The 144,179-nt window shown below is 40.8% G+C and overlaps 1 protein-coding gene across 1 annotated transcript; it reads right to left on the bottom strand.

Annotated features, from left to right (window-relative positions):
* Positions 1–20,122: 20,122 nt before the first annotated feature.
* On the bottom strand, positions 20,123–116,730 carry SLC38A1 (solute carrier family 38 member 1). The gene is made up of 17 exons (XM_075209084.1): positions 116,673–116,730; positions 73,341–73,481; positions 68,123–68,314; positions 61,821–61,899; positions 60,626–60,741; positions 46,904–46,977; positions 44,854–44,946; positions 33,462–33,534; positions 32,350–32,432; positions 28,596–28,654; positions 28,352–28,474; positions 26,633–26,712; positions 24,372–24,472; positions 22,117–22,235; positions 21,355–21,496; positions 21,046–21,143; positions 20,123–20,559 (listed from the first exon to the last, which is right to left on the bottom strand). The coding sequence occupies exons 3-17, from the start codon at positions 68,239–68,241 to the stop codon at positions 20,458–20,460; spliced, it is 1,461 nt and encodes a 486-aa protein (XP_075065185.1). The 5' UTR covers positions 68,242–68,314; positions 73,341–73,481; positions 116,673–116,730; the 3' UTR covers positions 20,123–20,457.
* Between the last annotated feature and the right edge of the window lie 27,449 nt (positions 116,731–144,179).

Below are 144,179 nucleotides of genomic sequence, written 5' to 3' on the forward strand. Positions count from 1 at the left end.
CGTGACTCTGGAAGGCACATTTCCACTGCTACACATCCAGTGTTGGTGTGCTTTACACCACTGCAGACCATGTTTGGCATTGCGCATGGTGTTTTGAAGCTTGTGTGCAGCTGCCATAGAAAGCTATAGCATTGTTGTAAGCATATATTAAATGGACAACTCCAATCACAAGGCCATTGATACCAGGTTTGCCTCAATGTCAGACAACAAAAGATGTTCCTAATATGCCATAAATAAGTTGGCATAACTAGGAGCAAACATGTTACCCATGGCTGTGCCTGTTCTCTGCATATAATAACAACCTTCAAAATAAAAGTGAATATTTGTGAGGATAAAATACCTTCTTTAATGAATTCTTGAAGATTGTATTTATAACCTGAGTCATTTAGAAAATAATCTATCGCTAGTAGACCTTTTTTGATGTTCGATAATGGAATACTAGCGATGTGACATCTGCTGTTACCAAAAAATCATTTTCCTGCCACACCATCTTATCTAACATTCTTAATACATCTCCTGTATCTTTGCAATATGAAGAATTCTTAATAATCAGTGGTTGCAAATAAGTTATTCTTATTTAAGGTGCCATTTTCATCATATTTATTAATAAGATCTACAAATTTTGCTCTAATCTGGAAAGTGGGATCATTATTTAGTTTAAGGTAAGTGGAATTATCATTTGTCTTAAAATCTCAGCTACATATCTGTCATGGTCCCCCCCCCCCCCTCCTTACAAGCTGTTCTGATTACTATAGTTTTGTCATTTTGTAAATGTTTTAAAGCTAATCTTTCTTTAAATGTTAATTATGTGATAATTCCTTATTGTTATTTTTAATGACCTTCTTGGTCTCCTCTGTTATTAATTTATTGAAGGTCTCAATATACAGGCTTTTTATATGCGTAAGAAAAAAATTAGACTTTTTTATAATTACGTAAATCTACCTCCATGCTTTTATCTCTACATATGTCTTTCTGTATATCATTATCATCTTCTATTGTATTGTGAAAGAACATTTTAATAGTTAATTTCCTAATATATTTTTGTATATCCAAAAATATTTTAAAGGGAATCTGGAAATGTAGTTTTGGGAAATTTCAAACCTTTAGTGATCAATGATAATTTAGATTTAGTTAATTCCCTTAAACTCATATGAAAAATTTTGGTTATGCTCTATTCCAGGGTATTTTTATCAGTAATTTTGTTTGTAAGTAGAATTTTTTCTTTTTTTTTTCAATAGTTTTTCTTACTATTAATCTCAATAAACCCACTTTTACCCATTTTTTATATACATTGCTGGTTATTTTGTCTTTTTTAACCTCTATGGATATCTGTTTTTCCAATTTGGTTGGTATATTTTTCTCTTTGCTTCTTTTAGACCTCTCCTGGTCCAAAAAGAGCTGTCCAAGTTCTCCAGTATCCTATATTTATTCTGAAGTCTTGGAGAATATGAATAGTCACTATACCTCCTAGTATTATAATTAGTTCTATGATCTTTTCTATATTGTTTTGTTAGTATTGATTGACCAAATAAAAGGTCTATTATCATTTCTCCATTTATATGATAAAATATTTCTCTTTCTCCAGGCTTCACCTTTCTCATTTTCTCTGTTTGCTTTTTAATTTTCTCCTTCTCTACTACAGAGTTGTTTATGCTCTCTTACAGTAAAATTTCTATCAATTTTGGCAAGATTTTTATCCCTAAGAAACTTTTTTTTGTTTTTCATTGTTACTTCTTTTGTGTTCCTTCTATTTTTTTTGTATTGTAAATCCCTAATATTCTCATATACATTTGTTAGATCTTCAATTGGCTGATTAAAGTTTGCAGATCCAGAATGTCAGTTTCTAACTTCTAGCTTGTTATTCCGCTACCTTATGTATCAAGTGTTAAACACAATTTATATTGGAAGCTCATTTGGGCTAGACCATCTATTCCTTCTGTTTCATATCACTTTATTATGCATTTATTTGTGTCATGATACCCTTAATGTACAGTGCTGCATAATAAATTAGTACTTTATAAATAAAAATAAGAATAATAATAGTTCCATTTCCCCTAATAATGTTAAGATAATCTTTATTCTAGACATGCTAGCTTGATATATTGATATAAATATTGTAAGGTATATGAATGATGGGAAACCTTCCTTTACAGTGCACAGGTATGTGGGCACAAACCCAGAAATTGGACTGAGCATAAACAGTGAAATATACATACATGTATACATGTATTAGAAAAAAAGTACTGATCCAAATCCGGCACCTCATATACAACTGCAGCCAAAAAAAATCCCTTTATCAACTTTACATAGGTTGATCTCGTCAAAAGAAGTGTAAAAAATAGTAAAGGACACTTTAGGCACTATTGGTATTTCTCCCCACAGAGATAGGGCTAGATTTACTAAGCTGCGGGTTTGAAAAAGTGGGGATGTTGCCTATAGCAACCAATCAGATTCTAGCTTTCATTTATTTAGTGCTTTCTACACAATGACAGCTAGAATCTGATTCGTTGCTATAGGCAACATCCCCACTTTTTCAAACCCGCAGCTTAGTAAATCTAGCCCATAATCTCCTTGACACTGAGATTTTACAAAGTTAGATAAACCGGACAATGAATCCAAAATTTATATAGTCCACAGTACCGTGACAAACTTAGAATCAGAGAAAGTGTAGACTTTTCAACTTCAAGACGTTCAGTTTTCATATGAGAAATAAACTTACAATATGCACCCGTTCAAGATCCTGTAGCAGGTACTTGTATAAAATTCAGTTTCTCCCTCTCGTAAATGAAACCCGCCAGCATCGAACAAAAGATTGGTCTAGATTGTTCAATGTATACACAGCTGATGTTGCTCCAAACAATTTCAGACCACGGGTACGATAATGATATACAAGAAAAATATAGAAATCTGGCTAGCAATAGGAGTCTGATCAGTTTAAAGATTAACATGTGCAGCCTGAGAAAAGTGTTATCTTAGCTGCAAAATCAGCTACAGCATTACCTGTTGTAACATTCTCTGAGGTGTATAGTGCATTTAGTAAGAAGCGACAGCAGAGGGTAGTGGTAACGTATCTAACAATTGAGCTATATAGGTTTCTTTTTTGTGCTTCTATGGAAGCTTGAAAAGTTTTTTGTTTCCATAATTATGTACTGCTCCAAAGCATTAATATGATTTAGATTGTTCTTTAGTAAGGATACACACCCCAGTTTATATTTGATATTGAACTTACTTGCAAAGAATATACCAATTTCAAGTTTTGTACCTCTGGGGTTGATGGGAAAGGAAGGGCAAATAATACATTTGTGTGAAGAGTCATTTTTGCAATTCTAGGATACCTGAAAACTGATCAAAACATAATTGTAATCTATCAAATTCATTCTGTTATTTTATTTATAGTTATACAGTATTTATTAGTTATACAGTATTTATAGTTAGCCAGTTTTTATTAGGTAAACAACAGTAATATTTTTTAATAACCTTTTCTTTGCCTGTACATTCAGCGACTGTAGCTGGTACTTGTGCTGGCCAGGCTAAATCAATATACAGACACTGTCAGTTAATTTGGCAAGGCAGCTTTTAAGAATTGATCCAGATCAGGCAAATTTCGAATAAGGTAATTATTGTTTTCATGTCTTCCTGATATGCTCTTGGTTTTTCTCTCATGTTAGGTAAAATTTTCACCATATTAATTAAATCTTTAGGTCTCCATGGTACATTAGCAATGTATCTTGTGTATCCTGCCATTGCATTGGAAACATTGGTTGGGGTGACTGAACAACTTATATACTAGTGTACTATTTGTTGCACTCTTCCTACTGCATGTCCAACTGATTGCTGTATGGAGGTGACATGTTTGGTCTCTTGTGATAATAGGGTAAAGTGATGTTGACTGAGGAGGTACAATAGAAGAGTGTTGTTGTGAGTGTAAGTGTTAAACTCCCTTTGCCTTCTCTATTTCTGCCTTGAGTATCTTTTAAGCTTCCAACAGACCAATGATGACTTATGTAATGCTTTACTTAAATTAAAGTAACTATTACATTGAGCCTGGAGACTGTTGTACCTAAATATATAAGGAGTATGTGGATATTTTCTACTTTATCTATAACAAATGTTCCTTCAGAAGGAAACTGTTATTTACAATACTGATGAATACTAGAATTCCACTCTTCTAAATACTGTTCCCGAACTTTTTTGTTCTCAATTCACACTGGACAAATACATAGGAGCAGCTTGTTGAGGTTGTTCTGCAGACTATTGGGTAACCTAGCGAATATAGGACATTATATCAATGCTCAGGCACATTACTCTGTTTCAGAGAAGAAAAAGAACAGTTGTGGAATTCTTTCAATTGTGATCATATTAACATATAGTACAAAATTATGAGGGTAACTACACAATCTAGTAATATCCTAAATACAGGATTACCACTATTCAAACAGTATTTTATTTTCACAGGTTTTTTTTTTAACAAGGGAGTTATGGAGGTGGAAACTCGTACACCCTTGCTTTCCAAAATGTTGTAAGTGGCTGCCTTGGTACAGCTGAGTTATGATCTATTCCAAGTCAGATTGCCATTATAGCTCACACTGGATCCCAAGATAAATGCAAATGAAATCCCTAATATTGTTATCTATTCTCTTCCATTGCAAAAATAACAAGCATATAAATAAGTACTAGAAGAATTCCTATAGCAAATAAAATTTAAAATGATTACCAAGAATTTAGTCTTACCAAGGATGGCTGATGGGTTAGGATAACACATTGAATGTAGGAAGACCTGGCAGTGTAAGGGAAGTGGAGTCAGTCCCTAACTGACAGCCTCAAATAGAGATTCCATACGGTCTTTTACTTTCGGGTTGTGCATTGGGGTTTTTGGCTTAGTACTGATGGCAATTTTAGTTCTCTTCTTCACCACTATGTACATTCCACCAGTAAATTGTCATGGAAATGACCATTGGAGGCTACATTCAGTGAAAATGGTCAGAAACATTTTTAGTAGTATGTCAGACGATCAAAAGGAGAGAACCTTTTCTGCTGTGATTTCCCTTTGCTGTACAAAGTATTTTCAGTAGGATTAAAAATCAGATTTCAAAAGCATATTATAAAGATAGGTTCTCTGTGGTTATACAGGTTCTTGGAAAAAGTTGCACATATTAATAATGATAACTTTTTTACTAAAAAGGAACAGGTAACAAATATAACCACAAGTTTATGTTATACAAATATTTAACTAGGGACATAAAATTGTAAGAACGCCGTTGTTTATATGTATCAGTCACATAATGCATTGCTTTTACTGCACTGTTCCTGGAACACTATACAGGCCTAAAATATACATTATTTATCAATAGATTATGAAGGATTTAATTTGCTTAGAAAAAGGTAAATGGGTTATGCTAAATTACTGTGCTAGATTCTGTCAATACCTTAATAATGTTGTATCCCACTGTTAGTCTTATTGTGACATCTATTGCTGAGTCTGCTCTTACGTATTGTTACACATTCAACTTTCTCTGCCTTGCTGAATACTTGAAGCAGTTTTTCATCTTTGTTTAACCATACTGACCAACACAAGCATTTATAGTATATTATTGCACTGACATGAAGAGGGGATGGAATATCCTACCAAAAACATTAATAAAAAAACACAATGAAACCACTACACATCTAGTTCATCAACTTTATTAAAAACATCAGTTTCTGTCAGTTTATGGAAGCATCACACTTAATGTTTACATTAGATAACAAAAACATATTCTGCTCTATCAAAGGTCAACAATGAAACAATCCCTATTGAAGGGGTGATTTTTAGAATACCAAAAGGTCACATGCAATTTTATAAATAACATTCAAGTCATCTTTTATGCCTCAAAAATGCGTTTCTGAAAGCAATGAATGAGATTCAAAAACAGTAACAGAACCAAGTATTGACCTAACATACAACATCATTATAACAAATGAATTGGGAGCCATTTAAGCAATCCAAAGTCCTGGGTCCTGAATTGTTAAACATTTAACATTTTTTATTTATCTGATATCCAAACCAAATATTTAAGACATACCCCTAAGTAAACTTATATGGCTAATTCACATCCAGTTTCTATTGACTGTCTTTAATATTTAAATAACTCCCATTTTTCACTGTACAGCATAACACGTGTGCTTACATTTATAACACATAATTCAAGTGAATATTTGTTTAAAATAGGAAATTAGAACTCTTTGTAAACAAAGTCTAAATCATTTGTAATTCTTTAACTTAAATACTAACTGTTATCACGGTTTACTTCACACACAAACAAACAGAAATTCTGAGTAATTTGTGTACATTTCACATATTATGGCAATTTTGTAAATCAGTTCTTACAGAATTACAGTTGTTCCATAACTATCTATGGCTGCAAAATTAAAAATACATTGGAATCACTAAGACCAGTTACACATTGGCGTTAAGTAAATGCCAGTGACTCGCACAACTTGTCAAACACAAAGGCGTTTGATATGTGTTGGAGGTAGTGTTAGTGGTTCCACATGTATCCTTTTACAGGCATTATAAAATGCTAGTAACATTCCTTTTAATGCCAGTGGGTAGTCTCATTTTGTTTTTTTAGTTTAACCAATGTAATATTTATTGCATTAAATGTGTTTTTTTTTGTATGTAGATTGAAATTTTATTTTAAAAGGGTTTTGATCAGCTTGGCTTTTAAGTGGGCTTTATTGAACCTACAGATACTAGAGAACATTATTAATCTCAAATGTTTTTTCACTGTAAGAGGATTTTACTTTATTGACTTGTGTATGCTCTGTTGCAACGTTTACTAAATACATTGAATACTAATAACTAAAGGTGGAAATCCCTTTAAACTCTCTTTAAAAAACACAGCTGGTATATGGCAGCCTTCCATGCATAGTTTTGTTTGGTCAAACTGTCATAGTTGAATTATTCCTCCAAATGTATGTTATACCTGGCTCTCTCAAAGCAATACTGTGGTTAAATGCAGACTACTATATTCTATTACTGGTGTCAGGGGCGCACGCAGGGGGGGTTTTTGGTTCTCTAGAATCCCCTCCGCTCCGTGAAGAACGGGGGCTAAACAGTGCCCCTACCTAGCGACACTTTACTGTACAGCAGCCACGGCGCTGTCAAAGTAGCGTCCGCGGCGGTGCTGTATTATACAATACAGTGCCGCCAAAATTGAGCTGCGCCCCTGGGTGTGGTACAGAGGTTGATGTGTCTATATGCATTGTTATTTCTCTGGACAATTTCATCAGTTAAGTTCTGTTTGGAATGCAGCTCACAATATTGTGCATTGGGATGAGCCTTAATTGATTGCAAGGTAAGGGAAGATCACAACACGATACATTAAATGAGGCTGAAGATCTCTAAAGCTATCTTCCAGCTCTAAGTTTTAATAGGTTTGTACTACAAACTCTAAAACATAAAGTACATCTATGAAAATACTCAAAATATGTTTTTTTTTTATTCTAAATTGACAACTAAAAATAAACCATTGCAAAAATATATAGCATATTATCTATTTACAGCATATATACATATAAACACCGTAATAACTCTGAACAAAGCATGACTTATACATATTTATAAATTTCAGGTTTTGAGAAAAATGAAGCATGATAAACAAAACAAGCGTGGTACTGGATTGTTGATTTTTACGTACAATCTCCAGTCTATGATGATTGTGTTTATGACAATAAACCCGTGCATCAGACTCTCAGATAGTAGATTTCTGTTGTTAAATATAGAGGACTAAAGTGTCCCACCACGGGATTTATTAGTATTTTACATGAACATTGTTAAATTATCAAATTCCTTTCACGTAAAATTTCCATTTCCCACTTCTAAATGTCTATAACCCCACTTCTAAGGGGGAATTCAATTCCCTGCGTTGTTCTTTAGAACAACACAGGGCTCACATAATTACCGCTAGTATGGTAATTTTAACACAGATTTTTGCTTGCAAAAATCACTGTTGAAATGACTGTGCTAATGGTAATAATGCGTAGCAATGGTAATCGGGAGTGGCCCACGTTGTTCTAAAGAACAACGCAGGGAATTGAATTCTCCCCTAAATGTCCATAACCCCACTTTTAAATGTCCACTTCATCCACTGAATGTGTTTATAATGGTTTTAATATATTTTTTAACTAAAGTAATGAAATAATTCTGGAAACATAAAAAGAGTAGGTATTTTGTACTTTATTTATAAAAATGAATCAATACCTTTATAGCATTTGTGCTATGTGGCTTTACCTGCACCACGTTCACAGATAGTTATGTGTGTGGGCGAGGCAGTCTGCAGCACATTTCTGCTGTTGAGAATAGTGCAGAAGTGCACCGTTAGTCTGATAATATTGTGCTCTTTCTATTAATATGGCAGTTGCCTAAGATGTATTAAGGCAAATAAGAGGAAAGAGCAGAGCATTTCCACTCTTTCATTGATATTTGCCTCATGTCGGCTGCTTTACGTGCCCCGAGAAAGAGTTGGGTTGAAGCGAGGCATTCACGGCAATGAGATTAACATTACCATGTGGCAGGTGTGCCAAGCTACCCATCTCAATAGGGAGCTGCATTATATGTAATATAAGAAAAACTTACACATGGTGTCGCTCTGCTCCAACACTGGAGCACTAAGGCATCTACGTACTTTAGTACATAAAACCCTTACTACCTAAAATGGATGTTGGTTCTCCAGTATAGTATAGTATAGTAACTTGCAGGCAGTATGTCTAACTTACAGCTCTGTCTCTTTGACTAGCTTTGTGTTATATTGTAACTACTCACTGTACATGCTCAATCTTCCCATTTAGTGGGAACACACTGCTCTGAGATTCAGTTGTGGGGCCCAGCAGCTGTTCTGCAAGGATGTGGGTAACAGTTTACTCAGTACATACAGAGGCGCCTGTTGGTGGCTTTATGTTCATGTGCGAAATATGATTGTGGAAAAATATGATTGACATTTACCAAAACTAGATACAACGAGAAAACTATTTTTTTTGCATCTAAAGATGAATGTAATAACTCAAGAACCCATAATAGATACCCTTTAAAGTTGTCAAATTTGTCATAAAGATAACCAAATTACAGACGTCAAGCCTATTATTTTTTTCCACTATACTAACACAATGATTTTCACAGATAAGTGGCACAATTTAGAAGAAAACCAAGATATTCATCCCTTCATACAAATACAGTACTGCATTGCAACTCATTGCACTGTTATATAAAAGTTGCACAGATAGTACTACCCCTTACTGACTACACAGTACACTGACTGACAATACACCTGGCCCCCTATTAATGGGAATACAGCTGTCCTGGTGTTATAAACCCATCTACATTGCCTGAAACTCATTAGCATGTTAACCAATAAAAAAAAGTTATTTACCCAAAAGCATCCAAGCTCTGCTACATGTGCTAAACTTCCAACCAAAAGTTAATTGTACTGAAATGTAGAACCAAGTCATTATTTTCGAATCATAATCCAAATTTAAATAATTTTGATGTTATGAAATTTCTTAAATATTCCCTAGGAAGAAAATAGCTTGTACTGAGGTCCTCACTCTCATTGCAATAGCAGGGATGGATGTTGATCATTAACACTAGAATTAAAACTACATCTATTTCTGCATTCTATACCTGTCAGCTATGATTTGGTAGACTGGTGGGTGCTGCTTTCCAAAACTTCTACAACCGGCAATTTAAACATATATACGGTTCCAAATTGCCCCATGAGCAGATCTATGCATGCCAGCTATAATACTTAGCAGTTACATTGCTATTAACATAAAGACTAATACACGTTTTTAAAAACTTGTGCTCTTGTTCCGTTCTCAATAAATACATTAAACAACATATTATCCAAGAGAGGTATTCCGATAAAAATATCACTACAAACTACTGTGCCCTGTGAGGGAGGCCAGGTAAGGAAATATGATGAGGCCTGTTTGACAATCAAATACTACATAAACATAGCAGCACTGTAAATATAGCAGAATATCAGGATCTAAAACACAAATGCAGCATATACTCTTAAATCTTGGTAAGCAAACAAATATTGGTCATTATATTTATATAATAAATAACTGATACTATCCAATGATGTCTGAATGAGTGTAAAAATCAAAGCTGTTGGAAGCAATTTTTACTTTAAGAGTAAAATCAAAGAAGCAGGTAAGAATTGTTTATTGATAACCCCATAATAAGCTTAGGTGTCATGAATTTGAGGTAGAGAGAAAAGAACACCTTTCACGAATGATCCAATAAAGAAAAAAACATTCTTTTGCCAAGTCTAATTTACTAACCTGCTTCAAAGACACAAAACCAACTGAAATGATAATTTTAATATGCCAATGACAAAAAAGCATAGTTAAAACGGCTAATAAGTTTGATGGTATCCTTTCCTCTCAAAATCACTGCACAGGGAGAGGGAAATGGGGAGGGGGGGGGGGGGTGTAAGCATATGTAGCATAATTCCCTGTGATGCAAAAGACAAAAGTTAATTGTAGATGTTCTACAGAAACAAATATACCTTCCTCATGTTTTATCATTATCAGTTTTACTTATGTATTTCTGTAGTGCAAACAATTTATGCTAAGCTGAATGGGTTAATGAATGTAAAAATATAAAACGTTTACCCATTCATTTAAAAATAATGGCATTTCTACAGGTTAAAGTAAATAATGAGATTTCTGAACAAAGCATTAGATACAAAAAAAAAAAATCTAACAATATTTTACCCTCTGATATCACAAGAGGGATCTGATCCCACGCTAGACAAAGCAGGCACAAAGCGGCCAAAGAATTGTGGGGCATCTGGGTGAGAACAGGTTAACAAATGGCAACACGCATGTTTGCATTCCACGGGGCATATTCAATTAGGTGCCGGAACGCGGTAACGTGCGGAGTGCGCATAAACAAAGGTAATAGGGTAGCGCAATAACGAAGATTATCCTTCGCAACCCTATAGGGTACGAACGGAAATCCACGGTGTTGTGGTACTGTGGATTACCTTTGCGGGCAGTTCTGGCGCGTAGGCGCGATACTGGCACCTAATTGAATGGTGTAAAACCAATCACCAAGTGTAAAACTATCACCACCTGATGGTTTATAATATTAAGTCCTATGGTTAGGCCCATTTCAAGACATGATGGACACCAGCAATGGCGATACCATTACTCAGGGGCATAACTAAGAGCCATGGCACCTGGAGCAGCCCTCCCATTCTTCCCCCAATTTTTTACTCCCCTTCGGTTCTCTCTTCCTCATGGTTTACCCCAACCCCTTAGACAAGGGAATAAAAATTACATCCACAGACATGAAGGGTAGCTTTGCAGGAAGGCACATGGCTCGTTCTTACCACAAAAGGATTTAATATTTCCACCCCCTCTAGTCTTATCTTTTAATGGGACACATCTTGAACTTTCTAGTTGCATTTGTGCAGAAAAGTGCATTTATAGGCTCACTTTTACTAGTGGAATAAAATCCTTCAAGCACCCAAAAGTGCTACAGGTAATAAATGCCTGATATCATCTCATACTCATGATAATTTTAAGACATGAATATAGCTAACTGTCACGGGCACTAGGAGTCTTTACCCAGGGATCACCAGGTGATAGGCTTACCAGAGCAGTATAGGTGGTAATATGGTACTCTGGTAGCAGGGTGATCACGGAACAGGAAATAGCAGATGATGAGATGCTCAGGAAAGTCTATGACTAGCAGCACTGGCAATATGGAGGTAGTAATACACGAGGAACTGTATGGACAAAGGACACGTGAAGGTAGTCAGTGGTCTGCGGTAGCAAGTTGTACCACTGCTATAGTGAGGAGGAATGTCCAACAGAAACGAGGAGGTGATGAGAGTCAGCGGTCTGCGGATAGCAAGTTGTACCGCTGTCTGAGTGAAGGAATGGAATCCAAGTGGAGGTATCCGGGGAGTCAGTGGTCTGCGTTAGCAAGTTGTACCACTGCTATGTGAGAGGTTACTGGAACAGGTGAAACTGTAAACAGGAGTCAGTGGTCTGCCACTAGCAAGTTGTACCACTGAATATATATGTGAGGAGGTGCACGGGGAGAGACTGCAACACAATATATACACGGGCACCTTGACTTTGATCCACAGTAATATGCACAATATAAATGTATAAATGACTGAACAACACTGCCAATATAGAAAGTCTCTTGAAGTAATCCAGCATGAGATAACACAGTCAATGATGGCAGTAGAGTCAGCAGATAGTACACTCCAGAGGAGAACCAACACAGTCCAGCAAGGTATGCAATACACAGCACAGTCAATGGGAAGTATGCATACCGTGGTTCAGGAGAAGGCAGTCAGACAGGAGTGCAGAGATACCTGAAGGGCAGGAGGCCAGCAGGATACAAGTCCCTGGATGGGTGAAGCGGATCAGCAGTAGATGGATGAGTAGCGCTGAGAAGTCACAGCAGCGGGTCTCTGCGGGAACACGGAGGTAACCAATAGCAACCAGCAGGTGCAGTAACGATGGGACCCCGGAGCAGAGTTGAACTGGAACAGATGATCACGGAGAGTAGCGGGTAGCAATAGTGGCAGCAGACTCAAGGAAACACGGTAGAGTTGACGAGGACTGAAGACTGAAGCGCACAGAGGCAGCGGATAGGAATCAGCTAGCAGTCACGATGATGAAACACAGACGAGTTGCAGGTTGAAGACTGTAGTGCACGGAGGCAGCGGATAGGAATCAGCCAAACAGTCACGATGATGAAACACAGACGAGTTGCAGGTTGAAGCCTGTAGTGCACGGAGGCAGCGGATAGGAATCAGCTGGCAGTCACAATCATGAACAGGTGAGTGGATGTGGTTGAAGCCTGTAGTGCACGGAGGCAGCGGATAGGCATCAGCTAACAGTCCCAATGATAAATGGTAGAGTTGAAGTGATTAGAAGACTGTAGTGCACGGAGGCAGCGGATAGGAATCAGCTCACAGTCACGATGATACAGTAGATGGTAGAAGTGGTATGGGAACCACAGTAGTAGAAGTGGTTTGGAAACCACAGAGGTAGAAGTGGTTTGGAAACCACAGGAATCAGCAGGGCTGAATAAACAAGGAAACACAGGAACACCTTCAGAGGCTCATGGGGAATGAGACTCCAAGATCAGGCAACGTGGTGTTGACCACAGGTGCTTAATATAGGGAGGTTGCCTGATCTGCCAATTAAGTTAAAGGAACATACACTGAAGGTTTGGAAAGGGCTGCGCATGCGCAGTCCCTCAGGATAGAGGACGTCCACGGTTCCTAATAGTCCGGGAAGAAGCACTCACAGTCCGGTGAGTGACAGTACCCCCCCTTTTAAAGGTGGGCACAGAACGCCTGGAACCGGGCTTGTCCGGATTTTTGGAATAAAACTTCTTCAGAAGGGCAGGAGCATTAAGATCTTCAGCTTTGATCCATGAACGCTCTTCAGGACCAAAGCCCTTCCAATGAACGAGGAAACGGAGGACTCCTCGCGAAATTTTTGCATCCAATACCTCAGTAATCTCGAAATCCTCCTCCTGATGAACTTGAACTGGCTGCGGTGCTGAGGAAGGAGTCGAGAAACGGTTGATGATGAGAGGTTTGAGCAAGGACACATGGAAGGCATTGGAAATCCGAAGATTCTTAGGAAGAAGAAGTTTAACACATACTGGATTGATAACTTGAATGATCCTATATGGACCAATAAAACGAGGGGCGAATTTCATAGATGGAACCTTCAAACGAATATTTTTGGTAGATAACCAGACACGATCTCCAATTTTTAGTGGTGGAATAGCCCGCCTCTTCTTATCTGCGAAAGACTTATATTTGTTAGATGTCTTCTTTAAACAGGTTTTGACCTGAGACCAGATATTTTTGAAGGTCTGACAAGCAGTCTCCACAGCAGGAACTTGGGTGGGCGGGAGGGCAGGAAATTCCGGAAAAGACGGATGGTGACCGTAGACCACAAAGAATGGAGTTTTGGATGATGACTCATGATACATGTTGTTATGGGCGAATTCAGCCCAAGGGAGCAATTCTACCCAGTTGTCTTGGTTGGCTGAAGAGAACATCCTAATAAAAGTCTCAAGATCTTGATTGACTCGTTCCGTTTGTCCGTTAGATTGCGGATGGTAAGACGATGAGAGTGCTAATCGTATGCCCAAGGTTTTACAAAGGGCCCGCCAGAATCTGGAAACGAATTGTACTCCTCTATCTGACACAATCTCAGACGGACATCCATGGATGCGGAAGATTTCTTTAATGAAATGTTCAGCCAGAGTAGACGAGGAAGGTAAACCGGACAGAGGGACGAAATGAGCCATCTTCGAAAATCTGTCTACCACTACCCAAATAGTATTGTGATTCTTACTTGGTGGCAAATCAGTAACGAAATCCATACTAATATGGGTCCAAGGCTTGGACGGAATGGGTAGTGGTCGCAGCAACCCTGCTGGAGTTCTGCGGGAGGATTTGAACTGAGAACATAAATCACAGGAAGCAATAAACTCTTTGACGTCTCTCCTCATTGAAGGCCACCAGTAACTACGAGAGAGAATCTCAAAGGTCTTATGTTCACCGGCGTGTCCAGAAAAACGAGAGGCATGGAACCACGAAAGGATTTTCCGCCTCAGAGTAGGAGGCACGAGGGTCTTCCCAAATGGTAGCATTTTGGTGGATGAAGCAGCCAGAGAAATACATTTGGGGTCTAGAATAGCATGGTTGGGAACCTCTTCTACATCAGAGGACGTCACAAAAGCTCGAGATAGAGCGTCAGCTTTCTTGTTCTTAGCAGCTGGTTTGAAGGTTATAATTAATTCAAAACGGGAAAAGAAAAGAGACCATCTTGCTTGACGAGGGTTCAAGCATTGAGCAGATTGCAAATATGACAAGTTCTTATGATCCGTGAAGATCGTCACCGGATGGCGAGCTCCTTCCAACAAGTATCTCCATTCCTCTAATGCAGCTTTGATGGCCAGCAACTCCTTGTCCCCGATAGTATAGTTTTTCTCTGCGGGCAGAAGACCCCGAGAGTAGAAGGCACAAGGATGTAATTTTTGTTGCTCCGAGCGTTGGGAGAGAATAGCTCCTAAGCCCACATTAGAGGCATCTACTTCTAGGAAGAAGGGGAGTGTCACATCAGGTTGTCGCAGAATGGGAGCAGACGAGAAGGACTCTTTGAGGATTTGAAAGGCTTGGAGAGCCTCAGATGACCATTGCTTAGTATTAGCCCCTTTCCGAGTTAAGGCCACAATGGGAGATGCAATGGATGAGAAGTCTTGAATGAAGCGTCTATAGTAATTGGCAAAACCTAAAAAACGCTGGATGGCACGAAGAGTAGTTGGCTGAGGCCAATGTAGTACAGCATTTACTTTGTCTGGATCCATCTTCAGGCCAACTCCGGAAACTATATACCCCAAGAATGGAATCTGGGGTAACTCGAATGAACATTTTTCCAATTTACAGAACAACGAGCTTTTCCGTAGTCTGGAGAGGACCTCTGCCACATGTTGGTGATGAGAAGGCAGGTCCTGTGAGAAGATCAATATGTCGTCCAGGTAGACAACGACACATACATATAATAAGTCCCGAAAGATCTCATTGATGAAACCCTGGAAAACCGCGGGGGCATTACACAGCCCGAAGGGCATTACTAAATATTCGTAATGCCCATCTCTGGTGTTAAACGCGGTCTTCCATTCGTCACCGGAACGGATTCTTATTAAATTGTAGGCACCACGAAGATCCAACTTAGTAAATATCCGAGCTCCCTTGATGCGATCAAATAGCTCAGTGATCAGCGGAATGGGATACCGATTCTTGATAGTAATGGCGTTGAGTCCACGAAAATCTATACAAGGGCGTAATGATCCATCCTTCTTTTTGACGAAGAAGAACCCAGCTCCAGCGGGAGAGGTGGAAGGTCGAATGAACCCACGCTGGAGATTCTCCTGTATGTACTCAAATGTGGCTTGAGTTTCAGGTAACGAGAGAGGATAGACCCGACCCCTGGGAGGAGTCTTGCCAGGTAGAAGGTCGATCGGACAATCCCAAGAACGATGAGGAGGAAGACGTTCAGACTGAGCTTTATCAAACACATCGGCAAATGAAGCATACTGAGGAGGGAGTCCCGGGGAGGAAGATGAGATGGAAGATCGCTGTACTTTAAGAGGAATAACTTGAGAGAGACAACGATGGTGACATTCAGACCCCCAAGACGTAACTTGAGGGGTGCGCCAGTCAATCTGGGGAGAGTGACATTGAAGCCATGGAAGGCCTAAGACAATCGGACTTGTCGTAACTGGAAGAATTAAAAACGAAATTTCTTCATGGTGTAGTACACCAATCTGAAGGGTTACTGGAGACGTACTCTGGGTGATGAGACCATTGATGAGACGTGATCCATCTATAGCCGTCACAGTAATGGGTGTTTTTAAAGTGATCACTGGTAGGGACCATTGATTCACTAGTGATTTAGAAATGAAATTTCCTGCTGCTCCGGAATCAATCAATGCCTGTGACTCAAAGGATTTGGTAGCAAAGGAAATCGTAACATCGAAAGCGCAGACTTTAGATTTCATAGACAATGGAGAGGACTCCAGGGACCCTAACTTTACCTCTCCAGAACTAGTTAGGGCCTGGCATTTCCCGATTTCTTAGGGCAAGAACTGAGCATATGTGTGGAATCAGCACAATAGATACAGAGTCTATTCTTTACTCTTCGTTTCCTCTCTTCTAAAGATAATTTGGAACGTCCTATCTCCATGGGAATCACAGAAGGTGAAACTGGACGAAATTGAGGGTTTAAACGAAGAGGTGCTTTAGCAGAAGTTGTTTTCTCAGATTCTCTTTCACGAAATCTCATGTCTACACGATGGCAAAGAGAGATCAAATCTTCTAGTGACGAAGGAAGCTCTTGGGTAGTCAGTGCATCTTTAATTTTATCGGAGAGCCCCTGCCAGAAGGCGGCAACTAATGCTTCAGTATTCCACTGAAGTTCAGAGGCTAAGATCCTAAATTGAATGACATACTGTCCTACTGTATGGGAGCCTTGTCGCAAACGAAGAATGCTGGAAGCAGCGGAGGTCACACGACCTGGTTCATCGAACACACTTCGGAACGTGGAAATGAATTTGGCACTATCTTGTAGAATTGGATCGTTTCTTTCCCACAGAGGGGAGGCCCAAGCCAGGGCTTGTCCAGAAAACAATGAGATAAGATAGGCCACTCTGGAACGATGGGTAGAAAAATTTTGAGGTTGGAGTTCAAAATGGACTGAACATTGGTTAAGGAAACCTCTACAAGTTTTGGGGTCCCCGTCATATTTTGACGGAGTAGGCAGGTGAAGCATAGGAGCTGTAGACACCTGGGATGGCACTGGGGAGACGGAGGAAAGCACAGGAGCTTCAATATTAGCTGTAACAGTCTGTCATGGCCTGATCTTACTGTCACGGGCACTAGGAGTCTTTACCCAGGGATCACCAGGTGATAGGCTTACCAGAGCAGTATAGGTGGTAATATGGTACTCTGGTAGCAGGGTGATCACGGAACAGGAAATAGCAGATGATGAGATGCTCAGGAAAGTCTATGACTAGCAGCACTGGCAATATGGAGGTAGTAATACACGAGGAACTGTATGGACAAAGGACACGTGAAGGTAGTCAGTGGTCTGCGGTAGCAAGTTGTACCACTGCTATAGTGAGGAGGAATGTCCAACAGAAACGAGGAGGTGATGAGAGTCAGCGGTCTGCGGATAGCAAGTTGTACCGCTGTCTGAGTGAAGGAATGGAATCCAAGTGGAGGTATCCGGGGAGTCAGTGGTCTGCGTTAGCAAGTTGTACCACTGCTATGTGAGAGGATACTGGAACAGGTGAAACTGTAAACAGGAGTCAGTGGTCTGCCACTAGCAAGTTGTACCACTGAATATATATGTGAGGAGGTGCACGGGGAGAGACTGCAACACAATATATACACGGGCACCTTGACTTTGATCCACAGTAATATGCACAATATAAATGTATAAATGACTGAACAACACTGCCAATATAGAAAGTCTCTTGAAGTAATCCAGCATGAGATAACACAGTCAATGATGGCAGTAGAGTCAGCAGATAGTACACTCCAGAGGAGAACCAACACAGTCCAGCAAGGTATGCAATACACAGCACAGTCAATGGGAAGTATGCATACCGTGGTTCAGGAGAAGGCAGTCAGACAGGAGTGCAGAGATACCTGAAGGGCAGGAGGCCAGCAGGATACAAGTCCCTGGATGGGTGAAGCGGATCAGCAGTAGATGGATGAGTAGCGCTGAGAAGTCACAGCAGCGGGTCTCTGCGGGAACACGGAGGTAACCAATAGCAACCAGCAGGTGCAGTAACGATGGGACCCCGGAGCAGAGTTGAACTGGAACAGATGATCACGGAGAGTAGCGGGTAGCAATAGTGGCAGCAGACTCAAGGAAACACGGTAGAGTTGACGAGGACTGAAGACTGAAGCGCACAGAGGCAGCGGATAGGAATCAGCTAGCAGTCACGATGATGAAACACAGACGAGTTGCAGGTTGAAGACTGTAGTGCACGGAGGCAGCGGATAGGAATCAGCCAAACAGTCACGATGATGAAACACAGACGAGTTGCAGGTTGAAGCCTGTAGTGCACGGAGGCAGCGGATAGGAATCAGCTGGCAGTCACAATCATGAACAGGTGAGTGGATGTGGTTGAAGCCTGTAGTGCACGGAGGCAGCGGATAGGCATCAGCTAACAGTCCCAATGATAAATGGTAGAGTTGAAGTGATTAGAAGACTGTAGTGCACGGAGGCAGCGGATAGGAATCAGCTCACAGTCACGATGATACAGTAGATGGTAGAAGTGGTATGGGAACCACAGTAGTAGAAGTGGTTTGGAAACCACAGAGGTAGAAGTGGTTTGGAAACCACAGGAATCAGCAGGGCTGAATAAACAAGGAAACACAGGAACACCTTCAGAGGCTCATGGGGAATGAGACTCCAAGATCAGGCAACGTGGTGTTGACCACAGGTGCTTAATATAGGGAGGTTGCCTGATCTGCCAATTAAGTTAAAGGAACATACACTGAAGGTTTGGAAAGGGCTGCGCATGCGCAGTCCCTCAGGATAGAGGACGTCCACGGTTCCTAATAGTCCGGGAAGAAGCACTCACAGTCCGGTGAGTGACACTAACTGAGAAAAGGTAAAAGTATAAATGAATAAAGAGGGTCGTGCTAAAGTTTTTAGTAAACTGGACTTTAAAGTGATACGTCACTCTTTCCACTGTGACAATTTTCAGGTGTATCCACAAACCCACAAATCTAGGCAAACTTTTTTGGGCGCAATCCAAAGACTAGAAAGTGACCATGTATCCTGAAATGGACAAGTAGGTGTAGCTTCGTAAACAAAGAAGCAGTGCCAGCCCCCAGTTTTATAATCTCATCCCCTTTACAATTAAGTCTGTTTGTTATATTGTGGCTTTCCACCAACAGTTCTCAATAACACTAATGAAGACCTAATTTTACTCTATATCTTGTTGGGTGTCATTATTGGAAAAAGAGATGACAGGGCTCAGTGCAAGTGTGATTACTCATGAAAAGTGGTGCCAATAGGGAGAATGAATCAGAATGGAATTCACTTAACTCTCTATAATAAGAATAATTCCAATTTTGGGTCTATTCATACTTTTAAATGATGAGATCTACACCATATCTTCTTGTGTATATCAAATGTAGTTGGAACAATAATTCATTCATTTAAATATATCATAATTTCTAATTTCCTTGTTTTGCATGTTGGTCCCATTGTACTCTTTATATTTACTATATTATCAATATAACAAGGCAAATGTCTGAAATGAAACACTCAATTAAAAACTAGATAATTAAATGTGAAGCCTTGTCAATATATATGAATACATATATATGAGATGTTAATATGTTACATAAAAATCAGGGCCAGATTTACATTTTACGCATCCCCAGACAATGCTGATATATTACCCCTGTATATGGCCCCAGTAGGGTGGTAAGTTACCATTAAAAACTACTGTAGAAACAAAGCAGCAGACAAAGTGGTGGAGCTGCTATCCCGGTATGCATGATTATAAAGAAAATGGGTTAAAGTTTTAATGATATGTCAACAGATTTAACATAAATGGGCAGAGCCAGTGACAAAATGGGTAGAGCCAGGAAATTTACAAGGATCTTCTGAAAACAGAAATCTGATTTGTGAACAGAATAATTGAAAGCAGAATACATACAAAAGAATACTTGTCAGCAGTCAGTAGCGTAAATGTAACTGTGATATGAAATAGGTGGAGCAGGGATAGCAAGTGAGGGTTGGAAGACTTCTCCTCCAAAACTATTGGCTGTTTGTGCCCTTAAAACAATGTGGTAGTGGTGGTCATGTTGGTAGATAGACACAATGAAGCCAAGCTTAGCTTCCTTCTTTCTGGCTTCCTGGATTAGCCCAGTCATAGATCACAAGAGGAATGCTTACTAAGGAGAACAGCAGCCCCAGGGCAAAGAAAGCAAATGCCTGCAGGACAAAGATAAATAGATATAAGTCAGGTTAGGTTAGGGCATTTATTGGTTGTCATTGCAAAATAATTTTGAAACAATAAAATCGATAACCTCCTTATTTTATGATACCTCGTTGAGTGTCAAACTAGCAAAAAATTAGATGAAATATACAAACTAATCAGGGAGGTGCAATTAGTGTTGGGACATGATTTGTTGTAACGCACATGCCACAAAGTGCACAAAATGATCGGATAAAATGAGAATAGGTATTGCTTACTGTGACATGACCATGGAATCACAAATCTGATATTTAAAATACATGTGTCAGGGCTAGGACAAATTAATAATTAGGGCCTGATGACAGCATTTGTCAACCTTGGAAGAGCAATAAGTCTGATGATCATAAAAATGAGCATTGAGGGGGTGGACAAGAGATATTTATAAATTCTGACCAATATTATTCTAATCAAATTGACTGGGACAATGGACCAGAAGGACTTACCCACAATCTTTCTTTGGCCAACCCATCGTTACCTTTAGTTATTTTTAAGTATAAAGACGAAGGGAGAATGAAGATAAGCATATTGGCAGATGTTGCACCTGTAAAAAATATGCAGTTATACATGTGTACATTTTGAGCTGAGGACTTTGTGTTATTATATAGCTGCACATCAACAGAAGTAAACATTACAAGAGATGGATACAATCAATGGTCAGCACACTAAGTCAGAAAGGATAGAAAAGTACAAAATTTCTGCTTAATCTATTTTATTCCCCACAGTAAAAAAAATAAGATGAAATAGTACTTTACCTATTGCACCAAAGATATCCTTCATTGTTGGTATGAATATAACGAGTAAGTCAATTACTGTTAAAAGAACTATAGTTACTATTAAATGCTGCCAAAAGTTATACTTTGTCTTCCGCACAAGTTCAAACAATGAAGAACGTACCTTTGAAGGAAAAAAGGAAAAAAGTTGGAAACAAATTTGCCATATTCTATATGTCACTTGTTCATATTAAAAATGGGGGTCAGAAAAATACATTCCAGAGAAGAAGCTTCTATCAAACTAATAGGTGTTCAATGTCATTGGCCTGAATATAAAACCAAGTAAGTGTCAGGATCTTGTAAGAGCAGAGAGCAGGCATGGAACCTAGTTAAAGTGGCCCACTGTGTACCTGGATGTAATATTGTACTCTCAATACATAATACCATATAGTATTATATATATATATATATATATATATATATATATATATATATATATATATATGTATATATATTGTTTTACACTTTCTTATTTGGAAGTGCAACTAGTTGCAAGTTATTTCTAAGGGCAGTTTGTGTTCTTTCAGTTTTTAATCTCACTCCTGTCAGACTTCAGGACCTTTGTTATTTTTTACCAACCACATACATTTGACTATACAAATCGCACCATTATTTTTGCCATTTCTGAATTGTTTAACAAAGTCTCACAATTCCAACGTGTCATTGTTATAATACAATCCTACAGTCTAAATGGTTCTGCAATAAATATGACCTCACACATGTGCAACGATTACTTTTACTTACAGTGAAAAATAACACCGGTACAGTCAGTATAACTGCTATTATAACAGCCAGACGTACAGTCAGAAGGAGAACATCTGTTTTATTGACGTATGTACCGAGAAGCTCAGAGTGCACTGTATCTATAAGAAATCACATGAACATAAAAAGGCACACGGTTATATGAGCAATGTTGAAAGTATTGTAATTGTATATATACTGTATAAAAGAGAAGAAACCAGATGTAAAGCAATAGATGCTATTGCTATAAACACACTTTTTAATTTTTAATTTAATATATGAAATGTGGCAAGACAATGGATAAATCGCACAAGATCTAGCCAATTAAAGTTCACAAAGTTATAGCCTAATTAAATAAAATAAAACCACTCAAGAGTCTCAGATGCACGGAGTCATTGAAGCTAAAAATGAAAGGCATCAAGTTATATATTAATGAGTGAGTCAAATTATGTATTAATGAATGCTATTGTTGTCAGACATCTTTAGGCACTGAAAAGTTTTGAGATGTCATTTCCCGCACAATGGTTTTCTGCAGAGGTTGTAAGCTCAAGTTAAATGAGAAGGCAAGCTACAGCAGGGCTATAGGAAGACAGTATTATGTGCCATTCCTACACTGTGCCAGTAATAAAATTCAGCAGTTATCCTTATATCACTGACTACAAAAGTCAGTAAAATTCCAGAAAACACTTGAATGATTGAATAATGTTACCTGATCATCTACTACATGTTTTTCTAGTACTTGGATTTTAATAGTTAAGTACATTTTAAATGCATTGTAGGATGAATACTGTTTAAGGTAAAGCAGTGTAATTTGGGGTGGTTTTTAGAACGGTGAGAACAGAGAACTGCTGTACTGTAGCAGCGCCAAGGAAAATAAAGGATGTGATACAATCTATGCTGCAAACTTTTTCATAAGATAAATATTACAAGTTTGCAAACAATACATACAGTAAACTTCTATTTTTGCTAACATAACATGAGCTACAATTTATACTATGAATATAGACCTTTGCATACAAGAACTAACAGCATTCTATCACTACCCACTTTGATAAAGAATCAAACTGAAACTAAGATCCATCCTAACCCAATGTAGTACAAACAGGGACAACAATCAGCATCTATGTATAAAAGTTTATTGTCAGAAATGCAAAGTAGGTCTTTTGCAAGCCAGAACATTATCGTTACGTCAAGTTCTGGTTTAAAAAAGTTCTACTGACTGAAATGTTGAGTCATTTTCTTATTTTATTCCTGGATGCTGCTTGGTCTCCTTATTTGTACAAATTGTATATCTAGGTATATGTTTTCCCGCAAATAAAAAAAAACAACCTTCTGTTAACTTGGTGTTGTCAAAAAGGCACTTTCAAAGTTGTGTTTTTCCAGTGAAGAAAACGCTGCTATGTAATTTTAGTAGCCTTTTACAGGAGTACTTACTGAGTGCTTGCGGACTCACTGATTTGAAATACTCAGCATGATGTTTAAGACTGAAATGTTTCATCTAAAAGAACATTGTTTCTTATAGGGAACTAATGTGCATTTGTCCAAAACATTGTGTATACTCGAATAGCTCATGTGAATCCGCTTTATGACAATATGAGCTATTATGTGATTTATTGAAGACTTTACAATTGTCTATATCTTTTGGACTATTTCAAAGATCCAATAAACAAAGTTAAAGTATTATTATTTGAATACTTCTTTTCTAAAATGTTCCCCCTTGTCTTTACTCCTGTGGGTGTGCAAGGTTTCTGTCAGAAGCCCTGCTGGAGAAACAGTTTCTCTTCTCACTGTCTGCTCCATGTTTAGCTCAGTCAGTCGTGCAAGCTCGCTCTTACACATCTGACAGCCTCCAAATACTGCCCCTCCACCAGGCTTCAGACCAGAGGGGGGTTGGAGGAAACAGTGCATCTTTGCTGTAGGACTCCTCTCATGTAGCTTACAAAAGTAATATAAAGGGTGATTATTTTAAGAGTGGGGACTTTCAAAAGATAAAATAAATAATTTTATATTTACCAGACCTATTGCACTCTTATCAAATGCAATTCTGAGTACATTTATCCATTGGAATATAATACAATACTTCTTGTTTAGATTTCACAAAAAGCAGTTTAAATGTTCCATGGGATACTGAATAACAAAAACAGTTGATCGTTTTAATAATCTTTGAAGAGTTTGACTTGGCAAACTCTGTAATGACTACATGTATAATGAATGCCTCAATGTGAAACATTATGACAAAGTATTTCATTAATACGTACCATAAAAAGTCAGATAGCCAAAAACAGCAGTCAGAAGATACATAAGGAACATTGCAAAGAATGAAATATGTGAGACCAGCTGCATTTTCTTTGGTGAGCGACTAGAACATAAAAATACAACATAACTTAATAACTATCTTTGCCTGCTAATCTTTAGGTTAGGTGTATGTTTCTTTATGTACAAACAAACAAACAGAAGCAGTGAAAGTTTTCTTTTAAATATGTACATGATGAATAATATTTGTATTTCCAACTTAAGAGAAATTGATGTTTTTTTAAGGACTGCCAGGGCTAACATTTTGTAACCAATATGTTTTATTTATCTTAAGCAAGAAAAACAGGCACAAAGAAAAAAAAAAAAAGAAAATCTACAAAAGTACATGATTCTACTCAGAATTTATCAATGTTTTCAGGAGCAAGGGAAAAGTATGATTTATTAAAACTTTCTGTTTACAATTTTGTTTCCTTTCATTTTGTATTATTTATATTTTGGTTAATTTTCTTAATTAGGCAAAACTCTGATAAGTAAGTGGAGAGCTTAAATAAGTGGATGTCAGATACAAATATATGAAGATTACACTTCAGGTACCAACTACATTTGTGAGGCTTCTCTGGAGTTCTCTACGCAAACTTAAGCCTACCAAGTTTTGTTTATGAAAAGCAAAATTTACAATGCTTTCTATACATGCGCATTTGCCCTTAATTTTTCATAAATACATACATGCCCAATTGCACAAATAAAATGTAAACCCTAAAGTGAGTGAATTTAAAAATGTGCAAGTATTTTCTGTTGACATTATGTGTCAGTGTGAAGTATAGTATAGTATAGTATACTACTTGTGTAAGTACTATACAAATCAGTGGTTTGTAGAAAGAATAGCACTGTGGTCATAATGACTCATGGAACACCATTCTGAAGGTTTCTTTTCTTATGCCGGTAGTTCCCTGCTTTGAGATGCATTGCAATATTCAGTAGGCATAGCTTGAATGGACTTCCTAAAAGGGATCATTGATCCCTGGGGAGCACACATCCACAATACACACAAGTATGTTTTTCACACTTTTTTTGGTAATAAGTAACTTATTGCACATTGTTAACATTGCCAAAATCATCATTGTGAAGCTGTTTAAACTGTTAAATCTGCTATTATAATATAACAAGCTCATTATAAGTAAAGATAATGTATATGTTTCAAGTATGGATGATTAAATTACCACTAAAACCAAACTTGAATTAAATTTACAAGGTCAGAAACATGGCCTTCCTCACAAACTGATAACATAATCAAGGTTTTAATTCTCACTTAAGGAACTGTGGGCAGACATGCAAATCTCTCAATTCATGTTCCAGACACAGTTATATATAATGAAGTAATATTATAGATACATGCAGAACAAGTCCAAAGTTCATGCTTCTAACTCCATGTGCAAGTGCAGAGCCATGCACTCATCGTGAAGCCAGCTTGTCAATCTTACCAGTTCTCATCAAAGTATATCTCACAACATTCCTGTTTGAAAAATTGGGACAAATTAGGCCATGCCTTAACTTGTCCATGTCAATACATGCTCATCTATACCATGGCCATTTGTTGTGAGGTCATACCCTTTGAAGGCACTCCCCTTCTAAACTCCAGAAGTTAGGACTGTCCCATGAAAATTGGGAGAGTTGAAAGGTATGATCATTGCACGATAAGGAACAATGGCTTCCATGGTGTAGGGCTTGTAGCATACCCATATAGAGTAACCACTAAGGTCAGTGTATGATGGGCTTGATGGAGGCAAAAAGCCATCCCCTGTAAAATATGCAGTAAAAATTTCTAAGAACTGAAGGTATTCACAAGCTCCAGTCTATAAACATCTAATTGCCTTACATGCCCAAAACATTTGGGACCATCACTCAAAATACTTCTTCTCTATCCCAATGGCAGTTTGGGATCTTGAGGAATGTATAAGGAACAATATGCATGTCTCCAGACAAATTTTTATTAAGTGAGGATTAAATCCCTCATGTTATGGTTTTGTGAGGCAATTGTATTTTATTGCAATTATAACTACATATTAAAATTGCCATTCTGTTATTACTACTGTGGACACAAATTTAAACACAACAGTAACACGTCAAAGCAATCTCTTCGTACAACCGAGCACAGTTACATTATTTCCAGGCTAGTATTATGTAAATTAAATTATGCATTGATATTATACATGTAGTAAACCCTATAGGCAAAATGTTAATAAATAAATATGAGATTTATTCTTACTCTCTTAGTTCGCTGTATATGGGAAGGACTGATGGGTGACACACAAACGCAAATGCTAGTGTTGGCAGTGCATAAGCAGTCTGTAGATGAAAAGAAACAGACACACATTTAAATCAAATGATAGTCATTGTGTTCAATTAATCATTGCAAATGACATACACATTTGCAATAAAACACATGTCTTTAACCTCACAGTGGAAATCGGTATAACACATTAGCATGTATACTCTGCTGAATATATCATAATGGAGACAGAATGAGGGGAAGCAATGAACAATCAGATTGAATGGATTACTAGCGATTTGGAGATACCATCTGCAATTTATGAGGCATTCATTTTGGGATTTTAAATGACAGAGGCCGGGTACTAAAAAAATATTTCATAAGTATTTATGATATTTTTGCGGAAAAGGTCATACTAGAATGAACTGTCATGGTATCTGTGTAAATGTTACTGCCAGTAACATTTATATAAGGCAAAAATAAAATGGCATTGTATACTCCTAGTACTGTGTCTCCTACCCCCAATGCTCAATTCCCCTTAATAATCCAGGTTTGAAGGATATTTGTGCTTGAGTATAGGTGACTTGATCAGTACCTCAGTCATTTTGATCTTCCCTGTGCTTAAGTATAGATATCTTTAAAATGTGGCAAGTAGGGGGTAGACCTGATGAAGGTCTACCAAATATAGAAAAATATTTAAATCTGTAATTTCAAATTAAATATGTCACAGCTTAAAACCTTATTAGTACATTGTGCTGAGATTACTTCTCACGGACATTAAAAATTCTATTTTTCTTTTTAGAATACAGCATAATAGACAAATGACAATAATTATATGGCTACATACTCAGTGGGGATTTTTTTTGCATTTAAATATACTAGGAAAAACAGTAGTGAAAACTCAGGTCAAACGCTGACATGTTTTACAAGTGTTCTTTAATTAGCATTTGCACTAGCTTTTGGAGGTCAGTCTAGACTTTCCCAATGTGTTTAACCATTAAAAAACAGAAAAAATAGATGCATTCCAAAAAAATCTCAATGAAAGCACAATGGAGCTCAAGGAAAAATCAGTATGGACTCAGAACAATGGTTTTTAGTGTCATACCAGCTGCTATGAGGCCTTAAATGCCAAAACATACTGATAGGTGAATTGGTTGCTGACAAAATTAACCCTAGCATGTCTGTCTTTGTGGGCATGTTTTAGGGAATTTAGAATGTAAGCTCCTAAGATGTGAAAGGAAAATATTCTCTGTAGAGCACTGTATAATTGGTGGCACTATCATCACCACCATTTATTTATATAGTGCCACTAATTCCGCAGCGCTGTACAGAGAACTCACTCACATCAGTCCCTGCCCCATTGGAGCTTACAGTCTAAATTCCCTAACACACACAGACAGACACACAGACAAGGGTCAATTTGATACCAGCCAATTAACCTACCAGTATGTTTCTTGGAATGTGGGAGGGAACCGCAGCACCCGGAGGAAACCCACGCAAACATGGGGAGAACATACAAACTCCTTACTATATAAATAAATACATTATTCAAATAGCCCTTGAGGGTGGAGAGAAATTTATAATAAAGTATTGTCAGTTAAGTCAATTAGTAGAGCAGACTTTAGTAGGCTTGAGTATATTCTTATATCACTAGAAAAAGACAACTAAAATGTAATTAATAAACAATCATCACAGAATGAGAAAACACAGTATCACCTTGGAATTGAATGTAAAATACTTTGGTGTACACGTTCCCTCCATTGTTGCATTGTGTAAGCTGTTCACAGTTCCATTGATACTATCATATGGGCACGGAATTTTAAATTTATTGTAGATAACCTGTATTGTAACCAAAACAGAAAAAAAAGGGAAAAAGCAAACAATGAATTATGCACATTGATCACTGGTTGACATGACAAAGATATGCTACTGATCAATGACTGACATTTTTAGAACTTACCACAACAAGGAAAAAAAACATACAAGTCAGGGAGAACCCACTGGTGTAGCCCAGGTACCCTGTATGGATCAAAGACATTGCTCATGTTATTGTTTATAAATGTAATCTAACATTTCACATTAAAATATACCATATGTAATATCACTATAATACCTGCCTCACATATCACAAGTCATTAAGTACACAATACTGTATATTGGAAGGCAAAGTTGTACTTCCCACTTATACTTTTTCACTATTCAGAAGATTTTAACCTTAAACCTATCAAAATAATTACAGCCCACGGGTGTTAATAGGTTTTATATATGTTTCAATCACAATACTGTATATTCCAATATAACTAATCAGTGGTATATTTCATAACATTTCTGTAAGCCATGACAACTTATTAGATATTTTAGCACTGGACACTCTAGTATAAGTGAACCAGAAATTGCTCTGACTGTCAAGAAAATAGATTTGCAAGCAATTTGGCCACGCATGTAGAGTTGTTCAGACACAAGGCTGAATGATCCTGTGACACATGAACATGCTCCAAGTGACCAAACAATGACCTCAAACATGCACCATTTGGCATCTGTTAAGATGGATTTTGTTTCTACATGATCACATCTAGTTTGGATTTTCATGGCACAAAGTGCAATGATATGCTAAATATGTAGGTGTTTGGCTAACAAATATCTAAGCAGTTGGTACATGGCACACGCTATTGGCAGTGTGTTATTAAGCACACCAGATGAAGATTGCCAAGACACAGAGATAATGGATCACTCAACAATACAAACTGGCTTATAACATAAAGTCACTAATAACATTCTAAATATGTAAGTCAATGTTAATCACAATAAGCTTATCACAATCTAACATTTGGAACATGGGGATACATTTTTCTTTACTTCATGTCACTAATCCCATTGACGGACACGGAAAATCAGCCTCTTTTAGTTGTTTTCTGCAGAAAATGGCGAATAACAGACCATCATAGCTCAACTGTAAGCAAATGTAAATACAATTTCAAACATCTCCAGTTCTGTGATACTATGGGGACTTTTACATACAGGTACTCCTCACTTAACGACCGAGTTCCGTTCCTACGACTAGGTCGTTAAGCGAATTGGTCGCTAAGTGAGAACAGTACTGTTATATGCACCTACATGTATTGTAATCATTTTTATTGATTCTGAATGAAGAAATAGACTAAAGAAAACTGTATTTTGTTAGTTTGCTTTACATTACATAACACTGCATAACAGAAAATAAACATGTGTACAGTAAAGCTCTACAAACAGCAGCAATTATAACAATGAGGACCCAGGGAGAACCTGGTCGTAACTCCGAGTGGTCATTAAATGGGTAGGTTGTTAAGTGAGGAATACCTGTATATATTTGTTAAACTAATTAGTAGCTCTTTCATGAAAGGCAATGTTTATGTTTTATGTTTAGTTGTCTTTCAAGAGTCATGTCATTTCTTCTAGCAGCATATGCCATATCAGGTATGTTTTTCAAGTTTTAATACTGAACATGTCACATAGATTTTTAACATTCATAGCCTTTCCTGGTCACACCTTAAGATATAAATGTACTGCAATAGCATTTTGTATTTCTCAAACATACACAATATTAAGAGCTTAAATAAAAATTAGAGATTAAAAATAGTGCATTAATCATGGAGAAAAAAATACCATTATTCTCCTTCACCATATTGTATATTACACTTCTACATGGCTATGATTGCTCAGACCTGCACCAGTAATCATCATTTTCCCATTGCACATGCAACTGAAATCAACCCCTCACCTGCTTACCAGACAGAGGAAACACCTATAAAATGCCTATTACACACAGTCCCTTGCTTGTACATGTGTTGCAATAGCACATAAGTAGATATAAAGGAAGAGGCAGTGACATTTTGCACAAATCATATTTTGCAGAGGAACAGGCCATTTCACAATAGTAAAATACACGTTTTACTCTTGCTTTGCCATTGGAATGCCATTCTACACTGTATTTGTAAAATTGCATATCACAGATTTATTGTATAAATAGAGTTGGGATTACAATGGGCAATTCATTCTACTGTGTGGTGTAGTGGACATAGGGCTGTGAACACCCGAGGCCACATTCCCCCTGTGAAATGTGCAAATTTTGCAAATTAAGAATAAGGTGAATATTCTGTGCAACAGTTTTGAAAATATTGCTCATCTCAAAGAAGAGTACATTCAAACATTATTTCCAGTTTCCAATCATTTATGCACCATAGTATTTGAGCTGTAATTTCATACCTCTCAACTTTGGAGCATCTGGAATTGGTACAAGTGGTGTGGCCACACTGAAATAAGGATGTGTCCACACCTTGTGGGACTGTCTAGTGCTTCTGAAGCGTAAGGCTGTCCCTTACAACCTCCAAACACCCATTAATTTCCACATTTAAAGTGGCAATGTCGGGACCCCGCAGGTTAAGTGTTTAAACACTTAATTTGACATTGCCGCTTTAAATTACCATTGATAGAGGTCGCGATGACGTCAAAGTGTAGTGCCGGAGAGCTGTCCATTCGCAATAACTAGCTGTCAGCATGCTGCTGCCATCGGAGATCTGCAACATCAGGTTTCAAGTAAGTTTCTTTATATTGCAATCGGTTTTTGGTAAATTCAGATTTTATTTGTAGGCCTCCACGTTGTCGGATTTCTGCTAATCATTAAAACGATTACCACCATTGTTAAGCAGGAAGTAGTGAATTGGAGATACTACCATTTTTCTGACCCTGAGACAGTGGGACAGAGCCCACAGATCAGGACTGTACCACCTAAATTTTGACAGTTGGAAGGTATGCACCTGTCCAGATTATCAGTGAGTATCCAGGTCAAACAGGGCCATGCTGTATATATTCTAATGGGATTTCTCCTTCAGAGACAACTCTGCCAATTTTTATTTCAATTTATATCTCTCGGTTGAAATTAATAGGACAATTCTACAGCAGTCTATGATGGAAGTATAACACATATCACAGCAGTTTAAAGCTGTTTAAGGAAGTTTAATTTTCACTGAGCTTCCTCTTCTCTTTAGCGGTCTTAGCAATTGCACATTTTTTTTTTTTTTGCCAGGCTACTCTGTTTCTGTAGTTCAGCATCTACGAAAAGGGGTTAACAGCCATTTTCAATTGCCATTTTAGAATGGCAAACAAATAACTTTTTTTCATTGCTATACTACGGAAACAGAGGAGCCCCGGCATTCGGTTCTCAGAGCTCCACTAAGGGGAAGGAGCAGCTCAGTGAAAATGTAACAATGAACCTAGAATGCTGCTTTAAAACTGGTATACACATTTATTTGTGTTCAGGAGATACAGGCTGAACCCATGCTCTGACAGCCCAATGACTCATTCTTCTAGAACAGACTTGCAGATAGCCAGCACCATTGGTCACTATTGACACAAATGTGATACATAAAACACAGTTTACATTGTAGTCCTGCAGAGGAGCTGAACAAATTAAATGTTTTTTAATGATTTGGAAATCATATTATCATCAACTTTGGGTAGTACCAATCTAAAACAAAATTACGTGGATGATCACCTTTTAAGTTACACTTTTGACACTTGCCATGCCTATTTTCCACAGCTATATTTAGTTTAAATTCATGTATAATGTGGTAATAACTGCTGGTATTAATATTGCATTCCCATGATCCTTCCTTCCAGTTTACCTGCCACCTGAGCAAGAATACAAAAATATATTTCTTGATAATTATATGCAATACCTAAATTCTTGAGAAGACACAATGGAAGTATGATTCCAATAGTTACGTAAACCAGGAGAAAACAACCATCCAGATACCATGGCCTGTAAGGCAAATTGAAAATATTGGTGACTTAAAGAGGCTCAATATGTTCACAACACTTAAGACATTTAGGCTAGCATTTACTATACTGAGGTACTGTGCGGTTTTCAAACTGCCATACATCACTGTTGCCTACTCCTAAATTTCGGGAAGTTCGGTCCTCTCTCCTGGATCCAGCCCATTTCATAGAAAAGTGTGTGGGAACGGGGCATCACTGATGCGATTGTTTGTTCTCTTTACTGTCTGCAGTGGGTTTTAATTTAAGTTCTGTCTGTAGTCTTTGTGTGTGATAGATTAGTTAGTTATCTGTTGCATAGGAGAAGACACTTGGATTAGAATGATCCTGTAGCCATGAGATGCAAAGCACATAATTCTGTGAAGCTTAGCTGAGGCAGGTATGAATTGTGTAGAGTAATGACATATATTCTCCTCTAAATTACAGCTTCTAATTGGCAAGAGGGATTGAGCCCTCTACACATCTAGATTAACTTTTAAGATGATCTTCTTTAATTTTATTCTATGTATTGAAGGAAAACCATATTCTATCAATTTACTTCTAATATGTGGATCACATGCGGCAGAAGACTTTATAGGTCTCCAGTGCTGAAAGCCTGTCTATAGATATTGGGGAAAACAGCCAAATCATTGCTAATTGTTGAGCTGGATGTTTCATGCACTAGGACAATGAGTTATGTAAGTTAAGGTCACAAGAGGTCCATTTAACACATTTATTGTATTTGATCTGCCATGTGCCCAGATCCTGCAACTGAACAGGACACACTGGCTTAGCTCTGGGACTGTATTCTGTAAAAAGCAACTGGAGGTATCTAGAGCAGTATAATACTGTTCAAACACACACTACAAAGAGCAGATACATAAGTATGATATCCTTCATACTAGTTTGTGATCATGTCATGTGAATACTATACATGAGGTTACAGTAAATAAATTATCCCACCAAAAACAATCACTTAACAAATGTAAACATTGTAATATACTACAAAGTAATGCATAAATCTCAGTTAACTTACATTTTGTTTCCTGTCAGGAACTCTATGACAGTAGGTAATTCATTTTTTACTATGAACAGATAACTCAACATTGCTGTAAAGAGAGAAACACAAAACAAAAAGTTATTAAACCATAATATAGTAAATTAACATTTTGGGGCAGATTCAATTGCCCATGATGTCCCTAAGAACATCGCGGATACATTTTTTTTACCAATATTACGGTAAAAAGTAATGCAAGTTTTTGCTTGCACCACTATGGGGTGTGAGCAAAATTCAGCGTTACTTCTGTAAAAAAAAAAAATCTGTGCGAGGTGTCTCACCGCCATTCCAAAGGCATCTCGCTGGGATTTTTTTTAATAATTGAATATGCCCCTTTCAATTTCAGCCTTGCAGACAGGTTCCTTCACTATTATATCTGATACATCTCTGTTCCCATATTGGTTTCAAATGTTGTTTTGACCAGCTAGTGCTTTCAGAAATATTTCTGATAAGAAATACTTTGTGCATATCTGGTATGATGCAACCGTGCAATTTCAAGTAATATGTACTATACAGATGTGAGAAAAAATTAGGACATCTGGGTACTCTTTGTATGGTAAATTGGTTTATAATACATTTGGATTCACATGAGCAGTATTTGACTGATCTGATGTATATTAATTAAAACCATGCTAATCTTTAACACTAACGTACTTTATGAAATCCTCTCCTAATTGCTCTTCTTTACTGAACATTCACATACTAACTAGGGATGAGCGCACTCGGATTTCTGAAATCCGAGCCCACTCGAACGTTGCGGATCCGAGTCGGATCCGAGACAGATCCGGGTATTGGCGCCAAATTCAAAAGTGAAACTGAGGCTCTGACTCATAATCCCGTTGTCGGATCTCGCGATACTCGGATCCTATAAATTCCCCGCTAGTCGCCGCCATCTTCACTCGGGCATTGATCAGGGTAGAGGGAGGGTGTGTTAGGTGGTCCTCTGTGCTGTTTAGTTCTGTGCTGTTTAGTTCTGTGCTGTTTAGTTCTGTGCTGTTTAGTGCTGTGCTGTGCTGTTTAGTGCTGTGCTGTGCTGTGCTGTGCTGTGCTGTGCTGTGTTCTGCAGTATCAGTCCAGTGGTGCTGTGTGCTGTGCTCTGTCCTTCTGAGGTCAGTGGTGCTGCTGGGTCCTGTGCTGTGTCCTGTTCAGTCCAGTGGTGCTGTGTCCTGTGCTCTGTGCTTCTAAGGGCATAGTTATTTCCCCAATATTCCCCTGTGTTTAAAAAAATAAAAAAAAGTTTTTTTAAAAAATACCAAAAACTACTTTAATATTTTTTAATTACCACAAAATTTTCACAACCAATCCTGCAGTATAAGCCCATTGGTACTGCAATATTACCAAGTTCACACATTCAGCAGTAAAAGTCCAGTGGTACTGCAATATTACAAAGTTTACACATTCTGCAGTATCAGTCCAGTGGTGCTGTGTCCTGTGCTCTGTCCTGCTGAGTTCCGTAGTGCTGCTGGGTCCTGTGCCGTGTCCTGTTCAGTCCAGTGGTGCTGTGTCCTGTGCTCTGTGCTTCTAAGGGCATAGTTATTTCCCCATTATTCCCAAGTTTTTAAAAAATAAAAAAAAAGTAAAAAATAATAAAAAATTTAAAAAAAAATAAAAATATAATAATTATAACCAAATTTGCAAAACCAATCCAGCATTATAAGTCCATTGGTACTGCAATATTACCAAGTTCACACATTCTGCAGTATCAGTCCAGTGGTGCTGTGTCCTGTGCTCTGTCCTGCTGAGTTCCGTAGTGCTGCTGGGTCCTGTGCCGTGTCCTGTTCAGTCCAGTGGTGCTGTGTCCTGTGCTCTGTGCTTCTAAGGGCATAGTTATTTCCCCACTATTCCCAAGTTTTTAAAAAATAAAAAAAAAGTAAAAAATAATAAAAAATTTAAAAAAAAAAATATATATAATAATTATAACCAAATTTGCAAAACCAATCCAGCATTATAAGTCCATTGGTACTGCAATATTACCAAGTTCACACATTCTGCAGTATCAGTCCAGTGGTGCTGTGTCCTGTGCTCTGTCCTGCTGAGTTCCGTAGTGCTGCTGGGTCCTGTGCCGTGTCCTGTTCAGTCCAGTGGTGCTGTGTCCTGTGCTCTGTGCTTCTAAGGGCATAGTTATTTCCCCACTATTCCCAAGTTTTTAAAAAAAAAAAAAAGTAAAAAAAAATAAAAAATTAAAAAAAAAAAATAAATATAATAATTATAACCAAATTTGCAAAACCAATCCAGCATTATAAGTCCATTGGTACTGCAATATTACCAAGTTCACACATTCTGCAGTATCAGTCCAGTGGTGCTGTGTCCTGTGCTCTGTCCTGCTGAGTTCCGTAGTGCTGCTGGGTCCTGTGCCGTGTCCTGTTCAGTCCAGTGGTGCTGTGTCCTGTGCTCTGTGCTTCTAAGGGCATAGTTATTTCCCCACTATTCCCAAGTTTTTTAAAAATAAAAAAAAAGTAAAAAAAAATAAAAAATTAAAAAAAATAAATAAATATAATAATTATAACCAAATTTGCAAAACCAATCCAGCATTATAAGTCCATTGGTACTGCAATATTACCAAGTTCACACATTCTGCAGTATCAGTCCAGTGGTGCTGTGTCCTGTGCTCTGTCCTGCTGAGTTCCGTAGTGCTGCTGGGTCCTGTGCCGTGTCCTGTTCAGTCCAGTGGTGCTGTGTCCTGTGCTCTGTGCTTCTAAGGGCATAGTTATTTCCCCACTATTCCCAAGTTTTTTAAAAATAAAAAAAAAGTAAAAAAAAAAAAAAAATTAAAAAAAAAAAAAATATATAATAATTATAACCAAATTTGCAAAACCAATCCTGCAGTATAAGTCCATTGGTACTGCAATATTACCAAGTTCACACATTCTGCAGTATCTTGTGCTACATATAATGGAGACCAAAAATTTGGAGGATAAAGTAGGGAAAGATCAAGACCCACTTCCTCCTAATGCTGAAGCTGCTGCCACTAGTCATGACATAGACGATGAAATGCCATCAACGTCGTCTGGCAAGCACGATGCCCAATCTCCTAGTACAGGGCATGTAAAATCCAAAAAGCCCAAGTTCTCAAAAAACAGCAAAAAAAGAAACTTAAAATCATCTGAGGAGAAACGTAAAGTTGGCAATATGCCAATTACGACAAGTAGTGGCAAGGAACGGCTTAGGCCCTGTCCCGTGTTCATGACTAGTGGTCCAGCTTCACCCAAGGATCTAAGCCCTCCTCCCCCCCCCTACAAAAAATTTAAGAGAGTTATGCTGTCAGCAACAACAACAAAACAGCAAAGAACTCTGCCTTCTAAACAGATGACATCACAAATCCCCAAGGCGAGTCCAAGGGTGTTGGTGGTTGTGAACCCTGACCTTCCCATCACTGTACGGGAAGAGGTGACTCCATCCAGCATTTGCAGCACGCCCTCTGCATATGCTGGAAGGATCACCCACAGTCCAGTTACAGATTTGGCTAATGAAGGTGTGAATGTTGTACACTGGGAGGAGGATATTGATGTAGCTGGCGCTGAGGAGGATGTTGATGATTATGATGCAGACAGATACCAAATTGCATTTCTCAATTTCTATTTATATTCTAGATTATATAACGGCTGAAAAGTTTTCTGTTTTACTCCTAGTGGAGAGGGGATCTGATGCAGACAGATACCAAACTGCCTTTGTCCATTTCTTTGTATATTTGAATTGCTAGTTCTACAGTCTATGCAGGCTGCTTTATTTATATTCAACTACAAGTGTAGGGCGGGGGGGGGGGGGGCATAGATAGCCACCAAAGTAACGTGGTCCATTTAATTTCACTTTCTAGCTCCACAGTCTGTGCAGCCTGCTTTTTTTTATCTTCAAAGTATTTATATTTACAAGCCTTGCAATCTAAATTAACTAGAGGTAGTGACGTGGTAGAACTCCAAAAGGCAGTTTGGAAGCCCCTGTACAAACTGGCTCTATTTTACCTGAGTTGTCCCCCCTCCAGTGTGTACTCGGAAAGAGTTTTTAGTGCAGCGGGGAACCTGGTCAGTGAGCGGCGAAGGAGGTTGCTTCCTCACAACGTTGAAAAAATGATGTTTATAAAAATGAATAATCAATTCCTCAATGAAGTACAGCACTGCCCTCCAGATACTACAGAGGGACCTGTGGTTGTGGAGTCCAGCGGGGACGAATTGATAATGTGTGATGAGGAGGAAGTACACACTGTAGGGGGAGAGGAATCAGAGGTTGAGGATGAGGACGACATCTTGCCTCAGTAGAGCCTGTTTAGTCTGTACAGGGAGAGATGAATAGCTTTTTTGGTGTGGGGGCCAAAACAAACCAATCATTTCAGTCAAAGTTGTTTGGTAGGCCCTGTCGCTGAAATGATTGGTTTGTTAAAGTGTGCATGTCCTATTTCAACAACAGACCTCTCAACTGCAGCTCATCCCTCCTCTGCGGGGATAATGTCTCCTGTGCTCTGACACGTCACTCTGTGTACTCTCAGCCTCAGGATCTGACACTACAGCTACCATGCCTCTTGTAGCAGCCCTCACTCCAGGGCCTCTTCCATGTGCAGTGTCCCCCTCTCTCTTGGGTTCACTATAGTGGCATGGAGTTCTCCCCCTCATCCAGGGCACACATTCCTTGCCCTGGCTCAGTCACCACGCTCAGACTTCCAGGCAATGCTGGGGGAGCCTGGGAGCTTCCACCCCAGGTCCCCAGCTACAACTCTCCTCTCCTGTGTCTTCTCTCTCTTTCTGACACTTTAAAGATCGTGCCTTTAAATGAAAAAGTCAGTCTTCATTGCACGACTATGTGCAAGTGCAACAGGGACATTTTTTTGGGTTTACAAAGTCAAACAATAACACTACGACCCTGTCTGTCTGGGGTCTGTCAATGACGAATTGTCTGGAGCATGTTTGGAGGAGGTATTGTGGCCCCGGTATCAAATTGGGTACCGGGGCCACCCCACTATGCAGTCCAGATACTTGTTTGGTGGAATTCCGACACGTGGAGGGTTTTTAAATTATATTGTGGCCTCGGTACCAAATTGTGTACCGGGGCCACCACACTACGCAGTCAAGATAGATAGATGCGTATTGCGTATCATAGATAAAGTACATTCAGTGGTGTGGGGCAAATTGAAAAATATTCCAAATGCACTGACATTATCAAAAACAAGAGGTTGTCACACGCTAAAACTCCAACATGTATATGATGGAGAGGATGGAGGAGCAGCCGTATGTGTAGTGTAATGCAGATCTGTTGAAGGTTTTTTATATATTTTATTGTGGTGCCCAGTGCCCACTCCTCTACGCAGTCCAGATACATTTATTGGTGCGAATCATAAAAGTTCAGGGTTTTTAATATATATTGTGGTGACCCACTCCTCTACGCAGTCCAGGTACATTTATTGGTGCGAATCATAAAAGTTCAGGGTTTTTAATATATATTGTGGTGACCCACTCCTCTACGCAGTCCAGGTACAATTATTGGTGCGAATCATAAAAGTTCAGGGTTTTTAAGATATTGTGGTGACCCACTCCTCTACGCAGTCCAGGTACAATTATTGGTGCGAATCATAAAAGTTCAGGGTTTTTAATATATTGTGGTGACCCACTCCTCTACGCAGTCCAGGTACAATTATTGGTGCGAATCATAAAAGTTCAGGGTTTTTAAGATATTGTGGTGACCCACTCCTCTACGCAGTCCAGGTACAATTATTGGTGCGAATCATAAAAGTTCAGGGTTTTTAAGATATTGTGGTGACCCACTCCTCTACGCAGTCCAGGTACAATTATTGGTGCGAATCATAAAAGTTCAGGGTTTTTAATATATATTGTGGTGACCCACTCCTCTACGCAGTCCAGAAAGATACCTTGTTGCAACGTTTTGGACTAATAACTATATTGTGAGGTGTTCACAATACACTGTAAATTAGTGGAAATGCTTGTTATTGAATGTTATTGAGGTTAATAATAGCCTAGGAGTGAAAATAAGCCCAAAAACTTGATTTTTAAACTTTTTATGTTTTTTTCAAAAAAAATCCGAATCCAATACCTTAAATCCGAACCGAGACCTTTCGTCAAGTGTTTTGCGAGACAAATCCGAACCTCAAAAATAACGAAAATCCGGATCCAAAACACAAAACACGAGACCTCAAAAGTCGCCGGTGCACATCCCTAATACTAACTCACATATAAATGAGTTAACAGATATATATAGGAGATAGAGTGGAATATTTAAAGTCAGGTACCTTAATTATTGAACTGTTTGTTTGAGGTGTATTGATTTACACTCGTGTTTTAAAGTTTTTTTAGTTGTAAACTTATTGCTTATACAAGTTTATATTTGGATGGTGCAATATTAATGTTCTTCATTACTGTAAAACTCTGAGCTAAGAAGTGGAGTGTTCTTTTTAAACACGAATTTGGAGAATACAAGATATTTGCAATAGAGGTATCAGATCAATCTGTATCTGATGGTCTATGTTTTTTGTTTTAATGTATTATTTTATTAAAATATTTTGAGGTGATTATTATTGTGCTTTTATCAATGACAGTGTGTTATTTGACTAAATCTGTTTCAACTGAGGGCAGGGGCGCACGCAGGATTGGTTTCCTTCCCCCCCACCGAAGAAAAAAAAGAAAAAAGAGAGAGCTGCTGCGCATGCTCCGTTTCGGCAGGCAGCACTGTACTATACAGCAGCCACAGCACTGTCAAAGAAGCGTCCGCGGACGCTTCTTTGACAGCGCCGCGGCTGCTGTATAGTACAGTGCCGCTACGTGGGGCATATCGTTAGCGGAGGGGAGGGGTTTCTGGAGACCCAGAAACCCCCCTGCATGCGCCACTGGAGGGGTCATTAGAATTTGCGCTTTCTATTGTTCTTTTTTATTTATTATGATAGGGATTCTCGTATTGAAAGCTGCAACGTGGTGTCTCCTTTTTGGGATTAATTTCTTTTTTTTATTGTTATTTTGTGTTGGTGAGAAATACACCTTTTAAGGCTAATGCTTTTCTGCTCCATTTAAGTTTTTTCTACTTGATAAGCAGTATTTGACTGATCTGATGTATATTAATTAGAAGCTTGCTAATCTTTATCATTAATCTTTTTTTTACAAAATCCTCTCCTAATTGCTCTTCTTTAGTGAACATACCAACTCACATATAAATGAGTCAGATATATAGGAGATACTTATAAATAAAACATAAGGGATTTTATAGTTGTTTAAGTTATTCTGGCTGGTGGCATTTAAGGAATGACTGGCAACGGCATGTCTCTGACCACAATTGCTTTCAAAAGGATTAAATCCTTAATTTTTTGGTTTTGTGAGGCAATGCTATTTTGTAGTGAGTCAGTCACTTAGCCCAAACTTATTACTACTACCATACTGACATATAGTCTTTATTAGCCCTTAACCCGGCATCTCTGTCCTCCTTAGCCCTTAACCCGACATCTCTGTCCTCCTCTCTCGATACCCTCCTTTCTCCCCTTTCCTCCCTGGCCTGCCCCAAACAGGCGGTCTCCCTCTACAATCATACCCTCACCTCTGCTCTGGACGCAGTCGCCCCTGCCCACTCCGTCCTCCCTCGCTGCTCCAAACCCCAACCCTGGCACTCCAAATTTACCCGCTTCCTCCAAAAATGCTCCCGTACCGCTGAACGCCACTGGAGAAAATCCCGCTCCCTGGCTGACTTTCTCCACTTTAAATTCATCCTTGCATCCTACAGCTCTGTCCTCTCACTCGCTAAACAATCTTTCTTTAAGTCCCTCATCTCTTCCCAATCCTCTAACCCCCGCCATCTCTTCGCCACCTTCAGCACTCTCCTAGCCCCACCCCCTCCTCCCACCCCCTCCTCCCTGACCGCCTCTGACTTCGCCTCCTTTTTCTCCTCTAAAATTGAGGCCCTCCGACTTGAAATCTCCTCCTCCACTCTCTCATCCACCCCCCCCACTTTTCCATCCTCCCCCCCTAGCCACCTTCCCCTCCACTCTTTCCGCCCCACCACGGGCGAGGAAGTCCACTCTCTCATTTCATCCTCCCCCCCTCTACCTGTCCCCTGGATCCCATCCCCTCCCACCTTCTTCGCTCCCTTTCCCCCACCACCTGCTCCCACCTCGCTCACCTCTTTAATCTTTCCCTCTCCACCGGCATCTTCCCCTCCTCCTTCAAACATGCTCTCGTATCCCCCATTCTAAAGAAACCTAATCTTGACCCCACTTCTCCCTCTAACTATCGCCCCATATCTCTTCTCCCCTTTGCCTCCAAAATTCTCGAGAGGCTCGTCTGCAGCCGTCTCTCCTCCTACCTTTCTGAACACTCCCTCCTTGATCCTCTCCAGTCTGGTTTCCGCCCCCTTCACTCCACTGAAACTGCCCTGGTTAAAGTCACCAATGATCTCCTCTCTGCTAAAGCCAGGGGCCACTTCTCCCTTCTTATCCTCCTTGATCTCTCAGCAGCCTTCGATACCGTTGACCACCCCCTCCTCCTCCACACCCTCCAGTCCTTTGGCCTCTCCGGCCCTGTCCTGTCCTGGTTCACCTCTTACCTTTCTGACGGTTCCTTCTCCGTCACCACCTCTGGGTCTCTCTCCCCCCCGCCCACCCTTCCAGTCGGGGAACCTCAGGGCTCTGTTTTAGGACCCTTACTCTTCTCTCTATACACCTCTTCCCTGGGTGAACTCATCAGCTCCTACGGCCTCAATTACCACCTCTACGCTGACGACACTCAACTTTACCTCTCCTCTCCTGATCTCTCTCCCTCCCTCCTCTCTAGGGTGTCCGCCTGCCTCTCTGCCATCTCCTCCTGGATGTCCTCTCGATTCCTCAAACTTAACCTTGCCAAAACTGAACTCATAGTCTTTCCTCCCCCTCACACCTCGCCCCCTTCTGACCTCTTTATCCCTGTCGACAACACCTCTATATCCCCTGTCCCCCAACTTCGCTGCCTCTGTGTCATCCTCGACTCCTCTCTCTCCTTTGGCCCCCACATTCTCTCTCTTGCTAAATCCTGCCGCTTCCAGCTGCTCAACATCGCTCGCATCCGGCCCTTCCTCTCCCAAGATGCCACCAAATGTCTTATTCACTCTCTGATCATCTCCCGCTTGGACTACTGCAACCTCCTCCTTACTGGCCTCCCCCACTCTCATCTCGCTCCCCTTCGATCTGTACTTAACGCAGCCGCTAAGCTCATCTTCCTTTCTCGCCCCTCCTCTTCTGTCTCCCCCCTCTACCAATCCCTTCACTGGCTCCCCTTCCCCTACAGAATCCTGTTCAAGCTCCTCACTCTTACATACAAGGCCCTCGCCAACTCGACTGCACCCTACATCTCCACCCTCCTCTCTATTCATGCTCCATCCCGCCCTCTCTGTTCTGCCAATGACCGCCTCTCTTCCCCCCTGATCACCTCCTCCCACGCGCGTATCCAAGACTTCGCCCGTGCTGCCCCCCTCCACTGGAACAAGCTCCCTCCCTCCATCAGAACTTCCCCTAATCTGTCCAGTTTCAAACGGGCTTTAAAAACCCATCTTTTTCTTAAAGCCTTCTAGTCTCCCACTTAACTTCCTACCTTTTCTTCTGACTCTTCCTCCCCCCTTATCCTTATCCTCCGTTCCTCCATCTCTCCCCCGTGTCTCTCTGTCTGTCTACCCCACCCCTTAGATTGTACGCTCCTTTGAGCAGGGTATTCTCTCCTCCTGTCTTCACCACTGTTAACTCTGCTCTCCAGCTACTTAGCCCTCCTCCTTGAGGACCCTCTTTCCCGCGTCCCCTCTCGCTCCCTCCTCTCCCCTTGGGGGTCTCCCTGTCATCCGTGCCTTCCCTCTTGGACTCCGTCGTTGGCGGACTACTCTCCCCTCCTCCGCCCCTCTAGCGGTGCTTTGAGCTCACTGAGTTACTGTGATTATTGTTTACTGTACTGTGCTGTCTCACCTCGTATTGTAATTTCGTTTGTCCCTGTATGGCGCTACGGACACCTAGTGGCGCCCTATAAATAAAAATTTATAATAATAATAATAATAATAGCCCGTCTACCTGAATAATAAATCCCAATTTTAAAATCAAAGCAATAAAGATGAGACATAATACTACAGAGAGTCTGGAGTTGTATATGTGCCCTGTTAGTGTGAATCCTACTCATACCAGGGCACATGTCACTCATTAAGTCTATGAGCACTCAGTGTCAAATTATCACTAGTCAGTAAAATATAGTTATTTTCAGAAAACATGACATATCCTACATGTATGATGCAGTACATTGACTTGAATAGGGTTGTCATTCAATAATCCCTAATTTCCGATAAGTGTTTTCTTTACTACTCTAGACTACTTGTATATTTCCATTACACACAAAATATGTGTCATTACAAATGGTTTGTGCCATTTTATTTTTCACAAAGTTGTCAATTAAAAGTAAACTTAAAGGGGAGAATTCAATTTGGCATGAGGTGCTGTGATATGTCTACGGAACAGTCTGCAGAGACACATTGGGGTGGTTTTCACTCAAATCTCCACCGAATAGAGATGCAAGGAGAAAATGAGCAGAGTTTCTGTACCATTTTGGACGGCAATGTGCACAGCCGGAAATCGAGGTGATGTCCGGCAGCACATCAATAGGAATTGATTGCCCTCTGAAGGATATGAAAACCTGATCATTATTGTTTTTGCAACTCTTGTATTGTATTCTCTGCACAAATTGTCACCTTACCGCTGGTGTCAATAAGTTAAGATTTCCTCAATCAGTGATACTAAAATCTGCTTGTGGTATATAGCCAAGCTGTTGCATGTTTTTTTCATTTTACCCCTTTTGTTTGGAAATTGGTAGATTTCAAAACTTCTAACTTTGCCAGAAGAGAATCTCTAAAAATGCTCAAATAATCACTCAATGATTAAATAATTTGAAATAAATAAAATCAGCTCAATTAATCATTTTCCAATTTATATCTATAGAAAAGAGACTGATAAAATGATTTTGTGCATATTGTAGGCTGCAGTTAGAGGTTTTATGTATTATTATTCTTAATGGAGGAAACCCATGCAAACACGGGGAGAACATACAAACTCAAAGCAGCTACACCTGGTGGGAATCCCAACGCTGGCCCCAATGCTAACCACTGTGTTGCCCTTTTAGTAAGGATGGGGAATGTATTTGGAGTGCTACTCTTGTCTAGAAAAAAACATTCACCCTTATGTGTGATGGTTGGTAGATGATTCCTGTTGATAACATATGTTATTCTTAAGTTGAATGCATCATTCTACATTCGCCTTGGAAACCTATATGGATATTCTTAGAATTTAGCATAACCTATATGGATGTTCCTAGAAAATAGCATATGTCCCAGACAATAACAGGAAATGCAGAATATGAGTTAGCCATGTAGTCATCAAAGTACTTACCCCCAGTGTTCTGAAGTGATATTGATCCAAAAACCAACAACCTTCCTGGAGTACCAAACACTTGCTCTCCCAACTTTTCGTATACCATGCAGCCTGGTTAAAGGAATGGTTGCTCTGAGTTATTTTTGTTCCATTAAAAAACAAACCAAACTACAAAATACACAGTATGTGTTCTCTGTAAAAGTAGACACTTTCAAAACATAGCTTAAATTTTTCTGTAAGTATATCAATTTAGGATTCTGTTAATTTATTCAATCTGGTTGTGCCAGGAAGGAGACATTTTAAATATACATGTCCTATTTTTTAGCGAACATGCAACACTTTGTTACGACCAGCTAAATTATTTCTTTTTTATAAACAGTTCCTGACAGTGGATAATGAATGCATGTGAACTAAGAGGCTCTTGCAAAATTGGAGGTATTTGTGTGTAAGATACAGGTTTACGTACTACGCATAAGTCCATATCAACATAGTTGTGGTGTTGTGCATCTTACATTTAGGACTCCTTGAGACTGGATAGGCAGAATGGGGGAACGAAGGGACTTGCAAGCATAGGCCAAGTACTACAAGGGCGTGTCAACGTAAGTGTGAGTCAGACGTGGATGACCACACAGAACCGGAGTATCTCTTTCGCGTGTTGGAGGACTGGTACAAATATATGCAGTGAATATGATGAAATTACTTAACTGACATTTCCATTTGGACTACTGAAGGAATGAAGATTCCCATTTGATTTTTAATGTATGTTTGTTTTTAATTTAAAAGGGGTATTTGTCGTAAATAATTTGATCTTCTTTACCAAGTTATTTGTGTAAGCTGCTAACTAGTAGATATCTGGTCTTTATATTATTATGTTATGTCTAATAATGTATTATGTAATATGTTTTGAATCGTTGCTGTCATTGTATTGTATACTACTGTAAATTTCATGTACGGTGCTGCAAAACTTTTGTGCACCTTATAAATAAAAGAAGATTATAATAATAATAATAATAATAATAATAATAATACCACCAACTGAACATATGTTTTTAAAATACTGTTAAGCACATCAATTAAATTAAGCAGAAGTTAATATTTGAATTCATTGCTGTTATACAAATGAGATTGATATGAAATATATAAGCAGGTCCTAGTTTGCAGGATACTGCTATTGCTAAACTGTTTTGTTTTTTTTATTACAGTAATAAGAAAATATGGCTCAATACATGGATGCTACTTAATACAATTAATCTTATGATTTTTATTTGCTTTCCAGAATCTTAACTTGAAAAATTTTATTTTTTGCTTGTTAAAATAGATACTTCTATGACCCGTAGAAGAGACGAGTGAAGGTTTCTAAACTATTCCTTAGAATATTTGACTCATTCCACATTTCGCCAGAAAATATGGAATTTGTCTCAGTTAGAATTTACCCTAGACTGTCGGAGTCCTACTCCAACCCCACCACACAGCAGCATGAATTGTCCATTGTTGACCCAGCTCTATTCGCAACACATGTCGTAGAGATTTCGCTCATCTACCTAAATACACTTTTGGTAGTGAAATACATAAACATCCAGCTCAATAAATTATTTAATCTACCAATAAAGAAGAAGCATCGCTTTTCTGTGCCGGTGCCGTAATTTCCATTAGTGAGGAGCAGGGCTATAGTTGTATATATACACACATATATATATATATATATATATATATATATATATATATATATATATATATATATATATATACAGAGATATATATATATATATATATATATATATATATATATATACACACACATGTAGAGATAGATAGATAACACAGCTAGTCATGTGGAGAGACCAGTCTATGGTGGTGAGCAGAGAACAAGCAGCAACCTCCAAACTGTACTAAAGTCAAATTCTGAAAAAACTTGTGTTCCTATGTATAAAAGGCATATTTACAATGCTGTAACAATTGCATTTCACATCTTCTTGATGGAACTCGCAGAACTTATTGAGCACTCATAGCTGGATAACAAAAAACAACTTTGATACAAAAAAAAATTAATTAAAAAGTTAACAAGTACCTGTTTCCTGAGAACATTTCAGTAGAAGGTTTATAGAGTAGATAGACAATAGAGTCACTGAAATTAAAAGCAACCTAGAAATAAAAAAAAAAGAATACATTATATAATTTAAAGTCAGACAATCTTTAGGTTAAGTGCAGACAGGTGTTTTATGGTCCCATCTTCCTATCGTAGGTAGATGAGAGATTAGGGGGTGATGCTGGAAATCTTGTGATAATGTAAGTAACAGCATCCAAGAAAAATGGGTCACTGCATGGTTGGATTAAAATATTTCCTGTACCCCAAGCCTTAAAGTTCTACTACCACGTACTGTAAAATATTACTGAAGTGTTCCTACAACTTCCAGGGCCCTGGTGGCTGTACCTTGCAGCCATGTTTTTCAGCCACTTTTTTAGCCACTTTAAAATGGCAGTAGAAGGGATGTATGAATGTGTCACAAGCTGGTGGAGATGGAGGCTGTCGGTATTAGCGCAACTGTACAGGGAGGCACCGAGTCTAACACACCTCTGGATTTTCACTAGGGACGCCTGCAAGCAGGTGTAGACATAGCTGTAAGGGATGCGCAGATCACAGTTCTCCAAGATAGTCACCGTCAAGATAGGGGTGAACAGTGGATAGTTAGACAGGCCGAGGCCAAAACCAGAGAGGTAACGTGCTATCAAATCAAGAGACAAGGGAGTGATTGGGAAAGCTAAGGTAATGCAAAAGGAGATGTATAACGCCAAATCAGAATGGAAAGGAAAGTCAAACTATGTCGAGTCAAGCCAGAAACAAAGAGATGCATAAAGCAGGAAAACAAGAATGCTAAAGTAGAGGTGTGAGCCTAATACTCTGGCACCCTAATGGTGCTGCCAGAGACTGGTTGAAATAGAACCTTGAACCTGTTGAATGGTTGCCCCAGGCAATCAGTGATGTCACTGACTGCCGAAACTAGCAAGAAGAGTGTCCCCGCTGCTATGCAACTGGGACGCAGCTGGTGCTCATGCGCACAGACTGGGGAAGCCGGTCGGAGACTATCACGTCCCGTTGCTGCAGTGACCGGAAGGAATTGGGTGGCCATCCCTAAGAGCAGCGGAACTGCGGGGACAGCACCTAACAGAACGGGAGTACCAATCATAAGAGATTGTGGTGTACACCCGCCATATTCCCTGTATTTTTGGCCAGGGCTGTAAGAAGACTGGAGGAACCCACTAGAAAATGGCTTCATGTAGCAGCTCCAGTGGGTCCAACTAGGGCAAGGAGGATGTTAGAAAAATGTTACAATAGTAGTAGTCATAGTAGTAGTTGTAGTAGTAGTGCAGCTATAAACATTTTTCAGTTTAAAGATTATTTCTCACAAATTTTCACTACCCTGTAATACTTTTCTGGAACCCCCATCAATGGTTCACAGCATTCACAAATAGCTGGGACTTCAGATGATCAAGTTCAGTGCTGCTTGGTTTTCTATAGAGCAAGAGTGATCAACATATCAGCTGTGCATAAAAGTCAATTGCCAATTGGAGGAGTTCCTGCTATAAGTGAGTTCTGGGACCCGGCATATAAAACAAATGGTGGAGGTTCCTAGGAAGGGAAAATAATTTCTGAAGTGGAAAAATACTTTAATTATATATCAGTATTTTTGCTGTTAACAAATTCTAACATATTTCAAGTAGTTGCAATTTATTAAATAATCACATGAAGGCTATATTTAAATTTATACAAAAACAAACGCAAAATATAGAGTAAAATGTACAAAAAAATACATGCAGCATTTTTCAATTAAATATTCACTTTTTAAATTAGAGATAAAAAAAAACACAAAAGAAAAAAAGTCAAAAACATCAAAATGATTTTCAGAAGTACTCAAGTTTAATCGAGTTTAATTTTTTTTTTTACAACAGGTTAATTCCATGTTTAGTTCTACTTTCATGGTGCACACTGCAATAAGCATTTCCCATCTTGATAATCAACAATGTCCACAGAACATTGTACCCATTCACAATTATGTGAGGTTTAATTGTGTTAAAATAAGAAAGAAAAAAAGACTTCTCTTTTCCACAGTAGTTTGGCCCTGATTGTTAGGAAAACAAACAGTATTAACAATATACTCAAAACTCTTCCAAGTGTCTGTGAAAAGCAGACGAACAGGTCCATATTTTATATATCTAATATATAAATGCTTAGTGGCGTCTGTGTGTGTGTGAAAAAAAAAAACCAAGTTGCAGTGCCACCTGCTGGGCAGAGTTATACACTGACCTACTAAATTCTTAGTGTGTGTGGGAAAAAAATTTCAAAAAGGGCTTAAATTTGGTAGGGCTCAAACTCATTTTCATGAGGTAATTTTACCTCATGAACACACATGTGTAGAGGCGTGCGTTAGTGTGTGTGTGTGGAAAAAACTATTTTCTCAGAAAGGGCTCATCCAATTGACCTGAAATTTGGTATACTGAAATTATTTGACAAAAAAATTAGAATAGTCAAGTCAGTTAACTTCCATCATCCCCCCTTCCCCCCGTGGGAGGGGTAGTAAAGGCTAAATTTACAAGCTGAGGGGTCAAACTCATTTTCGTGAGGTAATTTTACCTCATGAACACACATTAAAAAGGCCGCTTGCGTCGGGAAGTAACGATCTTCCCCTGAGGAGGCCTGGGCTAGGCCCAAATGCATGACAAGAACCTTTTTAAGACCTTAAGTATCTTGATTTGACTAGAATGCATGAGTATCATGCACGGGTTAACTTATATATATATATATATATATATATATATATATATATATATATATATATATATAATAAACATACACACACACACACACACAGTGTGTATATACATTTTAGAAAGCATATGCTGAGAAGCTTAAAGAAGCCACTAAAAGGTGTAGGAGCTTAGTAAACAGTTATAAGCAGCAAATAAAACACACTACTACAATCACTAGTTCTTCCACAATATTTATAATCTAAATCTTCCTTAACTCCTTTGCATCCAGTTCTAAAAGATTTTACACAGTCAATCACTTAGCCCACTTAATGAGGACCTCCTAGAATGTCTTCCACCATACTCTATTCCCTATAATATAGAGGATAGAGCTTTAGGAAGAAAAAACCTCATCATCTGATGTTGTACAATTTGTCACACAATATATACAATTGCAGACTTCACCCCATGTTCATCTACCTCATCTACCACACAACAACTACAATTACTTGATACACAAACAAACTCACCAGAATCCTTCTTCACTTCTTTTGTACATGAACCCAACCTTGATTTCCTTCCCACCCAGTGGAATAGGGGGTATACAGACTATCATCCCCACAATATACCAATTTTTCATTGGTATGGTGAAAATTTAACAAATCTGTTAAAGTTCATACACTCCCTTTAAGGGAATGTCTCCAACCAAGAGGCAATAAGCCTCAAATAGTCCAAGTCCCATGATGAGCTACTGATCTAACGCATATAGTAGATCAGGGAGTAACCAGAAAGGTTTGTACAAAAAAATTAAGTTATATTTCTGCCTCAAAAACCCAGTTGGCATGATGTTAACTAATTGCTGAGAATGGCATATTCTGCTGAGGCTAGAGAAAAATGAATTAAAAGAGCAGATTGACCACAACAGATCCAGGATGCCTGCAGAAGTAATCTTTTAAAGGCAGAAACTAAATATCCCCTCTCAGACCCAAAAACAGGTGGACTCTTTTCAGAACTTATTTCCACCCCTTCCACAAAAACAGCACTGACTGAAATCTAAGAAACCAAATAACCTAATGCTTCAATTGTTCCCATAGATCAATCATGTCCTGTGATGACTTGTACATTGTCAGGCAAATTTACTTAGCATCACATCCACACTGGCACTTCTAAATATGTCCTGAAAGCTATAGGATTTTCCTCTTTTCGAACAAGTTAAACTGTTACAATGGTTGGTGTTTTAAATGAATCCATAGTTCATCCTGTCATGCAGACTGTATCTGTTAATTAGAGATGGTCACTGACCCCCGTGTTTTGGTTTTGGATTCGGTTTTGGATCTGGATTACCGTCGTGTTTTGGTTTTGGTTTTGCAAAACCGCCATTGCGTGTTTTGGTTTTGGTTTTGTTTGGTTTTGTTTTGCTATTTTGTTGGAAAATCCATGTTTTTGTGCCTAAAATAACCCAATTTAGTGCTCCAACTGTTTTAGAGATAAGTAATCTAATTGTTGAGGTAATAAATCATCCAAAAAAACAGTTTAATTCTTCGTTGGTAGGCCTTCATTTATTCTACACACAAAACAGATTGTCTTCCTCTCCATCTATGCATATTGGCAATGCAGCTATCGTCTTTGGATGTATATTACACCCTACACTTATAGTTAAATATGTAAAGAAATGGAAAAAGACAGTTTGCTTTCTGTCTCTATAGGCCCCCCTCCACTTTTTTAAAAAAACAAAAAATTCAGCCATTATAGACTGTACAATATTAATTGACATGGAGAAAGCCAGTTTGGTTTCTGTCTCTCTAGGCCCCCCTCCACTTGTATAAAATACCAAAAAATCCAGCCGTTATAGACTGTACAATATTAATTGACATGGAGAAAGCCAGTTTGGTTTCTGTCTCTCTAGGCCCCCCTCCACTTGTATAAAATACTAATAAATTCAGCCGTTATATACTGTACAATAAAAATTGAAATGGACAAAGGCAGTTTGGTATCTGTCTGCATCAGATCCTCTCTCCACTAGAAGTAAAATAGAAAACTATTCAGCCGTTATATAATCTAGAATATAAATAGAAATTGAGAAAGGCAATTTGGTATCTGTCTGCATCATAATCATCAACATCATCATTAGCGCCCTCGTCGCCTACACAAATCTTCCCCTCATCCTCTTCTAATTCCAAAGTGGCATCCTCAATTTGGGTATCACCGGCTACACTCGGGCTATTAAGGCACACATTAGCAGAATGCTCACGATTAGACATCCCACTGTTGGATGGACTCTCCACAGGGATTGTTGTCATTTGTAAATCAGAGCAAATATTCTCCTCTAATGCCTTACTGTTATCTTGCAGCTCGGCTTTGACGCGTAACAGTAGTTGTGCACCAATTGTAGGCTGGGTAACTTTTTGGGATCTGCCACTAATAGCCAAAGGTGAAGGCCTCATTCTCTCTTTGCCACTGCGTGTGTAGAATGGCATGCTTGCAATTTTTTTTTTATCGTCACTTAACTTTTGCTCAGTTACACTTCTTTTTCGCTTCAATACAGTAAATTTTTTGGGGGTTTTTGTTTTTTGCACTAATTTGAAAACACTCTGTTGTTTGACATCGCCTTGGCCAGATGACGTACTGGGAACACTAACATCAGGACTGGTGACAGAACCTGGTTGCTCATTCAGATCATATGTGGACTGCTTTGAATCCATTCTGAGCGCAAACCACTGGGGAGTGCTAAAAATTATTTGGTAGATACTGCTGACAGATATGACTTTTGACAGCCAGAAATATTAATGCACAATTAGGGAGGACACCCCAAAAGCACTGAGGAGTGCTAAAAATTATTTAGTAGATACTGCTGACAGATATGACTTTTGACAGCCAGAAATATTAATGCACAATTAGGGAGGACACCCCAAAAGCACTGAGGAGTGCTAAAAATTATTTAGTAGATACTGCTGACAGATATGACTTTTGACAGCCAGAAATATTAATGCACAATTAGGGAGGACACCCCAAAAGCACTGAGGAGTGCTAAAAATTATTTAGTAGATACTGCTAACAGATATGACTTTTGACAGCCAGAAATATTAATGCACAATTAGGGAGGACACCCCAAGAGCACTGAGGAGTGCTAAAAATTATTTAGTAGATACTGCTGACAGATATGACTTTTGACAGCCAGAAATATTAATGCACAACTAGGGAGGACACCCCAAAAGCACTGAGGAGTGCTAAAAATTATTTGGTAGATACTGCTGACAGATATGACTTTTGACAGCCAGAAATATTTATGCACAATTAGCGCTGGGGAGTGCCAAATATTAAGAAAAAATAATAAACCTCTATCCTCCTCTCTGCACTAGCGATTTTGGTTAGAGCAATTGCAAGAACAATATTGTATTCTCTGTCCCTGCTCTAATCAGCCTATGACTACACCCTGCTCTCTCCCTCTGTCAAATGGCGATGGATTGCTGTGGAGGCGTGTATTTATAAAATTGAAGTATCGCGAGAACCGAGCCCCGAGATCCGACGACGTCACAATGACGTTCGGCCTCGATTTGGATTCGGAACGGGCGGGAGAGTACCGAGCTGCTCAGCTCGGTACTCGGATACCCAAAGTTCGGGTGGGTTCGGTTCTCGGAGAACCGGACCCGCCCATCTCTACTGTTAATACAAGTCTTATATCTGATTAACATGTTTCTCATATTACTCCCCCAACCTCTAAGGGAGTGTTTTATTGTGCAAAGTAGGTTGCATTGCTTATTGCTCTTTTAATAAAGTACATCTAGATGCACCCTCTTAAAATTAGTTTAAGGTTTTAGAAGCTTTGCAGGAAACTGATGTACAACAGTCAGGAGTTGAAAGGATTTTGATTCAGATGGCTCATCATTTAATGTCATAACATAATACTGAGATAGGACAAATTCTCACAGCTATTCCCGTAAAGATAACCATTATAAAATAGATGATATACTTACTGAGAGTAATGCATTACCCTTTGTGTCCTGAAGAGGAAGGTATCATACCAGTGATACATTCCTTATAAACTCAGTTAAGAGTCTATCCTTATCCAGTATGTGGATGATTTACTTCATACTTTTATCTCACTTAACCTATGTAAAATTGACTCTGTGGCCTATCTAGAATTCATTAACAGGCCCATGACATTACATATGAGAATAGACATCTTTCCCAAGACAGGATTCATGTGATCCTCAAAATTCCAAGGTCAACCAAAGTCTCAGATGTGTTCTCTTCTGGGCTTGGCAGACCATTGTTACCAGTGGGTATTGGGTAATGCCTCTTGTCTCTATAGGTAAATCCTTGCAAAATTTGAATCACCTGAATGTGCCTTCTTGCTGTGTATAAGTATACTGAAAAACTATTTTGTTCCCTTAATCAGGAACCATACAGTAACCATACAGTATTCAAGCTCTAGAACTATTAAGTCTCTTACACTTAGCTGTCATAAAAGTAACAATTTCACATTAGGAGTCTTGACATAGTGGAGATATACAATGTTCTATAGCTTCGTACAGCACAATGAGTGAATCTGTAGCACAAGCATTTTCTCCTGTATGAAAGCTGTAACTGCTGCTATTTTAGCAGAAGCCTAAGCTAAACTTGTGTTAGGATCTACACTCACAATCCCATAGCTGAGCTTATTCCCAATACTAAAATATAACACCTTTTAGTATTGATTTTACTTCTCCTTACCTAATGTTTCTGTCTCCAAAAATTATGTACTTAATCCTGCCATATTGCTACCTTCACAGGATCAGCAGGTAGAACATGACTGTATTCAAGTCCTTTCTCATCTCATGATTAGATCTTAAAGACATTAAGAGATTTACATTATTTGCAGAATAGTATTGTCAACTTGTCCTATTTTTCAAGCATATAATGTTGGAAAGTCTGAATATACAACAAGCTACACATCCCTGCCCTGGGACACATTTGTACATCTGCAAATTGATTTTCTTCAAACTAGATCATTTTTTACCTTTGAAAATTGTTTGCATAAGCTTGGGATATGTTGAGGCCAATCTGTGTGTCAAAGCAGACAGTACCAGATTCAGCAAAAAGTTTAGGATATCGTTAGGGACAAATTCAGATACAAGTATTCAATTTAAAGGATGGTAACATGTGAAGTATGTAAAGTTCTAGGAAAGAAGCCAAAATGTAATTGTCCATATTACCCTCAAGTTTCAGGAAAGTAGAAAAATTGTGTTTTAAAAGACAAACTTGCCACATCTGCAGAAACAAGGTAAAAATGGCCCGATGTAGTCTCTATAGCCCTAATGAGCACGCAAACCCCTACTAAAAGAAAAGACTGAAATAAACCCTTATGAAATATTGATATATCTGTGTCTGCTCTTGACTTGCAACTGACGTCATAGAGCCTGGATACTGGTTTTACATCAAAGGAAATCTTTCGTTGAGAAAATTTGGACTGGACTGTATCAAGTGCTTCTGACTACACACAGCAGTCTGGTACCAGGGCCGGTTACTCACATCTCATTGCAAAAAAACAAAGCTTTTCACCCAGAGAAGGTTCCTGCAAAAAAGATTGTGAAGTAATATCATACTACATGTCAATTTCAGTACTGGGTGTTTGACTTCTGCTCATGGACCCATAGATTGTAAGCTTAGGAACAAGTCCCTCTTACCTCACTGTATGTATGTATTACCCAGTATTGTTTTATTACTGTTTGTTCCCAATTGTAAAACGCTACAGAATCTGCTGGTGCTATATAAATAAATGATGATGACGACGGATCTACAACTGTTAAGAAGTATAGTGTGTTTTGTGCAGGGAGCTACACATTCACATGAGGACAAAAAAAGCTAAACCTAAAATATAAAAAAGTCACCACTTTATTCCTAGGCATCAAAACCATGAAAAGGACTCGCTTGCTTTCTGCTGGTAATCTCACCAGGTATTACTTATGTGACAAATGGCTTTAAGAACATTATGTTTCAATATGCGCAAAAGTTTAGCCAGATTAATTGTTTGGGTTTGAGCTCATGCAACCAATCACTGAAAACACAGACAATGTTGCAATACTTGAACTGAATAAAACAGTCCCCATAGCTTCGTTCACTATTTTATTAAATATAAAATAGCACAATATAAATTGATATAAATACAAATATGTCATTAATGTATTCTCCTCTTTGTATCACTGTAATTTCAATGTAAATAGTTATTGGCTGTTAATAGCAATGTTCCTGCTGCATGCAATATTATTAAATTGCAACTCCACCCAAAGCTTAATATATATATATATATATATATATATATATATATATATATATATATATATATATATATATATATAATATATATATATATATATTATATATATATATATATATATATATATATACACAGCATTGGCTTAATATATACATAGATTTAATTGCTCTATAAAATCTTTACTATCCTGGTACATTTCATCCAAAGCATCTGTAATCCTTACAGTGATTAATTAAATGTGTCCGATTTGTAAAACAATATAAAATGTTGGCTTGAAAAATTATAAACAATTCCCTTAACAAGTCCCACTTATTGTCCTGTAGCTAATTCCATTCATTAAACACTCATTTATTTATCACTGTTCCCATTCAAAACTATAAATTCCAGTTTTTGCATTCACTGAACGTGTGGCATGGGTATTGTCTTTGACCCATATTTCTGTTTATACCGTATAAATCAGATTTTAACATAAATATTGTAAATGTAAAGCTCACAAAATAATTAACTCCACTGTATTGAGGTGGTAGGTGACCATTAAGGTTTTGCTAAAAAAACAATTACAATAGAAGAAATTAATAAGAATAAAAATCTTCCTTTAAGAGGAGCTAAAAAAATAAGCAAACAAAAAAAACATAACGCTATGCAGAAATAAAATAATAAAATACACCCTTAACTGCATGTTGGAAATGAGAGCTGCATTATACAGCAATGATGACATTATAGTCAGGGCAGTATTTAGAATGAACACAATCATAGGCATTGTAAGTGAATGCAAAGTGAATACAATCAATATAACTTCATTGAGAGATGTCAACAGGGATGTGACTGCCAATTTTAGCAGCAGTTTTTTTTACACAGCAGATCTTTACAGATATGAGGTCACGCTGTACATTTACCTTTTATAAATTTATTTAGTGCAGTAAATGAAATACATTTAGAAGAGGGAGAGGTTACCAGTATAGCACCCGAAGGACCTATACTTGGACCAATCCTCTTTAATATCTTTACTGTTGTCATCAGGGACGGAAACCTACATCACTGTGCCAAATAGCCAAATTTTGACGCACAGTTATAGACACACTGGTTGATGGTTACCCAAAATGATTGATTTGAGGTAGATTAATGTTCAAGTTTGTGGTAACTACAGTTAAGTTCCAAAAAAATGCAAAATCATGCACTTGGGTCTCAAAAACCTGAAGACTGAATATAAATTACTGACACAAAAATGGCAGCAACTGGGAAAGAAAGAGACCTAGGAGTAACTATTTGGCTACTAAAAATGACAGAAACAAGGTAGCAGAGCAATGGGAAATGCAAAAAGCTAGTTGGATGCTAAATTGAAAGAGGAATCAGTAGCAGATAGAGAATGGTGGTAATGCTTATACCACACCTAGATATTGTGTTTGGTTATATCTCCAGAAGGATATAAGTACATTAGAGACTGTGCAAAGAATAATAAAATGGTGCCAGCTCAATATTAGAAAACTGAAAATCTAAGGGACCTCAATATGTTCAGTTAGAAGCAGAGAAGGTTTAGGGGGATAATATGTACAGTTTTAACTATATAATGGAGGAAAACGTTCAACAGAAGAAGTTAAGTGTTCGAACAAGAAGACATGCATTACAACTGGCTAGCGGGCTTAGAGGAAGAATTACTTTACTTAAATATTAGTAGGTAGATTGAATAAACTCTCAACAGAGGGATTTAAACATGTTTGGGATCGGCATAATCATAATGATGATGATGATGATGAAGGCCCTACTTCTTCTTGTAGCCTCCCTCCCCCACCTATTCCCCACTTGCTTCCTACCCCTCCCTTGTCACCTTCAAAGACCCTTGCAAGCCTTGTAATTATACAGGAATTGTCCTTTGTAATAGGACTTGATTTTTGTTACACATCTTGTATTACTACTTGCATTTGTTTCTCACGCTTTTCAGTTCTATTTCTGCTATGTATATTTGTGTGAACTTTTGTTTGATTATGTGTCCTGTCATACTTGATTGTGCTGCAGCCATGTTTGGTGCTGCGGAACTCTGTGGTCCCCTACAAATAAACACTGATAATTATAGGGTCTGAGATTTTTAGGAATAAAAGTGGACAAACCAGATGAGCTTTTTTTCTGTTAAATTCTATGTTTTATAGAAAATATATTTTGCATGGGCTGGGATGGTCCAGCAGACCAGGTTGTCCCTTCAAAGATGAGAGGACACAAGATAATAGTACAATAGTCTTCCTATAATTCAGAGTTCTCATAAGGCTAATGAATAATGTCATTGTTGAAGTAATAAGAGGCAGGACTTGGAAGAAACATAGCAAGTGGAAGAGTTTTTGTTTTAAACCACAATAATCCAGTCCAATCCATGGAAAATAAAATTATAAAAACAGATCTCTATACACTCATCTCTGATTTAGGAAAAATATTAGATTGAGTTTAATCCACTGAGATTATTCTGACATCACGGTTACCACTTATTCCATGTTATTGTGGTTGAGTTTCCTGAGCCTTACTCTAGTCTCTCAGCTATTGATGATCAGTGAAAGAACATGTTTCTTATCATGAGATCCACACTACACTACCCTTCCATTAGATGTGCCTGATTTACCAGACGTTGGTGAGTTTTCTCTCACTGGGTTTGAAGAATATTGCCTGTGTAACAGACTTTTGAGTACTGACATTTATTTTTATTTGATTTATAATTGCCATGATTGGGACACTCGTAAATCTAGTGTACCAGATTGGTTCTGCTTAGAGATGCTGATATTCCGTGCTCTATTTTCTCTAATTTATAATAAGGATGCAGTCAACAGTGACTAATATATATCAACCCTAGAAAATATACAGCATCCTGTCCACCCTTGTGATCACACACAGACGCAAGCAATTAAGTGAAAGTTGAAGAAAGAAGCATTCGTTTAGCTGGTTCCTATGTGCAGCAACCATCCGTTGAATAAGAGTACAGGTTAATGTATTACCTTGCAGAAAGGAATAGAAATGGTGATTGTGCAGCATCTAAAATGACCCTGTGATGCCCCGGGACCATCATGCACCATTTGGATTTCGGCCCTGCTCTCAACATGACATATTACACTGTGAACAAACACTGCTCTGCTCCAATTCTAATTCCCACTTATTTAACTAGTCCACTTAGATTGATACCTGTATGTAAGAAATGAATGAGGTTTAGAGCACTTTACAGTGATTTTGCAAACATAAATCAATCACCATATAAAAGGACACTTGGAAGGTAGAACTAAATACAGAAGATTCCATTTTCAACTTTGCTATAGTGTGCTGCAAAGTGGAAGCAAATTTAAAATGTGAGGAGAGATACACAGTTGGGAAGGGGGGTGTCAACAGCTCAACTCTAAATCAGTGTAAAATGAAAGCTGCCCAGTATTTGTGTGCTACATGCAAGCAGACAGTATTCATTGCAGGTAAAAACACTGCATTTGCACCCCTTCTTTTGCAATATGGTTTTGAACCCTTTAGCTGGATTTGCTCCTAACTCTAAATGAGACCTTTAAATTGTTGTTTTATTGATTTTATTTCATTTAGATGTTCAAAATAAAATAGATGAAAGTAACATATAAATTGAATGATTACTGCAAATGATTCTCTTAAAATTGCCTTGAAATGAAAATACATTTTCTCAGATTATGTTGTGAGTATGATAACAGTTGTGCAATATGTATACAGATAAAGCTAAATGATCAGTGACATCTGTGAATGTTTAACTACTTAGTTATATTGTTTCATTTTTATATGTTATATGATTTAAAATGAATTTATCAAGTAATTGGAAATTTAAACAATTCATGGAGATAGAGATGGAAGAGGGAATAAAAGCAGGGGCGGTGAGGACACAATGAAATGACAGGAAAAATACAGAAAGGCGAGGTAGGTATAGGAGATGACGGGTGATTATGGTGGGGGTGGATGGGGCTCCAACCCTATCAGCCCATCCATGCCCCAAGCTGAGCTAGATTATTGGCAGGAGAAAGTAACTGTGCCAACCAATAGATTTCTATTGGTTAGTGTGGTTACACCACTCCCGGACTGCACGTGCTGCACCAGCTTTTCCAATGCAGTCTCAGGATGGGGAGTCTGTACAACCACAAGATGTGTTACACCGGGCCCTTGGCCCCTTCCTCTCCGGGGCACTGGGTGGGTGTGAAGCAGTATGTTCCATAAAGGCCATATAACACCAACAACACAGAGTGAGCATGGGAGAGTAGAATGGGTATATAACAACATGTATAATATCCACCACACAGAAACCATTGCATGATAATGTAACAAAGACAAAAGATATAGGATCAATGCTTTCCACATTTTCAGCTTTGACTGGTTTAACTGGAAAACAACCTCCACCTACTGTGGGTCATGTCTTGGTGCATTGAACCGCATAGATAAATTGTTAACAATTTTGATTAAAGTTTCAATGATAGAACATTTCCTATTCTAGAAATCCTATTTTTTGTATGCAGATATAAAGCATACATTGCTAGCACTGTATATTTAAACACTGTACACATTCATTTATTAAACTAAACAACTGTGTATATTTATAATGCCATAGAATCTGGCATGCTTATTTACAATTTAGCTATTCATACACCCAAGTTATTGTTATTTCCTCAAGATACTTTCCTCTGCTGACTACTATAGGGACTTGATTGTTGAATTGAGACGTAAAGTCTACCACAATGAATAAGCGCTTCTTACTAATGCAGAACACTTGACTGTTATCCACTATTTGAAAATAACATACATATGTTAAGTACTTACACAAATAAAATTATTCCTGTGTTTGCCAAAGCGTAAGCCAAGCCCAGAATCCCGCTTCCCATTATGGCATTACTCAAGTTAAACACAGACATTCCAATAGACGTTGTGCCCGGACTCTGTAGACGGTAAATGCTTACAGTAAATGAAAAGACATATTTATCTATCAACATTGTTATTGTAAATTACATTTATAATGTACATTTCAACACTTACTAATAATGCCACCTCTCACCAACCTTACAACACTTGCCAGTCATGCTCCCAGCTCTGATAAAGATATCAGCTTCTACATATCTTACATTATCACATCCCTCAGAAACAGTGGGCCTGATTCACTAATGAAAGTAAGTAAAAAATTTAGTAAGTTTTCTCTTGGACAAAACGATGTTACCATGCAAAGCATGCAGATTAGTTTAGTATTTTGCACATAAGATAAAAACTGGCTGTTTTGTCATGCAGCACAGAAATACTTGATAGCTTTATTTGTACACTGAAATTTAAAGTTGATCTAGGTCTAGTTCCCCAACTATAAATCTGCCATCTCATTTTAAATTTAGCTACCTCTCCAATGCAAGATGGTTTTACCCATGTGAAAAGTTACTCATTTATTTTGCTTTACTTTCCTTAATGAATCAGGCCCTCTGTTCTTGCTGCACTGAAACCCAACCGTTTGAGATTCTCACCTGGTCGCTCACAATTCATCCTTACATGAAAACTTGCCTCTTAACCATACATATTACGCAATTTACCTATGTTCATACTTTTTTAACCTCAGTCTTGCCAAGTACAATTGAACTATGTTTAACACTTTATCCCATAGAGCATTATTAACTAATGAAAAGATGACAAAAAGGTAAAATATGTTGAAAGCTACCAGCATAACCTTCATGTATTGCTGTATGGAATGTGGCAAAGGACATGGATGGGTTAATAAAGAAAGTATTCTAGCATATTTTACTATCCTATTCACCCATTTGCTGAATAATACAAACAGGTTATTTATATAGCTTCTCCCTTATTTCCTGTGAACAAAATATACAGAAAAGTCTCACTGACCTAATCTGTGTTCATGTAGAATTGTGAATAATTTGTAACCTGTTATATAGAACTATTTAAGTATATTTGCACATTGTTAACACTACCAATATTGAAATTGTTCACCATGAACATGTAATGGAAGGATAATTATACTTACATAATCATCGCAGGATTTCTTTTTTTCAAGGTGACTGTTAGTAAGACTTCTTCTACTTTCACGATCAGCAATAAATTTACTGTAGAGAAAGTAAAATATTTTTTTTGTGATTACATACTGTATATGAAAGAAAACATTATAATCTGTAAACTGATTTCTAAAGTAAGAAGAGGAGTCAAAACTTGTCGGGCCACATGCTTTAGTACTATTGATATATGTAATTTTATGGGGCTTGGTAAGACCTTTGTGACTCACTTTGTGGTCTTCCTGCAATTCAACACTGCATGACTCAGATCGCCAACAGTTAGTAAGCCATTGAGATGCTTTGTCCAAATGTCACAACTGTCACAAGATCAATCACATTGAAAGACTCTCTGATGTGTTCTCTCACTATGCCACAATGAATTGTAGAAAATAGTTTTATGGAGCTTCATTGTTTAGGAGAAGTGGCCCCATAACACTACATATTCCACAATGCACTAAGACAGAAATAAGGCTGGTAAAACATAGAAGGCTTTCTGTCGTCTTGCTATGAACTTCCACCACCCTGAAATGGACAAGTCAATGAATGTGTATGTAGAATTCTCATACAGTCACCAAGCCATCAGGTGTTCTTTCTGTAGTAAAATTACAGCTAACCATAGCACCCTTAAATGAGTGCAAAATGGTAGATTCTATATATGGCAATGTGATAACAAGTTTGGAGCTTTTTTTTATCACTAAAGTGAATAATTTATACCCTTAAAGAGAAACCTAAGCCCCTAATTCACCTTAATATATAAAACAGGATATGTATTACTGAGCTGAATAATATACATGAAATTACTGATGTGTTTATACTTAATAAATATGTCCACAATACTGTCTTTCACTCCTCTATGCCAATTTACCATGTTAGGAGAGAGGTGTTAGGAGGGCATCTGGTGCAGGCACTCTCTGCAACCAGACCCAGGATTGGAATAGAGTCAGTCAGGGAATGGGCCGGGGGGGCACATTCCCCCCCGGGCCGGACAAAAGAAGATTATTTTGGGCTGCCTGGTCCCTATAGTCTATACTTGGTGGCTGGCCAGCCACGTCTCCATTTAGCCGCGGATCCTAACGATCCGTCTCCCCTTCCTCCCTTCCACTATGTGTGCGCATGTCTCTATTTGTGTCACATGGGACAAGCACCACATGACAGGTGCCGTCCCATGTGTGAAGAGGTGAAGAAACTGACAGCGCATGCTGATTGAACCAGGTAAGTGCCGTAGTATATTAATATAATGTGTGTGTGTCAGTATGCTAAATTAATGTATGTGTGTGTGTGTGTGTGTGTGTGTGTGTCAGTATGCTAAATTAATGTGTGTGTGTGTCAGTATGCTAAATTAATGTGTGTGTGTCAGTATGCTAAATTAACGTCTGTGTGAGAGGGGGCCAGTATATGAATGCATTGTGTGTGTGTGTGTGTGGGGTGGGGGGGCCTTTATATGAATGAATTGTGTGTGGAGTTCAGTATATGAATGTATTGTGTGTGTGTCTGTGTGGGGGGGCAGTACATGAATGTATGGGGGGCAGTATATGAATGTATTGGGGGGCAGTATATGAATGTAGTGTGCGTGTGAGGGGCCAGTATATGAATGCATTGTGTGTGTGTGTGTGTGGGGTGAAGGGGCCTTTATATGAATGAATTGTGTGTGGAGTTCAGTATATGAATGTATTGTGTGTGTGTCTGTGTGGGGGGGCAGTACATGAATGTATGGGGGGCAGTATATGAATGTATTGGGGGGCAGTATATGAATGTAGTGTGCGTGTGAGGGGCCAGTATATGAATGTATTGTGTGTGTGTGTGGGGGGGAGGAAGTATAGGAGTGTAGTGTGTGTGTGAGACAGGGGCCAGTATAAGAGTGTAGTGTGTGTGTGAGACAGGGGCCAGTATAGGAGTGTAGTTTGTGTGTTTGTAGGGGCCATTATATGAATGTATTGCGTGTGTGTGTGTGTGTGTGTGTGTGTGGAGGGGGAGCCTTTATATGAATGAATTGTGTGTGGAGTTCAGTATATGAATGTATTGTGTGTGTCTGTGTGGGGGGGCAGTATATGAATGTATGGGGGGGCAGTATATGAATGTATTGGGGCGGCAGTATATGAATGTATTGTGCGTGTGAGGGGCCAGTATATGAATGTATTGTGTGTGTGTGTGTGTGTGTGGGGGCCAGTATATAAATGTATTGTGTGTGTCTGTGTGAGGGGGCAGTATATGAATGTATTGGGGGGCAGTATTTGAATGTAGTGTGCGTGTGAGGGGCCAGTATATGAATGTATTGTGTGTGTGTGTGTGTGTGTGTGGGGGGGCCAGTATATGAATGTATTGTGTGTGTGTGTGTGTGGGGGAGGAAGTATAGGAGTGTAGTGTGTGTGTGAGACAGGGGCCAGTATAGGAGTGTAGTGTGTGTGTGTGTGAGGGGCCAGTATATGAATGTATTGTGTGTGTGTGTGTGTGTGTGTGTGTGTGTGTGTGTGTGTGTGTAGGGGGCCATTATATGAATGTATTGTGTGTGTGTGTGTGTGTGTGTGGAGGGGGGGACCTTTATATGAATGAATTGTGTGTGGAGTTACGTATATGAATGTATTGTGTGTGTCTGTGTGAGGGGGCAGTATATGAATGTATGGGGGGGCAGTATATGAATGTATTGGGGGGCCAGTATATAAATGTATTGTGCGTGTGAGGGGCCAGTATATGAATGTATTGTGTGTGTGTGTGTGGGGGGGGCAGTATATGTATGTATTGTGTGTGTCTGTGGGGGAGGAAGTATAGGAGTGTAGTGTGTGTGTGGGAGAGGGGCCAGTATAGGAGTGTAGTGTGTGTGTGAGACAGGGGCCAGTATAGGATTGTAGTGTGTGTGTGTGTGTGTGTGTGCATGTGTGTGAGTGGCCAGTATATGAATGTATTGTGTGTGTGTGAGACAGGGGCCATAGAAGTGTAGAAGTGCCATAGAAGTGTATTGTGTGTGTGTGTGTGTGGGGGGGGGGGGCAGTACAGAAGTGTATTGTGTGTGTGAGGGGGCCAGTATAGAAGTGTAGCGTGTGTGTGAGGGGGCCAGTATAGGAGTGTAGTGTGTGTGTGAGGGGGCCAGTATAGAAGTGTAGTGTGAGTGTGAGGGGGGCAGTATAGAAGTGTAGTGTGTGTGAGGGAGGGCAGTATAGAAGTGTAGTGTGTGTGAGGGAGGGCAGTCTTAATATAATGTGGGAGGTAGGCTATTAATTTAATCGAGGAGTGCAGGTGGGGGCTAATTATTGGGTGCTATTTTATTTGTGGGGTGATGGTGGGGCAATTTCATTTAATAGTGGGTTCTATGAATTTAACATGGAGTAATTGGACCTTTAATTTAATACTGGGGTGGTGAGCTATTAATTGATTGTGGGGCTGTTTGGGGAGAATGAGGTCTATTTATTAAATGTGATTATGAATTATTTAATACCTGGGATTGTTGTGGAAAATGGTTATATTTATTAAACGTAAATGCTTTTTAAATTATTGCTGGGGCTGTCTGGAGGTAGGGAAATAGGTCTATATATTAAATGTGTATACTATTAATTTAATGTTGGGGCCAGCTGGAGGGAAACAGATCTATTTATCAAATGTGAATACTATTATTTTAATGTTGGGGCTGGAGGGAGGCCTAATTATAAAACGTGGGTGCTATTTTGAATTAACATTGGGACTAGTTGGAGTTTTCTAAATTTCATGTACCCATTTTTTTTTCCAAATAGGGCCCCAAACATTCCAGGATCCAGACAAGCAGGAACTGATCTAAGGACACCAACAACCACAGGTGGTGAAAGTGACAAGAACAGGTAGGAGAGAGCAGGACTAGAGCCGTAACTTAGAATTCTAGCGTCTGGGGCAAGAAAGACAAATGTTGCCCCCCATGCCCTCAATTTTAACCAAATTAACCTAAAATATTCCTAAATTGCGCCCCCTTCAGCGTTCCACCCTGTGCGGTCGCCCCTGTCGCACAGCCCTAGTTACGGCCCTGAGCAGGACAGTCTACCAACTGTCCTCAATCTGGTGGGGCAGTCCCGAAATTGAGTGACTCTCACTTAGTCAGTATTTGGTCTAAATGGAAGGACAGTTGGGAGGTATGTCTTGCTTCACACTTACCTGTAAAGGCAGAGCTGCGTGCACCTAACAGTAGTGCACACAGTATTGCCTGTGTGTTTGTCTAAAATGATAACCATGTTACATCATAGGGCCCCCCTGTCTAAAGTAACCCGGGCCCCCCAGAGCCTTAATCAAAGCTCTGGGCCAGGGTGTCAGATTGACACCTAGTGCTCTGTTACTCCTCCCTCATATTTGTTTTAGGTTAACCCTAAACCAAATAATAACCCTATTAGTATATAGTGTGAAGCAAAAAACAAGCCCCTTTGCTTGCAAAAACATCAGTGGGTATATTTACTAAACTGTGGTTTTGAAAAAGTGGAGATGTTGCCTATTGCAACCAATCAGATTCTAGTTATCATTTATTTAGCACATTCTACAAAATGACAACTAGAATCTGATTGGTTGCTAAAGGCAACATCTCCAAACCTGCAGTTTAGTAAATATACCCCCAGGTTATTAAAGCAAAAGGGCTTTTTGCATTTTAATAAATCAGCCCCTATGATCAGTACTGTAATAGAACATTATTATATAACCTATTGGTATATGAATTATACTCATTATAATCAGTCAGGTATGTGTAAAAATAAATAAATAAAGTGCTGTAGGGAGAAGGAACATATACAATAAAATGCAATATAAAATGAAGTTTGTTTTTTGTTGCATTATTTGCTTTCATTAGTTAAGATTTATCATTAATAATAAAGTATCGCTGGGTTAAGCAACACTAAAATAGCCTCTTTTTATATTGTACCTTTGTCTCCAAAATATAAAAGGTCCGATTCATATTTGGATGTAACTTGCACTTAAGTTGCATTTTAAAAAAAAAACACAGAACGTAGTTCCGACCGAAAATAAACAAACAACTGTTAACAGTACAATCATGAATAAAAATCTGGATTTTTTAAAAAAAAAATAAAAATATGTTTTTATATATATTGTTTTAACATTAAATACATAAAAACTTAAATACATAACTAAACATGCTTTTAATGCATACAGTGCATACAATAACTTTTTATAATCTATCTTACTTGCGTACACATGTTCTGTGCTAGCTAGTGGCGCCCATACGTGTATTTTTTAAATCAGACTACGTCATGTCTGTCATCAAGATCAGTCGGCACTTACACCCAGGGCTGCTATGAGAAACTGTTGGGCCCAGTACTAATTAATCTGGCAGGCCCCCCCCCCCCTCTCCATACATATGCCCTCCTCCCTTTTTGCCATACATGCGCTCCCTATCCCTCATCAAAGTACATGCCTCCCCACGCTCCCTCATCACAGTAAATGTCCCCCTCTCCTCTCCCCCCAAAGTGAATGTGCCCCTCTGCCCCCCAATCACAATTAATGTGTCCCTCTCCCCCCCAATCACAGTTAATGTGCCCCCCCAATCACAGTTAATGTGCCCCTCTCCCCCCCACAAATCACAGTTAATGTGCCCCCATCACAGTTAATGTACCCCTCCCCCCAATCACAATAAATGTCCCCCTCTTCTATCTGCCCCTCCCCTATCAAATGAATACCCAATTAACTTACCTTCTCCTCCGCGATGCTGCAGCTCCCGGTCACTGACAGACTGGAGTGCGGCGCGCAGTGATGACGTCACCGCACCGCGCTCCCAGCCTATCAGAGCCTGTGAGCTGCAGCACCGCGGAGAAGAAGAGGCAACACGGTCGGTCAGACTGAGGGCCACCTAGTCTGTCCAGGCCCCTCACAGCTGTACTGGCCGTACCCCCCTGATGGCGGCCCTGCTTACACCTACCCTGTAGCTGGTGCAAATGATATGGCTAAAGCCAAGTGTACTGAGGAGAAACCTAGGACTTGAGTCGGCCACACAAGCACAATTACTTTTATTTTTTGCTGTTCCATTAAAAGTCTACATTGTAATGCTTTGCTGCTGCAATAAACTGGGCTTTTACTTAGGAAAATTCTCCAGTGTGCCTTGTTAAATAGGCTTCTCCTATAGATGTTAACCCCTTGATGTATAGGGACAAACTTGCAAAGATAACATTAGTATAAGCAACAAATAAATAATGGGGGGCAATCATCAAAAACCCAAGCAATTTTGACTATCATTGTATAGATGGCTTTCTTTAGCAAGCAATTGTTATTCACTGGCAACTCAACAACTACAATTTATATTATTATAGTGAATGTTACCCACCTGCTGATACGATTGTGGTCTGCCTCAATCAGCTCATTGGAATCGTTGCTAATGTTGTCATCCTCTGGCGTGTTCATATTCTGTAATTCGGTCAATTCCAAGCCGTTTTTGAAAGGCATTTTAAAAGGTTGTTTTCCAGTTGCTTGCTTTTATTTAATGTGTAATTTTCTTGATAAATGGTCAGTGGTGAACCTTCAGGGAAATAAAGGTAGCCTGCTGTGAAAACATGGATTCATTGACATAAAAAAACGTACTTAGCATTGCATAATGGGGACTTGTGTGCAGTGTGGCTGGCTCCACTGAGTGTAGGCGACTTGTGTAGTTTATACAACAACCTGTTGTTTACATCTTCAACAGACAAACTGAACATTCACAAAGAAGACTAAATATTTTTTTCCCCACTCACTTATTACTTCATAACTTGACTAACAAATTGACCCTAGTCTGTCTGTCTATCTATCTATGTGTGTGTGTGTGTGTGTGTGTGTGTTAGACTGTAAGCTCCAATGAGTGAGTTCTCTGTACAGCGCTGCGGAATTAGTGGCGCTATATAAATAAATGGTGATGATGATGATATTGTCACTCTTTGCTAATAAGTTTTCCTATACATAGGCTCCAACTACTACAGTCTACCATAAATGTTACAACTCATTCACTTCACCAATCATCCTATCATTTTCAAGATTTGTAGAGTGCCTTCCACTATGCCACACAACACCTCCTCCACTGTCAAATATCACATGATGTCAATATATAGTATTTATAAACTCACCTTTTGTAAACAGTAATTCAGTTATGACCCACAAAATAGCCGCTTTGCAGCACAAATACAGATTTTGAACTACTGTGCTCCTCGAATGCGTCTAGACTTCCACCAGATGCATTGTGAAACATTGCAGCCAAATTTGAGGAGGAACAGTATTTTGCATGGGCAGATGGAAAAGTTGAGTGGAAAGGGAAGGTGAACAGAGTGGGAACACCACTGCATAGCAGTGTAGAAGTGAGATGTCATTTTGCAGAGCTAGATAATTGTAGTAAGAAAAAGGGTTGAAGAAGGTGTATTTTCAGGTGAGTTCCTTGCCAGGCATTACTCCTTCTCTTCAAAAGGACCTCAATTCTGTACTAGCTTAGAGCTGGCAGAGATCTGGTCTCATCCTAAACTTTCACTGATACAAAACAGTTCCTATGCACAGTCCACTGTCTAGAAAAAAATAAAACTATAAATGGGCTGTGGTACCCGCCCTCAGTGCTCCCTGAAAATTGTGTATGTTTTTTACTCTACTCGTAGCATTATGGAACGCTTATACTGGAACCACTATTTCAGGGCTCCCAATATTGTTAATTACCCTAGCCCACCAGAGTCTAGGGGTGTCAGGAAAAGCCACAGCACTTTTAAGCTTGGGTCTGGAAGCTTCTGGAAGGGTGTGTGTTTTTTGCTCCCTTAGATTCACCAGCCCTGCACTGACCAGCCTGGGTCTGGCTTTATCTGTAGCCAGAATACAACATGCTCATAATCTCACTGTTATAGTGGAATTCAGCAAAAAGCTCTCTATTGCTTAGGTGGTTAAGGATTTGGGGAGGTGGCACACATCCTGTTTTTATTAACTAGTTGTTTTTTTTTATTTTTAGCAGTGCACTTTATGGGGGTAGATTTACTAAGCTGTGGATTTTGGTGTTGCTTGCAAATCGCCACATATTGAATGCGATTTTCCAAAACTGCAGGACTTACTATCCTGCGGTTTGGGGGGAGAAAACCGTATTTGATGTGTGGTAATTGGCAAACCCTAACTTATTTTTACTAGTTATAACAAGCAAGTTGGCACAAACATCATGCTGTATGATCTATCTCACCTGTCTGAACACATCCATTTTTCTTTACAAAAGAGCGGAGTATGCCATGCGGATTGGCAAAGTGCCACCTAATACATGGGATAGTTTGTATACCTCCCATTTATAAAAAGCAGGATGGAAGTTTGAAGTGCAGTTTGTCCTTTAGTAAATCACTGAGGGAGCAATTCCCAAAGCAAAGCACCAGAAAATCTACAGGTTAGTAGATCTACCCCCCCCCCCCCCCCCGCCCATATTTTATTGCATGAGGCAAGTTCTCTTGCAAAGGTACGTCTCCACTCGATTAAAATTATAGGACTTCAGTGGAAATGGGTACTTGTAGGTACAATCCAAACAATGTAATAAAAAGCCTCACACACAGAAAAATCACACATGTAATAAAATCAGTCCTGAAGTTACCTCGCTTTCATGATTTATTTAACCCATGAATAAGGCTAAACAGAGCAGTATTTTAAGTTTATTCAATTGAAAGTGGTGCTACTAAAGCATACTTGACCTTTTTTTGAACCTCCCCTCTGAGAGATAAAGGAGAGAAGGTCCAAGGGCAAGTTTGCATCCTCACAGGCCAACCCAAATGCGAAATGGAGGACAAATAATTATGGCTGCCACAGGTTTACAACTATGGGCATGGCATGTGATGGCAGAGGGGGAGAAGGCAGTGGGATATCACATTGCAGACAGAGCTCAAAAAGACCGTTCAAAAGCCTCTCTACTCACTACATAATGTGCCATGTGACTGTTGTTGCTATGGTAGTCAGTGAAGTCCTAAATTCATATGCTTTTTTTGAATTCAAAAATTACACAAGACAGCAAAGAAATATTTCAGGCTGTACTGAAAATACTGCAAAATGAAATAAATAAACACACTTTTGCACTTTGCCTAAAGTACAAATAAATGTCATAACAAATGTGCCACATATAATAAAGACAGACATGATATCCTCGCACTCTCATGATTAAATTAAGTCTTAAATGTGGCTAAGCTGAGCAGCACTTTAGGAGAAAAACTGAAATCTTTAGTTTAATGAAAGCAGTAGTACTAAAGGGCTAGAAAGTTGGAATGTGAGGTGATTTCCACTTTTGCACAGTGCACCTTTTTAGATTTTTTCAGACTCCCTGCCAACTCAGGTAGACTTCTAGTTTCCTGAAGCGTCTCCTGAAAGGACAGACTAGGCATGTATCTTGAAGTGTACTGGGCAGAACATCTAGACCAGCAATGGGCAACCGGATATACAGCAAAGGCTGCATATGCAACTCTCCAACCTTCAAACGGGTCGTATATTACCCTTAATTTCAAGAATGAAAGAACAGCCTGAAACTAACTTCAGCACACCTATATCACTTATCTGAAACTGTCCCCATATGCCCTTTATTTGCGCCAAAAGTCCACCACATGCCACTCTGACCTGCTATATGTTCAAAAAATGCCCCACATGCACTTAGGGTCCCATTTGCCACAAAATGTACCCACAAGCCCTAAGATCTCACATGTTCTCCAAAACTCCAGCACATGCCACTCAGACCTTCCCACATGCCCCGCCAACCTAATCACATGCTTTTTAAAACTCATCACATGCCCCCCAGACCTCCCCATATGCCCCTCTGTCCTCCATACACAATCATGACCATTAGACTTCCCCACATGCCTGTTACATGCCATTCAGACCTCCCCCATAGAAACATCCTACCTACTCCACATGCCTCTCAAGGTATCCCCAACCCCTGCTGTCAGATCTCTGTCAAATGTAGCCATATACAGTATGTACATATAGGAATGAAGTCAAACTTGCTTAAAGGGAAGTTGTACTATCTAGTTGTAAAATCTAGTTTTATTTACACTAAAAAAGAGGATGTATTTTGTGGTTGATGAAATTTCTTTAGAAGTGCAGTATTTACTCAATAATATGTGGCTTGGTAGTAAATTTAGTACATGCATTATGTAAGTTATATGATTTCAAATGTTACAACCATTCATTGTAGTGTTGTATCTATGTGTTAAACACCATTCACATCAATTAACGCAGCCCAGTTAAACTCAATAGCAATACATACATAAATACATGCACACACAAACTAAAGCTCTGTAAGGTTTTGTTAAAAATTATTTCCTATGCAGACAATAATGGTTGCTTTTGTTTAATGACTAGTGTGTTAATGTTACTGAGGCACCAGAAAAGATGCATGTGTGTCATTCGGCTTGTTGTGCCTTCACTCACAGATGTGTCTCAGATTATAGTGTATGAGCTGAAAGGATTATGGTGGATGGAAACTGGGCTTTCACGACGTCACTTCCCAGCTGCCAATCAGAAACTGGAATTTCCCACGTTATAGCAATGTGGTCTTAGTAAGAAGATAGAACCCCAGCACAGAACACACTGATGCTGCTGTTTACATGAGCTTCAGTGATATTTACTAATACAATGTCACAGCTGCTGTACAATACATTGTAACACTGTGTAATCCGTTCCCTGGAAGAGATTCATCTGACAAATGCCCAGGGACTATATTCATGAAATGCTGTGACGTCAATGTCACCTCTCTCCATAATGAATATACTGTAACATGTGACAGAAGTGCAGTCAGCTAGTTCATCACTATTCGCCAGTTTTATTTTCATCTCATCAGTGACTTCAATAAATAAACCATTCTCCACCAACAAACACAAAGGTGGAGGCAGTTTTATCATTAGTATTACACACTAGCAATGACAGCAGATGCTGGGGGCACTTCCCTCCATGATGAGCGTCATGTGCAGCCTCTTCTAGCAAAAGACGCCACTGCCTACTCAAGAATGCATCTGTAGGTCACGCTTTAAAGCCAAATGAAATAATTATTAAATGTGTAAATAATTGTAACTAAATTTGAGGGCAAGAAAAAATGCAGGAAAAAATGGAGGGAATTTATTACACATAGTTCCGCTTTAGTGCATAAAATGTACTATTTGAAGGAGCGGTTCTTTGACTCACAACACTATTTCCTCTACACTGCAATGAATCATTCATTCCCGGCCAGAAGAACAACTGCCTCCAGGGCCTGATATACTATCTCTCCATTGAATGAGAACATGAGCTAGGTACTGCTTTCCTTACATTGACACGAAGGTTATACATCCACAGGGTCACTGTTCGCATTACTGCCAGGGTGAAGCATCAGACTGGGGTTATATACCTAGCATAGCACATCGATAGCAGAACCCCAGCAAGGGGCATCCGCTCTTTCCTCTGCTGAATGGGTTAATACGAGGCGTCTAATCACAAAATGTCAGAATGTTTTACCTCCCTATACTAAATAATACAGGAGGCAGAATCATATTCCGCATGATGTCGGGCTCTGTACAAGGAAGCTGAACATGTTGCCAATAAAACGTTACCTGTGTGCTGAAGATGTTGAAGTAGTCCAATAATATAGGTTAGGCAGTACATCCAAAGGTGGTCCTGGTGATCTGGACGGGGAGACACTGATCCGGATGGGGAGACAAGCCGGGGCGGCTGTACCACTGGACGTGCCTACTCTACTGAGCAGACAAAGGATTTCATCAGACTTAAAGCATGTGTGGCGAGCACCTCCTACAAGTGTAGCTTTTGCTTTAAAAGAACCAGACACTAGTTAGCTCCTTTTCATATATTATTGCATAGCTGTCTGACAGTACTTTTTAAATTAATATTATCAGTTCATGCATGGGTGTTGTCAACACGATAACGTATTTAACGATGCTTCATATAGATTGCAAATGGAACTGTGGTGACTTATGTTTTTCTAGTTTGGATTTGGGTTAACATTTTTTTTATTTAGCAGAAACATTATGCAGCTGGAGAATTTATCTGGGAACAGGCTCTGATTAACCAATAGGCTGATTAGGCTTCAGCCTAGGGCTCAAGGCTTTTGAGGGGGAACAAATTGTGACACAAGAGATGTAACTGAAATTCATTTTAAATTATAAGTGAATAGTTGTTCTCCTAAATAAAAAAGGAAACATGAAAGAAAAATGTAATAAGGTTTTAATCTTGAAGTATTCCCATGAGAGAGGCTGACAGCAATGAGACATCCTCGGGTGGGTGCTTGGAGATATGCCGGTAGAGGAGACAAGGATGGCGACAGGCGCAGGTGTGACCCTTCACATTTTCACCATCAGTACCACTCATTTATGTCTGTGTTTGGCAATACAGTTCTGATTTTAACGAAAAAGAAATGAGTGACAAAGATTGCTGTGGCCCTTTTAAAAAGCCATGTGGAGCTGAGTTTCGAAAAATGGGACATTGGTGTGAGAGGCACGAAGGAAACCGGATTTTAAATTAGTGATGAGTTTGTTGTAACCTACTGCGTATTAGCGTTCCGTGAAGGCAAGGGGGCGCTACGAGTGTATTAGCCTAGGCCGACTGAGCCCTTACTCAGACCCTGGCTGGGGACATTTTTAGTCAGGATACTCTAGGCCAGGCGTAGGCCACCTGCGGCTCTCCAGGTGTTGTGATACTACAAGTTCCAGCATGCTTTGCCAGTAGATAACCAGCAGATAGGTGGCAAGGCATGCTGGGATTTGTAGTTTAACAACACCTGGAGAGCCGCAGGTTGTCTACCCCTGCTCTTGGCAAAGCAAGAAATGACAGTATTATCTTTACCTATTCTGTTTGCTCATTCACTTCACCTATCCTTTTATTCAAGGTCACATCATTGTATATCATAACTGTGAACATTTATTTTGTAAAACCTCAGAATATTGCACATGATTGTTGCCAAGACTGCTAGAAGTTATACCCAATTATTTTATCATAAATGCATTTTATATTTTGAGTACTATTTGAATTAAAATTCAAACCTTAGGGCTATATTATTAAATTATTGCAGGAGTACCAGCCATTTATTTCATAAATCTATGTTTACAGGAAATTACTCTAAAAATGCAATTTTAACTATAAAATTCTCCTTTATATATTGGCAAAACAACATCAAAACTGATACATGACAGAGCAACCACTACGAAGCTTTGCAAACCCCACACACATCAAGGTGCTCACAAAAACCACAAACGCCCATGTTTGTAACTTATGTGACATCCTGGAGGTTATGTCAGATCAGGGCCTGATTAAGGGTTCTGGCCGCCCTAGGCTAATACGGCCGCAGCGCCCCCCCCCCCCCCCCCCTCCTCCGAATATATAGGTGTATAGGAACACTCCTGAATTTGAATGTTCAGGTGTATTCTCCAGCATTCAAATTTAGACAGATTGTGCCATTGTCTCTTACCTGTCCTTGCCCTTCTCTCTTGCAACTTTGTTATCCTCTCGCTGGCTTCTGGAAAGTTGGCGTCCTTTTTTGAAAATGCAAAAATGTATTATAATGCAAACCCTGAATGATTAAGCCCTTTAGTTAAAACAAAACACTCCATTATGGCCAGCTAAAAGTACCCCATTGGACAGGCATATATAAGCAATATCTGAATATTTGTTGTCAATCAAATACAAACCTCTACCAGCCCCATCTCACTAATATTTAGTATTCTAGTGATTGCTGAGACCACCCATGTGACCACCACACAATCATGAGATTCTGCCCCCCAAAGCTGCTCTATTTTTTAAATACCCCCTGCAGCCATTTTCCTTAACCACAACCCCCCCCGCACAGCCATTTTCCTTAACCCCTGCTGCAGCCATTTTCTTTACCTCCCACCCTGCATCCATCCCCCTTGCAGCTATTTTCCTTACCTCCACTTTTCTAGCTAGCTATCCCCCCCCGTCACATCAAAACTCCCCCAGTCACATATATCAGCCCCCCTCCTCTGCCCTCCTTCATACATATCAACCTCTCTACCTCCCTATAGATTTTCATGGCAGCCCCCCCCTCCCACCCTATAGATTTGTATGACAGTCCCACTCTCCCTCCCTATACATATGCATGACAGTCTCCCCTCTCCCTCCCTATAGATATGCAGGGTAGTCCCCCCCCCTCCCTATAGATATGCAGGGTTGTTCCCCCCCTCCCTATAGATATGCAGGGTAGTTCCCCCCCTTCCTATAGATATGCAGGGCAGTTCCCCCTCCCTATAGATATGCAGGGCAGTTCTCCCCCTCCCTATAGATATGTATGAAGGGCAGTGCCCCCCCTCCCTAAAGATATGCAGGGCAGTCCCCCCCCCTATAGATATGCAGGGCAGTTCCCCCCCTCCCTATAGATATGCAGGGCAGTTTCCCCCCCCTCCCTATAGATATGCAGGGCAGTTCCCCCCCCCCTCCCTATAGATATGCAGGGCAGTTCCCCCCCTCCCTAAAGATATGCAGGGCAGTTCCCCCCCCCTGCCCTATAGATATGCAGGGCAGTTCCCCCCCCGCCCTATAGATATGCAGGGCAGCTCCCCCCCCTCCCTATAGATATGCAGGGCAGTTCCCCCCCTCCCTATAGATATGCAGGGCAGTTCCCCCCTTCACTTACCTGTAGTTGTGCCAGCGTCGCTCCTCTCCTCAGATCAGCAGATAGGAAGTGAAGACGTCCTGCTTCCTGTCTGCTGCACAGCAACAGGCAGCCTGGCGATTGGCTGTGTGTTGCTAACCACTGACCACCAATGCTTTTGATCGTCGAGCCCTCCACCCCCCCGCGGCGATCCCCAGCAGCGACCCCCCCCTCCCCCACCCCGAAAAAAAAATGAATGAAGAAAAAAAAAAAATGTAAAAAAAAAAAATATATATTTTTTTTTTTAAAAAAAAATACCCACAGTGCAGCGCCCCCTGGGACCCAGCGCCCCAGGCTGCAGCCTGGTCAGCCTAGTGGTTGATCAGGCCCTGTGTCAGATGAATGATTTCTAAGGTTCTGGTTTTCCACTAAGACAAATGCATCATTCTGCAGCCCAAATAGTGTCAATATGTCAAACAATGGAAACCAAAGTATTATTATCCTTTATTTATTTAGCGGTCAACCACAACCCAAGAAACCTATAACTATGTATTTGAACTGAATAAATAAATACCTTGAAGAAATACACATGAATAATAATAATAGAAGTAATAATAATAATAATAATTATAATAATAATAATAATAATATTTATATAGCGATTTTCTTTTCATCAGCTATTTTGTTTATATATAGTGCCACTAATTCTGCAGCGATGTACAGAGAACTCATATCAGTCCCTGTCCCATTGTATCTTGCAGTCTAAATTCCTGCATACCAAAGCATATGTCACACAAGCTAAACATTCCACAATAAAATTGTACCTAACAAATGCAGTGTTTAAATTCTATGGGCCCGAGTCATTAAGGAAAGTAAGGCAAAAAAGGAGTAAATGTTCTCCGGGACAAACCATGTTATAATGCGAGGGGTGAAAATTATTTTATAGTCTAGCATATAAGTTAAATACTGGCTGTTTTTTCATGTTGCACACAAATACTTGATAGTTTTATTTTTACACTGAAATTTAAAGTTGATTTAGGACATGCCCTATCCCAACTATAAATCTTTCACCACATTTTAAATTTACCTCCCCCTACAATGCAACATGGTTTTGCCCAACTGCAAAGTTACTCCGTTTGTATGCTTTGCTCTTTTTAATGACTTAGGCCCTATATCGCTGTCCATTATACCCCATTTATAGTGCTGGTTAATGTCACAGCATACATTTCTTCAGCTACAAAATGTTGATGTTTTATAGCTCATTTAAAACTAGTGAAATCACGGCTGCTACTAGTAAGTCTTAGACAGATGTTTAGTTTGTTTTATTTGATGAAGGGGTGTTCATAGGTGCTCAACAATGACATGCTGCATCCTCATACTACACAACATAGCCAAAGAAACAGCTTTTTGTTTGAAAGGCCATTGTATCAATATAGTCTTATAGTAAATTTGTTCTCTTATAATTATGATCATTCCTTAATATAAAGGGTCATTTGCGAACATTAAAATTAGCAGATCTACACTATTTATGTGTGAAGATGCTCCTATTTGTCCCACTTACACATTTCAAGGTGCATGCCCCCTTCAGGGTCTTTGTAAAAGTACCCATAAATCTCACTTTATTCTTCAGTGCAAAACTAGACACACTCCTGTATCTAATCCGTACTTGGCAAAATACGCCCCCAATCCATACAACTATTCTCCCAATGGCAGATACAAGCATTTGCACTGCTGCAGAAGTCCTAATTTTACCCACGAAATTCATGCACGTCTTTGTAACATTGGGTTTAATTGAGCAAAAATCGGCACCTAAAGTTACAGTAGAGCATTTTCTCTGTAGTTTTAAACTTGTGTGGTTGGTATATGTCTCTTATAGTCTATCTTATTGTAATAAATCTATAATAAATACTATACTATATTGAAATAACATATATCCTGACTTAGAAGAAACTTTTATAACCCATTGACTCAGAATTTATTGGACTTATGCCACAAAAAAGTTCACTCAAACGATTTGCAACAATTGAATGTCTGTAGGTTGTATAAAACAGCAATAATGATCACTTTCGCAAAAGATCGAAGCATAATGCAGTCAGGACATTTAAAGGATGGCTGTAAAATAGTTTGGAGTAAAAATGTGCTGAGTTGATGGAGTCAGAAGAGATTATAATGCTTTAGCAAACTCTAATAAGAACAACAAACACTAAGGGCCTGATTCATTAAGGAAAGTAAAGCAAAAAAAATTAAAATGATTAACTTTGAACCTTGGCAAAATCATGTTGCATTGGAGGGAGAGGCAAATTTAAAATGTGATGGCAGATTGGGGTAAGCATGTTCTAGATCAACTTTAAATTTCAATGTAAAAAGAAACCTATCAAGTATTTGTATGCTACATGAAAAACAGCCAGCATTTATCTAATGTGCAAAATAATAAGCTCATTTGCACCCCTTGCATTGTAACATGGTTTTGTCCAGTAGAAAACTTATTCAATTTTTGGCCTTACTTTCATTAATGAATCAGTCCCTAAATTGTTACATTGGAGTGTCTTCCTTTTCAGATGAAAGGCTTTCTTTAAGACATCAAACATGTCTTGTTCAAGTAAATTGTATGCTAATAGCCCCACCTACCTTTGTAACTTATCTATACTAAAGAGCTAATCTGTCTTTTCTCTGAACAGAACACCACATGGATTTAACAGGTAGCAAAAAATAGGAAGTTGACAGATACAAAGATAAATATCAAGAAAGTCTTTCAAAATTATGGCTAATATGAAGCCATTTCTTGTTTACAATTATGCAAGCTGATGATGACAGGTTCACTTCATTATCTTCAGAGTGGCACAATTTTTATTTGTATTACTGCAATCTTATGCTACTTCTTGACAAAATCATTGAAACCAAGGGGAAAAAGGAAAAGTGGAGTTATTGCCCATAGCAACCAATCATATTGTAGCTATAAATTATCTAGTACATTGTAGAAAATGATGGTTGCTAGGGGCAACACCTCCTCTTTTTCTTTTTAAAAGGTTTGATAAACCTACCCTTTAGCACCCATTTAACTTGGCAAGCAGCTTAACTTTAACTTTTCTAAATTTAATGTTTATTGTTATTTTAACATTTATAAAACAGCCACACAAATGATCAGGGGTATACATTAACAATATCATCATCATAAATTTATTTATATAGCACCACTAATTCCGCAGCTCTGTACAGAGAACTCACTCACATCAGTCCCTGCCCCATTGAAGCTTACATTGTAAATTCCCTAACACACACACACATACACAGACAGACACACAGACTAGATTCAATTTTAATAGCAGCCAATTAACCTACTGGTATGTTTTTGAAGTGTGGGAGGAAACCGGAGCTCCCAAAAGAAACCCACGCAAACACGGGGAGAACATACAAACTCCACATAGATAAGGCCATGGTCAGGAATCAAACTCATGACCCAAGTGCTGAAAGGCAAAAGTGCTAACCACTCAGCCACTGTGCTAAGTCATTGTAGCTGTAAGTGTTAATATTAAATATAACAACAGGCTTGGTCTTCTAAATCTGCAGTCAAATTGTACTGTGTTATATAGGTAAAACACAAAGAGGAGAGCTCCATTGCTAATTGTCATTGCTGAAATAGAAATAATAGGTTTGGCAGGCTTGGTCTTCTAAATCTGCAGTCATAATGTACTGTGTTGTATAGGTAACACACAAATAGAAGAGCTCCATTTCTCAATTGTGGATTGTCATTGCTGAAATACAAATAATAGGGGTGGCAGTGTTATTCTTAATCTGCAGTACCATTGTATTGTGCTATCAAAATGGATTCACAGCAGTACATAACACCAGGAGCACCAAGCAGCTGCTGGCACCAGTCATGATGATAGTTTTCCCTCTACGTCATCTGCTAAAGCCTATCTTTAAGTGCATAGTGTTTTTAAGTCAGGAAAACAAAGTTATCTGCAGATAACTAGGAGTGCTAGTTCTGCAACTCTTACTGAGGAATCTTCTTGTAAGGTCAGTCATGACCAAGCAATACCTTGTCTTTCGGACTCCAAAAGTGGTATCCAAATACTTTTACATGTAAAAGCCGAGCTGGAAGAAAACAGTAAGGCATTAGAGAAAAATGTATGTTCACATTCAGAAATGACACAAATCCCTGAAGAGATTCTATCCAAAAGTGTTATGTGTAATCCTGACCTTTCTGATAGTGTGCCCATAAATAAGGCCCCTTTCAGCATTTCTGCAGATGTGTGCATGAACAGCCCAAGTGTAGCCAGTGATACACAAATTGAGGATGCCACTTTAATTGCAACAGGATGAGGGGGATATTTGTGTAGTTGACGAGGGCACTAGTGAGTATGTTGAAGAGGATGATGTTGTTTGTGTATTATTATTATTATTATTATTATTAATTTTTATTTATAGGGCGCCACAAAGTATCCGTAGCGCCGTACAAGGACAAACAATGGCACAGTACAAGGTGAAACAGCACAGTACAAGTAACAGTAAGCACTATAACTCTGGGGGCTCAGGCACAGCATGAAAGAGAGGGAGGGAGGGGAAAAGTGAGTACAGGCAGGTAACTATGGCCCAAGAGGGTGGGCATGGATGACAGGTTGAGAGTCACTAAGGGGAGCGGAGAGAAGCGAGAGGAGACAGAGGGCAGAGGGACTGAGAGGAGGTGAGCGGAGTAGCTGGAGAGCGCAGTTAAAAGTGATGGAAACAGAAGGTAGGAGAGCCCTGCTCAAAGAAACGAACAATCTAAAGGGAGGGGAAGACAGACAGACACATGGATGAGACGGAGAGACGGGAGGAAGGGGGAGAAGGGAAGAAGGGATGAGAAAGAGAGGTAGCCGACCGGTGGGAGTTTAGGCATGAGACTGGAAGGCTTTAAGGAAAAGGTGGGTTTTTAATGTTCGTTTGAAAGAGGACAGATTAGGGGAAGTTCTGATGGAGCGGGGGAGCTTGTTCCAATGGAGGGGAGCGGCGCGGGAGAAGTCTTGGATACGTGCGTGAGAGGAGGTAATCAGAGGGGAAGAGAGGCGACGATCGTTGGACGATCGCAGTGAGCGGGAGGGAGTGTGAATAGAGATAAGGTTAGAGATGTAGGGAGCAGTGGAGTTGGCGAGGGCCTTGTAAGTCAGAGTGAGGAGCTTGAAAAGGATTCTGTAGGGGAAGGGGAGCCAGTGAAGGGCTTGGTAGAGTGGGGATACAGAGGTGGAACGGCGAGAGAGGAAAATAAGCCTAGCAGCGGCGTTAAGTACAGATCTAAGGGGAGCGAGATGAGAGAGGGGGAGGCTGATAAGGAGAAGGTTGCGGTAGTCCAAGCGGGAGATAATCAGAGAGTGGACGAGAGATTTGGTGGCATCCTGGGAGAGGAAGAGCCGAATGCGGGCAATGTTGCGAAGCTGGAAGCGGCAGGATTTGGCAAGAGAGTGAATGTGAGGGGCAAAGGAGAGAGAGGAGTCGAGGATGACACCTAGGCAGCGGAGTTGGGGAACAGGGGAGATAGATGAGTTGTCAACAGTGATGGAGAGGTCAGAGGGGAAGGAGGTACGAGAGGGAGGAAAGACAATGAGTTCAGTTTTAGCAAGATTGAGTTTAAGAAATCTAGAGGACATCCAGGAGGAGATGGCAGAGAGGCATGCGGATACCCTGGAAAGAAGGGAGGGAGAGAGATCAGGAGAGGAAAGGTAGAGTTGAGTGTCATCAGCATAAAGGTGGTACTTGAGGCCGAAGGAGCTGATGAGTGCACCCAGAGAAGAGGTGTATAGTGAGAATAGTAAGGGTCCAAGGACAGAGCCCTGAGGGACCCCGACTGGAAGGGAGGAAGAAGGGGAGAGAGAATCAGAGGTGGAAACAGAGAAGGAACGGTCGGCAAGGTAAGAGGTGAACCAGGAGAGGACGGTACCGGAGAGGCCAATGGACTGAAGGGTGTGAAGCAGGAGGGGGTGGTCAACGGTGTCAAAGGCCGCTGAGTGGTCGAGGAGAATCAGGAGGGAGTAGTGGCCCATGGCTTTAGCCGAGAGGAGATCGTTCGTAACTTGAGCCAGGGCAGTTTCAGTGGAATGGAGGGGGCGGAAGCCTGATTGGAGAGGGTCAAGGAGGGAGTGTTCAGAGAGGTAGGTGGAGAGACGGTTGCAGACAAGTCTCTCGAGTATTTTGGAGGCAAATGGGAGAAGGGAAATGGGGCGGTAATTAGAGAGTGAGGTGGGGTCAAGATTGGGTTTCTTGAGAATGGGTGAGACGAGAGCATGTTTAAAGGCGGAGGGGAAGATGCCGGTGGAGAGGGACAGATTAAAGAGGTGAGCGAGGTGGGAGCAGGTGGAGGTGGAAAGGGAGCGAAGAAGGTGAGAAGGGATGGGGTGCTGGGGGCAGGTAGAAGGGGGGGAAGAAGAAATGAGAGAGTGGACTTCCTCACCCGAGGTGGGGCGGAAGGAGAGAAGGAGTTGGTGGCTGGGGGGAGAGTGGAGGGGGGAGGAAGGGCGAGAGGGGGGGTGGCGAATGAGTGGGTGGAGGAGGAGATTTCAAGTCTGATGGCCGCGATTTTAGAGGAGAAAAAGGAGGTGAAGTCAGTGGCAGATAAGGAGGAAGGGAGGGGGGGAGGTGGGGGAGACAGGAGAGTGTTAAAGGTAGCGAAGAGGCGGCGGGGGTTGGAGGACTGGGAGGAGATGAGGGATTTAAAGAAGGATTGCTTAGCGAGCGAGAGGGCAGAGCTGTAGGAGGAGAGGATAAACTTGAAGTGGAGGAAATCAGCCAGGGAGCGAGATTTTCTCCAGTGGCGTTCGGCAGTACGAGAGCATTTTTGGAGGAAACGGGTAAGTTTGGAGTGCCAGGGTTGGGGATTGGAGCAGCGAAGGTGGATGGGCTGGGCAGGGGCAACCGCATCAAGGGCGGAGGAGAGGGTTTGGTTATAGAGGGAGGCCGCCTGATTAGGGCAGGACAGGGTGGAAAGGGGAGAGAGGAGAGTTTCGAGAGAAGAGGATAGAATAGCAGGATCAAGGGTGTCGAGATCGCACCTGGACCGGGTAGATTTGGGTGGGGGGAGGGGTGCAGGAGTAGAGGAGAGAGAGAATGAGAGGAGATGGTGGTCCGAGAGTGGAAAGGGGGAGATAGAGAAGTCGGACAGACTGCAACGGTGGGAGAAAACAAGGTCAAGGGAGTGACCAAGGCAGTGGGTAGAAGAGGAGGTCCATTGGGAGAGGCCAAGGGAGGAAAAAAGGGCAAGGAGTTTGACGGAAGCAGGGTCGGTGGGGTTGTCAATAGGGATATTGAAGTCGCCAAGGATAATGGAGGGGATGTCAGAGGAGAGGTGGTGTGGGAGCCAGGCAGCAAAGTTGTCAAGGAAAAGGGAGGAGGGCCCAGGGGGGCGGTATATGACAGAGACGCGGAGATGGATGGGGTAGAAGAGACGGATAGAGTGGACTTCAAAAGAGGAGAAGGAGAGGGAGGGTTCAGGAGGAATGAGTCTGAAAGTACAGGTGGAGGATAGGAGAATGCCCACTCCTCCGCCTGGGCGGTCTCCAGGTCTGGCGGAGTGGGTGAAGGAGAGGTCGCCATAGGAGAGAGCAGCAGGGGAGGCAGTATCGGAATCGGTGAGCCAGGTTTCGGTAATGGCAAGAAGGTTAGATAAGAAGAGGTCATGGATAGAGGGGAGTTTGTTGCGGACGGTTCTAGCATTCCAGAGGGCACAGGAAAAAGGGAGGGAGGAGAGAGGGGAGATGGGGATAAGGTTGGCAAGGTTAGCGGTGCGCGGGAGAGTGCGGGGACAGGAGCGTGAAGTTGGGCGAGGTGAGCGTATGGGTATGGCAAGTGAACAGGGAGGCATGGTGAGGTGAGGGAGGGGTGGGGGAGGAGTGGAAGAAGTAGGGGGGACCGAAGAATCGTCTGAAGCAGAGGGGCAGGAGAGGAGGACAGGGGGAGTCAGAAGGTAGACAAGAGGAATTGAGATAAGTGAGTTAAATAAAGTAATAGCCAACAATGACAATGGACAGGGGGAGTCAGAAGGTAGACAAGAGGAAATGAGATAAGTGAGTTAAATAAAGTAATAGCCAACAATGACAATGACGGTGGAGAGAGGTGTGGCAAAGAGGCTAGGCAAGGCAAGTCGTGTTAAATGAGACAGAGAGGCGTGAACGGGGAACAAAGAGACAGAAAAGGCCAATAGACGGAGAGCAGAGGAGTACCAAGGGAGAAATAAAATGCTGTTGGAATAGATTAAGAAATGCAAATAGAAATAATTAAATTATAATTAAATACAGTAAATAAGAGAAGCAAATAGAAATAATTAAATACAGTAAATAAGTAAATAAGAAATGCAAATAGAAATAAATACAGTAAATGCAATAAAAACAGAGAGCGAAAAATAAAAATAAGTACAGTAAATGCAATAAAAATAGAGAGCGAAAAATAAAAATAAAGAATGGAGAAAATAAATATAAAAATATAATAAATAAAGAAATAAATAAAGAAATACAAGTGGAAAAAAATAAAAATAAGGCCTACAAAGGAAGCCGAGAACAATAAATACAGTACAATATGGACTAGGGTGAAAACAGGAGAATGAGAATGAGAACAAACCCGGGAGATGAGACAAAGTCACTGGGAGAAAGTCTGTGAAGTCTGAGATGAGACAAAGTCGCTGGAAGAAAGTCTGTGACGTCTGTGATTGCCAGGAGACTTAGAAGCAGGAGCTTCAGGCAGCGGGTGTCCAGAGGAGTGCAGGGCCGAATACCACAGGAGGTAGTAGTCCTCAGGAGGGCCAGAGATCAGGAACGGCAGCGGGCAGCAGGCAGCGTGGCAGGCAGGCCAAGGCTGTGGGTGTCCAGGGGAACTTGTCAGGAAGGCCAGGCGGCGGTGACCAGGAGACACAGGCAGCTCAGGCGGCAGGAGACAGCGGACGGATAAGGGTGAGCAGGAAGCGGTACCAGAGACGGCGGCGGCGGTCAGAGAGGAGCCACGTGTAGCGGATGGATGGGGAAGACGGCAGGAGACAGCAGGCGAGTCCAGGCAGTGGGAGACAAGAGGCGACCCAGGCGGGTCCGAGTCAGCAGATGGCAGGCGGGCTGATAACCACAAAGTCTACTCCATTTAGCGTGTGTAGCCAAGGATCTGCTCTCCTCTCACTACACTGTCCAGTATAGTTGATGTAAGTACTTTGGAAGAGAGACAGGGATTCTCTGTCCCTGCTCTAATCAGCCTGTGACTACACCCTGCTCTCTCCCTCTGTCAAATGATGGTGGGTGATTTAAAGGCTGAACACTAAACCTTTCATGTGAGCCTTTACGTAAGTGTAAGTCCTGCACTAGTGGAAGAAGTTCTTGCATGTGTTATGGCCATTGTCATACCTGAGCATAAGACCAAAAAATCCACCTCTTATGTGTGGAATTTTTTTTACCCAAATCCTGACAACAGTTGTCTAGCCATTTGTAGCGCTTGTAAAGCCACAGTCAGTAGAGGTAGGGACCTTAACCATCTAGAAACCTCATCCATGTTACGCCATTTCAAGTAAGTTCATGGCAAGCTGGATGACTAAGGCTAGATGACTCCTCCACTATCCTGGATTTCTCAGAAGAATTCTTGAGCGTTAGTCCCACTGCTGCTGGGGGTGAATCTTCATCCCAGAAGCAGACCAAGAAGAAGACTACTAGTAGTTTACAACAAATGACTGTTAAACAATCCTTTGCAAGAGGAAGCATGTATGAAAGCTGTCACCCAGTCGTAAAGCGAATCACTGACGCCATGGGGACTATGCTAGTATTAGATCTGCATCCAATATCCATTATTAATGCAACTGGTTTTAGACAGTTATTTGAGGTCTTGTGTCCCAAATTCCATCAAGACACCATTTTACTAGAAAAGCTATTGCTCACCTCTACCAGAAGGTTCGTAAAAATGTAATTATTGGGTTACAAAATGCCATTCTACCCACTGTACACTAAAGATTATATGACTGTGACAGCCCACTCGATTGGTGATTCCCTTCAACTGCAGGAACAGCAGCAGCATGTACCCAAGTATGTCACATTTTTCAGAGGCAGGCTTCACACCGGCTTCACTACGAGGCATACAGCTGACAATCTGTTACAAACACTAAGGGATGTCATTACAACATGGCTTATCCTGCTTGGACTCTCCTCAGGATATGTAATTTCTGATAACGCCACCAATATTGTGAGAGCATTACAGCTGGGTGAATTCCATCACAATCCCTGTTTTGCTCACACAATAAACTTGGTACAGAGCTTTTTTAAAAATGACAGGGACGTGCAGGAGATGCTGTCTGTGGCCCGTAAAATATCTGGACATTTCCGGCATTCGGCAACAGCATGTAGGAGATTGCAGCAGCTACAAGAGCAATTTAATTTGCCCTGTCGCCAACTGAAGCAAAAGGTGGTGACAAGGTGGAATTCCACTCTATATATGCTTATGCGGATGGAGGAACAGCGAATAGCCATCCATGCTTACTCCACAAGCCATGACATTGGGAAAGGAGGGGGGATGTATTTTACTCAAGTGCAGTGGAGAACACTTTCTGTGTTGTGCAAGGTGCTGAAACCATTCAAAGTAGTCACATGTGAAGTGAGTTCAGACGCTGCTAGCTTGAGTCAAGTGATTCCCTTAATTAGACTTTTGGAAAAGCAGCTTGAGAAACTGAAGGAGGAGATTAAACAAAGCAATTACGCTTAGTATGTCAGACTTGTAGATCAAGTACTTTATTCACTTCGCCAGGATCCAAGAGCTATCAAAATCTTGAAATTGGATCACTACATTTTGGCGACTGTGCTTGTCCTAGATTTAAGAGCTATGTCTTCTCTTTGTTTCCAACTGACCCAGATCTGAAGAGATGCAAGGAGCTCCTGGTGAGCAAGATGACAGCTCAAGTGTTATGTGACAGATCGACGTCTCCTTTTTCAGTTTCTCAGTCAACTGCTGCTAGGAAAAAACTTAGCATTCCCTAGAGACCCAGGGATGATACAGATGACTCAGCACAACATTTTGACATCTAATCTGGTGTAAAACAATTGACCAAAAAACGTGACACCTATGCCGTAACTCCATCTGATCCTACTATCAACATCCAAAGGATGGTGGAGGATTATTTTAACGCGACACCTTAGAAATAGACACTTCAGCCAGTCCCTTTACATACTGGGAGAAAAAAAAGGAATTTGAAAACCCATGTACCAGCTCGATTTGCACTGCCTAAGCTGCCAACCCTCTAGTGTACTTTGTACTTGGATAGAGTTTTCAGCACAGCCGAGAACCTTTTCAGTGATCGGCGTAGGAGGCTACTTGGAAAAGATGATGTTTATAAAAATGAACTTCAATTTCCATGAGGAAACATTAAAATACTGAGACTTCTGTAATGGTGGATTCCATGGGTGATGAATTAATAATGTGTGAGGATGATGTACAAAATGATGAGGGTGAGGATGAGGCTGAGGATGATGACAACAACAACTTGCCACAGTAGAGTTCATTAACAGCACTGTTACCTTAGGTGCCTTAAGGCCATTGTTAGCTTGTTTTGTGGGGGCCCAAACAAACCAAGCACATCAGCCTCAAAAGTGGCACTCTTTGTCGCTGAAGTGCTTGGTTTATTAAAGTGTGCATGTCCTTTTTAAGATCCAACATAAGAGTGGGTGGGAGGGCCCAAGGACAATTCCATCTTGCCCCACATTTTCTTTCAGCTACCGTTGTGTGCCAATGTTACATACATGTGCTATTTTCTTTCAGCTATTGTTGTGTGCTTAGCAAAAATCTTAGACACCCATTGATGATGCAGATGACTCAGCACAACATTTTGACATCTGGTCTTGTCTACTGTAAAATAATTGACCAAAATTAGTGACACCTCTGCTGTAACGCTACCTGATCCTACTATCAATTATCAACATACAAAGAATGTTGGAGGATTATTTTTTATTTTTTTGAACGGTATAAAGACAACAGTTTTATTAACAAAGAACAACGTTGCTTGCAGAAGTAATATAAGCATGAATGTCTAAATTAGAGATGGTCACTGACCCCCGTGTTTTGGTTTTGGATTCGGTTTTGGATCTGGATTACCGTCGTGTTTTGGTTTTGGTTTTGGTTTTGCAAAACCGCCATTGCGTGTTTTGGTTTTGGTTTTGGTTTTGGTTTTGTTTGGTTTTGTTTTGCTATTTTTTTGGAAAATCCATGTTTTTGGGCCTAAAATAACCCAATTTAGTGCTCCAACTGTTTTAGAGACAAGTAATCTAACTGTTGAGGTAATAAATCATCCAAAAAAACAGTTTAATTCTTTGTTGGTAGGCCTATTCTACACACAAAACAGATTGTCTTCCTCTCCATCTATGCATATTGGCAATGCAGCCATCGTCTTTGAATGTATATTACACCCTACACTTATAGTTAAATATGTAAAGAAATGGAAAAAGCCAGTTTGGTTTCTGTCTCTCAAGGCCCCCCTCCACTTGTATAAAATACCAAAAAATTCAGCCATTATAGACTGTACAATATTAATTGACATGGAGAAAGCCAGTTTGGTTTCTGTCTCTCTAGGCCCCCCTCCACTTGTATAAAATACTAAAAAATTCAGCCATTATAGACTGTACAATATTAATTGACATGGAGAAAGACAGTTTGGGGTCACTCTGTCTCTCTAGGCCCCCCTCCACTTGTATAAAATACCAAAAAATTCAGCCATTATAGACTGTACAATATTAATTGACATGGAGAAAGACAGTTTGGTTTCTGTCTCTCTAGGCCCCCCTCCACTTGTATAAAATACTAAAAAATTCAGCCATTATAGACTGTACAATATTAATTGACATGGAGAAAGACAGTTTGGGGTCACTCTGTCTCTCTAGGCCCCCTCCACTTGTATAAAATACCAAACAATTCAGCCATTATAGACTGTACAATATTAATTGACATGGAAAAAGCCAGTTTGGTTTCTGTCTCTCTAGGCCCCCCTCCACTTGTATAAAATACCCAAAAATTCAGCCATTATAGACTGTACAATATTATGAAAAATGGACAAAGCCAGTTTAGGGTCACTCTGTCTATGACACCCTACCCTTAAGGATAAATTGCCCTAACAGCAGCCTTTCAAGATGGTATGTGATATGGAAATGCCACAAGTCCCTTTCCTCTTTGGGGGTAGATTGCACCCTACACTTACATAGAAAGTTTTAAAAAGATGTTACCGGCATCATCTTCAGCTTAATCCTCACCCTCATCAGTGTGTACGTCATCATCACAGACTATCAATTCATCGCCGCTTGAATCCGCCATTAGAGAACAGTCAGTGCTTCGATGTCTTGGATGGTGAAGGCCTTCCTCGTGGAAGATGTAGTTCATTTTTATAAACATCATTTTCTCCACATTTTTGGGAAGTAACCTTCTACGGCGATCACTGACTAAGTTCCCTGCTGTGCTGAACACTCGTTCAGAGTACACACTGGAGGGTGGGCAGCTTAGGTATTGCAAAGCAAGTTTGTACATGGGTTTCCAAATGGCCTGCTTTTCTTCCCAGTAAGGAAAGGGACTGTCTGACATTTCCATATCAACTACCTCTTGAAAGTAATCCTCCACCATCCTTTGCATGTTTATACTCATATTGGATGGAGTTATGGGCAAAGTGACACATTTTTTTGAAAAATCCTTCAAACCAGCCCAGATGTTAAATTGTTCTGGTCTGCCCCCTGTGTCTTCCCTGCTTCTTTTTTGGAAATTTAATTTTTTACGAGCAACAGCTTGAGAAAGTGAAGGAGGACACGTCGTCAAGCCGAGGCCCAGTTCAGCGACCAACTTGCTGAGCAATAGCTCCTTGCAAAAGTTCACATCTCGCTCATTTACAAGTAAAGACTCAATGTAGGTTTTAAACCTTGGATCAAGCACAGTGGCCAAAACGTACTGATCCGAGTTCAAGATCTTAATAACTCGAGGATCATTGTGAAGCGAATTAAGTACTTGATCGACAAGGCCAACATACTTTGCTGAATTGCTTGCTTTCAGCTCCTCCTTCATTTTCTCAAGCTGCTTTTCCAATAGTCTAATTAAAGGAATGACTTGGCTCAAACTAGCACTGACCTCACATGTCACAACTTCAAATGGTTTCAGCACCTTGCACAGCACTGAAAGGATTCCCCACTGTGCAAGAGTGAAATACATCCCCCCTCCTTTCCCAATGTCATGACTTGTGCAATATGCTTGGATGGCTTTGCGCTGTTACTCCATCCTCTGAAGCATGTACAGGGTGGAATTCCACCGAGTTACCACCTCTTGCTTAAGTTGGTGGCAGGGCAAGTTAAACTGCTCTTGGAGCTGCTGTAATCTCCTACATGCTGTGGCTGAATGCCTGAAATGGCCTGAAATTTTACGGGCCACCGAAAGCATCTCCTGCACCTCACGGTTATTTCGTAGGAAGCTCTGCACCACCAAGTTGATGGTGTGAGCAAAACAGGGAATATGTTGGAAATCACCCAGCTGTAATGCTCGCACTATATTGTTGGCGTTATCTGAAATGACATACCCTGGGGAGAGTCCGAGTGGTATAAGCCATGCATCAATCACATCTCTCAGTTTGCATAACAAATTGTCAGCCGTATGCCTGTTAGTGAAGCCGGTGATACAAAGAGTGGCCTGCCTGTGACAAATGTTACGTAGTGGTGTACATGCTGCTGCTGTTCCTGCTGGTGAAGGTGAATGACCAACCCAGTGGGCTGTCACAGTCATATAGTCTTTGGTTTGGCCACTTCCACTTGTCCACATATCTGTGGTTAAGTGAACAGTGGGCAGAATGGCATTTTTCAGCGCAATCTCTACATTTTTACACACTTTTTGGTATAGTTGTGGAATAGCTTTACGGGAGAAATGGTGTCGCGATGGAATTCTGTAACGCGGACACAAAACCTCAATTAACTGTGAAAAACCAGCTGCGTTTATTGTGGAGATTGAACGCAGATCTAACACTAACATTGCAGCCATGGCGTCTGTGATTCGCTTGGCGACTGGGTGACTGCTGTCATATTTGCTTCCCCTCGCAAATGATTGTTTCACAGTTAATTGCTGAAATGTAGGACTGCTCATTTTATTAACCTGCCTCATGGGGATGACGATTCACCCCCAGCAGCAGCAACAGCAGCAGCAGGACTAACGCTTTATTCAGATGAATCAATAATAGTGCTGGAGTCATCCAGCCTTAAGTGGGATGCCGGGCTAACTCCGAGCGCTACTGAGGATATTGATGAGGATGGTGTGGTGGGTGTATTTTGTAGCCGTCGGTATGTCGGTGAGCGGAGGGTCTTAGCTGATGAGGGAGTGCTTGTATTCTTTTGGGAAGAACTTTCAGCTTTTCCCAACACTTTGCCATGAACTCTCGTTAAATGGCGTAACATAGACGAGGTTCCAAGATGGTTAAGGTCCCTCCCTCGACTGACTGTGGCTTCACATACACTACAAATGGCTATACAATTGTTGTCTGGATTTGGGTAGAAATAATTCCACACATAAGAAGTGGATTTTTTTGTTTTATGCCCAGGCATGACAATGGCCTTTTTCTTGTCACGTGCCAGAACTGCTGCCACTGGTGCAGGACTTACAGAAACAACCTCATCCTCATCAACATCCTCATTAGCGCCCTCGTCGCCTACACAAATCTCCCCCTCATCCTCTTCTAATTCCAAAGTGGCATCCTCAATTTGGGTATCACCGGCTACACTCGGGCTATTAAGGCACACATCAGCAGAATGCTCACGATTAGACATCCCACTGTTGGATGGACTCTCCACAGGGATTGTTGTCATTTGTGAATCAGAGCAAATATTCTCCTGTAATGCCTCACTGTTATCTTGCAGCTCGGCTTTGACGCGTAACAGTAGTTGTGCACCAATTGTAGGCTGGGTAACTTTTTGGGATCTGCCACTAATAGCCAAAGGTGAAGGCCTCATTCTCTCTTTGCCACTGCGTGTGTAGAATGGCATGCTTGCAATTTTTTTTTTATCGTCACTTAACTTTTGCTCAGTTACACTTCTTTTTCGCTTCAATACAGTAAATTTTTTTTTGGTTTTTGTTTTTTGCACTAATTTGAAAACACTCTGTTGTTTGACATCGCCTTGGCCAGATGACGTACTGGGAACACTAACATCAGGACTGGTGACAGAACCTGGTTGCTCATTCAGATCATATGTGGACTGCTTTGAATCCATTCTGAGCGCAAACCACTGGGGAGTGCTAAAAATTATTTAGTAGATACTGTTGACAGATATGACTTTTGACAGCCAGAAATATTAATGCACAATTAGGGAGGACACCCCAAAAGCACTGAGGAGTGCTAAAAATTATTTAGTAGATACTGCTGACAGATATGACTTTTGACAGCCAGACATATTAATGCACAATTAGGGAGGACACCCCAAAAGCACTGAGGTGTGCTAAAAATTATTTAGTAGATACTGCTGACAGAAATGACTTTTGACAGCCAGAAATATTAATGCACAATTAGGGAGGACACCCCAAAAGCACTGAGGAGTGCTAAAAATTATTTGGTAGATACTGCTGACAGGTATGACTTTTGACAGCCAGAAATATTAATGCACAATTAGGGAGGACACCCCAAAAGCACTGAGGAGTGCTAAAAATTATTTAGTAGATACTGCTGACAGATATGACTTTTGACAGCCAGAAATATTAATGCACAATTAGGGAGGACACCCCAAAAGCACTGAGGAGTGCTAAAAATTATTTAGTAGATACTGCTGACAGATATGACTTTTGACAGCCAGAAATATTAATGCACAATTAGGGAGGACACCCCAAAAGCACTGAGGAGTGCTAAAAATTATTTAGTAGATACTGCTGACAGATATGACTTTTGACAGCCAGAAATATTAATGCACAATTAGGGAGGACACCCCAAAAGCACTAAGGAGTGCTAAAAATTATTTAGTAGATACTGCTGACAGATATGACTTTTGACAGCCAGAAATATTAATGCACAATTAGGGAGGACACCCCTAAAGCACTGAGGAGTGCTAAAAGTTATTTAGTAGATACTGCTGACAGATATGACTTTTGACAGCCAGAAATATTAATGCACAATTAGGGAGGACACCACAAAAGCACTGAGGAGTGCTAAAAATTATTTAGTAGATACTGCTGACAGATATGACCTTTGACAGCCAGAAATATTAATGCACAATTAGGGAGGACACCCCAAAAGCACTGAGGTGTGCTAAAAATTATTTAGTAGATACTGCTGACAGAAATGACTTTTGACAGCCAGAAATATTAATGCACAATTAGGGAGGACACCCCAAAAGCACTAAGGAGTGCTAAAAATTATTTAGTAGATACTGCTGACAGATATGACTTTTGACAGCCAGAAATATTAATGCACAATTAGGGAGGACACCCCAAAAGCACTGAGGAGTGCTAAAAATTATTTAGTAGATACTGCTGACAGATATGACTTTTGACAGCCAGAAATATTTATGCACAATTATGGGGGACACCCCAAAAGCGCTGGGGAGTGCCAAATATGAAGAAAAAAATAATAAACCTCTATCCTCCTCTCTGCACTAGCGATTTTGGTTAGAGCAATTGCAAGAACAATATTGTATTCTCTGTCCCTGCTCTAATTAGCCTATGACTACACCCTGCTCTCTCCCTCTGTCAAATGGCGATGGATTGCTGTGGAGGCGTGTATTTATAAAGTTGAAGTATCGCGAGAACCGAGCCCCGAGATCCGACGACGTCACAATGACGTTCGGCCTCGATTTGGATTCGGAATGGGCGGGAGAGTACCGAGCTGCTCAGCTCGGTACTCGGATACCCAAAGTTCGGGTGGGTTCGGTTCTCGGAGAACCGGACCCGCCCATCTCTAGTCTAAATAGACGTGCATATGTATTACCTTCCTCTTTGCTGCTGTTTCATCAGTATTGCACAAAGTGTTTGTAATCTGCCCTTTTTATCAAAGGTACCTAACTATATTATAATTTTTTGGGGAATTAGGGCTGATTCAAAGCTCAGTGATGAACTTGGTTTTGCTGTGAATTTCAATGGCTCTTTTGAATGCATTGTCTGGCACCCTGTATTGGTATGGGTCTGATAAAAGCACGCATCCAGAGGGGGGGAGGGGGTTAGCGCTCGTTGCCATGTATATGTAGCTGTAGAATTACCATAGTTATCCAAGGAATGGGTGGAGCGATCAAATGAATCATAACTGATTTCATAATCCAAAGACAATACCATCTTGCACCACTTTTCTTTTCTACCACTGCTGTGTGGCAATATTTCCTAGTTGTGCTATGAACTGCTGTGTGTTTGTTTCATTGCTCTGTCGCTTAGCATCCAGCCAGGTCACTGCAGTCTTTGAAAGTGTATGAAAATAATATTGTGACCTGTGAGGTGGTCAAAATTGACTGCAAATGACTTGAAATTAGTGTTATTGAGGTTAATAATAATGTAGGGGGGAAAAAAAAAGCAAAAATATGTGATTTTATAAAAAAAATTGTAATCCAAAACCAAAACCAAAACACGCAAGGGCGGTTTTGCCAAAACCAAAACCAAAACACAAAGTTAATCCAGATCCAAAATTAAAACCAGAACATGGGTGTCAGTGAACATCTTTAATCAAAAGCGGGCAGCACGGTTGCTTAGTGGTTAGCACTTTTGCCTTACAGCACTGGGGTCATGAATTCTATTCCAGACCATGGCTTTATCTGTGTGGAGTTTGTATGTTCTCCCCGTGTTTGCATGGTTTACCTCTGGGTGCTCCGGTTTCCTCCCACACTCCAAAACCATACTGGTAGGTTAATTGGCTGCTATCAAATTTACCCTAGTCTGTCTGTATGTGTGTGTCTGTGCTAGGGAGTTTAGATTGTAAGCTCCAATGGGGCAGGGACTGATGTGAGTGAGTTCTCTATACAGCGCGGCGGAATTAGTGGCGCTATATAAATAAATGATGATGATGATGATGATAATGAAAAGTGTAATACATTACACAATTCCTCTATTACGTACTAGTCAGTAACAGTCACTGCTAAGTTTTCCAAGACAATGTTAGGATAAAACGAAGCCATAAATTATTTAGATATTCTTTGATTATAGCAAAAATTGAATACTATAAAACTATGTCTATTTTTTTAATATCAAACCTGCACAATGATAAACTTGATTGTCACTCCCATGTCCATGAATTTGCAGTTGTAGGCAAACTTAGGCTGGGTACGCACTGGAGAATTTTCGTCCAATAATTGGGCAAATCAGCATCCACACAACCGTTCGGTCGGAAGTTGGGTTAGTGTGTATAGTGACACGATGGTTGAAAGTCGTTCCATAGTGTCGATTGTCAGCTCATGTGGTTGGTTATACTGTTTAATATTTACCGACCAATCCACCTAACGATCATGTAGTGTGTATAAGTTTCTGATAGATCCACGAGCAGCTGCCGATAGTTCCTCAAGCTGTGACTCCTTAGGGGTGGCGTGTATGTTAATTTCTGATGCCTGTACCTCTCATACGTGGCACAGTGTCTGTATGACACTCATTTGGTAATTAGGTGCTTCTAGCAGTAAAGCAATATCAGGTGTCTATTGCATTAATGTGTACAGCATATGTCTGTTTGTGTTTCCTATAGATGTGTACAGATGTATTCTTTATATATGTCTGTCTGGTTGCATATTAGTACATCTGTCAAAATGGTAATGCATCTTGTACCTGTGTTCTGTAACCCTTTACATGTACATTCAAAATGTTTTATAATCAAAGCTTTATTAATTTGTTAATGCATATATTCTGTATAATGGGGGTGACTAATTGGAGCAGTTCCTGGAATGTGGGTTCATTAATTTTCAGGAAATTCCTGAAGTCATTGGGGTTGTTGTCAGCTATCTCCGGTAGCAGGGGCATATGTGAGAATGAGTCTCTCCTCTTGAACTACTCTTTGGTCCAACAAGATCTGTTCTTTCTGCTTCTTTCCCTTCGGGTCTGTACTTGCATTTTTCTTGCAACAGCGAGCAGAAAAAGAGCAGTGGCTTGTTGTTCTTCAACGTATCCATATTAGTGAAAAAATTTTTGTTTATGTGCGGTTGCGAACGAACGTACACTGTACACGTGCTAACGAATGTATGAAGAAAACGTGTTACCTACTCTTTTTTATGAGGTTTGGGGTGGATACTATTGAACGTGCTCTGCCCTTTATTTAATTTTTGGGGATATCGTTACATTGACCTCATAAGTTGTTTCAGTGTGTACAAGATTCTAATGTTTGCTCACAACAATTTGGCTGTGAAAAGTCGCTGCCCGGACGGTTGTTCTTTTGTTAATTGCCTAAACATGACTAGTGTATATGCATTAATCTTCCGAGCGATCGGACCTTCGGTCGAAGGTAAAGTCATTGTAGATAACACGGTGTCACGGGCACTAGGAGTCTTTACCCAGGGATCACCAGGTGATAGGCTTACCAGAGCAGTATAGGTGGTAATATGGTACTCTGGTAGCAGGGTGATCACGGAACAGGAAATAGCAGATGATGAGATGCTCAGGAAAGTCTATGACTAGCAGCACTGGCAATATGGAGGCAGTAATACACGAGGAACTGTATGGACAAAGGACACGTGAAGGTAGTCAGTGGTCTGCGGTAGCAAGTTGTACCACTGCTATAGTGAGGAGGAATGTCCAACAGAAACGAGGAGGTGATGAGAGTCAGCGGTCTGCGGATAGCAAGTTGTACCGCTGTCTGAGTGAAGGAATGGAATCCAAGTGGAGGTATCCGGGGAGTCAGTGGTCTGCGTTAGCAAGTTGTACCACTGCTATGTGAGAGGATACTGGAACAGGTGAAACTGTAAACAGGGGTCAGTGGTCTGCCACTAGCAAGTTGTACCACTGAATATATATGTGAGGAGGTGCACGGGGAGAGACTGCAACACAATATATACACGGGCACCTTGACTTTGAACCACAGTGATATGCACAATATAAATGTATAGATGACTGAACAATACTGCCAATATAGAAAGTCTCTTGAAGTAGTCCAGCATAAGATAACACAGTCAATGATGGCAATAGACTCAGCGGATAGCACACTCCAGAGGAGAACCAACACAGTCCAGCAAGGTATGCAATACACAGCACAGTCAATGAGAAGTATGCATACCGTGGTTCAGGAGGCAGTCAGACAGGAGTGCAGAGATACCTGAACGGCAGGAGGTCGGCAGGATGCGAAGTCCCTGGATGGGTGAAGCGGTGGTCTAGTAGGTGCAGCGCACGGGTAGGTAGACCAGCAGGGAACACAGGAAAGCGTGGAGAGCGGATCAGCAGTAGATGGATGAGTAGTGCTGAGGAGTAGCAGCAGCGGGTCTCTGCGGGAACACGGAGGTAGCCAATAGCAACCAGCAGGTGCAGTAACGATGGGACACGGGAGAGCAGAGTTGAACAGGCACTGTTGATCACGGAGAATAGCGGGTAGCAATAGTGGAGGCAGACTCAAGGAAACACGGGAGCGTTGACAAGGACTGAAGACCGAAGCGCACAGAGGCAGCGGATAGGAATCAGCCAAACAGTCACGATGAAACACAGACGGGTTGCAGGTTGAAGACTGTAGTGCACGGAGGCAGCGGATAGGAATCAGCTAGCAGTCATGATGATGAAACACAGACGAGTTGCAGGTTGAAGACTGTAGTGCACGGAGGCAGCGGATAGGCATCAGCTAACAGTCCCAATGATACATGGTAGAGTTGAAGTGGTTAGAAGACTGTAGTGCACGGAGGCAGCGGATAGGCATCAGCTAACAGTCCCAATGATACATGGTAGAGTTGAAGTGGTTAGAAGACTGTAGTGCACGGAGGCAGCGGATAGGAATCAGCTCACAGTCACGATGATACAGTAGATGGTAGAAGTGGTATGGGAACCACAGTAGCAGAAGTGGTTTGGAAACCACAGAGGTAGAAGTGGTTTGGAAACCACAGGAATCAGCAGGGCTGAATAAACAAGGAAACACAGGAACACCTTCAGAGACTCATGGGGAATGAGACTCCAAGATCAGGCAATGTGGTGATGACCACAGGTGCTTAATATAGGGAGGTTGCCTGATCTGCCAATTAAGTTAAAGGAACATACACTGGAGGTATAGAAAGGGCTGCGCATGCGCAGTCCCTCAGGATGGAGGACGGCCACGGTTCCTAAATGTCCGGGAAGAAGCACTCACAGTCCGGTGAGTGACAGTACCCCCCCTTTTAAAGGTGGGCACAGAACGCCTGGAACCGGGCTTGTCCGGATTTTTGGAATAAAACTTCTTCAGAAGGGCAGGAGCATTAAGATCTTCAGCTTTGATCCATGAACGCTCCTCAGGACCAAAGCCCTTCCAATGAACGAGGAAACGGAGGACTCCTCGCGAAATTTTTGCATCCAATACCTCAGTAATCTCGAAATCCTCCTCCTGATGAACTTGAACTGGCTGCGGTGCTGAGGAAGGAGTCGAGAAACGGTTGATGATGAGAGGTTTGAGCAAGGACACATGGAAGGCATTGGAGATCCGAAGATTCTTAGGAAGAAGAAGTTTAACACATACTGGATTGATAACTTGAATGATCCTATATGGACCAATAAAACGAGGGGCGAATTTCATAGATGGAACCTTCAAACGAATATTTTTGGTAGATAACCAAACCCGATCTCCAATTTTTAGTGGTGGAATAGCCCGCCTCTTCTTATCTGCGAAAGACTTATATTTGTTAGATGTCTTCTTTAAACAGGTTTTGACCTGAGACCAGATATTTTTGAAGGTCTGACAAGCAGTCTCCACAGCAGGAACTTGGGTGGGCGGGAGGGCAGGAAATTCCGGAAAAGACGGATGGTGACCGTAGACCACAAAGAATGGAGTTTTGGATGATGACTCATGGTACATGTTGTTATGGGCGAATTCAGCCCAAGGGAGCAATTCTACCCAGTTGTCTTGGTTGGCTGAAGAGAACATCCTAATAAAAGTCTCAAGATCTTGATTGACTCGTTCCGTTTGTCCGTTGGATTGCGGATGGTAAGACGATGAGAGTGCTAATCGTATGCCCAAGGTTTTACAAAGGGCCCGCCAGAATCTGGAAACGAATTGTACTCCTCTATCTGACACAATCTCAGACGGACATCCATGGATGCGGAAGATTTCTTTAATGAAATGTTCAGCCAGAGTAGACGAGGAAGGTAAACCGGACAGAGGGACGAAATGAGCCATCTTCGAAAATCTGTCTACCACTACCCAAATAGTATTGTGATTCTTACTTGGTGGCAAATCCGTAACGAAATCCATACTAATATGGGTCCAAGGCTTGGACGGAATGGGTAGTGGTCGCAGCAACCCTGCTGGAGTTCTGCGGGAGGATTTGAACTGAGAACATAAATCACAGGAAGCAATAAACTCTTTGACGTCTCTCCTCATTGAAGGCCACCAGTAACTACGAGAGAGAATCTCAAAGGTCTTATGTTCACCGGCGTGTCCAGAAAAACGAGAGGCATGGAACCACGAAAGGATTTTCCTCCTCAGAGTAGGAGGCACGAGGGTCTTCCCAAATGGTAGCATTTTGGTGGATGAAGCAGCCAGAGAAATACATTTGGGGTCTAGAATAGCATGGTTGGGAACCTCTTCTACATCAGAGGACGTCACAAAAGCTCGAGATAGAGCGTCAGCTTTCTTGTTCTTAGCAGCTGGTTTGAAGGTTATAATTAATTCAAAACGGGAAAAGAAAAGAGACCATCTTGCTTGACGAGGGTTCAAGCATTGAGCAGATTGCAAATATGACAAGTTCTTATGATCCGTGAAGATCGTCACCGGATGGCGAGCTCCTTCCAACAAGTATCTCCATTCCTCTAATGCAGCTTTGATGGCCAGCAACTCCTTGTCCCCGATAGTATAGTTTTTCTCTGCGGGCAGAAGACCCCGAGAGTAGAAGGCACAAGGATGTAATTTTTGTTGCTCCGAGCGTTGGGAGAGAATAGCTCCTAAGCCCACATTAGAGGCATCTACTTCTAGGAAGAAGGGGAGTGTCACATCAGGTTGTCGCAGAATGGGAGCAGACGAGAAGGACTCTTTGAGGATTTGAAAGGCTTGGAGAGCCTCAGATGACCATTGCTTAGTATTAGCCCCTTTCCGAGTTAAGGCCACAATGGGAGATGCAATGGATGAGAAGTCTTGAATGAAGCGTCTATAGTAATTGGCAAAACCTAAAAAACGCTGGATGGCACGAAGAGTAGTTGGCTGAGGCCAATGTAGTACAGCATTTACTTTGTCTGGATCCATCTTCAGGCCAACTCCGGAAACTATATACCCCAAGAATGGAATCTGGGGTAACTCGAATGAACATTTTTCCAATTTACAGAACAATGAGTTTTTCCGTAGTCTGGAGAGGACCTCTGCCACATGTTGGTGATGAGAAGGCAGGTCCTGTGAGAAGATCAATATGTCGTCCAGGTAGACAACGACACATACATATAATAAGTCCCGAAAGATCTCATTGATGAAACCCTGGAAAACCGCGGGGGCATTACACAGCCCGAAGGGCATTACTAAATATTCGTAATGCCCATCTCTGGTGTTAAACGCGGTCTTCCATTCGTCACCGGAACGGATTCTAATTAAATTGTAGGCACCACGAAGATCCAACTTAGTAAATATCCGAGCTCCCTTGATGCGATCAAATAGCTCAGTGATCAGCGGAATGGGATACCGATTCTTGATAGTAATGGCGTTGAGTCCACGAAAATCTATACAAGGGCGTAATGATCCATCCTTCTTTTTGACGAAGAAGAACCCAGCTCCAGCGGGAGAGGTGGAAGGTCGAATGAACCCACGCTGGAGATTCTCCCGTATGTACTCAGATGTGGCTTGAGTTTCAGGTAACGAGAGAGGATAGACCCGACCCCTGGGAGGAGTCTTGCCAGGTAGAAGGTCGATCGGACAATCCCAAGAACGATGAGGAGGAAGACGTTCAGACTGAGCTTTATCAAACACATCGGCAAATGAAGCATACTGAGGAGGGAGTCCCGGGGAGGAAGATGAGATGGAAGATTGCTGTACTTTAAGAGGAATAACTTGAGAGAGACAACGATGGTGACATTCAGGCCCCCAAGACGTAACTTGAGGGGTGCGCCAGTCAATCTGGGGAGAGTGACATTGAAGCCATGGAAGGCCTAAGACAATCGGACTTGTCGTAACAGGAAGAATTAAAAACGAAATTTCTTCATGGTGTAGTACACCAATCTGAAGGGTTACTGGAGACGTACTCTGGGTGATGAGACCATTGATGAGACGTGATCCATCTATAGCCGTCACAGTAATGGGTGTTTTTAAAGTGATCACTGGTAGGGACCATTGATTCACTAGTGATTTAGAAATGAAATTTCCTGCTGCTCCGGAATCAATCAATGCCTGTGACTCAAAGGATTTAGTAGCAAAGGAAATCGTAACATCGAAAGCGCAGACTTTAGATTTCCTAGACAATGGAGAGGACTCCAGGGACCCTAACTTCACCTCTCCAGAACTAGTTAGGGCCTGGCATTTCCCGATTTCTTAGGGCAAGAACTGAGCATATGTGTGGAATCAGCACAATAGATACAGAGTCTATTCTTTACTCTTCGTTTCCTCTCTTCTAAAGATAATTTGGAACGTCCTATCTCCATGGGAATCACAGAAGGTGAAACTGGACGAAATTGAGGGTTTAAACGAAGAGGTGCTTTAGCAGACGTTGTTTTCTCAGATTCTCTTTCACGAAATCTCATGTCTACACGATGGCAAAGAGAGATCAAATCTTCTAGTGACGAAGGAAGCTCTTGGGTAGTCAGTGCATCTTTAATTTTATCGGAGAGCCCCTGCCAGAAGGCGGCAACTAATGCTTCAGTGTTCCACTGAAGTTCAGAGGCTAAGATCCTAAATTGAATGACATACTGTCCTACTGTATGGGAGCCTTGTCGCAAACGAAGAATGCTGGAAGCAGCGGAGGTCACACGACCTGGTTCATCGAACACACTTCGGAACGTGGAAATGAATTTGGCACTATCTTGTAGAATTGGATCGTTTCTTTCCCACAGAGGGGAGGCCCAAGCCAGGGCTTGTCCAGAAAACAATGAGATAAGATAGGCCACTCTGGAACGATGGGTAGAAAAATTTTGAGGTTGGAGTTCAAAATGGACTGAACATTGGTTAAGGAAACCTCTACAAGTTTTGGGGTCCCCGTCATATTTTGACGGAGTAGGCAGGTGAAGCGTAGGAGCTGTAGACACCTGGGATGGCACTGGGGAAACGGAGGAAAGCACAGGAGCTTTAATACTAGCTGTAACAGTCTGTCCAGATGTTCCTTGGGAGGTTAACGATTGGTAACATTGAAGTAACAGCTGTTGGCGAGCATCCTGTTGCTCCACACGACTGACCAGATGCTGCAGCATCTCTTTAGCAGTAGGTTCCGTATCTGGGTCTGTCATGGCCTGATCTTACTGTCACGGGCACTAGGAGTCTTTACCCAGGGATCACCAGGTGATAGGCTTACCAGAGCAGTATAGGTGGTAATATGGTACTCTGGTAGCAGGGTGATCACGGAACAGGAAATAGCAGATGATGAGATGCTCAGGAAAGTCTATGACTAGCAGCACTGGCAATATGGAGGCAGTAATACACGAGGAACTGTATGGACAAAGGACACGTGAAGGTAGTCAGTGGTCTGCGGTAGCAAGTTGTACCACTGCTATAGTGAGGAGGAATGTCCAACAGAAACGAGGAGGTGATGAGAGTCAGCGGTCTGCGGATAGCAAGTTGTACCGCTGTCTGAGTGAAGGAATGGAATCCAAGTGGAGGTATCCGGGGAGTCAGTGGTCTGCGTTAGCAAGTTGTACCACTGCTATGTGAGAGGATACTGGAACAGGTGAAACTGTAAACAGGGGTCAGTGGTCTGCCACTAGCAAGTTGTACCACTGAATATATATGTGAGGAGGTGCACGGGGAGAGACTGCAACACAATATATACACGGGCACCTTGACTTTGAACCACAGTGATATGCACAATATAAATGTATAGATGACTGAACAATACTGCCAATATAGAAAGTCTCTTGAAGTAGTCCAGCATAAGATAACACAGTCAATGATGGCAATAGACTCAGCGGATAGCACACTCCAGAGGAGAACCAACACAGTCCAGCAAGGTATGCAATACACAGCACAGTCAATGAGAAGTATGCATACCGTGGTTCAGGAGGCAGTCAGACAGGAGTGCAGAGATACCTGAACGGCAGGAGGCCGGCAGGATGCGAAGTCCCTGGATGGGTGAAGCGGTGGTCTAGTAGGTGCAGCGCACGGGTAGGTAGACCAGCAGGGAACACAGGAAAGCGTGGAGAGCGGATCAGCAGTAGATGGATGAGTAGTGCTGAGGAGTAGCAGCAGCGGGTCTCTGCGGGAACACGGAGGTAGCCAATAGCAACCAGCAGGTGCAGTAACGATGGGACACGGGAGAGCAGAGTTGAACAGGCACTGTTGATCACGGAGAATAGCGGGTAGCAATAGTGGAGGCAGACTCAAGGAAACACGGGAGCGTTGACAAGGACTGAAGACCGAAGCGCACAGAGGCAGCGGATAGGAATCAGCCAAACAGTCACGATGAAACACAGACGGGTTGCAGGTTGAAGACTGTAGTGCACGGAGGCAGCGGATAGGAATCAGCTAGCAGTCATGATGATGAAACACAGACGAGTTGCAGGTTGAAGACTGTAGTGCACGGAGGCAGCGGATAGGCATCAGCTAACAGTCCCAATGATACATGGTAGAGTTGAAGTGGTTAGAAGACTGTAGTGCACGGAGGCAGCGGATAGGCATCAGCTAACAGTCCCAATGATACATGGTAGAGTTGAAGTGGTTAGAAGACTGTAGTGCACGGAGGCAGCGGATAGGAATCAGCTCACAGTCACGATGATACAGTAGATGGTAGAAGTGGTATGGGAACCACAGTAGCAGAAGTGGTTTGGAAACCACAGAGGTAGAAGTGGTTTGGAAACCACAGGAATCAGCAGGGCTGAATAAACAAGGAAACACAGGAACACCTTCAGAGACTCATGGGGAATGAGACTCCAAGATCAGGCAATGTGGTGATGACCACAGGTGCTTAATATAGGGAGGTTGCCTGATCTGCCAATTAAGTTAAAGGAACATACACTGGAGGTATAGAAAGGGCTGCGCATGCGCAGTCCCTCAGGATGGAGGACGGCCACGGTTCCTAAATGTCCGGGAAGAAGCACTCACAGTCCGGTGAGTGACACACGGTTGGAAAATTCTTTAGTGTGTACCTAGCCTTACTTAGCCATGGAACACTTGGTGGAATTGGTGTGTGTTGTGTACTTTGGTCGGACGCCATGAACACACCGAGTGCAGAGGAGTCTAGTGTAGTTTGTTCTTTACCTCTGTCCTGGATCTGGTGTGGTCTCCACAGCAATGTGGTGGAAACTCATCCCCTGGCTCCGGGCAAGTTGGAGGAATAGATGGTGATAAAAGATTAATGATCATTGCCAGTGAAACATGCAGTAAGATTGCTTGGTAATAAACCATACCTGACTTAGGAGAAATGTTAATCTAATAAAATGGAATATGATAGATGGTTTATATAGTATGAGAAGTATATAGAGTGTAACATTGAGAAAGAAGCTCTGCAGTTAAGGGGTTACAAGAAATCCCACTGAACGCTGCCCACTGTTATCAGTATGTTTTGCTGTGATTCTGCACTGGTAGACCCAGTGTAATGTCACAATGTCACATGCACAGGCCCTGTAGACAACAAGCACTGGAGGTTATCAGCAGGCAATAAATAACATTAAAATATATATGAGAGGGGTGAAGAGGCTCTGACAGAGTTCAGATCTCACCCCAAGGATCAAACAAAAGAGATGCATCTTCATTTTAAAGAAGGGAGTCTCCTTTTCATATTAGGTGCTGCTCTTTTACGGCTCCATGGAACTGTGTGATTTTACACTTTGATTACAGATTATTGACTTGCAATCATCTAATATAATTTACTGTTTGCCTACAAACTGTGCCACCTGCCTTGCTTATATACTTAGATTTGGTCTGTGTCTATTGTGTATAAATATTAGAGATGAGCGGGCTCGGATATCTGAAATCCGAGCCCACCCGAACGTTGCCGATCCGAGCCGGATCCGAGACAGATCCGGGTATTCCCGCCAATTGCAAAACTGAAACCGAGGCTCTGAGTCATAATCCCGCTGTCGGATCTCGCGATACTCGGATCCTATAAATTCCCCGCTAGCCGCCGCCATCTTCACTCGGGCATTGATCAGGGTAGAGGGAGGTTGTGTTAGGTGGTCCTCTGTCCTGCTATATCTCGTTCTGTGCTGTGCTGGGGAAATAACAATGCCCTTAGAAGGACACAGCCCAGCCCAGCCCAGCACAGCCCAGCACAGCACGAAAATTTTTAAAAAAAGTTATAAAAAAAAAAAAATTATAAAAAAAAGAAATTAAAAAAAAATATCCAAAAACAATCCTGCAGTATAAGTCCATTGGTACTGATATATTACAAAGTTCACTGATTCTGCAGAATAGACTGGGAATTAGTGGAAATGATTGTTATTGAATGTTATTGAGGTTAATAATAGCATAGGAGTGAAAATAAACCAAAAAACTTGATTTTAACACTTTTTATGTTTTTTTCAAAATAAATCCGAATCCAAAACCTTAAATCCGAACCAAAACCTTTCGTCAGGTGTTTTGCGATACAAATCCAAACCCAAAACCTCAAGCAAATCCGAATCCAAAACACAAAATACGAGACACCAAAAGTGGCCGGTGCACATCCCTAATAAATATATAATTTTTACCTACATTGCTTTATAAGGACACACTGAACTTTATTTTTGCTGAACTCTGCACATTTTATTTGTGCTGAACTCTGCATACTTTATACTAGTTGTGAACATTGAACACTTCACAATAACAACTATTTTCTGCCAGGTTTATGAATGCATGTATATAGGCACTGACACAGACATTTCTGGCCAAGTAAATGCTATATATTTAATTCCTATATATTTTCATGAAGACCTTGTTTTGTGTCAACCAATTTATTAAAGTAGCACCTTTTCTGTGACACCCTATAGTGAGACTTGAAACTTTATATTAGAGAATATCTTACATTCTTATATTTACCAGTTCACTTGCATCTATGTGCCTTGGATTGGTTTTTCTTTACAATATTGTTTCTTGGAAAATTCTGCCAAAATTCGCAGTGCATAGAATGTAAAAAAGCAAATCAGTAGGCGCTATATAAATAAATGTTAATGATGATGATGATAAGTATCAAGAAAGGCCACATGTATATAGCCTAATCAAAGGATATTACAGCACTATTTCTTCCTGGTTTGTTCTTGGGGAAATCATTTGTGTATGCTGCTATTTGTGATTGATGCTTTTGACATGATGTATAAAAATACCCAGTTAAATACATTTTTTACTAATTCCATTTGTGCATATTTTACAGTGCAGTCACTGGTGCAAAAATGCTACTATAATACTGAATGCGACTATCGATATTGAAAGATCTAGTAAAGCTGGAGTGTTGGATGGCTTTAACATACATTTGCAAATGTGTGCAACTAAGACTTTTGCATTTTTATCTACAGTAGAAATGACAGGTCTTTTGCTGGCTATAGCAGTGTGCTGGGGGAAAATTTTGTGTGTTTGTTCCTTTTAGGATAACCCCACCCTATCAAGCACCTGCTATAGCCTATAAATTGATTGAGCAGCTTCCACTTCCGTATTTGTTAAAGCTCATTTTAAATTAACATGTATGGGAAGTTCAAGGAGAAGTGTCATTGGCAAATCTTTTGTTTGTTTGAAACAATCCGGTGGTAGTAGGAACGAAAAGGAAATACCTGAACATTTTTAGGCAATGGGGCACTATCCAAATCCCGGTGTAAGTAGTGTTCAGTTTTATAGCATAACTGAATTAATTTGCATTTGTTGTCCCAGCTCTAATCATAGACTATAAATTCTGCAAAAGACAAATTTCCAAATACATTGTCAAATGTGCATTCTGTGGAATGCTGTGGCAAAGTAGGAGAAAGATTGTATAGTTGGAGCTATACACCTCTATAAAACAACATGTTCAAATTGAATTTGGGTGAATTCTGTGTGCCACATATGTGAAGCACTGTATATAAAGTTTCAGGCTTTCCTCATGTAACCAAACACGATTCTGTATGCTTACTTAGTGGAGGAATGTATTTGAATAAACAATGTTTTTCGATATTTCCACATCCTTTGTCCCATAGCGCAAGGATGTTTTGTATCTTCCCTTTCTCTTACTACATACATATATGTAATTATTATACATTTTACTGCTCCTTATGACTGAGTTTTTAATGCTCTCTCCACCTAGAAAAGAGCAAATAGAAACACCCTCCCGACAAATGCGATGACTGAGTATGACAATACACCCACACAGGGCCGCCATCAGATATCATGGGACCTAATACAAATGACGCAGACCGCCCCCCCTCCCCCTCCCAGATGAGCGCCCCCCCCCCCCCAAACAGAAAAACCTGAAAAAAAAACTGTAAAATATACTTACAGTTACAGTTACTGCGGTGGCCACACAATCATTGAGAAGGGAACATCACATGATCGCAGGGGCGGAGCAATGATTCCCCTGCGATCATGATTGGCAGCTGTCTGTCACAGGCAGATCACATGATCGCAGGGGAATGATTCCTCCACCCCTGCGATCGCATTCTCTGTCACGCTCACGGCCAGGCTGAAGACAGCAACAGACAGCAGCGCAGACCAGTGGAGACGCGCTGGAGACCAACGGAGACTGGAAGACAGCGGGCCCCTTGGTAAGTATGTGTTGCTCCGCCGCCGGGCCCCCTGGTGAGCACGGGCCCAGTACAACAGTACTCCCCGTACCCCCTTGATGGCGGCCCTGCACCCACATAACGTAATATAACCCTGGGAGAATTCGTTCCTTCAGGTCCTCTGCCTCCCAAGGGTGAGGAAGTTGCCCCAAAAGGGAGTACTGTAAAAATACAATGCAGGGTGACTCTCTGCGACTCATGTCAAAAGTCACTCAATGCATATAGGTTGGAGGAAATACAGCTCAAAAATAAACGTCCTCTTGAAATGATCAGCTTCTCTGTCACAGTAAAGTAAACTATTTTACAGATAACTGTTACATTATTGCAAATATGCAAAACACTAAAATACTCGCGCTCTAAAAATATTACCGTTAATACGGTAATATTGCGCATAAATACCGTTAATACGGTAATTTACTCGCTGGATTTCAGGTTGCAGCTCAGGGAGCTGAAATCCAGCGAGTAATTACCGTATTAACGGTAATATTTTTTAGAGCGCGAGTATTTTAGCGGTCTCGCTAACAATTGAATACCCCCCTAACAGTAGTCTCAGCTACCTGCCAAGTTCTGTTGTTGTGAATAAGGAACAGATGGGTGATAAGAACTATTGAATTTTCAAATTTAATTAATATATGTCAGCTGCAAATAGCTTTAATAATACTTGTTTTATTATCAGAAGGCTGTAGATAATTTCCTTTAAATTAACAATAAACTATTAAAAATATATATATTTTCTACCAATGATGATATTGCAAATAAATGGTCTCTTAGTTGGAATCACTGGCCACAGTTGTACCAATGTAGCAAGTGACAGCGCATAGATTTACTCTAACAAGCACAATGTCCTAACCGCACCCTGAGACATGGGATTGCTCATAAATGACTTTTTAATGCTGAAGAGCAACAGCCTTTCCAGATGAAGTCTCTCTTAAGTCGTTCAAGCTTAGTAAAATCTGACCATGCTAATTGGATTGATAGTGCCTGAAACAGAAGTATAAGGAGACTATGGGCTAGATTTACTAAGCTGCGGGTTTGAAAAAGTGGGGATGTTGCAACCAATCAGATTCTAGCTATCATTTTGTAGAAGGTACTAAATAAATTAAAGCTAGAATCTGATTGGATGCTATAGGCAACATCCCCACTTTTTCAAACCCGCAGCTTAGTAAATATAGCCCTATGTATTTCAACAAAGAACCCAATGGCTTCCACAGCTGCTGGTCTGAGGCTTACCTACATTGTGATTTTTTTTTATATCACTTTTTTTATTTTTTTAAACCCAATACATGTACCAGTCAGTACACTGTTATGTTAGTTCAATATTAGAACGCTAAATGATAATAATACGCCTGATTCATTAGCGATCGGATTTGCTGTTTTTTGCGGATAATTCGAAAATCTTCTCTGCGCATGCCCAAAAAAGGGAGATAAGAATGAAAATCTGTTGCGTATGCTAAGAGAAGAAGAATTTCTTAAGTCAAGATGAAAATCAATCGTAACTGCACTTAAGAAGTTTTCTGACCACTTAACAAACAAGGGTTGTGAAAGGGAGAGGAATGGGCGGAGATCCGAAATAAGTTAAGAAGAGTAGGCGTTATTTGTACTGACTTAAGAAGAGTAGGTGTTACCTCCATATCCATCAGATAGTTAAGAAAAAAACTGTGAGTTTTATCTTAACTCCTTGCTTAAACTTAAGGAAGCTCAGGGTCATGTTTAAATCCAAAGCAGCTACAGCAGCAGCACTGATTAACAACAATAAACTGTTCTAAAAGCATCGTTCGTGTAAAACACTCACAACTAAATATGCACAACATACATCTTAATACACTTCACCAATTGATTATTTATTTTATTTTATATTTATATCAAACATTAAACATTGTGTTAATTTTTTTAAAAGCAACCTGTTTTTAATTACAACCACCATTGTAATAAATCGCATTGTAAAGTGACTGATGAGTCAACAGTTAGTTCCTGATATTTGTTAAAAACAGCTAACAATTCGCTATTAATAATATGAAAGCATAACAGCTTACTTGAAGAAAATTGTACATACTTAAACCAAGCATATGCTTACATAAGATACACATAGTAAATCCACACAAACATGGGAAGGATATATAAACTCCAGAGAGATTCGTGAGGATTCAAACTCAGGTTTCTACTGTTGAAAGGTAGATTGTCTAACTGCTGCACCAAGGATGCAAGTGTAAACAATATGTGCATGAAATAGACTAGAAGGAAAAGCTGAGCATCAACTTCTCTTATAACAAGCTTTTTTCCTTTTTTAATTTTTATTAATGTCAATAATTACACTTTGAAATATTATACACATAAATCCTTGGTAGTGCACAGTTTAAATTTTTGGATATGGAAATTCAGTCATGTATAATAATAATTATAATAATAATTGGACTTCAAATTTTAACTTTTTTTTTGGGGGGGGGGGGCACTTAGTTTTTTATTAGCTTTCATCTGAGGATATTTCCTATGTCTTTGCAATCCAGTTTTTTGGAGCAGATGCTTCTCTGTGTTGTAGCTGCACACAATTTTCAACATGCTATGTAGCCATATTTCACAAAATGTAGCAGGAATCAATCTCATGAGCCCACTGATAAAAAGTGCACTGTCTAGCAACTAACCCAACATGCAAGTGGAAACAGTATGTCCATGAAATGGACTAGAAGGAAAAGCTGAGCATCAACGTCTCTCATAACAAACAATTTTACTTTAATAATTTTAATTAATGTAACAATCAATCAATTATATTATTATTTTCAATTCTAAAAATAAATATTGGAGCCCTAACTCCTTGGTACATGCACAGTTTAAATTTTTGGATATGGAAATTCCCAACACAACACATGCATTACTGCCAACATGAAGGTTTAAGGATAAACAATAAAGAATTACACACACACATTCTGTTGTTCTCCATCACGAAAAATGTGTCATAGGAAATTTATAAATGTAAATAAACATGGATGCGGATGTAACTGCTAAAAATTCACAATCATAAATATGTACGATACGTGCTATTACTTTTACCCTGAATTGCGGGCGGTGTGTCCAGTAACAAATATGAGATATAATAATTTAGATTTAGAGCACATGCCATAAGCAGTGAGGCAGTGACTATAGAGTAAAAAATACTCCCAATCAAATAAGATTAGGCTATTAATTAAATCTGAAAAAAACTAGGTAGATGACTATGAAAATGTTTTTATTTTTAAGATGAACAATTGATTTTATCTATCTTTCTAACATCTATTGTGCTAATTGGTAATTAATATTAATATTTATTTAATAATGTAGAAATACATTTTTGGACAACCCCTGAAATACTGACAACAATTAACATAGAATTGGGAGTATTTATATATCTACAGTCATGGCTACAAATGTCATAAAACAAGATACCAAGCACAAGAAAAAGGGGCTCCAAGCCCTATAGTAGTCCCTGGCCTTTGCCCCCCATGAAAATATTTGTTCCTACTCCTCTGATAACCACCAAAAAGACGGGAATTAGGCATAATTGTACAGGTTATAAAGTCTCTTAGGAAGCTTTCCCTGCATTATTTTGTATGTATTGACAAATTAAAGCTCTTTGATCATTTTTACTAACCTTCTCGGTAACTAGTTAGAGCCCACAGGGCGCTGCTCCATGCAGCCAATTTTCTCATTTAGAAAATACAGCTGCACAGAGCCACTTTAAAATGGTGGATGTGGGGTATGTGTGGGATCAATCACAGGCTATAATCTTTTTTTTTTTTTTGTGGCTTTTGATTGCCCCTAATGCTCTCACCTAACCCTTGGGGCTCTGGCTAGGGTAGAGAGAAGGTTAGTAAAGAGAAGGTAATCCAGCGTTAATAGAGCATTGTCAAAGGGCCAAAGGCAGTGTATTTTTTCTGCAATTAGTAAATCAATGCTATGTCATATAGGTTTACAATGAAGTGTATGGCTTCATGTGTTGGCTTTACTCTGTTCCAGGTTACGCACGTATTGCTGTTTATAGCCACTGGAAATTCTTGCACAAGTTAAGGACATGCCAAGCTAAATTACCTAAAAATATCATATGAGTCTATGTTATCCTGCTTATCTGATATTGAATGTCTCACCTCACATACCCAGCAATTCCTGCTCACACAGTGTGCTGTTCCTTACAAATTAAAGTATAGCACATGGCTATTTGCACAAGTTACAATGACGCTTAACCAACTACCTCTAATAATGCATCACTTCAATCGCAGATTTATATATGTGTATATATATATATATATATATATATATATATATATATACAGAATTAGTGGCGCTATATAAATAAATGGTGATGATGAGATATATATATATATATATATATATATATATATATATGTATTAAAATGTCACAGCTCAATAGCTTTACGCAGCAAGTTATACTTCTGTTTTTTTACAGATCATTTGTGACATGGGACTAATAACCTTGCAAACAGTACAATTGAAAATAAAGTGAACCCTCGCATTTATAGTACATTTAATAAAAACAGTACATAGGTATAATCCTTGCATAACCCACAATACAATTGCCCAATGAGAGACTCACACAGGAATGTCAAAGGCTGCATTCAGGTGAAAAGCTAATAAGATTAAGTCCTCAGTTTGTTTACAATCTGTTCATCTGCCTTTTGGAGCATGTGTAGTAGAAGCTATGGATTAACACCCATTATCCTATATGGAGATTCTGCCACAAATTCTGCATAATAAGTGACATGCACTAAAAAGGAGGTAAAATGGTATATCTTATTGTCTAAAATCCAACTGTAGCCAAACAACATGTCTTTGAAATGCAGTCTCTAATAGATAGCTTCCACATCAATTTATACCACCAATATGATTATATATTATACAGAATAGTGGTCCAATAACAACTGTGAGAATACCATCTTTGAATCCAGATGTGTTTTGTTTGTATTCTGCAAACAAATGCATGATAAGACTTAGCATACCAGATGGAGCTAACATCGCCAGATCTTAGTCTGTCATCGGGCACTCTAGCTGTCGAACCCACTGTGGCAGCTATAGTTCTACCCGTGCTTATGATAATATATTATCAGATGCATATGTGGGTGAGAACCTAGGATCCAGTGATCATCTAACAGTATGTTTTAACATAAAGGGCCTTATTCATTAAGGATCTTAAATTAAGAAGTTTCTTATTTCAGTCTCCTGGACAAAACATGTTACAATGCAAGGGGTGCAAACTAGTTTTCTGTTTTGCACATAAGTTAAATACCGACTGTTTTTTCATGTAGAACATTAGTCATAGAATTATATGTGCATGCCACTCCATTGTTACTTTTTCCCTTTGCTGATGTTTCATATATTAACATTGGGTTATGAATATGTATCAATTACTACCTCTATCTCTATGTAAAAAATGCAACACATATGTACATAAAAAGTACATATATCTATGATCATGTTCCGAAGATGCAGTTAAACATTTATTTTCACTGAATTGCCCAAAATGTAATTGATACTAGCCACTGATTGCCCAGTGTAAACATCACCACCCACAATCTCCTACTGATGAAGTGGGAATGCATGTAAGACTGTGGTTAATGTGTGTGAAATATAAACCTCCTCCCTTTCAAATTAAGAACCTGAATGCATGTAGCTCCCTGGGTAAATGAACAGACTCATCATTTGTATCGACGCAGTGTACTGCAGTCAACTATGCTGCATCATTTGGAGTGTTTTTCTGAAATGCATTATCTTTCCAGTGTTCTGAGATATTAATTACTGCAGACTTTTCATGATGCTTCACTCTCCATTCTCCCAACTCCTTTACCATGTAGATGTGCACCATGGTTTTGTACTGGCTGTCCACAATTCTACATTTCCGCTTTGGCTGTAGATGAGATATGAGGAGTGCACTATACACGCTTTTGACAAGACTTTTACTGGCCCGGTGTACACATGGCAGTTAAAAAGTATTGTCGGTCCTGTTCCATGTGTCAGAGAACCTGTCTCAAATCCATGTAAAGGGCACCTCTAATTCCAATACCAAAAGTACAAATTCCCTTTGAACGGATAGCCATGGACCTTGTGGGGCCACTGGAAAAATCCGCATGTGGGCACCAATATATACTAGTGGTGCTTGACTATACAACCAGCAATTCCCCTACAGAACATAATGTCCAGCACCATAGCTAGAGAACTTGTTTTGATGTTTACACACTTGGGAATACCCAAGGAAATTCCTACAAACCAGGGCACCCCGTTCATGTCCAAACTGATGAAGGACATGTGCCAGTTGTTAGGGGTGATGGCTCTTCACACCTCCATATACCATCCACAAACAGACAGCTTGGTGGAACACATTAACTGCACATGCTCAGGAAAGCCGTGGCTCAAGAGAAAAAAGATTGGGACACTCTTATTCCCTATTTGATATTTGTCATCCGTGAGGTACCTGAAGCTTCGACAGGGTTCAGTCCCTTTGAGTTATTGTTTGGGAGACAGCCCAGGGGTATCTTGGATATGTTAAATGAAGGGTGGGAGTAGCAAGGGCCCAGGGAACCAAATCTATTACAGTTTGTGACCCAAATGTATGAAAGGCTAGGAAAGATAGGGCTCATTGTACAGCAACATGTAAAAGAGGCTCAGGAACGACAGAAGAAAAGTTATAACAAAAGTGCTGTTATTCGATCTTTCAAGCCTGGGAACAAGGTTCTAGTCCTGGTTCCTACTCAAGAAAGCAAACTTTTGGCCCATTGGCAGGGTCCATATGAAGTTCTAGAGGCTGTCGGTTCTGTCAATTATAGGGTCTGCCAGTTAGGTAGGAGAAGGGAAGAGAAAATATACAATTTTAATCTCCTTAAACCTTGGCATGATGAGGAAACCTTTCCTTGGGTAGTGAGTACTGCCATTGAAAAGTCTCAAGTGCCCATAGAGCCATCTTTGTCTATTAAGCAGAGACAACAGACTGAAGAAAGATTCGCCAGAACAGGGATGTCTTCTCTTCCATTCCTGAGCGCACTACCTTAATCGAACATAACATTGCCACTCCGCCAGAAAACAGAAGCCGTATTGCATTCCCGAGGCCAGACGGGTGGAGTTGAGAAAGGAGATCGAGAAAATGCTCCAGCTAGACATGATTGAAGTGTCCTCTAGTGAGTAGAATAGTCCCATAGTGCTTGTCCCAAAACCCAATAGGTCAGTTAGGCTCTGCAATGACTTTAGGCGCCTAAACAGTGTATCCCAGTACAATGCCTATCCGTGTCACGTGTAGGTGAACTGGTAGAAAATCTTGCTGGTAGTAATTATCTGACTATTTTTGATTTAACAAAGGGTTATTGGCAAGTTCCCCTGACTTCCACAGCAAAGCCAAAGACTGCATTTCCACCCCTGATGGTCTCTTTCAATATAAAGTCCTACCATTTGGGTTGCATGGGGCCCCTGTCACCTTCCAAAGGGTCATGAATAAATTGCAATGACCTCAGAAAGCTTATGCAGCCACTTATTTAGACGATTTAGTTATTTAAACCCCAGAATGGGGATCACATCTAGCCAAAGTCGGGGCGGTCTTAGCTTAATTAAGGTCTGCAGGTCTAAAAGGTAAACCAGAGAACTGTGCCATAGTCATGAGAGAAGCCAAGTATTTGGGGTTCGTTGTTGGGCAAGGGAGTGCAAAACCCCAGCTAGACAAAGAGGAGGCAGTCAGAAATTGGCCAAGAACAGAAATTTTTTTTTTGCGTTAAGAACCTTTTTAAGCTTAGTTGGTTACTACAGGCGGTTTGTGAGCCACTTCGCCACTAAAGTTGCTCCACTTGCGGACATGTTAAAAAAGTTGTCCGGATAGATTAACCTGATCTGACTGTGCAGAAACCGCCTGGTCAGATCTTCGCTTAGCTCTTTTATCTGGCGGTTCTTCCTTCAAACTGATGCCTCTGGTGTCTGCTTAGGTGTGGTCTTGTCACAGGAGAAGGATTGAGTAGAAAACCCTGTCTTATACCTAAGTCGTAAGTTACATCCGAGGGAACAAAAATCTGCCATCGTGGAGAAAGAATGTCTCGCCATAAAATGGGCTACAGAAACTCTGCGGCAGAGAATTCACCTTAATAACAGAGCATGCACCATTGCGGTGGATGCAGAACAACCGGGAGGTAAATGACAAGGTAACCCACTGGTTCCTGGCACTGCAACCTTTCAAGTTCTCAGTAGAACATAGACTTGGAATTCTGCAGAAAAATGCATAAAATATGCGTTCCTCACGGCGTCCCCCTACTTGGGGACACTAGGTGGAGGGATATGTAACAAAGGGAGGCATTAATCTGGCAATATGCAGAGAAGCATGCAAGCAGAGTAAAACATCCGTGCAGTAATACACCTAGATTGAAGATAAACCAGGTGAATACTTATGCGTGACAAACAATAGTTTAAAGTTTGGTTAACTTACATGGTTTGAAATGTCCTTCCTCACAGCAAATAGACATGGTGTGTCTGTGTAGGGCAAACAGAACCATTGATGGGAGTTTTCCTCTTAAAGGGAAGGTAGGTGTGTCATCTGCCCATCTAGCTAGGGCTGTGGAAGCGTTTATGGTCTCAAGAAACAGTGTGAAATCTGTATGGTTTCATTCATGGTTACATTTACCATCCTGACATTAAAACTGCATAAAAAGGAAGAAGTTGTTCGGTTCGCGTGTGCTTCAGCAGTAACGGGCTCTTACACTATATTTATAAATATATATATATATATATATATATATATATATATATACTGGAAATGAAAAAATACCAGTTACTATGAGGATGTTAATCTGTGATGTAAAAGATTAGCCTGGATGTGTAGATATAAATACATCAGTACACACTCTAAGCTGCTTGTCATGCAGACAAATAGGAAGGCATGGGAGTGCCTGGGTTATACACAGCACTAATAGGACTGTCAAGAGTATAAATATCTAAAAATTAAACACAGATAATGATTATATAGTATTTTTTTTTAACAGTCACTTCTATTAAAATAAATTATACAATTATACCAGTAAACATCGTCATGTTGCCTACACCCCCTGGTGACCCTAATGCTTGCTATACACAGTCTGGGTCCCTACCGACTGGGCAGTTCTTCCAGCATCAGTCACATCTAACAGCTAAAAGAACAGGTTTAAATACACAAGTCTCCTCCCTTTGGTCTAATTACTTTATTATTATACTATCTGTGTGTGCAGGCAAGGGGCCTGATTTTGAGCTTGGAGCAAAGAAAAGGAGTAACATTTGTACTTTGGCAAAACCATGTTGCATTGAAGGGGGAGGTAAATTTAAAATGTAGGGACAGATTTATAGATAAGATACAGCATGTCATATATCAACTTTAATTTCAGTGTAAAAATAAAGCTATCAAGCATTTGTGTGCTACATGAAGGAACAGACAGTATTTCCTTGTGTGCAAAACAAATAGTCAGTTTGTACCCCTTGCTTTGTAACATGGTTTGCCCAGGTGGAAATTTGCTCTGTTTCTTTGGTCCTAACTCAAAATAAGGCCTTTGGAGTTTGACTCTTCAATGATTTAAACCTGTATGCATCTTTCCCCTGCAGATTCCCTGTGACCTCACCTGTTCCAATGCAAGAACAGTGTGGCAAATAGGCCTCTTTGCCACAAATTATAATATATATATATATATATATATATATATATATATACACATATATATACACATATATATATATATTATTATTATTATTATTATTATCTTTGACTTATAAGGCGCCACAAAGGGTCCGCAGCGCCGTACATTACATATACAGAAAACAGAACCAAGTCACAACATGATACACAAATTTCCCCTGCAGACTTGGGACCTCACCTCTCTCTATGCAGGAGAGCTGTGACAATTAGGCCTCTTTGCCACATACCCTTCTCCTTAGCGTCAACAACCTTGGTGACACGGACACCACATCTCTGTGAAAGAGATATTCTTTTATCACTTCAAGAGTCCTCTCAACCACGTCAATTAGTGCCCTACTGGGGACATTATCTTCTTTTAAGCTGAGAATACTGTTCCTAAACAGCCTGTCCTCTCTCTGTTTCCACTCACAGCCCCTTATGTTTCTAAAACTACGTTTTGTGAGCCCCTTCCAATTGTCTCTGTACTGTGACGTTGGGGTAGGTTTTCTGGCACACCACACAAGCCCTACAGAACCTCTTCACTGCTAGGTACACTCCAGGCCAATTAAACCTGTGCAGAACATGTTCCCTTGTTCTCCCTTCCCCAATGTGTTCGCCACCCACTTGTGTTCTGTTCCCAACACCAAGGGTACATGAACTCATGGAACAACTAACTGTTCTATTCTCCTCCCCTTCACAGTAGCAATACGAAACAAAACAGTTTCTCTAACAACATATGTTGGCACACAGCCTGCTGAGTTGACAGGTTCTGTAACAACACCAACATTAGCCAACTTAAAGGCATTCTGTAAAGTCTTGTAATCTCTTTGATCACGTGCAAAGTTCGGTACAAGTAGCAGTTCTGGTTAACTAATTCTCTGTCCAGACTTGCCTGAATGGTGACACTTTTGTGTCAGTTTTGCAGTGTCCCCCAGGACAGCATTCCGGAATAGCAAGTCCCCATGACTGAGATTTACATACTTCAAGTAACTTTGCAGAGCCTTTAAGATTGGGCTTACAACCAGTGTCTCAGTTGCCAGCATGTCCAGTTGGACCCGCTCACAGTGAACCTCTTTCCGATCATGTTTATGAGGGTTTAGTACACTTGGCTTTTAGCTGTCCGCACTTGAAACATCTTCTGTTCCACAACTTCTCATCTTGACCAATAGCGGCATCACAAAACATCCCTGGCTGAACAGCGCCATGAGGTTTCACAGACCGAACAGTGCCATGAGGTTCCACGGACCAGAAAGCACCAGAAGGTTCCACGGACGAGAAAGCGCCAGGAGGTTCCATGAACCAGAAAGCGCCAGGAGATTCCAAGAACCAGACAGTGCCATGAGGTGCGCCAGGCTGAACAATGCTGGAAGCGACCACGGGCTGAACAGTACAGGGAGTGACTTGGGCTGAGTCATGACAAGCTCTTGTTTCAGCACAGCACTCTCTTGGTGTTTCTCTGCTACTAGCTCTTTAAGAGCTTCTACTGCTTTTCCTGTTTCTTTGTTCTCCGTTGCTATGTCTTTAAGAGCTTCCACTGCACTTTTGTTTGCTTCAAACAGCTCTCGTAATTCATTTCTCAAGGAATCAGAAACAGCTTCTTGGACTTTTATATTTTCTACACACTGTTGCTTTGAGTCCCTCAACTCCTTTTCAAGCCAGGAGACTTCTCTAAAAGTTCTCTAAATGCGATCATATTCTGCCATACCCACATAGCCATCTATGCAAGTTTACTCAAAAAATTCATACGCATTCCTGGGCACATAGTCTGACCCAGGTAACACCAGGCTTGCACAGAGAGCATGAGATTCTTCAACTTCTCTTTCATTCTGCAAACGACCATGCAATTTTTCCAATTCACCTTGATTGGAATCAATTTCAGTCACACTTGTTTGCGCACTTTCTTTCGGAAATACTTTATTATTTCTCTTGCCCATCTTGGCTGGAGTAAAGAAAATTTATGCTGGCAGCAATTACTCTTGATCTCTATTGAAGGCTTTTACTCAAACTTCCATAGATAATTAGAAGGACAAACAGGTGCTTTAGCATGCACACACAGGTAAACAGCAGACTTCTGAGGACCACAACCAGTTCAGTGACTAACCACGGTGTTGTACTACAGTGCCCAGTAACTTTTAAAACTTTTGCTTTCTTCACAGGTAAAAACAAATGAGTGCTAACCAGTTTCACAGTTATTGCTCCTAACTATGTCTGCAATTACAGCAATCTCTGACTGCAACTGACAGCATAGTAAACAATTTGACCACACTCTTCTCATCTACACTATACAATCTATTCTCTCCTGGTTCTGTGACATATGTGAATGGTCCTTCAGTTTCTCTACTACTGACACATCCTCCTGTCCACTTCCTCTAGTTGATTTGATCCCTTATTGCTCTCTTTATAACTCTTTGCTCGGTGAACGAATATGCTCCATTGGCCTTCACTACCACCTCTATGCATATGACACACAAATCTATGTATCCTCTCCCGATTTCTGTCCTTCTGTTTTATTCCATTGTTCAGCTACCTCTCTGCCATCTCCACCTTGATGTTCCAAAACTACCTAATGCTCACTTTGCTCAAATTAAGCTAATCATCTCCACCCCCTCCTAATGGCACTCCTCCTCCTCTAGTCTTTCTCATGGTTGACAACATTGCACTCTCACCTGTCCACCAAGCACTCTGCCTGGGTGTCATCCTCTACTCGCCCTCAGCTTCAAACCACAAATCCAGTCCCAACCACTGTTTGCTTGCTCTGCATGCTTTGAAATACTGCCAGAATAAGCCATTCAAGTAAAAGGGTTTGGGGGTGGGCATCACACACTGGTATACAACTCATAAAAGGAAATGGCAATAGGAAAGTAGTTGCTGCCGACATACTAGTTATATAATAATATAACATATTGGGAATGGACATTCTTACTGGGCATCTGCTGAGCCAGACATAGTGACCTTGGTTGAAAACAGATGCAGGAACTCACAGTTGCGCACAGATAGAAGAATGCCAGGAAGTCAAGATAGCAGACAGTAGCAGAATGGCAGGAAGTCAGGATTGCACTCTGGTAGCAGAGTGTCAGGAATGCATTATTGCACATGGTTATTAGAATGTCAGGAACTCAAGTTGCACTCAGGTAGCAGAGTATCAGGAGCACACGAATATCAGAGTGTCAGTGTCACACATTGCATCAATTAATCATTCATTCTGGTCTCTGTTCATACCTGTTTCCCTTGGTTTTCCCTCCCTGCATTCACTTGCTGGTCTGAACTGAGCATGCGTACACCTGGGGGGAAATGTATCAAGATGAGAGTTTTCTGGCAGGTATGAAAAGTGAAGATGTTGCCAATAGCAACCAATCAGATTCTAGCTATCATTGTGTAGAATGTACTAAATATATGATAGCTAGAATCCGATTGGTTTTTCAAACCCGCCGGAAAACTCTCATCTTGATACATTTACCTCCTGGGGGTAAATGTATCAAGCTGAGAGTTTTCTGGCTAGTTTGAAAAGTGGAGATGTTGCCTATAGCAACCAATCAGATTCTAGCTGTCATTTTGATACATTTACCCCCTGGTCTTTTCAAAACTTCCTGCATTCACTTTATTGGCTAATTGCCTGTTATCCCTGTCTATTTAAAGCACCTGCCTTCCTACTAAGGTGCCAGATCTTCAGGTCTCCTTACCTGTTAGGATGTCTCCTCCTCTGGCTCCTGTTTGTTGCTTCCACCTCGTTAATGGTTGGATTCAGCAACCACGTTGTAGATCATTGCTCATCACCTCTGATCTTGCTCCAGGGCTTCCAGCTCATCAGGACCTCAGCGCTTCACCATCCTGCAACCTGTTGCTCTCCTGTGTACTTCTGTATCTCCTCTGCAGCCAAGACGCTGCCGCCACTCTGCAGTTCATTGTGCATCTCCTCTGATCCTGTTCCAGGGCTTCCAGCTCATCAGGGCCTCAGTGCTTCATCATCCTGCAGCCTTACTCTTTTGTGCAAACCTGACTCACCTTCTCTATGGTCTAGACGCTGCTGTCTCTCTGCAGACCGTTGTGCCTCTTCTTCGATCCTACTCCAGGGCCATCCTGTTCACCAGAATGCATGGTTGCACAGGAATAGCAGAATACGAGGAACTCAGGATTGCAAATGGAAGCACAGTGGCAGAAACTCAGGAATGCACATGGTTATCAGAGTGTCAAGAACTCAAGACTGTGCTCGGATAGCAGAGTGTCAGTAGCAGACGGAGGATAGAGGGCATGATTCATGTGTGAACATACAGTTAAAGTAATAATTTAATTCCTGCAGCAAAAGAAACTTTAAGAATAAAAAATTATGTCATTGTTTATTTGCAAAATAAAAGCTTGCGCTCTGATAATATTATCAGTCCAAATTTCAATCTCTGAAATTCTGCCTGTCCACAGACCAGACAGTTCTTTTTATCAGTAACAAAAGTAGGTTGTATTACAATTCCCAAATATCATATTACAATTGGCTGAGATGGCATATAGGTGTTTCAAGGTCTTTTAGACTCTCCTGTACACTGTTACGAGCCGCGGCGGCTCTGGACACCGCCGCGACTCACTTCCGGGTATGGCTAGGCGTCCCGGCCGTCGTTATGACGACCGGGACGTCATTTCCTCCAGAACCCGGCCGTCGCCTAGGCAACGGTCGGGACGCTCTCTATCTCCTGCGCCGCGTCCCAGCATCTAGGGCAGCCGGGCGCGTGCGCATTCCTCATTAATCATAGCCAGCTGGGCTAAGTATTCCCTGCTGTGCAGGGCACCGTTCATTGGCTCTGGCTCGTTTATTAGGCAGCAAGGGACAAGCCCTTACTGCCGGTTATAGTTCCTGCTTCTGCTGACTAGCCTGCTCGTGTTCCTGGTTGCTGTACCTTTGTTGGATTGATTCTTCGTTGCTGACCTTCTGCCTGATTCCTGACTCCGTTTTGATTGCATGTGCCCTTTTGACCTCTTTGCCTGGATTTCTACACTGCTGATTTGCCTGTGCCCTCTGACTCCGGTTCGTGTCCTGGATATTCTGTTTGCTGCCGGCCTTGACCCTTGCCTGACCTCACTCTGCTATTTCTCCCATCTGCTATCGCTGGGTTCTCCCCAGTCCGCGCACAATTCACGACCCTCAGCTATCTGTGGCCAAGTCTGTCCCCACCACTAGGGGCTCCAGTGAAAACTAGACTTCTGAGCAGACTCCGGGTTTTGTGTTGCTGGCTGTGGGGGTTCCTAACATTTTAAACGGCCAAAAAAGTAAAGGGTTATACTGAGTGAGTTGTATTATCCGGCCCTATGGAACCAAGCCCAGCACAAGTGCTGGCAGGACAAATCCAGACTCTGTCCCAGATGGTCCAGGAGCTGCCCAAGAACAAGCATCTAGAGCTTCACAAGCCGCCCAGTCTGCGGTGGTGGAACCCAAGATGCATTTACCTGACCGCTTTTCGGAAGATCGTAGGCTCTTCCGTAACTTCCGTGACAGCTGCAAACTCTATTTCAAATTGAGACCACTATCATCTGGATCTCCACAGCAAAAGGTGGGGATAATTATCTCTCTCCTACAAGGGGATCCGCAATCCTGGGCCTTCAGCTTAGACTCCAACAGCCCTAAATTACAGTCTGTGGACGCCTTTTTTGAAGCACTTGGGTTGATTTATGAAGACCCGGACCGAGTGGCTTCAGCCGAAGCACAGCTGCGATCCTTGTCACAAGGGCAACGATCTGCGGAGGAATATTGTTCCAGTTTCAGGCGTTGGTCTTCAGACTGTGCATGGAATGACCCAGCTCTCCGTTGTCAGTTCCGTCTGGGGCTCTCTGAGCAAATCAAGGACTCCCTGGTCCAATATCCTATTGCAGAATCTCTTGAAGAACTTGTGCAGCTAGCTATCCGGATCGACAGGAGATACAGAGAAAGGAAGACCGAAAAGGAAAGCTCTTCTACCTTTGCTCCTATGCTTCCGCAAGCTGCTCCTTTTGACCAAGTCGAGCCTATGCAACTGGGGGCATATCGACTGTCATCAGAGGAACGAACCCGGAGGCGTACCTTAGGTCTCTGCCTGTATTGTGGAGAAAAGGGTCATCTGCTCCGTTCCTGCCCCGTCAAACTGGGAAAAGACCGGGCCAAGTGAATATGGAGGGTATCCACTTAGGCCTGCAAGTAATCTCTCCCAAAAATTCTTTACTTGTCCCTGCTCAGCTCACCTTTGACGGATGAGAATTGTCCATTCCAGCCTTTCTGGACAGTGGAGCTGCCAGAAACTTTTTGGACTTGGCCCTCGCCCGATCCTTGGGTTTCGCAGCCATTCCATTGGAATCCGTCATCACGGTTTTCGGATTAGATGGAAATCGTCTAGATAAGGGTGAGATACATCATCGTTCACCTCCTTTGCAGTTAAAATTGGGTGCCCTTCACTCCGAGACCATCTCTCTGTATCTAATTAATTGTCCTTCAGTTTAATACTGGGTCACCCTTGGCTAGTTCTTCACAATCCCTGTATTGACTGGACCAAGGGGGAGATCATCAAGTGGGGTCCTCAATGTTCTTCCTCATGTTTGTCTCTTCCACTCAGAATTACTCGGATCTGTCCGGAACGGTTGCCTCTTCATTACCACGAGTTTTCTGACGTCTTCTCTAAAAAAGAAGCGGATGTTCTTCCTCCACATCGGGAGTACGATTGTGCTATTGACCTTGTCCCTGGTTCTAGGTTGCCCAAGGGAAGACCGCCTTTAATACTCAAACGGGCCATTACGAGTACCTTGCTCTGACCCTTAAGGGTGCTGATCCAAAAGTCTGGTCACCTACTGCAGTTTCCGCCTTCGAAGACTTGAAACGTGCTTTCATGTCTGCCCCAGTACTAAGACATCCTAATCCAGACCTCCCATTCATTGTTGAAGTCGATGCTTCGGATGTTGGAGTTGGAGCCGTGTTGTCTCAGAAAGATTCCAAAGACCATCGCCTTCATCCTTGTGCTTATCTTTCTCGAAAATTCTCTTCCGCTGAAGAACATTATGACGTGAGCAATCGTGAATTACTGGCCGTCAAATGGGCGTTGGAAGAATGGCGCCACTGGCTTGAAGGAGCAAGACATACTATCACAATCTATACGGACCACAAAAACCTATCCTACATTGAGTCCGCTAAAAGATTGAACTCCAGGCAAGCACGGTGCTCCCTCTTCTTCTCCCGTTTCCAGTTCATCATTACCTTTCGGCCGGGTTCTAAGAACTTAAGAGCGGAAGCCCTATCCCGTAACTTCATTTCTTCTCAAAGTCCAGTTGCTGAGCCCTGTTCTATTATTCCTGCTTCTTCTATCTTAGTTGCTTTCACGCAGGAACTGGGTAAAACCCTTCAAACTGTTCGTGCCGGTACAACTCAGAAAATCGGTCCTTTCCCAGTGTCATGACAATAAGGCTTCTGGACATCCCGGTATTGCCAAGACTATTGAAATTGTTTCTCGTACTGTCTAGTGGCCAGCATTGTCTAAAGATGTTAAAGAGTATATATTATCCTGTGACCTGTGTTCTAAGAACAAAGTTTCCCGAAGTTCCCCTTCCGGACCATTACTGCCGTTACCTGTGCCGGTCAGACCTTGGACCCATGTGTCCATGGACTTCATTGTTGACTTACCTTTATCCTCTGGGTGTAACACCATCACCATTTTGTTCCTTTAACCAAGTTACCTTCTGCTCGTTCATTGGCCACCTTGTTCGTGAAATATATATTTTGTCACCATGGACTACCAGAAGATATTGTGTCGGACCGGGGCTCACAGTTTATCGCAATCTTCTGGAGGGCCTTTTGCTCGCTCCTAGGCATCACCCTCAGTTTGTCTTCTGCCTACCACCCTCAGTCGAATGGACAAAACGAAAGGGTGAATCAATCCTTGGAGCAATACCTTTGACTGTATATTTCTAAACATCACGACAATTGGGCTGACCTCCTTCCATGGGCCGAATTTGCGTACAACAACGCATGCCACTCGTCTTCCCGATACTCTCCTTTTTATTGTAACCTGGGGTTTCATCCCAGAGTCAACTCCTTATCCTCTATATCCACTGACAAACCACCCGAAATCAGAGCCACGGCCACCCGCCTTAGGAAGATATGGAAGGCAGTGCATCGGTCCTTGCTTCAAGCTTCCTTTAAGTCTAAAGTCTTTTCTGATTTACATCATTCCACTTGTTCATTTAAGGCTGGAGACTCTGTGTGGCTCTCCACTCGGAATATAAGACTCCGTCAGCCATGTAAAAAATTAGGACCTAAATTTATTGGTCCATTTACCATTCTTAAGCAAATCGACCCAGTGGCCTTTAAACTGAAGCTTCCGGAGTCTTTAAAAATTCCCAGTACATTTCACTGCTCTTTGTTTAAACCTGCCCGGTTTTCCAAACAATTTAAATCCCGACAATCTCCTAGACCTCAGCCAGTTTCAGTAGACGGACATCAAGAATTCATTGTTGAGAAGATCCTTGATTCAAGAAAGGTCCAAGGTCAGTTCCACTACTTGGTTCATTGGAAAGGATACTGCCCGGAAGAAAGGTCCTGTGTACCTCAAAGAAATCTTCACGCAGATGACATACTTGCTGATTTCTATAAAAAATTTCACGGAAAACCTGGGTGTCGGGGTCCATTGACCCCTCCTCAAGGGGGGGGGGTACTGTTACGAGCCGCGGCGGTGTCCGGACTCACTTCCGGGTATGGCTAGGCGTCCCGGCCGTCGTTATGACGACCGAGACGTCATTTCCTCCAGAACCCGGCCGTCACCTAGGCAATGGTCGGGACGCTCTCTATCTCCTGCGCCGCGTCCCGGCATCTAGGGCAGCCGGGCGCGTGCGCATTCCTCATTAATCATAGCCAGCTGGGCTAAGTATTCCCTGCTGTGCAGGGCACCGTTCATTGGCTCTGGCTCGTTTATTAGGCAGCAAGGGACAAGCCCTTACTGCCGGTTATAGTTCCTGCTTCTGCTGACTAGCCTGCTCGTGTTCCTGGTTGCTGTACCTTTGTTGGATTGATTCTTCGTTGCTGACCTTCTGCCTGATTCCTGACAACCGTTTTGATTGCATGTGCCCTTTTGACCTCTTTGCCTGGATTTCTACACTGCTGATTTGCCTGTGCCCTCTGACTCCGGTTCGTGTCCTGGATATTCTGTTTGCTGCCGGCCTTGATCCTTGCCTGACCTCACTCTGCTATTTCTCCCATCTGCTATCGCTGGGTTCTCCCCAGTCCGCGCACAATTCACGACCCTCAGCTGTCTGCGGCCAAGTCTGTCCCCACCACTAGGGGCTCCAGTGAAAACCAGACTTCTGAGCAGACTCCGGGTTTTGTGTTGCTGGCTGTGGGGGTTCCTAACATACACAATGGAGATTTTGGAGAAATTCTTGCAAAAGTCTTTGTTCACCAACTCTGATTAGAAACATCTGTTCTTCAAATTAACTCTTTCCAGTGCTGCTCACATTTCTGTCCTCAGCTCACATGAACAGATCAAAAAATAACACATTAAATAAAACAAGACAAAAGAAATCTATTTATATATATATTTCTTATTAATATATTGGCTTCAACCAAAATTAACTTTGACAGTTTCCCCATTTGATAGTTACATCAACTATCACACTATATTCTTATTATTATAATCACCATTTTGTAACATTATAATATTTTGATGCTACTGTTCCCAAAAATCTCTTTGGCTCAAGATATCTAAATTTTAGATTTATTTTTAAATGCAGGACTTTTTCAAATTTTAACTAGATGCTTATTTCTCTCACCTATAGGTCTATTAAAAGCAGGTTACAATCAATCTAATCCACTTCAGTTCTCAAATTTCAACCTTGCATACTTGTAAAATATATACATATAACACTTTCAGTCAATACATGTGGCAGCAATTTTAAGTAATATTTCCCAGCAACTGGTCTTTCCTCTAACAAATTAAGCAACTCTGTAAAATGTAAAGGTTCTGGCAACAATTCAACATTTTGGTGTCCATGTAGTTTATGTGTAAATATCCAACAATTAGTTTAATTGCTCATCCTATCATACCATTTTACACATTTTCAGGAGGGTTATTACAATATTGACATAGACACATTTCAGTTGACAGTCTCTAATTACAATGTTCAGGTTCATCACCAATTAGTTATCTTTTACTTCTACCAATATATGTGTCATTATTTTAAGTGTTATTAGTTATGAGTAGAATGATGAAAACAGTTCTAATTCATCATTTTTACAACTATATGCCCCCATTTCCTCAAAACCGCTACCAGATCAGTTCCTCATTAAAGAAATGTCCATGAAAAAATAATATAAGGTATAACAATAAAAAACAGATCATGCCTATAGCAATGACAACAATAATAAGGATATTTTCCTTTGACTTCTAGGTCAGATTTTTCTCTCCAAACCACACCTTTGTCCAAGTCCTGAAGCAAAATTGTTATATCTGGTTCCAAAACTTTATTAGTCTCTGCGTCTTTCCAGGTCACTGTCGGATCGACTACCTTCTTGCAGTGGGATATGTGAATCCAAGTATCTATTTCAGCAACTTTTAATGCTGTGGTTATTCCCATCGATCTGTCAAATAATTAGAACATTAAACATTTCTGACCATAACATTTTCCTGTTTGTATATTCTGACAGCTCTCAATAGGCATTTGTAGTACAATCAGTTTCAAAATCTTTTGTTGCTTTTGTAACTGCTTATTCATCTCATTCAGGTACTTAACAGTTACATCTTGAATACATTTTAAAAGTCTCTTGTGGGCTGATAATAATATTGGGTTGTCTTCCGAATAAAATCTCATATGGTGAAAAAATTGAATGGAAGTCTGGGAGTGGTTCTGATACTATACATTATAAGAGATAAAACCTCTAACAAAATCATCCATGTATTCTTCATCACTTACTCAGCGTTTTTTATATACTATTAAAACGTTCCACTAACTTATTTTTTATTCTTAGTAAAATACAAATTGTAAAACAACTTACACAGTGAAATGTACACCTCTGTCACTCTCAATCATTTATGACATACCATATCTATCTATGACATACCATATCTATCTATGACATACCATATCTATCTATGACATACCATATCTATTCATGTACTAATTTCTTTGCTGTAAGTACAACTTGCAGTTGAATCACACTTCTATCCCACTTAGAAAACATGTCTACAAATGTTAGTACATAATGTAGATTACGACATTTTGGCATTTGGATGAAGTCAATCTTATATTACCTGGAATAGGTCTCTGCAGGAGGGATATGTGATGGTTCTACAGATATGTCTTTACCTGGATTCTTCCTCAGGCAAATAAAGCATGAAACAGTCTTTTTACCTGCATGAGAAGAGAAGCCAGGGGGACACCAGTAGGCCTCAAGTCCGCACATACCATACTTGCCTAAATGAGTCAGACCATGGGCTGCTTCTGCCAGTGCTGGTAGGTAAGCCTTTGGGACCACTGATCTATCTTTACCATCTTTCCACATACCATTGGAATCTTGTACACATCCCTTCAACTTCCAGAGGGCCAATTTCTGTGGATAACAAAACTTTTACATTCGGATTCATTTCTGATCAGTAATTAACTGAAACAACAACAACTTCAAGTCCTGTGAAGAAATGGTAATTAGTAATGGTCTTATTACTACATCTATTGTAACTTCATCTGCCCTTTTATTACCCAGTGCAACTGATCAGTATTACTTGTGTGATCTTAACACTTAATCATTGCTATCTGCAATGACATCTAAATAGCATCTAACATCTTCTTTACATGTTGAAAATGTGCTATCGAAGTACCTACAACAGTTAAAAAATCTCTAAACCACCACAATGCACCAAATACATGTCTACTATCTGTGTAGATGTCTAACTCTTTTACCATGTACCAACTCACACACTGTTGTGAGTGCTACTTGCATATCCTATACATAACTTCCCAGTCTCATTTTATCTATGATAACTACCATCTGTATAAAAAAAAATGTATCTACTCCTAGTAAGTGTGTATAATCCAAAAGTTCCAAACAGTCATAAATAGGCATTAATACATCAAACATGTCATATACCTATCAGTACTCTCATCTAGCCCTTGTGCATGCCTATACAAACTAAATAAGAACATAGCAGTTTTAAAGATTGTACATCAACAAATAGTAAGACAAAGAAGAGCCATAAGAGCTAATTTCCAATTTACTAATCTGGCAGAGAAGACATGTCATGTTTGTGCAAAATTCATCAAGAGCAAAACAGCATACGGTATCAAATTCATGACTAAGTACTAGATATTCTTCTTTATCCATGAATAATGCTACAGTTGCAACTACTTTTAAACAGATTGACAAAGAATGGGCATTTATGTCCAAATTTGGCACTATAATAAACAATAATTCTTTGATAGTTTCCATGTAAACTCCAGCTACACACCCTTAGAAAGATGTGCACTTGTGATTTATTTAGTGACTAGTGCATATGCAGAATAACTTGCACAGTTTCTGAGAAAAGCTGTTTCAGCAATAACCCAAATACTTTACCTGAGTCTAGCAAGATTGCAGTTTATTTCTGGAAACCATGTAGCCATGTTGATATAGGAATACTATCAGCTAAAATTAGTATCTACAAGGACTGTAAAAAGCAAAAAACAAAAGTAAGGTATCAACATATAATAGGGGGGAATTCAATTCTCCCTGAAGTACCGCCGCATAAAAACTATTACTGTTATTACGGGTAATATTCTGGCTTTCTGCTCACAGAAAAGTTGGCGTTAAAACTACTGTAATAGCGGTATTTATGCGCACTATTACAGTAATAATGGTAATAATGCGCAGGTTGCGTTACTTTTTCAAGTAACGCGACCAATTTAATTCCCCTCATGGGACCAATACAAAATTACAGTGTGATATATATAAGTTTCAGGAGAATCGGACATTAAAAGTAATAGTTCAACATCTAAAGTTTTAAAAAAAAAAATTCTCTGCTGCTGGTCAGAAATCTGCAGATGTGTTTTTTTTCCCTTGAAAGCCAATGACCCCCCTTCTCTTTCTGCTGGACACAAAAGACCTTCCACTAGGAGTAAAAGGTGTGGGGGATGTGTTTCTCTGTCCTAAAAATAAACAATGATAGGAATAATTGTTGTCGACATGTAAAATAGTTACCAGCCATTTCCAGGTGTGGTTCACAATCATATTGAATATTATAAAATTATTGGGCTATTAATTCTCAGTTTGTCTAAAGGATTTTAATTGAACATCCAATAATGAATGCTTCAAATCTTCCTTTTTCTTACTAATATTAATATATCATAATTAATTATCAACTTTAATTTCCACAAAAGTCTTACTCCTCCACTCTAGGGTTGCAATTTGAAGCCTGCTTCTCAAATTTTCTGCTACCACTTGAAATGCAAACTTTAACAGCCATTTATCTATGCTCTGTTATGTCCACATACAAACACACACACATATATATATATATATATATATATATATATATATACACACATACATATACCCATCTAATGTGACATTTTAACCACATCTTAGTCATAATAATCCTTACAAGATTTACTATTCTTTAGCTAAATCATGAGAAGCTTCTATTAATCAACTCACAGGAGAAAATACATAGTTAGCAACACAATGATATTAAATATTATTAGTTTTAGTATGATTTAAAATGTCTTTCATGTACTGCATATATTATTCAGGCATGTAAATTTCCAATACCCCTAATACATTTCTGACAACCTAACAAATCTTTTTTTAATTAAAATTTAATTTAACTATTTTTGATATACTAAAGCACTGCACCATCTATTGGTTACTTCTGATATTGCTGCCACTTCCTATTTAATTATTTGTATTGGGATAATTCTCCAGCTATTTTATTATTATCATGTGTCTTTTCAGACATAACTGTTTCAGAATCACCTAGATCAGATTTAGGTGACTGTAATTCACTTTTTTTCAGTTCTTAGCCCTTTGACATTGTCAAACATTACTTCAGTATACCAATAACTTTGTTTTTTCTGATTCTTCAATTTTTCAATTTCTGTTTACACATTATCCAAAATATTTTTATCAAAGAACCCTACACTTAGAAACTGGTTGTCACAATGATTAGTCATAATCATACAGCCTTACACAAATCACACAAAACACATTTTTGTAGCCCCGCAGTTCTACAAACATATAGCTTCTTTTTGTATCTAAACCTGTGAACAATCTATTTCTCATAATTCACTTAGGATTTATGCCTCAGCAGTACATAAATCGCTCATTATATTTTATATTCAATTTTTTTTTTAAGGGATTTGACCCTGTAGTTAGCAAGTCTAATTTTCTAAAGTTGAATGCGACTATGTAGATTTATTAACTCTTTATTTTATCTCTTAGCTTCTCGACACTCATTAACACACACTCATACGCAGATAAGCAGTTCACAAAGCAGCTTCCCCTGAACTCAGGCAAGTATTTTTCATATTGCCTACACTCCAAAAACAGAAATATATATGATGTACTGTTTAGCATAATGGCAGACAGAAAAATTAAACACTTTAAACTCTGACTTTTAAATTCTAAAACAGTTACTATAAACAAAAATAATAAACTAAAAGTTCACATTTCTGCAACACAAATTTCAGTGGGAAAAACACAAAATAACCAGTTTGCAATCTATGGTGTACATTTTTTTTCTTTTTTAAAATAATCGGCAATAAATTACCTTATATTTATAAAAGAGAAAAAGCCCATTTTCCAACGATATATTTGAACACTAGAAATCCAAATATATTTTGCAAATCAAATTATGTAGAGAAATCGCAGCGAGTGCCTCCAATTTTGCTAAAGTAATAATTTAATTTCTTCAGCAAAAGAAACTTTAAGAATAAAAAATTATATCATTCTTTATTTACAAAATAAAAGCTTGCACTGTGATAATATTATTAGTCCAAATTTCAATCTCTGATATTCTTCCGGTCCACAGACCAGACAGTTCTTTTATCGGTAGCAAAAGTAGGTTGTATTACAATTCACAAATGTCATATTACAATTGGCTGAGATTGCATATAGGCGTTTCATGGTCTTTTAGGACAATGGAGATTTTGGACAAATTCTTGCAAAAGTCTTTGTTCACCAACTCTGATTAGAAACATCTGTTCTTCAAATTAACTCTTTCCAGTGCTCACATTTCTGTCCTCAGCTCACACAGATCAAAAAATAACACATTAAATAAAACAAGACAAAAGAAATATTTATATTTTTTATTAATATATTGGCTTCATCCAAAATTAACTTTGGCAGTATCTATTTGCATTGCATATCTTGGGTAAAATAACTTGACATGTTCAGAAACGGACCTTATTCCAATGAACACATCTGCATGCAATTCATGTCCAAATGCAAATGACACTTACGACTGCCTACGATACTATGAGAGTTGATTGATTTGTTGGGATTGGTCTCAGGTGGATTTACAAAGCTGTCCGCAAAACACTCTCTAGTAAACCTATATAATAACTTGCACTCAAGACCAGGGGGCAACTGAGTATCTGTGAGCACATAGTGCTTTAAAAGAATTAGGGGCTGCTAGAACTTAAGACTGAATTTATAGACACAGTTCTATAGTTTTACATGTGAAACCAATAGCATCTACTACAGATGAATGCCATGCCCAAGGTCACTGAGACGACTGGCCTGTCTGACGTATCTGAGCTGGGACTACTGCCCAAGATCTCTGAGACAACTGCCATGCTTGAGGTATCTGAGACGATTGCCATGCCCGAGGTCTCTGAGACAAGCCCAAGCTCTCTGAGCTGGGTCTACTAACTGAGGTCTCTGAGATGATTGCCCTGCCTGAGGCCTTGGAGGTGACTGTCATCTGAGGAATTCACAATTGCATATGGGTAGCTGACAGCAAGGTACTCAGTATACTACATGGGTGCAGAGTGGCAGGAATTCCGGATATATTAGGAACTCACGATTGCACACAGCAGGGTGGCAGGAACTTTTGATACACCTGGGCAACATGGTGTCAGCAACGCATAATTGCAGGAACATGATCAGGACCGAATCACAGAAACAGCTGTGTGTCAGCATAGGCTCAACAATTATCTGACCATGATTGTAGGGCTAGCCAGAGTTGTAAAAGCCCAGCAACAGGTACAACTTGCAGCTGCAGCAGGGTTGATTAATGGCTGCATTGCTGAAACAGCAGCAATCCAGAATACAGCAGCACCTGTGGCTGGAGTATAATATTGTATATATATATATATATCAACATGGAGCAGAGGTTTTGAAAGTTTCCCGGGTTGCGCATGTGCAGAATACTTGGCAAGATGGCGTCCGAGAACAGAGGAACACCAGGCTGTACAACAGATAGCAGTAACCGCGGGAAAACCCATGTACAGAAGGATCAGAATGGGACTAAACGGTGAGATGCGTGATAACTACACAATGGTTCTAGCTGTCCTTCGTGGGCTTACCACACCCCCTCTAGTGGTTTGGTTTCACCTCTCTGGTGGCTGGCCACACCCCTTCTGGTGGGCCTCTACAATTGTATTCCACCTGTTGCCCCTTCATGCCCCAGTCTATACTGGATATTGGAACATATAGGAATGAACAAACAGGCACAATATTAATTTTATTTGATGCTGCATTAGGGTTAGGCTGTTCTTAATGTTTACTGTACATAAAATACATTTTTACAATTGCTCCTGATTGCAGACACATGTTATAGCATGCACACGTTACTGACTTAGAACTTAGACTGGCCACTCAGCTGGTGCAAGAGATACGGTAAAAAAATAAGAAACTTTAACACACGTAGAGCTTCATTCTGACGTGGCTGCATTCGCTTGAGTTTGGCAAGCCCACATTGTGCATCGAGTACGGGCACACGCCTCTTCCCCGCCCCATTTACTCCCCGAAATCGTAGACCGTCGTAACTAGCATTTGCATTGGCATAAGCAGCGGACTTGCGTTCGTTAACGCCCAACTGTCCTTGTTCTGGGCATGCGCAGAAGGGAATTGCATACGATACGCACAAAAAACAGAGATACGTTCCTTAATGACTCAGGCCCTTCATTGTTAATGAGCTACACTATGTGATTTAAACCTCTGTCACCATGAACCCGATATGTGTAGTCTTACAGCTAATGTCAGAGCTAATACATTTACACAGATGACTGCAATATTGATGTCATAATAATAATAATACCCATATCATATTTAAGTGCAATTGTTAATGCATGTTTTCTGAACATTGAATTTTTAAATTAACTCTAAAAATAGACTGAGTGAATGTTAGCACATTTATTACATAACCAAATGTATAAACTTGAACAAGTGTTTTAAACTTTACATGATAAGTTTTTTTGGGTGCTGGTTCTGGCCTGTCTTCTTCCCCCTTGTGCATACACTATACCGTTGTGCAGCAAAGGACGTGGACGTAGGTTGAGGGATTGTCTGGCTGCTCTGAACAGATGGCCCAGATAAATATGACATTATAACATTTTGCATTTATTCACACGCATAAACTAAGTTGCCTGATAGGCTTCTCACTGCACCAGTTAAGCTAGTAGCTGTATTAATTTGTACTAGGCTTGTGCCAATATGTTCAAAGATCAGACACATAAAAGTTGCATTTGTTGAAATGTCATGCCTTTGCTCAATTATTTTGGATTACCCTTATTGTATCTTTTTGATATTCAAGTAAATGGCATTGCATCCAAAACTGTTGGATAGCTGCAGGCAAATCAAGGACGTTGCATTGTTTTGATGCTGTTGGAAGCGTGGCAGCAGCATATTTCTATTAAGCTATTGTCACACGCCGGGCGATCAGGCTACACTCCTGATCCCCGGCGCTCTTACCTGTTCCCGCTGACAGCTCCCTCCATCCCGGCCGTTGCCATCTGCATGCGCAGACCCGATCTATTTATTCCCTCTGCTCCCTTCCTATTGGCTAATGTATTTTGGCTCCAAAATTCGAAAGTCAACTCCTCCTGATGTTTGGTGCCTGTTCTTTTAGTTACATCTCAGGTGATAGACGTGGCTTCATTTTCTCCTGCTGTGTTTTCTCACTTCTGGTTGATTGCATTCCATTTCTACCTGTTGTCTGCAGAGCTGACACTCTGCAGAGCATTTCACTACCATTCCAGTGGTAGCCTGCTGACTGCAGAGCTGACACTCTACAGAGCATTTCAATGCCATTCCAGTGGTAACCTGCTGACTGCAGAGCTGACACTCTACAGAGCATTTCACCTCCATTCCAGTGGTAACCTGCAGACCGTTGAGATCATACTTCACAGTGTACTCGCCGCCATTCAAGTGGTAACCTGTTGTCTGCAGAATTGATGCTCTACAGAGTATCTCAACGCCATTCCTCCAGTGGTAATCTGCTGACCTCTACTTCTCCTCTCCTCATGTTGTCCGCCATTGCTGACCATCTTTGCATATTCCCCTAAAGGTTTCGCCTGGTACTCTTAGTAGGGGCCGCGACCTGCAGGACAGACGCAGTAAAGACCAAACCGCCATGCGGGGGTCCCTGGTTAAAACCATCTTCCCGTTAGACTCCGCGCCTGACTTGAGTAGTGCTAATCTAGACAAACCAAAGGATCCATTACTAAACCGTGACAGCTATTTCACCAATCAGCTGAAAAATGATCCAAACATTGCAGGACTGTTTCTGTATTTTGTATGATGTCTTCTGCAGTTTGTGGTACAGCAGGATCCTGCTCGGGCTCTTCACATAAAGAATGTTGTGATGTTTCTGTGAAAATAGTAGAAAGTTTAACACAAATTTTTGTATATGTTAAATATTTTTACATACCCCAACATGTTTTATAGGGTTTATGTATTGTGAAAAAGGTGTATTGACAATATAATTACTTCATTATATTTATTTTATATCCTAGATGGACTCACCTTCTAATGCCTCATCATCTGCATGCTGAGTGGATGGTTTTTCCACCTGTGTTTGTGATGAACCTGTGGATTAAACAATGGAACAAAATCGATATAGATACCTTTATTACAAAAATTAGGTGAATTCTGTGAAATTAAAACATGTTATACATATGGCATTATCACATACTCAGGGCCTGATTAAGGGTTCTGGCCGCCCTAGGCTAATACGGCCGCAGCGCCCCCCCCCCTCCTCCAAATATATAGCTGTATAGGAACACTCCTGAATATGAATGTTCAGGTGTTTTCTCCAGCATTCAAATTTAGACAGATTGTGCCATTGTCTCTTACCTGTCCTTGCTCTTCTCTCTTGCAACTTTGTTATCCTCTCGCTGGCTTCTGGAAAGTTGGCGTCCTGTTTTGAAAATGCAAAAATGTATTATAATGCAAACCCTGAATGATTAGGCCCTTTAGTTAAAACAAAACACTCCATTATGGCCAGCTAAAAGTACCCCATTGGACAGGCATATATAAGCAATATCTGAATATTTGTTGTCAATCAAATACAAACCTCTACCAGCCCCATCTCACTAATATTTAGTATTCTAGTGATTGCTGAGACCACCCATGTGACCACCACACAATCATGAGATTCTGCCCCCCAAAGCTGCTCTATTTTTTAAATACCCCCTGCAGCCATTTTCCTTAACCACAACCCCCCCCCCACAGCCATTTTCCTTAACCCCTGCTGCAGCCATTTTCTTTACCTCCCACCCTGCATCCATCCCCCTTGCAGCTATTTTCTTTACCTCCACTCTGTAGCTATCCCCCCCCCCCCCCCGTCACATCAAAACTCCTCCGGTCACATATATCAGCCCCCCTCCTCTGCCCTCCTTCATACATATCAACCTCTCTCCCTCCCTATAGATTTTCATGGCAGCACCCCCCCTCCCACCCTATAGATTTGTATGACAGTCCCCCTCTCCCTCCCTATACATATGCATGACAGTCCCCCCTCTCCCTCCCTATAGATATGAAGGGTAGTCGTCCCCCTCCCTATAGATATGCAGGGTAGTTCCCCCCCTCTCTATAGATATGCAGTGTAGTTCCCCCCCTCCCTATAGATATGCAGGGTAGTTCCCCCCTCCCTATAGATATGCAGGGTAGTTCCCCCCCCCCTTCCTATAGATATGCAGGGCAGTTCCCCCTCCCTATAGATATGCAGGGCAGTTCCCCCCTCTCTATAGATATGCAGTGTAGTTCCCCCCCTCCCTATAGATATGCAGGGTAGTTCCCCCCTCCCTATAGATATGCAGGGTAGTTCCCCCCCCCTTCCTATAGATATGCAGGGCAGTTCCCCCTCCCTATAGATATGCAGGGCAGTTCTCCCCCTCCCTATAGATATGCAGGGCAGTTCCCCCCCTCCTTATAGATATGCAGGGCAGTTCCCCCCCTCCCTATAGATATGCAGGGCAGTTCCCCCCCCCTCCCTATAGATATGCAGGGCAGTTCCACCCCCTCCCTATAGATATGCAGGGCAGTTCCCCCCCCTCCCTATAGATATGCAGGGCAGTTCCCCCCTCCCTATAGATATGCAGGGCAGTTCCCCCCCCTCCCTATAGATATGCAGGGCAGTTCCCCCCCCCTCCCTATAGATATGCAGGGCAGTTCCCCCCCTCCCTATAGATATGCAGGGCAGTTCCCCCCTTCACTTACCTGTAGTTGTGCCAGCGTCGCTCCTCTCCTCAGATCAGCAGATAGCAAGTGAAGACGTCCTGCTTCCTGTCTGCTGCACAGCAACAGGCAGCCTGGCGATTGGCTGTGTGTTGCTAACCACTGACCACCAATGCTTTTGATCGTCGAGCCCTCCACCCCCCCGCGGCGACCCCCCCCCCACCCAGAAAAAAAAATGAATGAAGAAAAAAAAATAATTTTTTTTTAAAAAATACCCGCAGCGCCGCGCCCCCCGGGACCCAGCGCCCCAGGCTGCAGCCTGGTCAGCCTAGTGGTTGATCAGGCCCTGCACATACTTACATGTGAGACTTTTGTATTTTATATTAAACGTAATGTATGCTCTTTTAATGGTACATGATTAATATTACATAAAGGTATTTAGGATTATAATTAGACATTACTCTATATGTTATGAATGTTGAATACTTCAACTATTTCTCTTGGAATGAGCTGCTTTAATTCCTCCTCATAGGAGGTGTATTCTAAAACAAGGCCAGACCCACCACCTATCCCAGCTGCAATTCTCCTTTGTTTTCTTCTTCACCCTTATTTTTACATCTGACACTCTTTTGCTGCAGCTTATATGGTCCTTCCTCCACCAGCAGCACAAACACAGGACCAAAGCTGTGTTTCCTAGTATATGAAAATAGTGCACAGTTCTCCTGATAATGAAACCGCACATTTTGCAGCAGGGGTTTCTGACTCTTCCTCACCCTCCTGCCTTCCTCACACACAAATAACACAGACAATTTAAAGGAAAATACACAGGCAGCAATATAAATTATATTAGATAAAAAAGAACAAGACAACAAAGACACAATATACAACTCTCAGATATAAAAATTCAACTCACTTAATGCAAAAAACAAACTTCTGCGCTGTCCACTACTCTCTCTCTGACTCCTGAAACCCCAGTCTAATAGGAGGAAGTAAAAAGGCTGCTATGGAGTTGATGATGCCAAAATCGTACATGTTTTCTGTGTTTAGCTTGTAGCCAATCAGAAGTGATGCTGCTGCTGCTCAGGGGTCTGCAATGTATTCCTGTGCAGGAAGTTGGCCGGTGCGTCTACCCAGGGTGCAAAACCAAGGGGGAACAATGACCACCCACTATTACAACAGACATATTCCCAAGTATATATATATCTGGGGCTGCCATGTATTCAGGAATCGGTGGAATGCTGTATAAGCGTTGGGAGGTACATGTTACACTCAGGATATACTCAGTCTAGATTTGTGCAGGCCTAGGAAGGTGCGGAGTCTAACAGCCCCTTGTTTTCACCAAGAACCAATGCAAGGTGGGATGGACTTGGCTGCAATGGAACTGCAGGTCGCGGCCCTTGGTTTGACCCCTAGACGTGAGCGCAATAGGTGAAACTGACAATACAATAGGAGTAGTAACGGGGTACCTTGAGGGTGCTATGGTATTCACTGGAAGGTAGTAAGCGACAATCTGGGCTGAGCAGGCAGAGACTCTTGATACAAGCCGAGTTGGTACACAGATCAGATGGCAACGGTACTCAGGATTAGACAGGAAAGTAGTCTGGTCACAAGCCGGTTTGGTACACAGGTCAGATGGCAGTTGTACTCGGGATTAGATAGGAGAGTAGTCTGGTCACAAGCTGGTTCGGTACACAGGTCAGATGGCAGCGGTATTCGGGATTAGACAGGAGAGTGGTCTAGTATAAAAACCGATTCATTAGACAGGAAAAGTACACAGGAGAATCCACAGATGCAGCTAACCAGGGAGCCAAGACAGGAACACCAGAATAATCAGCCAAACAGAGCTCTTGAACACAAGGTCAGAGTCAGGAGGACTAACCTGTTGATCTGACACAGGTATGATGTGAGATCCTCCTCTTATTTCAGATTCCCCGCCATGAGTTCACATGATGTGTCCAGACAGGGAGTCACGTTACCTCCTCGCCGCGAACCCGGAAGAGCGGCTGACAGCACTGGAACAAGGACAGGTAAGCGCTCTTACAGTAACATACCAATAGTTAAAGTAGATGGATTAAGGAACGCCTGTGCATTGCAGCACAGGACTCTCCTCCCTGAGGCCAGATGACCTGCCCTCCAGATTTTTGCTGTTCGTCTGTCTGGGCTCACCCACTATCTTCTACAGTCTACCAAGCTGCATGTCGATATAGTGTGCTCAGCAGAGGGTGCTTTGCCCCCGGACAACCCACCAGTTTCTTCTTCATTTTAGAGCTGCATGTACTCCAGCTATTTAGGTAAGTAATCCTCAAATACACTATATGAGTTTCTCCCTGTCTTCCCCTCAGCCTGTGAGCCTCTCTCTGTCCCCTCTGTCTCCCCCTCAGCAATCGAGTCTCTGTCTTCCCCTCAGCCTGTGAATCTCCCCCTCCCCTCTGTCTCCACATAAGCCTGTGAGTCTCTGTCTCCATTCTCTATGTCTCCATCCTCTCCAGCTATTAATTTAATGGGATAGGGCTATTAATATGTTGGTGAGGGCTATTCATTTAATGGTGTATGGCCAAATAAATTATTGGTAGGGGTGTAACGCCTGTGGGTAAAAGACAGATGCACACAGATGTCCTACTTTAGGCACGATGGACCACCTACTGTCCGCATGGACTCACCCAAACCGCTCTCTACACCACCATGGTCTAGGAAGGAAAACAAGCAAATTACTGGGAGGCAGGGATGCAGATGGAAGGAGAGGGGGTGTATGAGGTAAAGGCCAGGAGTAGAGGCACTTCACTCTACTCTGCCCGCTATCACCTCAATTTGCTCTAGGTCTGGGCGTGGGGATACGGATTTTCGTGTCAGGCAAGAATCCCATCTGAATACCCTACTCACCGTGGTATGGGTGAGGGCCCTACCAAGAAAGAGACAAAACCAGAATATGTTACTCACTGAGAAAAATGGTTGCCTCCTCTTGATAGCCATCTGCACACTACCACTTGTAACCTAGAGACAGGGATAACATGACAACAACCACCCCCAAAGAAGCTAGCTCCCTAGCTCTCATGTGCCTCCCACACCAGCATTATTCTACAACTTAATAGCAGCAAACAAACAGTGCCTGATCCTATCAACAGTCCAAGTGATCGCCTGCTGCTCAACGCTAATGCTAAACTACGTCTAGGTGTAGTGCACTACTCTGACGTACCCCACAATTCCAAGGCACACAAGTCACAGAATGCAAACGTTACTGGATACCAAAAGTCTACCTTTAATGGGGGCCTGACTTCTGAATCCTACAGGGGAATATACTAAAGGAGATACAGGATAGCAACATACAGTACAGTGTATTACCTGCTATCGCTCACCTCACAAATGGTCACAGGCATACTACACTTTGCAATACAGGGTACGCACATACAAAATAGCTGCCTTCACATACAATGTGGACAGATGGTCTCAGTCTCCCTATGGGGAATTACTACCCAGTTATTGGCCTAATGCAACTTCAAACCCACATACCTCCCACCTGAACTCTGCCACAGGCCGTCTCAAGGGAGGGCTGGCAAATTTTAGCCCGGGGGACAAGACTTGAATTTTAAAGGAAAAAAAATACAGGTGGCCCAGTGAACCAGCCTAATATAGCCCACTATTTGACCTTCCCGGGAGATGCCCTCTTTCCCCCCAATCCAGCCTGCCCCTGGGGCTACTGCCTGTCTGTGCCTCAGGGTTCCTATGTCTGGTACTTAGGGCTCTCTGGTGCCTCTCAAGGACATTTTGCTCTAATATCCTACTAAGGGTCTTGTGCCATGCTAAACTCAAGGGCCTTATGCCTTGCTAAACTAAAGGGTCTAGTGCCCTGCTAACTCAGGGATCTTATGCCCTGGTAATCTCAGGGTGTGAGATGGAAGAAAAAGTGAGCCCCTTAAGCCTCTGGGCCTTAATTCCCTAGCAAGCCTACTGGTGCTGGGCATTGAACCCACTGTTTGCCACAGGCCTAGTGCCCAATTTGCCCTATGGGCCTTGTGTCTGATCTACTGGCACTAATTATACTTACCTGCTCTGAGCAGGATACCAGCCTCGGGAAACGGGTCCCTCGCAGCCGTCTGCTGCAGGCAGAGTAGCTCTTTAGCCCTGACAGAGGCTCTCTACCTCCGGCATCTTCTATCTTCTTTTCTTGAGCGCGGCATCTTCTTATTTTCTCTCCAGTGCTGACTGTCCCCGATATCTGTCCTTCTTGCGTCCGTCAACGACTGCACCAAATGGCATGTTAGCCTAAAAAGCTGAAGGCGCGTGGTTGCTTAAGTAGTTGACATCTGGGTGGTGAGTCCTGATTGGCTCACCGACCCGGCCAATAGGGGATCAGTCGCAATGCACTAAAGGGACTCGCTGGACTCCAGACTCTTGGCTCACTGAAGCTATTATTTAATAGGGTTAGTGGCTATTAATTTATTGGTGGGGGCTTTTCATTTGTTGGTGGGATGATAGTGGTGGGGACTATTTAATGGTGGGGCCATGGAACTATTCTTTTATTACTGGTGAGGTTTGAGTACTTTTATTTGAATGTAGGACTGATTTGGGGTAAAAGAAGGCCTATTTATGCCTTTCAATGTTATTAATTTAATGTCAGGGCTGGTAGGGAGGAAATATGCCTATTTATTAAATGTTAATAATATTAATTTAAGGCCTCTTTATTAAAAATGGGTGCTTTGATTTAATGTCCTCACTTTTCCAAACAGAGCCTCAACTGGTTCCAGTCAAGCAGCAAGTGAGTTTAAGACACCAGCGACAGCTCCAGGTAGTCAAACTACAAGAACAGATAGGAGAGAGCAACACAGGATTGGAGAACCATCTAGTGCTTGTAAAGGGCTAAGCACACACCATAGTAGGATGGCTAGTTCTCATCTGGAAGTGCATGATATTGGGAGGTAGCATATATTCCCACCAAAATGGGATGGGTGGGGTGGGGGTGTGCCATGGTCTTTGTCGCACAGAACACTAAAATGTATTGGTATGACTCTGCTTGTCAGTGTCCCTCTTTCTCTTTGACTATTGGCTTCTCAGTCCTCACTCTATGTGGAAAGTTTCATTCTTGCATGCACTCCTCCTGTATTTGACTGATTTAACAGGTTGTTACCGTGTTCCGCTCCATTCACGTGTAATACGTGCACTGCACATGTTCATGAAAACACTTTCCTCTTGTAGTGCTCTATAAGAATGAACATATTGCTACAGCTGTCTTACCTGGTTTTACGGAGGCCCTTCAGACGTCCACACAGATCCAGGTTGCTCCTCCCGTTCACACAGTATTTGCTGAGGGGCTTGTGGCCATATACTATCGAAAAATATAAAACAGGGACCAGACAGATCTATTTGAAAAGAAAGGGAATTGCAGCGCTAAAAATCAAGCTGGCCTAGACAATACAATAATGTGCACCAATAGGCAGTCACGAATCATAAAATGTAAGATTTATTACACCATATAAAATGTATAAAAAAAGTGTACATCTCATCTGCATATTCCTAAAAATAACATACATAACACATAATAGAAGCTATATCTCATTAATAGGTTCACAGTGCACTGTGATTACCTAAACACATTGAAAGGTATGCATACCATATAAGCGCTACTAAAAAATATGTACCAGCCAGATACAATGTAGCTGAATGATTGCAAACAGTAACATAAATAGATAAAAAATATATAGCTCCACATAAACCATATG

This window comes from Mixophyes fleayi, chromosome 4 (genome assembly GCF_038048845.1).
Source record: "Mixophyes fleayi isolate aMixFle1 chromosome 4, aMixFle1.hap1, whole genome shotgun sequence".
Lineage (NCBI taxonomy): Eukaryota > Metazoa > Chordata > Amphibia > Anura > Limnodynastidae > Mixophyes > Mixophyes fleayi.

Coding starts and splice junctions, on each gene's coding strand:
- SLC38A1 (XM_075209084.1), bottom strand. CDS start 68,241: ATGCCTTTCAAAAACGGCTTGGAATTGACCGAATTACAGAATATGAAC. Junction 24,473..26,632: donor ATATACAGCGAACTAAGAGA/GTAAGAATAAAT, acceptor TTTATGTTCTAG/TCGCTCACCAAAGAAAATGC. Junction 21,497..22,116: donor TACCGGTGTTATTTTTCACT/GTAAGTAAAAGT, acceptor TTTCCTTCAAAG/GTACGTTCTTCATTGTTTGA.